The sequence below is a fragment of the Ascaphus truei genome, chromosome 1 (genome assembly GCF_040206685.1).
Source record: "Ascaphus truei isolate aAscTru1 chromosome 1, aAscTru1.hap1, whole genome shotgun sequence".
NCBI classification, from domain to species: domain Eukaryota; kingdom Metazoa; phylum Chordata; class Amphibia; order Anura; family Ascaphidae; genus Ascaphus; species Ascaphus truei.
The window spans coordinates 529,502,699-529,646,877 of NC_134483.1; the positions used below are offsets into that span (position 1 = coordinate 529,502,699).

Here is a 144,179-nt window from a genome sequence, read left to right on the forward strand (position 1 = left end):
CAGTGTTATGTTAATGATATTCAAATGTTGTGGCTATTTATAATGTTGGCAACGGACACCAAGGATGATGCTGGCGACGGAGGCTTCTTATTGATGAGGTTAGTACAATTTTCTTTACATTTTAACGGTATTGAATGTGTTTAATAATGGCCAAATAATGTATTATCCCTATGTGGATAATAGTTATTTGGCACATTATTGTACTGTATGTGCTGGGGGAGGGGGTATTAGGCCCAAGGGTATTTGGTAGGACTCCCCTGTGGGTATTGGGTGAGGGTGGTTGGGGGGCTTTGTGGGGGAGGGTATGTGGGTGATGGTGGCTTAACCCCTTAATTACTGTAGCGGTTAATAACCGCTATGGTGATTAAGGGGTTAGGGGACATTAATTTGGATGTTGTAATTCTTGTGTTTGTTTTGCAGAAGCGGATGGGGCATGGGCAGGATGAAGATGAGGATGGCCTTCATCGTGGCAGTGGGACATGGGTGAGTGCTATATGTATTTAATGTATTTATTGTTGTGTATGTATTTTAAATGGACAACTGCACTATTATCCATTTGTGGATAATAGTCATTGTGCCCATTACTATACTGTATGTTAGGGGGGTATAGGTGTTGTAGGATATATATATATATATATATATATATATATATATATATATATATATATATATATACAGTGGTCGACAAATCACCAAAAAATCTACTCGCCGAACAAAAAAATCTACTCGCCGAACAAAAAAATCTACTCGCCACCTAGTACCACACGTGTGCTGCTTGGGCCAATAGGAGCTCGCCACGATGTTAAATCCACTTGCCCGGGCCGTGCAAATGTATAGGTTTGTCGAACACTTTATATATATATATAATTATTTAATTATTTATTTATTTCGTTATTGTGGGGCTGGGGTGTGTTTTTTTATTATTGTGGGTAGTGGGAGTGGGTGAAGGGGGCATTAGCCCCAACGGGGGTTGTTTAGGGCTTGCGGGTGGGTAGCGGGAGGCCTTAACCCCTTCACGACCGTAGCGGTTAATACCGCTACGGTCGTGAAGGGGTTAAGTGCCCCCGCATACCCCCCGCAAGTCCTAAACTCACACCCATGGCCAAATACCCCCTTCACCCACCCCCGCTACCCACAATAACGCTGGCACGGTGGGTTAACCCCTTCATTGCCTTAGCGGTTAGCCGCTAAGGTAATGAAGTGGCTTTTAAATGCCTTTTTCCTGCCTCGGATGCATGCGGGTATCAGCTCCGGAGACCCCCGGCATCAATCACAGGCAGGAAAAAGGGCTGATTTTTCCTAAGTGTCGCCCTTGCCGATGCTTCTCTTCCAGCAAGTTGCCAACTTTAGTTGGCGGGACGGATTGGCCATAAAATCTCCAATCTGGCCTGCCGATCAGCACCGAAAAGCTGATCGGGGCTTACTGAATTCAGGCGGGGAAAAAAAGTCCCGATAAGTGGCTTATCGGCAGCCGGGTGGCGGAAAAAATTTTTTCGGAAGAAAAGTTGCCGATAATTCCCACTTATCGGGGCTTACTGAATCAGGAGGGCAAAAAACGGCTATAAAATGCCGAAAAAGCCTTATCGGGGCTTACTGCATGAGGCCCTATGTCCTGATATGTAAAACCATAGAATTCAAAGAGGGTGTACTTTCTTTTTCACACAACTGTATCTGTTGCTTTTGTGCATATGTGTTCATGCACTATATCTGGTGTATGTGTGTGTATGCCGCATATGTCTGGTATGTGGTGTGTCTGTGCATGGTACGTGTGTGTGTGTGTTTGTGTGTGTGTGTGTGTGTGTGTGTGTGTGTGTGTGTGTGCGCGTGTGTGTATATAATGCATATGTAGCCCTGTGTGGTTTTGGGCTATATTTCTATCCTTTTCCTGGCAGTAATCCATGTGTAAGGGCAGGTTGCCAGGAGTTATCATGGGTTTCCCCCACCTCAAGCAATTGCACTAAGGAAGTGAAGGCAGGTCACCTGACTCTGTGTCCAATCAAGAGACACAGGGGCGGTGCCTGTTGAAACTACTTAGGGCATTGCACTTCCTATTTAGTGGTTAGAAGTGAGTTGAGTTGAGTTGAGTTGGGCAGTAGGAGTTAGGTAGAGTTAGGAGAGGAGTTGGAGTAGGGAGAGTTAGAGTGCAATAGGTGGACCATATATCTCCTACCCTGCATAGGGGGTAGGGGAAGGGCTAGACCCACTCTGGGTGGCCTTAGGCCCAGAGTGGAGTCAGGGGACATCCTGAAGGAGGACAGCTGGCTTTGTGCAACTGTCTGCTACTGTATGCTGTGTATGCTGTGATAGAGACAATAAAGAGACTACACTTTTTATACAAGCTCCTGCCTGAGAGTGGAGTATATCAGGAGGAGGGGGAGACCATTCTTCTACAGGTACTCCACCCCATACTGCTGGGGGCTGCAGGAGATGGAGGCGCTGCACCAGTGAGGAGAACGGAGACACAACCCCAGGAATCTGTCCTGTCTTCTCCCATGTCATTGTGGGAGACTCAGGGCCCCCTGCTGCCAGCAGGTACGTACCACATACAGACATGTAGCCTGAGCATGAGACACCCTATGTGAGATTGGGGGAAAGGGGGATAACGGGTTACACATATATCTGGCATGTATGTTTTTGTGTACATTATCTGTTACATTTGTGCAGTTGGTAGGGTGGGTGATACCTGGGCTGGTGGGCCAAGCTTGTCCCCAGCCAAAAATGTGCCAGCCATCCCCTGCCATTGTGCTACACAAAACTCACTTTCAACACCTCGATCACCCCAAATTACTTGATAAACATTATAAACAGTCTTTTTTTTTTTTTTAGCTTAGCGAGGTCCAAGTATAGAGGTATAGCTATTAATTTCAGTGAAAATGTTCCTTTCCCACTGGAGGAGCACACATTCCAGTGGTGGAATTATGTTTGCTAAAGGTATAATTAATGAGGATTTGTTAAAAGTATAATTAAGAATCACGTGTGGTATTTGAGTCTTGTAATGAGGGTCAAATTACATTCTTTGCAGAAGCCCTCGGGTGGGTGGTCCCTGAGGGGAAGGAGCTGAAGGGTTAAAATGAATACACAGTAATTATGCAAAGAAGAGATTTACTACAGACAATGTGTGTAATACATTACCTACTGTATCAGGTAAGAATGCAATCTCATGTACAACGTCATCTGTTAGAACGCATAATACATCGCTGCCACCTGCTGTTCATTGACCATATTGACATTCCAAAGTATTGCAGTCAGTTGAATGACACAAGGGTATCAGCTTTGCTTAAAGGTGCCGAACAAGCAATAACATATGTGGGATTTTTTTTTAGACATCAGTTATGTACTATGAGAAAATACTTTTTGCATTGAAAATAAATAAATACATAACTCTAAATGACATTTTTAATGTATTATAATCTAACAAGCATTTTTTGTTCCTATAGCAACCATTTACAAAGTCACATCCCCTTCCTCTTCTGATACAGGCTCAGGCACACCTCTTTTTGAGCCCTGCCCTCTCTCTAGCAATTGTATCTAGTGACTGCCTGGTCACATGATTTTCCCCACATAACTTTGCATCTTTGGTTCTCTTATGCTGCACTGACAGCCATTTAGAAAACCCCTGAGCCGAATCTTCGCCAATCGATCAAGGATCGATCGTCAACTTAGTTAATTGCTTATCATTATGTGGATTATATTGATGCACATATTAAAGGTGGGAAAAACGGCAGCTTGGACTGCTGCTTTAATATGTGGTTTAGAAAATATGGTGAGTTTTAAGATGGCTTACTTAGATTCCACTGATGCAGCCACTGCATGATACATAATGAATGACCCTCATTGTGTGAGCCAAACCCCCAATTGCCAAATATCACTAAAATGAATATGAAACTGAATGTTTTATAATAATAATAATAATAATAATAATAATAATAATAAAAATAATGAGAAGCATTCTTCTCAGAGGCTGTAAATCCAGGACAGCAAGTGAACAAGGTATTGTGCAATGAAAGCTCCATCAGTGGGGTGTTTGTACATTTCAAAGGCATAGCGTGAGATCAATTTATGAACAGAAGTCTAAACAGTTCTAAATATAATACTAATAATTGGTATATTTTAATCTTTAGTATATTTAAATCCAAAGTATTTGTTCTGCACGCCCCTGCAGTATAATTCCATAACAAAGGCAATGCATTAAAGACAATTGTATAATGTGCTACTCTAAGCAGCTAGTTTTTCAGTTATTAATATCCCTATTAACGTCTTCAAAAGGTTTAAGGGGAGATCTAGTAAAACAAAGAAGAGTTTGTTTTTGGGGAGATTGTCCATCTCGTGCTCACGATGCAAGAAGCTTATTAATAACTTTTTCTTATATCTGGGGCAGATTATTTAGCAGAATGGTTGCAACACAGGAGCAGAAGTTTAGACCTCCCATTATAATACTGTATGTGTGCCTGGTAACTTCTCCTATTGACGCCGGAACAAACTAATGGTGGCCAATGAAGACGCACATATTGCGCGTGACCAAGCGCTACGGAGCGACAGACTGGTTAGGAGACAAATGAAATTGTTTTTGGAGTGCGACGGCCGTGTCACGGCCGCGTCACATGAGCGGTTCAGCCAATGAGGGAGAACCGGTCACGTGACATCACATCCACGGCTCCGCCATGCTTCACTGCCGCCTCCCGATGCCTCCAGCCTGTAGTGCATGTTTTGCGTGCGTGCGTGCGTACGTGCATGCAGTATATTCGTGGCTTTAATTGCAACTTGATACAGTATATATGAAGCAAAAACTGGAGCACGTTTCCTGATACATTGGCACAAGTATCACATGAGGACAATGCCTCTCTGGGCCAGGTTAGTTCCAAAATGACCTTGATACAGCTCTCCCTGAGTTCTTTGGAATTGTTCCTATTTCTTAACTGCATTTTGTTTTGGTAAATGTGCTATATAATTACTCTACAGGATATTCTATATCATTTCTTGTTGTTCACTATACAATTTATGAGTAACAAGGAGAAGCGTGTGCTTCCATAGAGCGATACATTTTATTTGTAAAAAGATCAAAACTGCTCTTTGTGTATGTAATGCACTCAAAAGTACTAGCATAAGAGGGGAAAAAATGAATAAAACTGCAAAAATCCAGTGGTACTAAGGTCTAATGAAATGTGCCCTTAATTTGTGCTGCTAGGTCGTATGCATGAACTGGAAGTCTTTCTCCAGTACTATAGTACTCCCAGCACTGACCGATATCTCAGGGTCTAGGTGTCCCACGGCCCCGTTAGACACTCAGAGTCTCGGCATCTACTGCACATGCCTCGCGGCTGTTTCAATGGACGCTCCTAAAGCACCGCCTTTGATCTACGTGGCTCGGCGGTGTGTCAACGTAGATGGTGTAATGCGTAGTGATAGTCCCATAGAATTTATACTTGAATTTTAGTGACGTTAATTTAAGTCTGGTCTGGATAGAGCAGATGTGGGTGACTCCTGTCCTCACAGACCACCAACAGGTCAGGTTTTAAGGATATCCCTGCTTCAGAACAGGTGGCTCAATCACTGGCTCATTCGATAGATGGATGAGGATTAGAGGGATGAGGGACTGGTTGCTACCAGTCCAGAAAACAATGGGTGACTGATATCTTTATCTGACAGCTGATCGTAAAACTGATATAATGAGGTATGAAGAAATGACCAGAGATACCCAGGCCTTTATTCCACATGCTGTAGAGCCACTTTCTCCTTGTTAGAGAAGCTTGAAATATAATTAACCGCATATCGAATAGGGTCTACACTTGAAAGGGGTCAGAGTAAGAGAAGAGGATACAGACAAGGTAGAGGAGTAATGTGCTGAAACAAAGTCTGCAAGAAGCATCCCATTGCTGTGATTATGTGAGAGATTAATCAATGAGTATTTTTGTCTGTGTCTTTTAGTGGTTTAGTTTAGGAATAACCATGGATCTAAAAGGAAAGAGCTGTCCACAATTATTTGGATTAGCTTGTGATTTGTTCCAAAGGGGCACTACGTAGGGTCGCGTTCACCACATGCGGAAATAGGATGCTCTTAGTCCACATCCCATCGTGCATACGGGGGACGTGCCTAAATATATGTGGGCCAGTTTTTCTGGTTTGAGATACCCTCGGAGCATCTTCTTTAATGCATTTTCTCGTATAGTGCTATAGATTGAACATTAATTTACTGTGTCGAATATTACTGTCCAGTCTTCATAAAGGTTGCTGTCACTGGTAATTGGGGCTTTCTGCATACCATGATAGCAACGCTGTAAAAAATTGAGATTTTAAAACCCTGATTATTTTTTTCTATCGGAGCTTAGTGCATAGGCCCCAAAGTATCTGTCGTCTAAATTTAGCATAGGTTGAACTTAATGGACACATGTCTTTTTTTCCAACCTCATCTACTATGTAACTATGTAACTATGTTACCTGTGTATGATATTGGATTGCTCTGGACTTTACATTTGCCTTAACCCTTAAGTTATACTACTGCCTGCCTGTGAATGACCCTGGAGTGTTGTGACTCTACTCTGATTAAACCCCTTTTCTCCATCAATTTTTTGTCCTGAATCTCTGTCATCCCAAGCGCTCTCAGACTTAAAGCCCGCTGCAAAATAAGTTTATATATAGGTACATCCAAAGTAACGCAAAACAAAAAGCATTACGTAATTCAGAATAGGTGTGATCACTAAAGAAAGCCACGAGCTTGGCTATGTAGGTATCAAACGAGCAGAGAGCTACAATTAAAGTTTGAGGTATTAGATCAATCACAAATAATAACATTGCAGTAATACAGTATATACATTGCATAAGATTCTTTTCACAGTGCAACAAAGTAATTATGCAATAGCAATTGCTTTGGATAGCCTGAATCATCTTGGCAGATCTATTCGCCTTAAAGAGCAGGCGTAAAACAATATAATACATATTCTATTAATTTCAGCACAAAATACCCCTGGTACTTGAAACTAATTGTAATGATGTATTGATCTTCTTAGGCAGACACATATAAAAGAATATATAGAAAGGATGATTCGCCTATCAAAAAGCAAAACAGGTAACAGTTCATACAAAAACTCCAAATAACACAGCAGCTGTTTCAGGAATGGCTACGCAGCCGCAGAGTTAATATTCTGATAGAGTCCTTAATGTCAGCAGTGTTTTTCCTTGCTCAGCACCTTCATTGCCAGCAACACATCAATTCAGCACAGGCCAGTTTTCCTCAACATGACCAGTTTATAGGTTTATAACCACTAGAACACTGTGGGCTCTATGCAAAAAGCGCCGAAAAGTTTTTTATCGCCAAAAAATGCCTTTGGTATTCAGTAAGCGCCGATAATTTGGCCAAATCGGCATTTTTTGTCCCAGATAAAAAAATTATCGGCAGGCGGCTGGCGATAAGCCACTTTTCGGCACCTTTTGGCACTTTTTTAAATCGGCTGTATTCTAGTAGCCCCGATCCTGTTTTCGGTGTTTATCGGAGCTGATCGGCAGTCCCGAAAAGCCATTTTTTCGGCAAATCGTCCCGCCAACTCAAAGTTGGCGGGTCGGTGGGGAGAAGCATCGGCAAGGGCGACACATAGAAAAAATCAGGCCTTTTTCCTGTCTGTGATTGATGCCGGGGGTTTCTGGAGCTGATACTAGCACCGGAGCCCCCCGGCATGCATCCGAGGCCGGAAAAATGCATGTAAAGCCCACTTCATTACCTTAGCGGCTAACCGCTAAGACAATGAAGGGGTTAACCCACCGTGCCAGCTTTATTGTGGGTTGCGGGGGTGGGTGAAGGGGGTATTTGGCCCTTGGTGTTTGTTTAGGGCTTGCGGGGGGGTTGCGGGTGCACTTTATCCTTTCACGGCCGTAGCAGTTAATACCGCTACGGTAATGAAGGGGTTAAGGCCTCCCGCTACCCACCCGCAAGCCCTAAACAACCACTGTTGGGGCTAATACCCCCTTCACCCACACCCGCTACCAACACAATAAAAAAAAAATCACACACAACAGCCCCACACTAAATAAATAAATAAATATATCTAAATAAATAAATAAATATAAATATATATATAAATATATATATATATATATATATATATATATATATATATAGTACCCCAAAAAACCCTATAACCCCTAACATACACATATATGCACATCAATGATACTATAGGCCGGCGGGGGCCCTTGGGTGTTACCCGCAGGCCTGCAGTATCAATTATGTGCCCCCCCCCAAATTAATGTAAAAACACATACATACTTATAAATAAATAACCCCCCCCAACACATACAGTATAGTAATGGGCACAATTACTATTATCCACAAATGGATAATAGTGAATGTGCCCATTTTAAATACATAAACACCAATCAATACATTAAATACATATAGCACTCACCCATGTCCGGCTGCCACGATGATGGCCATCCTCATCTTCATCCTGTTCATGCCCCCTCCGCTGCTGCAAAACAGACACAAGAATGAAAACATCCAATGTAATGTCCCCTAACCCCTTAATCACCATAGCGGTTATTAACCGCTACAGTCATTAAGGGGTTAACCCACCCTCACCCACCACTCGGGAGGCCTAAATACCCTCCCACACTAACCCCCCACCCCGTGAGGCCTAACCACCTCACCCACTACCCACAAGGGAGGCCTACCCACATACCCTTGCGGCCAATACCCCCTCTCCCCACCCCCAGTACCCACAATAAAAACAATACACTGCCCCACAATAAGCATCATTCTATTTATTAAATACATTACCCACCCCCTGTGCCCCCCCATAAATACATGATTTATTCTTTTACATACAGGGTTCATACCCCAGCCCCATGCGAGTCCCCGGCGGGCTGGCGGGTCACCTGACAGACCTACAGGGTACCAGCAACTTGTTTCACACAGGTTCTGGAGGCCTGTTGGTTGGTCCCGCCAAGCGCCATGGCCCCCAGGTGGTCTCCTTGGGTCACCGTGGGCCACAATTGGGTCCCTACGGTAGGCCCGCGGATGTCTGGGAGCCCCGGGTCAGACCCACAGGTGTCTGCGGGGCCTCGGGTGGTTCTCACAGGGGTCTGGGGAACTCACGAGTGCTCACTATGGTTCCACGGTGCCCCCACGGATGTGGGACCACCGGTTCATCCCCGCACCTACAGGTCCGCGGTGCCCCCACGGATGTGGGACCACCGGTTCTTCCCCGCAGACTACGGGTCTGCGGTGCCCCCACAGATGTGGGACCACCGCTTCATCCCCGCAAGTGTCACCTGTGGAACCACCAGCCTGATACCCGTGAGATACCCGAGGAGACCGCAGGTGGTCTCCAGAGGTCTCACGCAGAACCAAGGAACCAACCCTGAATGTAAAAAAAATAAACCTGGCCTTTACATTCAATACATACACCCCCCCCCCCCCAACACCTACAGTACAATAATGTGCAAAATAACTATTATCCAGATAGGGATAATAGATTATTTGCCCATTATTAAACACATTAACTAGCATATTAAAATAAATAAAGTACAACTGTCCTCATCAATAAGAAGCCCCTGTCGCCAGCAACATCCTTGTCTTTCATTGCCCACAAAATACATAGCTAATACATAGCCAATACATTGCAATTACATTCAGATATCAATTAACCCCTTAAACACCTTATCGGATAATAACCGCAAAGGTAATTAAGGGGTTAAGCCACACTGGCCCGATACCCACCCTTCACCAATTCTTTTGTACAGTGGTTTCATCATGCAACTATATATATATATATAGAGAGAGAGAGAGAGAGAGAGAGAGAGAGAGAGAGAGAGAGAGAGAGAGAGAGAGAGAGAGAGAGAGAGAGAGAGAGAGAGAGAGAGAGAGAGAGAGAGAGAGAGAGAGAGAGAGAGAGAGAGAGAGAGAGAGATACACACACATGATGAACCAATATAGAAATAAATGTAGAAGGGTTATCAAAAACATGCTGTACTACAAATACCACTTCTCCATACAGACACACTACAATAAAATCAATTTCCTTTAATAATCCAATCTGATCTTCCAATCAAAATCCTCAAATGCCAATCAAAAGCCACAAATGCCACTGAAAACATTGCATTTACAGTGTATACATGATGCATACAATCTATGCACCATATACATTCTGCAAATGAATGTTAACAATAACATATTCCAAACAAAATACCAATACATCCAAACAAGTATACTATTTAAACCAATCCAGTAACCACAAATCAATTAGCATTCATTAATTAAATCCCTAAACAATTTACATTCCATTCCTAACAATTAAACAATTAACTAATTCAATCGTTGAACAGAACAAGTAATCCTCTGAAAAAATATAAGTACCAACAAGAATACAATATACAAAAGCAAGCCTCACACTGACCTAAAGTACACCATACAATAGCAAAAATTACATCTATCTAATTTTAAAATAGATGACACACACATTTATGCATAGCAGCATAGCCAAAATAATTTAAAACACAGCAAATCAAGCTTTTAAAACAACATCATTTCTTACCCTGTATGTATATATCGATCTAGACATACATACATACATACATACAGTGGCAAGAAATGATATACCAAAAATAAATAAATACACATGTAAAAAAGCTTTAAAAAAAGAACAAGTTAAATAAAATACATTTCTTTAGTTCACTTAGCATTACTTGACCCACTCACCGACTCCCGTTGAACAGCTTACTCTCAAACCAATCCACCACGCATAGGAACCCATAAAATAAAAAAACATAAAATAATAAACATTAAAATAAAAATCCAAAACAATCCACGGGTCTTCTATTTGTAATCCATCTTCATCTGTATTCTTCTTTCTTCTATCTGCAGCTCTCTTCCGGGGGTCTTCATGTCTTCTACGGCCACGCCCTGGCCTTCTTCTTCTGTAGGAGGTCCTTCCTCCTTGGCGTCTGGCTTTTAAAGGCCTATGACGTCACATTTTCATCATGGTTCCCACGGGCCTGATTGGCCCGTGAAAACCATGTGTTTTGACCGAGAAAAAAAAATGATGACGTCACTTAAAGATAATGAATGCACTGCCAATCAGAATGACTTTGCTTCCATTGCCTTTAAGATGACGTCATTAAAAGAAACATGGCCGGCCTCATGGTACGGTAGCCAATCAAAGCCTGGTAGGTGAATAGAGCTCAGGTTTCTGCAGAACCGGGTGGTAAATGGAGGTGGAGAAGGGGAGAAGCGAGATAGAGAGAATGAGATGAAGTGATGGTCAGAGAGAGGAAAGGGGAAATGGAGAAATTGGAGACAGAGAAGGTTTTAATGAAAACCAGGTCTAGGTAGTGGCCATCCTTGTGGGTGCTGGCTGCAGTCCACTGTTGAAGGCCAAAAGAAAAGGTTAGAGAGAGAATGTGAGAAGCCCAAGGGAGAGAGGGGTCATCAATGTGGCAATTGAAGTCCCCAATGAGAAGAACAGGGGAGTCTGAGGAGAGAAAGAAAGAGAGCCATGATTCAAAGTGAGAGAGAAAGGCAGAAGGGGGATGAGTAGAGGTAGGAGGGCGATAGATGACTGCCACGTGGACAGGGAGAGGATAAAAGATCTGGACAGTGTGAGCCTCAAAACGCCATAAACGTATAAAACGCCAAATGTGTATATCCCAATCAAGTGAAATGATTCGTGAATTCAAACCCAGCGTGGATAGTTCCTGGGATTCTGCTCAGCTATGGGCATTTATTTCATAGATTATTATGATATCACACATGTAAGAGAAAAAAAAGTGCATTATCTCAAGTGATTAATCCGCTAAATGTCTTGGATAATAGGTATCAAATATAATAGTCGAGACTGGAAATGTTCTTCTCCGGACCAAAAAGTGAGTGGTAGTGTGGGAATACCAAATAAAAATTATTTCATAAAAAATCATTTCAAAACAATGACGTGTGGACATAGGAAAACTGGACTAAACAAAAGGTATTCATCCTTTACTTTCAACCCTGGTGAGTAAAATTAGAATCCTACTCACAAGAAATTGCTTGGTCATGAGCCAGGTAAGCAGAAGTATTTCAGTCTTTCTGTGGAGTCCTCGCCGGTTGATTTGCTTGCTGCAGAAGCGCTGTGCTGGCTTCTCCTCGCCGATCGAGTACACAGCCAAGCCTCTCCGGATGACATCACAAGTCACAGCTGGGGGATCTGCAAACCATTCCTGCATTAACCTTTCACCATACGCAATTCACAACGCAATGTCACTTCCTCAAGGGTGCTGGAAATGTGGGTGTCGATGTTTGATTGCTATTTAAGCATTTTGTATTTAATCCTTGAAAGTTCTAGGAAATTGAACAGGGGGGGGGGGCAGGGGCTGGCTGGCCACAGGTTGTGCCCAATCTCTAAGTCGGGCTGCTGGGGTCTCTGTTTGCTGTGTGACCCTCACGCCAAACCACCGCCCCCCCCCCTTCACAGAGTCAGGGGCCAACCTCTGCATCCACCTGGATCCATGTGGCCCCAGCTTCATCCCAATGCAGACCTGAGACCTCACCCCTGTCCCACATTGCCCATAAGGCAAAGAAAGATGTAGGGGCCATTGAGTGAAAGACAGGGGAATTGATTGTGAGGAAGGGGGATTCAGTAGTGTGAGGAAGGGGGAATTGAGTGTGAGAGGAAGGGTAGTGGAGGTAGAGAGGAGTGGGAGAGTGAGAGAGAAAGAAGGGGGAGAGTAAGAGTTAGAGAGGAGGGGGAAGAATGAGAGTTGGAAAAGAGGGGGCAAGAGTGAGAGAGTTAGAGAGGAGGTGTAAGTGTGAGAGCATTAGAAAGGAGGAGAGTGAGAAAATTAAGATGGGGAAAAGACTTGGAGAGGAGGGGGAAGTGTGAGAGAGTTAGCCAGGAGGGGGAGAGTGAGATAGTTAAAGAGGAGGGCGCAGAGGGGGAGAGTTAGAGAGAAGGAGGGGATAAAGTTAGAGAGGAGGAGGAAAGTTAGAGAGGAGGAGCGGAGAGAGTTAGAGAGGAAAGGGAGACTTAGAGAGGAGAAGGAGGAAAGTTAGACAGGGGTAGAAAGTGACAGAGGGGGGGCCATTAAAAAAAGTTTTCAGGGGGGGCCCCAAAATTTGAGCTATGCCCCTCTCCTGCTGTGCATAATGGGACGAGTGGATGCATCAATTTTTCCAAAGATTTTTAGCTGCCACCGTTTAGCTGCTGAGGGACACTTCACCACCGCCTTTACGCTGCTGGTGGTTTTGACATTGAGGTAGGTAATTAGCGTTACTGCGGAGTTTTGAGGGTAGGGATCGGGGTAAGGTTTCATGGCTGAGGAGTTCTTAGGGTAGAGAATCGAGGTCAGAGTTTTAGGCTGAGAGGAGTTTTTAGGGTGAGAGGAACAGAGGTAAAGTTTTTAGGATAAGGGTTTTTTTAGGCTAATGCCTCAGGTAAGGGGCTTAACTTGGTGGCGACATGTCCCTGCGGTAAGATGAATTGCAGTTAAATGCTGGCGGCGACATCGTCGCGGCAAAATGGCCATGATCAAATGTCCAAGACCGCCAGCTGTGTAGGGCTGAAATAAGATCCACTCCCCTCCCCCTTCTTCTCAAGAACTCTGCCCTCCTTTGTGTGGTACATATTTGCTGCTTAAAAAAAGCCAAAGCTCTCCAAATTAATGAGCTGCTTTAATAAAACCTATACAGTTCTTTTCCTTATACTGTATACGCACACAACAATCCTGACTACAGTTTTAGAAATGCATTTTGAACATGCCAATTAAAGTGTTCAATGATGTGAAAACATATCAGCTTTTAATTGAAAATACCTCTTTTACAGCAATAAAATCACTACAATGTGTGCGGTTACTTAGTTCATTAGTAGATGAAGTTAAAACAGACATACAGTACAGTGTATGTCCATTAAGCTCCCCTTTATTAATTTGCTGACTCTTCTCTGTACTATTTTTAGTTCCTTAATGTCTTTTTTATGGAGTAGTGCCCAAAACTGTACACCATAGTCAATGTGTTGTTTTACTAATGATATATACATTTGCATAATTATGCTTTCTTTATTTCCATCTATAGTCTGTTTAATGCAAAATAAGATCTTATTTGCCTTTACAGCTACTGCCTGACATTGGGCACTACTACTAAGCCTGCTATCTACAAGCACTAACCTAAATTTAACCCATATAATTTGTAAGTTGCCTGTTTATTCTTGTTTCCCAAATACTGCACCGACACACTTTATTCGAGCAAATACCCGGTATGTACCTGGCAGATACCTGGAATGCGCCGCTCCTCACCTCTGACAAGCCCCGTTGCATTTGCCTTCCCAGCCTGGGTTCATGCCTGGCTGATGGGCGGCTGATTTGTTAAATGATAATGATTAGGATTTAATAGGCTGCAATGCTTCGCGTGTCTACCAGATGGCATAAATTCATGAATTGTAATGCAGTATATATATATATACTGTGCAGTATTGCAGCCAGGGGGAATAAAATGCTTCAATCCCTGCCTAGAAAATAACCCAATATACTCGGGCAGAAAACAGTCACAAACCTCAATACACCCGGGTATACCCGAATTCGTGGGACTAGCCGAGCTCGAATAAAGTGTGTCGCCAGTGTACATAACCTTACATTTATTAATATTAAACCTCATCTGCCATTTACCTTGCCAAGTTTATAGTGTATCCAAGTCCTTCTGAAGAGAAATTACATCCTTCTCTGATTTTACTAACTTACACAATTTAGTATCATCAGCAAAGATGGAGACTTTGTTCTTTATGCCAAACTCAAGGTTATTAATAAATAAGTTAAAAAGCAATGGTCCAAGTACCAAACCTCGAGGTACTTCACTTATGTTAGCCCAACCTGAAAAGGTTCTATTCATGACAACTCTCTGTTGTCTATCCTTCAACAAAGTTTTCAATTCAGGTGCAAATATTTTTACCACAAAACAATTTCCTTTATTTTGTACGAATGCTAGAGATCTAAAAACAATGCAGGAACTCCTTTTTCCCCCAAAAAACATCTTAAACACAGCAATTTAAAGAAAGAACTTGTTTTCATTTTTATAACACAATAAAGTAAACACTGTAACGATGGACACCAACTTTATCAACACATTTATATTTCTGGGTACTAATTGAATAGAACAAGTTGCAAAAAAAATTGTGATTTATTTCCTTAATAGACAAACACACGACATCTGCAGAATACACTTAAAACAACACTTACTGGGATAAGGGAATTAAATAAATTGTCCTTGGAACGAAAGAAATTGTCCTTTGCTTGCAAGCGCCAGAAAAGCAACCTTGGTTTTAATAGTCCTGTGGTTATGTTGTTATTAACCCCTTCACTCCTGGATCAGTTGCTGCTGTGCTGGAACAAAGTCTTGCATCTTTACATCATGGATTAAAATTCAGGAATCACACTGGGGATACCTGGGGGGCCACAGTTATAGACTGCCCAAAGCTATCTTTAACATGTGGATCCAATCCCCTCGTGGGAACAAAAAAAAACACGAATAGCCAAGTTACCCACAATTCATAAGACCGGTCAAAAGGGCTGTCCGGTGGGCAGGGTGCATGGGTCCGGTTGACGCCCATGCCACTTAGCATACCTGGGCTACACCCATACCTTGGCACCACTGAGTCTGATTTTTGACCCAGAGATATCAATAGACTGGCATCTGTGATACCTCAGAATGCCGGCTGTATATAACTTATGGGTCTCTGCGTCTTTTCATAACTGATACCCTTTTAGACAGGGAGATGCTAATCAGCTAGATCACTTTGAGGCTCCATCATAAAAATACCCCAGCTCAGTCACACATATCACAGCTGGATATCCAAGAAATTCCTGCTTGGGCTTACAAAAAATACCTCCTGCCTTACATTTAAGATCTGCAGTTTTTACACACTTTATTATAACAACATGTTACGTTTGTGTTATAACTGTAATTTTTATATGTAGGTTCATGTGGTGTCTTACTGTACTTGCACCTCAAAAATCAGGTTTCTGGGTGCTTTCGTTCTAGAATTAGTATTTCCCATTGAAATGCCAGCTGCTAGACTGCCATCATGTGTCGGTTAGAGGGTATGGCAAGCAATGCATCTTTTCTTTTAATCTTGCAGGCAGGGAATGGCCTGCAAATGGGGGGTAAAAATGGCTGGGACAGGGCAAAAACAGTAATGCATAGCAAATACGTTTAACCCCTTCCTTCCCCGTCACAAACACAATAAACAATATTTAGTGATACCACAAGCTTCCTTCCTCACCTGCTTCTCCCCGCATTCTCTCATCTTCACCTGCTTCTCCCCACATTCCCTCTTCCTCATCCGCTTCTCCCCTGCATTCTCTCTTCCTCACCTGCTTCACCCCCGCATGCTACCTGCCTCACCAGCTTCTTCCTAACATGCTCCCTCCTCACCAGCTTCTCCCCCACATGCTCCCCTACTCACCAGCTTCTCCGTCACATGCTCCCTCCTAACCAACTTCTCCATCACATGCTCCCCTCCTAACCAGCTTCTGCATCACATGCTCCCCTCCTAACCAGCTTCTCCATCACATGTTCCCCTCCTAACCAGCTTCTCCATCACATGCTCCCATCCTCACCAGCTTCTCTGTCGCATGCTCCGCTCCTAACCAGCTTCTCCATCACATGCTCCCCTCCTAGCCAGCTTCTCCGTCACATGCTCCCCTCCTCACCAGCTTCTCCATCACAAGCTCCCCTCCTAACCAGCTTCTCCGTCGCATGCTTCCCTCCTAAACAGCTTCTCCATCGCATGTTCCGCTCCTAACCAGCTTCTGCATCACATGTTCCCCTCCTCAGTAGCTTCTCCATCGCATTCTCCACTCCTAACCAACTTCTCCATCACATGCTTCCCTCCTCACCAGCTTCTCCTTCACATGCTCCCTTCTTAACCAGTTTCTTCATCACATGCTCCCCTCCTCACTAGCTTCTCTGTCTCATGCTCCCCTCCTAACCAGCTTCTCCATCACATGCTTCGCTCCTCACCACCTTCTCTGTCACATGCTCCCCTCCTAACAAGCTTCTCCGTCACATGCTCCCCTCCTCACCAGCTTCTCCGTCACATGCTCCAATCCTCACCAGCTTCTCTGTTGCATGCTCCCCTCCTAACCAGCTTCTCCATCACATTCTCCCCTCCTAGCCAGCTTCTCCGTCACATGCTCCCCTCCTCACCAGCTTTTCAGTCGCATGATTCCCTCCTAACCAGATTCTCCATTGCATGCTCCCCTCCTAGCCAGCTTCTCAGCCGCATGCTCCCCACCTTACAAGCTTCTCCGTCACATGCTCCCCTCCTCACCAGCTTCTCCATCACATGCTCCCCTCCTAACCAGTTCTCCATCACATGCTCCTCTCCTCACCAGCTTCTCCGTCATATGCTCTCCTCCTAACCAACTTCTCCGTCACATGCTCTGCTCCAAACCAGTTTCTGCATCACATGTTCCCCTCCACACCAGCTTCTCCATCACATGTTCCCCTCCTAACAAGCTTCTCCGTCACATTCTCCTTTCCTAACCAGCTTCTCCATCACATGCTCCCCATCTCACCAGCTTCTCCGTCACATGCTCCGCTCCTAACAAGCTTCTCACCCGCATTCTTCCCTCCTAACCAGCTTCTCCATTACATGCTTCCCTCCTCACCAGTTCTCCGTCACATGCTCCCCTCCTAGCCTGCTTCTCCGTCACATGCTCCACTCCTAACCAACTTCTCCATCACATGCTTCCCTCCTCACCAGCTTCTCCGTCACATGCTCCGCTCCTAACCAGCTTCTCACCCGCATTCTTCCCTCCTAACCAGCTTCTCCATTACATGCTTTCCTCCTCACCAGCTTCTCCGTCCCATGCTCCCCTCCAAACAGCTTCTCCATCACATGCTCCCCTCCTCACCAGCTTCTCCGTCACATGCTCCCCTCCTCACCAGTTCTCCGTCACATGCTCCCTTCTTAACCAGTTTCTTCATCACATGCTCCCCTCCTCACTAGCTTCTCTGTCTCATGCTCCCCTCCTAACCAGCTTCTCAATCACATGCTTCGCTCCTCACCACCTTCTCTGTCACATGCTCCCCTCCTAACAAGCTTCTCCGTCACATGCTCCCCTCCTCACCAGCTTCTCCGTCACATGCTCCCCTCCTCACCAGCTTTTCAGTCGCATGCTTCCCTCCTAACAAGATTCTCCATTGCATGCTCCCCTCCTAGCCAGCTTCTCCGGTGCATGCTCCCCTGCTATCCAGCTTCTCTGTCGCATGCTCCCCTGCTATCCAGCTTCTCTGTCGCATGCTCCCCTCCTAGCCAGCTTCTCAGCCGCATGCTCCCCACCTTACAAGCTTCTCCGTCACATGCTCCCCTCCTCACCAGCTTCTCCATCACATGCTCCCCTCCTAACCAGTTCTCCATCACATGCTCCTCTCCTCACCAGCTTCTCCGTCATATGCTCTCCTCCTAACCAACTTCTCCGTCACATGCTCTGCTCCTAACCAGTTTCTGCATCACATGTTCCCCTCCACACCAGCTTCTCCATCACATGTTCCCCTCCTAACAAGCTTCTCCATCACATGTTCCCCTCCTAACAAGCTTCTCCGTCACATTCTCCTTTCCTAACCAGCTTCTCCATCACATGCTCCCCTCCTCACCAGCTTCTCCGTCACATGCTCCGCTCCTAACCAGCTTCTCACCCGCATTCTTCCCTCCTAACCAGCTTCTCCATTACATGCTTCCCTCCTCACCAGCTTCTCTGTCCCATGCTCCCTTCCAAACAAGCTTCTCCATCACATGTTCCCCTCCTCAGTAGCTTCTCCAACGCATTCTCCCCTCCTCACCAGTTCTCCGTCACATGCTCCCCTCCTAGCCTGCTTCTCCGTCACATGCTCCCCTCCTAACCAAATTCTCCATCACATGCTTCCCTCCTCACCAGCTTCTCCGTCACATGCTCCGCTCCTAACCAGCTTCTCACCCGCATTCTTCCCTCCTAACCAGCTTCTCCATTACATGCTTTCCTCCTCACCAGCTTCTCCGTCCCATGCTCCCCTCCAAACAAGCTTCTCCATCACATGCTCCCCTCCTCACCAGCTTCTCCGTCACATGCTCCCCTCCTCACCAGTTCTCCGTCACATGCTCCCTTCTTAACCAGTTTCTTCATCACATGCTCCCCTCCTCACTAGCTTCTCTGTCTCATGCTCCCCTCCTAACCAGCTTCTCAATCACATGCTTCGCTCCTCACCACCTTCTCTGTCACATGCTCCCCTCCTAACAAGCTTCTCCGTCACATGCTCCCCTCCTCACCAGCTTCTCCGTCACATGCTCCCCTCCTCACCAGCTTCTCTGTTGCATGCTCCCCTCCTAACCAGCTTCTCCATCACATTCTCCCCTCCTAGCCAGCTTCTCCGTCACATGCTCCCCTCCTCACCAGCTTTTCAGTCGCATGCTTCCCTCCTAACAAGATTCTCCATTGCATGCTCCCCTCCTAGCCAGCTTCTCCGGTGCATGCTCCCCTGCTATCCAGCTTCTCTGTCGCATGCTCCCCTGCTATCCAGCTTCTCTGTCGCATGCTCCCCTCCTAGCCAGCTTCTCAGCCGCATGCTCCCCACCTTACAAGCTTCTCCGTCACATGCTCCCCTCCTCACCAGCTTCTCCATCACATGCTCCCCTCCTAACCAGTTTCTGCATCACATGCTCCTCTCCTCACCAGCTTCTCCGTCACATGTTCCCCTCCTAACAAGCTTCTCCGTCACATTCTTCTTTCCTAACCAGCTTCTCACCCGCATTCTTCACTCCTAACCAGCTTCTCCATTACATGCTTCCCTCCTCACCAGCTTCTCCGTCCCATGCTCCCCTCCAAACAAGCTTCTCCATCACATGTTCCCCTCCTCACTAGCTTCTCCAACGCATTCTCCCCTCCTCACCAGTTCTCCGTCACATGCTCCCCTCCTAGCCTGTTTCTGCATCACATGCTCCCCTCCTAACCAGCTTCTCCATCACATGTTCCCCTCCTAACCAGCTTCTCCATCACATGCTCCCATCCTCACCAGCTTCTCTGTCGCATGCTCCGCTCCTAACCAGCTTCTCCATCACATGCTCCCCTCCTAGCCAGCTTCTCCGTCACATGCTCCCCTCCTCACCAGCTTCTCCATCACAAGCTCCCCTCCTAACCAGCTTCTCCGTCGCATGCTTCCCTCCTAAACAGCTTCTCCATCGCATGTTCCGCTCCTAACCAGCTTCTGCATCACATGTTCCCCTCCTCAGTAGCTTCTCCATCGCATTCTCCACTCCTAACCAACTTCTCCATCACATGCTTCCCTCCTCACCAGCTTCTCCTTCACATGCTCCCTTCTTAACCAGTTTCTTCATCACATGCTCCCCTCCTCACTAGCTTCTCTGTCTCATGCTCCCCTCCTAACCAGCTTCTCCATCACATGCTTCGCTCCTCACCACCTTCTCTGTCACATGCTCCCCTCCTAACAAGCTTCTCCGTCACATGCTCCCCTCCTCACCAGCTTCTCCGTCACATGCTCCAATCCTCACCAGCTTCTCTGTTGCATGCTCCCCTCCTAACCAGCTTCTCCATCACATTCTCCCCTCCTAGCCAGCTTCTCCGTCACATGCTCCCCTCCTCACCAGCTTTTCAGTCGCATGATTCCCTCCTAACCAGATTCTCCATTGCATGCTCCCCTCCTAGCCAGCTTCTCAGCCGCATGCTCCCCACCTTACAAGCTTCTCCGTCACATGCTCCCCTCCTCACCAGCTTCTCCATCACATGCTCCCCTCCTAACCAGTTCTCCATCACATGCTCCTCTCCTCACCAGCTTCTCCGTCATATGCTCTCCTCCTAACCAACTTCTCCGTCACATGCTCTGCTCCAAACCAGTTTCTGCATCACATGTTCCCCTCCACACCAGCTTCTCCATCACATGTTCCCCTCCTAACAAGCTTCTCCGTCACATTCTCCTTTCCTAACCAGCTTCTCCATCACATGCTCCCCATCTCACCAGCTTCTCCGTCACATGCTCCGCTCCTAACCAGCTTCTCACCCGCATTCTTCCCTCCTAACCAGCTTCTCCATTACATGCTTCCCTCCTCACCAGTTCTCCGTCACATGCTCCCCTCCTAGCCTGCTTCTCCGTCACATGCTCCACTCCTAACCAACTTCTCCATCACATGCTTCCCTCCTCACCAGCTTCTCCGTCACATGCTCCGCTCCTAACCAGCTTCTCACCCGCATTCTTCCCTCCTAACCAGCTTCTCCATTACATGCTTTCCTCCTCACCAGCTTCTCCGTCCCATGCTCCCCTCCAAACAAGCTTCTCCATCACATGCTCCCCTCCTCACCAGCTTCTCCGTCACATGCTCCCCTCCTCACCAGTTCTCCGTCACATGCTCCCTTCTTAACCAGTTTCTTCATCACATGCTCCCCTCCTCACTAGCTTCTCTGTCTCATGCTCCCCTCCTAACCAGCTTCTCAATCACATGCTTCGCTCCTCACCACCTTCTCTGTCACATGCTCCCCTCCTAACAAGCTTCTCCGTCACATGCTCCCCTCCTCACCAGCTTCTCCGTCACATGCTCCCCTCCTCACCAGCTTTTCAGTCGCATGCTTCCCTCCTAACAAGATTCTCCATTGCATGCTCCCCTCCTAGCCAGCTTCTCCGGTGCATGCTCCCCTGCTATCCAGCTTCTCTGTCGCATGCTCCCCTGCTATCCAGCTTCTCTGTCGCATGCTCCCCTCCTAGCCAGCTTCTCAGCCGCATGCTCCCCACCTTACAAGCTTCTCCGTCACATGCTCCCCTCCTCACCAGCTTCTCCATCACATGCTCCCCTCCTAACCAGTTCTCCATCACATGCTCCTCTCCTCACCAGCTTCTCCGTCATATGCTCTCCTCCTAACCAACTTCTCCGTCACATGCTCTGCTCCTAACCAGTTTCTGCATCACATGTTCCCCTCCACACCAGCTTCTCCATCACATGTTCCCCTCCTAACAAGCTTCTCCATCACATGTTCCCCTCCTAACAAGCTTCTCCGTCACATTCTCCTTTCCTAACCAGCTTCTCCATCACATGCTCCCCTCCTCACCAGCTTCTCCGTCACATGCTCCGCTCCTAACCAGCTTCTCACCCGCATTCTTCCCTCCTAACCAGCTTCTCCATTACATGCTTCCCTCCTCACCAGCTTCTCTGTCCCATGCTCCCTTCCAAACAAGCTTCTCCATCACATGTTCCCCTCCTCAGTAGCTTCTCCAACGCATTCTCCCCTCCTCACCAGTTCTCCGTCACATGCTCCCCTCTTAGCCTGCTTCTCCGTCACATGCTCCCCTCCTAACCAAATTCTCCATCACATGCTTCCCTCCTCACCAGCTTCTCCGTCACATGCTCCGCTCCTAACCAGCTTCTCACCCGCATTCTTCCCTCCTAACCAGCTTCTCCATTACATGCTTTCCTCCTCACCAGCTTCTCCGTCCCATGCTCCCCTCCAAACAAGCTTCTCCATCACATGCTCCCCTCCTCACCAGCTTCTCCGTCACATGCTCCCCTCCTCACCAGTTCTCCGTCACATGCTCCCTTCTTAACCAGTTTCTTCATCACATGCTCCCCTCCTCACTAGCTTCTCTGTCTCATGCTCCCCTCCTAACCAGCTTCTCAATCACATGCTTCGCTCCTCACCACCTTCTCTGTCACATGCTCCCCTCCTAACAAGCTTCTCCGTCACATGCTCCCCTCCTCACCAGCTTCTCCGTCACATGCTCCCCTCCTCACCAGCTTCTCTGTTGCATGCTCCCCTCCTAACCAGCTTCTCCATCACATTCTCCCCTCCTAGCCAGCTTCTCCGTCACATGCTCCCCTCCTCACCAGCTTTTCAGTCGCATGCTTCCCTCCTAACAAGATTCTCCATTGCATGCTCCCCTCCTAGCCAGCTTCTCCGGTGCATGCTCCCCTGCTATCCAGCTTCTCTGTCGCATGCTCCCCTGCTATCCAGCTTCTCTGTCGCATGCTCCCCTCCTAGCCAGCTTCTCAGCCGCATGCTCCCCACCTTACAAGCTTCTCCGTCACATGCTCCCCTCCTCACCAGCTTCTCCATCACATGCTCCCCTCCTAACCAGTTTCTGCATCACATGCTCCTCTCCTCACCAGCTTCTCCGTCACATGTTCCCCTCCTAACAAGCTTCTCCGTCACATTCTTCTTTCCTAACCAGCTTCTCACCCGCATTCTTCACTCCTAACCAGCTTCTCCATTACATGCTTCCCTCCTCACCAGCTTCTCCGTCCCATGCTCCCCTCCAAACAAGCTTCTCCATCACATGTTCCCCTCCTCACTAGCTTCTCCAACGCATTCTCCCCTCCTCACCAGTTCTCCGTCACATGCTCCCCTCCTAGCCTGTTTCTCCGTCACATGCTCCACTCCTAACCAACTTCTCCATCACATGCTTCCCTCCTCACCAGCTTCTCCGTCACATGCTCCGCTCCTAACCAGCTTCTCACCCGCATTCTTCCCTCCTAACCAGCTTCTCCATTACATGCTTTCCTCCTCACCAGCTTCTCCGTCCCATGCTCCCCTCCAAACAAGCTTCTCCATCACATGCTCCCCACCTTACAAGCTTCTCCGTCACATGCTCCCCTCCTCACCAGCTTTTCCATCACATGCTCCCCTCCTAACCAGTTCTCCATCACATGCTCCTCTCCTAACCAGCTTCTCCATCACATGCTCTGCTCCTAACCAGTTTCTGCATCACATGTTCCCCTCCACACCAGCTTCTCCATCACATGTTCCCCTCCTAACCAGCTTCTCCATCACATTCTCCTTTCCTAACCAACTTCTCCATCACATGCTTCCCTCCTCACCAGCTTCTCCGTAACATGCTACCCTCCTCACCAGTTCTCCATCACATGCTCCCTTCTTAACCAGTTTCTTCATCACATGCTCCCCTCCTCACTAGCTTCTCTGTCTCATGCTCCCCTCCTAACCAGCTTCTCCATCACATGCTTCGCTCCTCACCACCTTCTCTGTCACATGCTCCCCTCCTAACAAGCTTCTCCGTCACATGCTCCCTTCCTCACCAGCTTCTCCGTCACATGCACCCCTCCTCACCAGCTTCTCCGTCACATGCTCCCCTCCTCACCAGCTTCTCTGTTGCATGCTCCCCTCCTAACCAGCTTCTTCATCACATTCTCCCCTCCTAGCCAGCTTCTCCGTCACATGCTCCCCTCCTCACCAGCTTTTCAGTCGCATGCTTCCCTCCTAACCAGATTCTCCATTGCATGCTCCCCTCCTTGCCAGCTTCTCCGGTGCATGCTCCCCTGCTATCCAGCTTCTCTGTTGCATGCTCCCCTCCTAGCCAGCTTCTCAGCCGCATGCTCCCCACCTTACAAGCTTCTCCGTCACATGCTCCCCTCCTCACCAGCTTCTCCATCACATGCTCCCCTCCTAACCAGTTCTCCATCACATGCTCCTCTCCTCACCAGCTTCTCCGTCATATGCTCTCCTCCTAACCAGCTTCTCCGTCACATGCTCTGCTCCTAACCAGTTTCTCCATCACATGTTCCCCTCCACACCAGCTTCTCCATCACATGTTCCCCTCCTAACAAGCATCTCCGTCACATTCTCCTTTCCTAACCAGCTTCTCCATCACATGCTTCCCTCCTCACCAGCTTCTCCATCCCATGCTCCCCTCCTAACCAACTTCTCCATCACATGCTCCTCTCCTCACCAGCTTCTCCGTCATATGCTCTCCTCCTAACCAGCTTCTCCATCACATGCTCTGCTCCTAACCAGTTTCTGCATCACATGTTCCCCTCGACACCAGCTTCTCCATCACATGTTCCCCTCCTAACCAGCTTCTCCGTCACATTCTCCTTTCCTAACCAGCTTCTCCATCACATGCTTCCCTCCTCACCAGCTTCTTCGTCACACGATCCCCTCCTCACCAGTTCTCCTTCACATGCTCCCTTCTTAACCAGTTTCTTCATCACATGCTCCCCTCCTCACTAGCTTCTCTGTCTCATGCTCCCCTCCTAACCAGCTTCTCCATCACATGCTTCGCTACTCACCACCTTCTCTGTCACATGCTCCCCTCCTAACAAGCTTCTCCGTCACATGCTCCCCTCCTCACCAGCTTCTCCGTCACATGCTCCCCTCCTCACCAGCTTCTCTGTTGCATGCTCCCCTCCTAACCAGCTTCTCCATCACATTCTCCCCTCCTAGCCAGCTTCTCCGTCACATGCTCCCCTCCTCACCAGCTTCTAAATCACATGCTCCCCTCCTAACCAGCTTCTCCGTCACATGCTCCCCTCCTCACCAGCTTTTCAGTCGCATGCTTCCCTCCTAACCAGATCCTCCATTGCATGCTCCCCTCCTAGCCAGCTTCTCCGGTGCATGCTCCCCTGCTATCCAGCTTCTCTGTCGCATGCTCCCCTCCTAGCCAGCTTCTCAGCCACATGCTCCCCACCTTACAAGCTTCTCCGTCACATGCTCCCCTCCTCACCAGCTTCTCCATCACATGCTCCCCTCCTAACCAGTTCTCCATCACATGCTCCTCTCCTCACCAGCTTCTCCGTCACATGCTCTGCTCCTAACCAGTTTCTGCATCACACGTTCCCCTCCACACAAGCTTCTCCATCACATGTTCCCCTCCTAACCAGCTTCTCCGTCACATTCTCCTTTCCTAACCAGCTTCTCCATCACATGCTTCCCTCCTCCCCAGCTTCTCCGTCACATGCTCCGCTCCTAACCAGCTTCTCCCCCGCATGCTTCCCTCCTAACCAGCTTCTCCCCCGCATGCTTCCCTCCTAACCAGCTTCTCCGTCACATGCTCCTCTCCTCACCAGCTTCTCCGTCACATGCTCCCTTCCTAACCAGCTTCTCTATCACATGCTCCCCTCCTCACCAGCTTCTCTGTCACATGCTCCCCTCCTCACCAGCTTCTCCGTCACATGCACCTCTCCTCATCAGCTTCTCCATCACATGCTTCCCTCCTCACCAGCTTCTCCGTCCCATGCTCCCCTCCTAACCAACTTCTCCATCACATGCTCCTCTCCTCACCAGCTTCTCCGTCATATGTTCTCCTCCTAACCAGCTTCTCCGTCACATGCTCTGCTCCTAACCAGTTTCTGCATCACATGTTCCCCTCCACACCAGCTTCTCCATCACATGTTCCCCTTTTAACCAGCTTCTCCGTCACATTCTCCTTTCCTAACCAGCTTCTCCATCACATGCTTCCCTCCTCACCAGCTTCTCCGTCACACGATCCCCTCCTCACCAGTTCTCCTTCACATGCTCCCTTCTTAACCAGTTTCTTCATCACATGCTCCCCTCCTCACTAGCTTCTCTGTCTCATGTTCCCCTCCTAACCAGCTTCTCCATCACATGCTTCGCTCCTCACCACCTTCTCTGTCACGTGCTCCCCTCCTAACAAGCTTCTCCGTCACATGCTCCCCTCCACACCAGCTTCTCCATCACATGTTCCCCTCCTAACCAGCTTCTCCGTCACATTCTCCTTTCCTAACCAGCTTCTCCATCACATGCTTCCCTCCTCACCAGCTTCTCCGTCACACGATCCCCTCCTCACCAGTTCTCCTTCACATGCTCCCTTCTTAACCAGTTTCTTCATCACATGCTCCCCTCCTAACAAGCTTCTCCGTCACATGCTCCCCTCCTCACCAGCTTCTCCGTCACATGCTCCCCTCCTCACCAGCTTCTCTGTTGCATGCTCCCCTCCTAACCAGCTTCTCCATCACATTCTCCCCTCCTAGCCAGCTTCTCCGTCACATGATCCCCTCCTCACCAGCTTCTAAATCACATGCTCCCCTCCTAACCAGCTTCTCCGTCACATGCTCCCCTCCTCACCAGCTTTTCAGTCGCATGCTTCCCTCCTAACCAGATTCTCCATTGCATGCTCCCCTCCTAGCCAGCTTCTCCGGTGCATGTTCCCCTGCTATCCAGCTTCTCTGTCGCATGCTCCCCTCCTAGCCAGCTTCTCAGCCACATGCTCCCCACCTTACAAGCTTCTCCGTCACATGCTCCCCTCCTCACCAGCTTCTCCATCACATGCTCCCCTCCTAACCAGTTCTCCATCACATGCTCCTCTCCTCACCAGCTTCTCCGTCACATGCTCTGCTCCTAACCAGTTTCTGCATCACATGTTCCCCTCCACACAAGCTTCTCCATCACATGTTCCCCTCCTAACCAGCTTCTCCGTCACATTCTCCTTTCCTAACCAGCTTCTCCATCACATGCTACCCTCCTCCCCAGCTTCTCTGTCACATGCTCCGCTCCTAACCAGCTTCTCGCCCGCATGCTTCCCTCCTAACCAGCTTCTCCGTCACATGCTCCTCTCCTCACCAGCTTCTCCGTCACATGCTCCCTTCCTAACCAGCTTCTCTATCACATGCTCCCCTACTCACCAGCTTCTCTGTCACATGCTCCCATCCTCACCAGCTTCTCTGTCACATGCTCCCCTCCTCACCAGCTTCTCCGTCACATGCACCTCTCCTCACCAGCTTCTCCGTCGCGTGCTCCCCTCCTAAACAGCTTCTCCGTCGCATGCTCCCCTCCAAATCAGCTTCTCCATCACATGTTCCCCTCCTAACCAACTTCTCCATCACATGCTCCCCTCCTAACCAGCTTCTCCGTCACATGCTCCCCTCCTTACCAGCTTCTCCATCACATGCTCCCCTCCTCACCGGCTTCTCCATCGCATGCTCCTCTCCTCACCAGCTTCTCCGTCACATGCTCCCTTCCTAACCAGCTTCTCTACCACATGCTCCCCTCCTCACCAGTCTCTCCATCACATGCTCCCTTCCTAACCAGCTTCTCTATCACATGCTCCTCTCCTCACCAGCTTCTCTGTCACATGCTCCCCTTCTAACCAGCTTCTCCGTCGCATGCTCCACTCCTAACCAGCTTCTCCGTCACATGCTCCCCTCCTAACCAGCTTCTCCATCACATGCTCCCCTCCTCACCAGCCTCTCCATCACATGCTCCCCTCCTAACCAGCCTTTCCATCACATGCTCCCCTCCTAACCAGCCTCTCCATCACATGCTCCCTTCCTAACCAGCTTCTCTATCACATGCTCCCCTCCTCACCAGCTTCTCTGTCACATGCTCCCCTTCTAACCAGCTTCTCCGTCGCATGCTCCACTCCTAACCAGCTTCTCCGTCACATGCTCCCCTCCTAACCAGCCTCTCCATCACATGCTCCCCTCCTAACCAGTCTCTCCATCACATGCTCCTATCCTCACCAGCTTCTCCGTCGCATGCTCCCCTCCTAACCAACTTCTCCATCACATGTTCCCCTCCTAACCAGCTTCTCCATCACATGCTCCCCTCCTAACCAGCTTCTCCATCACATGCTCCCCTCCTCACCAGCTTCTCTGTCACATGCGCCTCTCCTCACCAGCTACTCCGTCACATGCTCCCCTCCTCACCAGCTTCTCTATCACATGCTCCCCTCCTAACCAGCCTCTCCACCACATGCTCCCTTCCTAACCAGCTTCTCCATCACATGCTCCCCTCCTCACCAGCTTCTCCGTCACATGCGCCTCTCCTCACCAGCTTCTCCGTCGCATTCTCCCCTCCTAACCAGCTATTCCATCACATGCTCCCCTCTTAAACAGCTTCTCCATCGCATGCTCCCCTCCAAATCAGCTTCTCTATCGCATGCTCCCCTCTTAACCAGCTTCTCCGTCACATGTTCCCCCCCTAACCAGCTTCTCCATCACATGCTCCCCTCCTAACCAGCTTCTCCATCTCATGCTTACCTCCTAACCAGCTTCTTCATCACATGCTCCCCTCCTCACCAGGTTCTCCGTTGCATGCTTCCCTCCTAACCAGCATCTTCATCAGATGCTCCCCTCCTAACCAGCTTCTCCATCACATGCTCCCCTCCTCACCAGCTTCTCCATCGCATGCTTCCATCCTAACCAGCATCTTCATCACATGCTCCCCTCCTAACCAGCTTCTCCATCACATGCTCCCCTCCTCACCAGCTTCTCCGTCGCATATTCCCCTCCTCACCAGCTTCTCCATCACATGCTCCCCCACACTCTAAGAAATAAATCACAATAACCACAGTGAGGGTGTATATATGAAGAAATTATATCACATAACCGTGTATTTGTAGAGGCGTCTGCTGCTATAAACACAGGGAGTGGCTCAGCACCCCCCACACTCAGCAACCTTGGGAGCGATGTACTGCTGGATAAGGGGTTTTGGACATTAATCCTGCTCCTTAACCAACGTAGCGCCCCCGCTGAGAGAAGCAAGCTGCAGACTCTTCTGACAACAGTTGCTGAGTGGTAACTTGTGTGCAACACACTAAATGCACCTATTCCACTGTTTTGATGTACGCAGATTTATTACCCTGTAATTACTAATATATAGCATTACTTGCTTCACTATTTGGCGTTGTGCGCTGTTTCTCCATCACATGCTCCCCTCCTCACCAGCTTCTCCGTCGCATGCTCCTTCCTCAACAGCTTCTCCGTCACATGCTCCCTTCCTAATCAGCTTCTCCATCACATGCTCCCCTCCTCACCAGCTTCTCCGTCGCATGCTCCCCTCCTATCCAGCTTCTCTGTCGCATGCTCCCCTCCTAGCCAGCTTTTCAGCCGCATGCTCCCCACCTTACCAGCTTCTCCATCACATGCTCCTCTCCTAACCAGTTCTCCATCACATGCTCCTCTCCTCACCAGCATCTCCGTCACATGCTCCCCTCCTAACCAGCTTCTCCGTCACATGCTCTGCTCCTAACCAGTTTCTGCATCACATGTTCCCCTCCACACCAGCTTCTCCATCACATGTTCCCCTCCTAACCAGATTCTCCATCACATTCTCTTTCCTAACCAGCTTCTCCATCACATGCTTCCCTCCTCACCAGCTTCTCCGTCGCATGCTCCGCTCCTAACCAGCTTCTCCCCCGCATGCTGCCCTTCTAACCAGCTTCTCCATCACATGCTCCTCTCCTCACCAGCTTCTCCGTCACATGCTCCCTTCCTAACCAGCTTCTCTATCACATGCTCCCCTCCTCACCAGCTTCTCCGTCACATGCTCTACTCCTAACCAGCTTCCCCGTCACATGTTCCCCTCCTAACCAGCTTCTCCGTTGCATGCTCCCCTCCTAACAAGCCTCTCCGTCACATGCTCCCCTCCTAACCAGCTTCGCCATCACATGCTCCCCTCCTCACCAGCTTCTCCGTCACATGCGCCTCTCCTCACCAGCTTCTCCGTCGCATGCTCCCCTCCTAACCAGCTTCTCCGTCGCATGCTCCCATCCTAACCAGCTATTCCATCACATGCTCTCCTCCTAAACAGCTTCTCCGTCGCACGCTCCCCTCAAAATCAGCTTCTCTATCCCATGCTCCCCTCCTAACCAGCTTCTCCATCACATGTTCCCCTCCTAACCAGCTTCTCTGTCACATGCTCCCCTCCTAACCAGCTTCTCCATCGCATGCTTCCCTCCTAACCAGCTTCTCCATCACATGCTCCCCTCCTCACCAGCTTCTCCGTCGCATGCTCCCCTCCTAACCAGCTTCTCCATCGCATGCTTCCCTCCTAACCAGTTTCTCCATCACATGCTCCCCTCCTAACCAGCTTCTCCATCACATGCTCCCCTCCTCACCAGCTTCTCCGTCGCATGCTCCCCTCCTAGCCAGCTTCTCCGTCGCATGCTCCCATCCTAACCAGCTATTCCATCACATGCTCTCCTCCTAAACAGCTTCTCCATCGCATGCTCCCCTCAAAATCAGCTTCTCTATCCCATGCTCCCCTCCTAACCAGCTTCTCCATCACATGCTCCCCTCCTCACCAGCTTCTCCATCACATGCTCCCCTCCTCACCAGGTTCTCCGTCGCATGCTCCCCTCCTCAACAGCTTCTACGTCACATGCTCCCTTCCTAACCAGCTTCTCCATCACATGCTCCCCTCCTCACCAGCTTCTCCGTCGCATGCTCCCCTCCTCACCAGCTTCTCCATCACATGCTCCCTTCCTAACCAGCTTCTCTAGCACATGCTCCCCTCCTCACCAGCTTCTCTGTCACTTGCTCCCCTTCTAATAGCTTCTCCGTCGCATGCTCCCCTCCTAACCAGCTTCTCTGTCGCATGCACCCCTCCTAACCAGCCTCTCCGTCACATGCTCCCCTCCTAACCAGCTTCTCCATCACATGCTCCTCTCATCACCAGTTTCTCCGTCACATGCTCCCCTCCTAACCAGCTTCTCCCTCGCATGCTTCCCTCCTAACAGCTTCTCCGTTGCATGCTCCCCTCCTATACAGCTTCTCCATCGCATGCTTGCCTCCTAACCAGCTTCTCCGTCGCATGCTCCCCTCCTAGCCAGCTTCTCCGTTACATGCTCCCCTCCTATCCAGCTTCTCCATCACATGTTCCCCTCCTAACCAGTTTCTCCGTCACATGCTCCTCTCCTTACCAGCTTCTCCTTTGCATGCTCCCCTCATCACCAGTTTCTCCGTTGCATGCTTCCCTCCTAACCAGCTTCTCGTCGCATGCTCCGCTCCTAACCAGCTTCTCCCCCGCATGCTGCCCTCCTAACCAGCTTCTCCCTCACATGCTTCCCTCCTCACCAGCTTCTCCATCACATGCTCCTCTCCTCACCAGCTTCTCCGTCACATGCTCCCTTCCTAACCAGCTTCTCTATCACATGCTCCCCTCCTCACCAGCTTCTCCGTCACATGCTCTACTACTAACCAGCTTCCCCGTCACATGTTCCCCTCCTAACCAGCTTCTCCGTTGCATGCTCCCCTCCTAACAAGCCTCTCCGTCACATGCTCCCCTCCTAACCAGCTTCGCCATCACATGCTCCCCTCCTCACCAGCTTCTCCGTCACATGCGCCTCTCCTCACCAGCTTCTCCGTCGCATGCTCCCCTCCTAACCAGCTTCTCCGTCGCATGCTCCCATCCTAACCAGCTATTCCATCACATGCTCTCCTCCTAAACAGCTTCTCCGTCGCACGCTCCCCTCAAAATCAGCTTCTCTATCCCATGCTCCCCTACTAACCAGCTTCTCCATCACATGTTCCCCTCCTAACCAGCTTCTCCATCACATGTTCCCCTCCTAACCAGCTTCTCTGTCACATGCTCCCCTCCTAACCAGCTTCTCCATCGCATGCTTCCCTCCTAACCAGCTTCTCCGTCACATGCTCCCCTCCTCACCAGCTTCTCCGTCGCATGATCCCCTCCTAACCAGCTTCTCAATCGCATGCTTCCCTCCTAACCAGTTTCTCCATCACATGCTCCCCTCCTAACCAGCTTCTCCATCACATGCTCCCCTCCTCACCAGCTTCGCCATCACATGCTCCCCTCCTCACCAGCTTCTCCGTCACATTCGCCTCTCCTCACCAGCTTCTCCGTCGCATGCTCCCCTCCTAACCAGCTTCTCCGTCGCATGCTCCCATCCTAACCAGCTATTCCATCACATGCTCTCCTCCTAAACAGCTTCTCCGTCGCACGCTCCCCTCAAAATCAGCTTCTCTATCCCATGCTCCCCTACTAACCAGCTTCTCCATCACATGTTCCCCTCCTAACCAGCTTCTCTTTCACATGCTCCCCTCCTAACCAGCTTCTCCATCGCATGCTTTCCTCCTAACCAGCTTCTCTGTCACATGCTCCCCTCCTCACCAGCTTCTCCATCGCATGCTTCCCTCCTAACCAGTTTCTCCATCACATGCTCCCCTCCTAACCAGCTTCTCCATCACATGCTCCCCTCCTCACCAGCTTCTCCGTCGCATGCTTCTATCCTAACCAGCTATTCCATCACATGCTCTCCTCCTAAACAGCTTCTCCATCGCATGCTCCCCTCAAAATCAGCTTCTCTATCCCATGCTCCCTCCTAACCAGCTTCTCCATCACATGCTCCCCTCCTCACCAGCTTCTCCATCACATGCTCCCCTCTTCACCAGATTCTCCGTCGCATGCTCCCCTCCTCAACAGCTTCTACGTCACATGCTCCCTTCCTAACCAGCTTCTCCATCACATGCTCCCCTCCTCACCAGCTTCTCCGTCGCATGCTCCCCTCCTCACCAGCTTCTCCATCACATGCTCCCTTCCTAACCAGCTTCTCTAGCACATGCTCCCCTCCTCACCAGCTTCTCTGTCACTTGCTCCCCTTCTAATAGCTTCTCCGTCGCATGCTCCCCTCCTAACCAGCTTCTCTGTCGCATGCACCCCTCCTAACCAGCCTCTCCGTCACATGCTCCCCTCCTAACCAGCTTCTCCATCACATGCTCCTCTCGTCACCAGTTTCTCCGTCACATGCTCCCCTCCTAACCAGCTTCTCCCTCGCATGCTTCCCTCCTAACCAGCTTCTCCATCACATGCTCCCCTCCTAACCAGCTTCTCCGTCACATGCTCCCCTCCTTACCAGCTTCTCCATCACATGCTCCCCTCCTCACCGGCTTCTCCATCGCATGCTCCTCTCCTCACCAGCTTCTCCGTCACATGCTCCCTTCCTAACCAGCTTCTCTATCACATGCTCCCCTCCTCACCAGTCTCTCCATCACATGCTCCCTTCCTAACCAGCTTCTCTATCACATGCCCCTCTCCTCACCAGCTTCTCTGTCACATGCTCCCCTTCTAACCAGCTTCTCCGTCGCATGCTCCACTCCTAACCAGCTTCTCCGTCACATGCTCCCCTCCTAACCAGCTTCTCCATCACATGCTCCCCTCCTCACCAGCCTCTCCATCACATGCTCCCCTCCTAACCAGCCTCTCCATCACATGCTCCCCTCCTAACCAGCCTCTCCATCACATGCTCCCTTCCTAACCAGCTTCTCTATCACATGCTCCCCTCCTCACCAGCTTCTCTGTCACATGCTCCCCTTCTAACCAGCTTCTCCGTCGCATGCTCCACTCCTAACCAGCTTCTCCGTCACATGCTCCCCTCCTAACCAGCCTCTCCATCACATGCTCCCCTCCTAACCAGTCTCTCCATCACATGCTCCTCTCCTCACCAGCTTCTCCGTCGCATGCTCCCCTCCTAACCAGCTTCTCCATCACATGTTCCCCTCCTAACCAGCTTCTCCATCACATGCTCCCCTCCTAACCAGCTTCTCCATCACATGCTCCCCTCCTCACCAGCTTCTCTGTCACATGCGCCTCTCCTCACCAGCTTCTCCGTCACATGCTCCCCTCCTCACCAGCTTCTCTATCACATGCTCCCCTCCTAACCAGCCTCTCCGTCACATGATCCCCTCCTAACCAGCCTCTCCATCACATGCTCCCCTCCTAACCAGTCTCTCCATCACATGCTACTCTCCTCACCAGCTTCTCCGTCGCATGCTCCCCTCCTAACCAGCTTCTCCATCACATGTTCCCCTCCTAACCAGCTTCTCCATCACATGCTCCCCTCCTAACCAGCTTCTCCATCACATGCTCCCCTCCTCACCAGCTTCTCCGTCACATGCGCCTCTCCTCACCAGCTTCTCCGTCGCATGCTCCCCTCCTAACCAGCTATTCCATCACATGCTCCCCTCTTAAACAGCTTCTCCATCGCATGCTCCCCTCCAAATCAGCTTCTCTATCGCATGCTCCCCTCTTAACCAGCTTCTCCGTCACATGTTCCCCTCCTAACCAGCTTCTCCATCACATGCTCCCCTCCTAACCAGCTTCTCCATCTCATGCTTACCTCCTAACCAGCTTCTTCATCACATGCTCCCCTCCTCACCAGGTTCTCCGTTGCATGCTTCCCTCCTAACCAGCATCTTCATCAGATGCTCCCCTCCTAACCAGCTTCTCCATCACATGCTCCCCTCCTCACCAGCTTCTCCATCGCATGCTTCCATCCTAACTAGCATCTTCATCACATGCTCCCCTCCTAACCAGCTTCTCCATCACATGCTCCCCTCCTCACCAGCTTCTCCGTCGCATGTTCCCCTCCTCACCAGCTTCTCCATCACAAGCTCCCCCACACTCTAAGAAATAAATCACAATAACCACAGTGAGGGTGTATATATGAAGAAATTATATCACATAACCGTGTATTTGTAGAGGCGTCTGCTGCTATAAACACAGGGAGTGGCTCAGCACCCCCCACACTCAGCAACCTTGGGAGCGATGTACTGCTGGATAAGGGGTTTTGGACATTAATCCTGCTCCTGAACCAACGTAGTGCCCCCGCTGAGAGAAGCAAGCTGCAGACTCTTCTGACAACAGTTGCTGAGTGGTAACTTGTGTGCAACACACTAAATGCACCTATTCCACTGTTTTGATGTACGCAGATTTATTACCCTGTAATTACTAATATATAGCATGACTTGCTTCACTATTTGGCGTTGTGCGCTGTTTCTCCATCACATGCTCCCCTCCTCACCAGCTTCTCCGTCGCATGCTCCTTCCTCAACAGCTTCTCCGTCACATGCTCCCTTCCTAACCAGCTTCTCCATCACATGCTCCCCTCCTCACCAGCTTCTCCGTCGCATGCTCCCCTCCTATCCAGCTTCTCTGTCGCATGCTCCCCTCCTAGCCAGCTTTTCAGCCGCATGCTCCCCACCTTACCAGCTTCTCCATCACATGCTCCTCTCCTAACCAGTTCTCCATCACATGCTCCTCTCCTCACCAGCATCTCCGTCACATGCTCCCCTCCTAACCAGCTTCTCCGTCACATGCTCTGCTCCTAACCAGTTTCTGCATCACATGTTCCCCTCCACACCAGCTTCTCCATCACATGTTCCCCTCCTAACCAGATTCTCCATCACATTCTCCTTTCCTAACCAGCTTCTCCATCACATGCTTCCCTCCTCACCAGCTTCTCCGTCGCATGCTCCGCTCCTAACCAGCTTCTCCCCCGCATGCTGCCCTCCTAACCAGCTTCTCCCTCACATGCTTCCCTCCTCACCAGCTTCTCCATCACATGCTCCTCTCCTCACCAGCTTCTCCGTCACATGCTCCCTTCCTAACCAGCTTCTCTATCACATGCTCCCCTCCTCAACAGCTTCTCCGTCACATGCTCTACTCCTAACCAGCTTCCCCGTCACATGTTCCCCTCCTAACCAGCTTCTCCGTTGCATGCTCCCCTCCTAACAAGCCTCTCCGTCACATGCTCCCCTCCTAACCAGCTTCGCCATCACATGCTCCCCTCCTCACCAGCTTCTCCGTCACATGCGCCTCTCCTCACCAGCTTCTCCGTCGCATGCTCCCCTCCTAACCAGCTTCTCCGTCGCATGCTCCCATCCTAACCAGCTATTCCATCACATGCTCTCCTCCTAAACAGCTTCTCCGTCGCACGCTCCCCTCAAAATCAGCTTCTCTATCCCATGCTCCCCTCCTAACCAGCTTCTCCATCACATGTTCCCCTCCTAACCAGCTTCTCTGTCACATGCTCCCCTCCTAACCAGCTTCTCCATCGCATGCTTCCCTCCTAACCAGCTTCTCCATCACATGCTCCCCTCCTCACCAGCTTCTCCGTCGCATGCTCCCCTCCTAACCAGCTTCTCCATCGCATGCTTCCCTCCTAACCAGTTTCTCCATCACATGCTCCCCTCCTAACCAGCTTCTCCATCACATGCTCCCCTCCTCACCAGCTTCTCCGTCGCATGCTCCCATCCTAACCAGCTATTCCATCACATGCTCTCCTCCTAAACAGCTTCTCCATCGCATGCTCCCCTCAAAATCAGCTTCTCTATCCCATGCTCCCCTCCTAACCAGCTTCTCCATCACATGCTACCCTCCTCACCAGCTTCTCCATCACATGCTCCCCTCTTCACCAGGTTCTCCGTCGCATGCTCCCCTCCTCAACAGCTTCTACGTCACATGCTCCCTTCCTAACCAGCTTCTCCATCACATGCTCCCCTCCTCACCAGCTTCTCCGTCGCATGCTCCCCTCCTCACCAGCTTCTCCATCACATGCTCCCTTCCTAACCAGCTTCTCTAGCACATGCTCCCCTCCTCACCAGCTTCTCTGTCACTTGCTCCCCTTCTAATAGCTTCTCCGTCGCATGCTCCCCTCCTAACCAGCTTCTCTGTCGCATGCACCCCTCCTAACCAGCCTCTCCGTCACATGCTCCCCTCCTAACCAGCTTCTCCATCACATGCTCCTCTCATCATCAGTTTCTCCGTCACATGCTCCCCTCCTAACCAGCTTCTCCCTCGCATGCTTCCCTCCTAACAGCTTCTCCGTTGCATGCTCCCCTCCTATACAGCTTCTCCATCGCATGCTTGCCTCCTAACCAGCTTCTCCGTCGCATGCTCCCCTCCTAGCCAGCTTCTCCGTTACATGCTCCCCTCCTATCCAGCTTCTCCATCACATGTTCCCCTCCTAACCAGTTTCTCCGTCACATGCTCCTCTCCTTACCAGCTTCTCCTTTGCATGCTCCCCTCATCACCAGTTTCTCCGTCACATGCTCCCCTCCTAACCAGCTTCTCCGTCACATGCTCCCCTCCTAGCCAGCTTCTCCGCCATATGCTCCCCTCCTAACCAGCTTCTCCGTCACATGCTCCCCTCCTCACCAGCTTCTCCTTCGCATGCTCCCCTCATCACCAGTTTCTCCGTTGCATGCTTCCCTCCTAACCAGCTTCTCGTCGCATGCTCCGCTCCTAACCAGCTTCTCCCCCGCATGCTGCCCTCCTAACCAGCTTCTCCCTCAAATGCTTCCCTCCTCACCAGCTTCTCCATCACATGCTCCTCTCCTCACCAGCTTCTCCGTCACATGTTCCCTTCCTAACCAGCTTCTCTATCACATGCTCCCCTCCTCACCAGCTTCTCCGTCACATGCTCTACTCCTAACCAGCTTCCCCGTCACATGTTCCCCTCCTAACCAGCTTCTCCGTTGCATGCTCCCCTCCTAACAAGCCTCTCCGTCACATGCTCCCCTCCTAACCAGCTTCGCCATCACATGCTCCCCTCCTCACCAGCTTCTCCGTCACATGCGCCTCTCCTCACCAGCTTCTCCGTCGCATGCTCCCCTCCTAACCAGCTTCTCCGTCGCATGCTCCCATCCTAACCAGCTTTTCCATCACATGCTCTCCTCCTAAACAGCTTCTCCGTCGCACGCTCCCCTCAAAATCAGCTTCTCTATCCCATGCTCCCCTACTAACCAGCTTCTCCATCACATGTTCCCCTCCTAACCAGCTTCTCTGTCACATGCTCCCCTCCTAACCAGCTTCTCCATCGCATGCTTCCCTCCTAACCAGCTTCTCCGTCACATGCTCCCCTCCTCACCAGCTTCTCCGTCGCATGATCCCCTCCTAACCAGCTTCTCCATCGCATACTTCCCTCCTAACCAGTTTCTCCATCACATGCTCCCCTCCTAACCAGCTTCTCCATCACATGCTCCCCTCCTCACCAGCTTCTCCGTCGCATGCTCCAATCCTAACCAGCTATTCCATCACATGCTCTCCTCCTAAACAGCTTCTCCATCGCATGCTCCCCTCAAAATCAGCTTCTCTATCCCATGCTCCCTCCTAACCAGCTTCTCCATCACATGCTCCCCTCCTCACCAGCTTCTCCATCACATGCTCCCCTCTTCACCAGGTTCTCCGTCGCATGCTCCCCTCCTCAACAGCTTCTACGTCACATGCTCCCTTCCTAACCAGCTTCTCCATCACATGCTCCCCTCCTCACCAGCTTCTCCGTCGCATGCTCCCCTCCTCACCAGCTTCTCCATCACATGCTCCCTTCCTAACCAGCTTCTCTAGCACATGCTCCCCTCCTCACCAGCTTCTCTGTCACTTGCTCCCCTTCTAATAGCTTCTCCGTCGCATGCTCCCCTCCTAACCAGCTTCTCTGTCGCATGCACCCCTCCTAACCAGCCTCTCCGTCACATGCTCCCCTCCTAACCAGCTTCTCCATCACATGCTCCTCTCATCACCAGTTTCTCCATCACATGCTCCCCTCCTAACCATCTTCTCCCTCGCATGCTTCCCTCCTAACCAGCTTCTACGTTGCATGCTCCCCTCCTATACAGCTTCTCCATCGCATGCTTCCCTCCTAACCAGCTTCTCCGTCGCATGCTCCCCTCCTAGCCAGCTTCTCCGTTACATGCTCCCCTCCTATCCAGCTTCTCCATCACATGTTCCCCTCCTAACCAGTTTCTCCGTCACATGCTCTTCTCCTTACCAGCTTCTCCTTTGCATGCTCCCCTCATCACCAGTTTCTCCGTCACATGCTCCCCTCCTAACCAGCTTCTCCGTCACATGCTCCCCTCCTAGCCAGCTTCTCCGCCATATGCTCCCCTCCTAACCAGCTTCTCCGTCACATGCTCCCCTCCTTACCAGCTTCTCCTTCGCATGCTCCCCTCATCACCAGTTTCTCCGTTGCATGCTTCCCTCCTAACCAGCTTCTCGTCGCATGCTTCCCTCCTAACCAGTTCTCCATCGCATGCTCCCCTCCTCAACAGCTTCTCCGTCACATGCTCCCCTCCTCACCTGATTCTCCCCTATTTGCTTGTGTGTGTGTGTGTGTGGATTCTGAGTTTTTGCCCAGCCAGCTTTACATGCGGTTTTCTGTTTTCCTGACGTTCTGGAACCAATAGCGGATTCTATACCATCTGTGAAATGGCAAAAATCACCAACAATTAGTGGGGAAAAAAGAGGCCAAGGAGCCCTGAATCTACTCTGCATTTATGTGCAAGCCTGTGAATTGTATCTACAGTATTGAGAAATCCATCTATATGCTTATTTATCTTCTATGGCAGTGAGCGCAATACCTATTTGTTACATGTTTTTATTGATTCAGTAAAACACACATCACTATTGGATTCTGGTATTTTTTCTCTATTTAAAAAAAAAATTAAGGTCCTTTATCAACAGACTGGTCTTTCTGTCGAAAGAGCTGCAAATGAATCAAGGAGATCCTATAAAATGTAGTATTGTTGCACCAAAATGAGTGTTCATACCTGTAGTAGCTCCCTCCTCCTGGCTTCCTTTAAAAGCAGACCACTTACTTGTAGATAGTTTAATGTTCCTTATGGAGTACACCTGAGATACCTGTGAGTACACCTGAGTAGTGAGCAGCTCAAAAGTATGATGCAACTGTAATGCTACCGTAATGTTACTCTAATGCTAGCGTAATGTTACCCATCTGTTGGTTTAGCTCACACTGCTAGAGCTGCTGCCTAGAATAGCAGTGGTTGTGGGTTCTCTTGGGTCTGACACAAGTCCAGTCATATCAACTCTATATAGTTGGTATGGAAATCCCTTTAATGGACTGTAGGATGAAACTCATTTAAATATACTTTGCATAGTTATTACCATATCTCACAGCCAGGTACCTCAGACGTGCTCCTTTTTCAGCACAAGCATGTCTCCTTAATTTATTTGGAGGGACGTTTGAGGGAATATTTATAGGGCTATACATAACTGGAGACACTACTATATTAGTGTCTCCCACCCCCCTTTAGCCTATTGCCCCCCCCCCTTCCTCCTCCAAATTCTCCCACTGCCCCTCCTTTCAATTCTCCAACATATGCTGCCCCCTATCTAGTTTCTCCCTCACATTCTTTTCTCTTCCTTCTATGCCCCCCCTTTCTGACTCTTAACATCTTTCGCTCTCACTCTACCCCCTGCCCTCTCTCACTTGCACTCATCTCTCAACCCCTCCCCGGGCCTTACCTGTGCAGCAGGTCTGTGGACGGACGTTCACAGAGGTACACAATTAGGAGGCTTTATAATGTGAAATTATAATAGGCTTTATTGTGCCTGTTCCTTTTCATCAGGAAAATTATCCAAACGCAGGGGGGGGGGAAAAAAGCTTCCATTCACTTGGGAGTATTTCTAGTGAAACACTATGCAATAATTCACATCTCCCTTAGTCAAGCAGTTCTCGCAGCCCCAAAACATATAACATGAAATAAGCAGATATAAGCAGTCTCTTAAGAATAAAAGTCTTATCTGTTTCTTGGAGGGAAAATCTCACTTCCTGGTTCAGCTTCAGGTGTAGTAGTTTTCCCTGTGTCTTGAATTCAGCTCTGCTGTGCAGAGCTCAAGACCGGTCAGCTCCAGAGATCTGGGTTTCTTTTGGTCAGTCTCTCCTGGGACTCAAGAACCTCTGCTCTGTCTCTCCAAAGGTCAGCTCTCAGTCAGAGCTAGGGAGGAGTTACTTCCTATCTCAAAGGCAGGCTTTTTCTACTACCTGTAATCAGGCAGGTGGTGCTAGTTAATTTGCTACCAGCAGTTAACCACCACACTGCTGGATTAGAGGCACCTTTGTGAACAGGGATAAATCCCCTGTTACATACCTCTCCTGTTTGTGGGAAGCTCGGGCTTACCACGGCCAAAGCCCATCCTTCCACTCTCATTCGAGATCTTTCTGTGACTTGAATGAGAGTGGATGGAGGAAGAGAACCCTCTGTCCCGCTGGGATTGGAGCCCTTTCTCCAGTTTATTTCTGTCTCCTCCCGAAGGTGCTTGAGATCAGCACTCCTCAGTCGCTCGAGGAGGACTTTTTCCACGTAAAGTCTTTTTATCGCATGCGTGGTCATGAGATTTCTGTTGCGTCGGGCACTCCTCTTTTTATAGACAAAGTGTATGGCAACAGTTGTAGAGCAGTTAGGACTAGCCCTTAGAGTTTTCTGCTCTTCTCCACACCACGGAGTCGCCAGTTCACCTTCTTTGGGACTGAGTTGCACCTCCACCTCCTTTTCCAGAGAACGTCCTATTTTTTCAGCTTCCTCAGCTAAGGATTCTTCTGGCTTTGATTCCGCACTCCTAACTCTGTTTGTTGCCTCTTGGGCAGCTGTAGGTTTGGCTAGTGCTTTCTTAGGTGGCTGTATTAGAGTCTCCTTCATATTCTGGAGCTCCGTAATTTTTGTTGTCAAGGTTGCCGCTGCGTCTGTTTCCTCCTTGGTGTACTGACTCAAGGAAATGGAACAGTCTCTCTGTCTCTCCAGCTCTTGCTCCAGTTTCTGAGCCTTCTCACACTCCCTCTCATACAGAGTCACCTGGTATCAAAGCTCCGCCTCCAATGATGCTCTGAAGACATGCAGCGTGGCCTTTAGCTCCTCATACTGCTCTGTGGGGACGTACTGAGTATTCAGACGTTCCTGCAGCGCTTGTACCTCTTTAGCAGCCTGCAGCTTTTCTTCCTGCAGCGTTTGCTGCTTCTCCTCAGCATACTGGAGGTGTGTACGCAGACCTTGCAGTTGGTTCTGCAGTCGGTCCTCTGTTTCAAACATTTCCTCTTTCAAAAGTTTATTTATTTCTTTAAGAGCCTGCAGCTCTTCATTCTTTCCCTTGACGTATTCTGTCAACTCAGAATTTTCTTTTTTAATCTTAAATTTTCTCTTTTTTCAGTCTCTGTACTATTCAGGGCTTCTTTGCAGTCCACCTTCCATTTTTGCACATCTGCTTGGAGGCGGGCTGTCTCCTGGCGTGAGACTTCCATCTCCAGGTTTAAGCTCTCAGTCAGAGCTAGGGAGGAGTTACTTCCTGTCTCAAAGGCAGGCTTTTTCTACTACCTGTAATCAGGCAGGTGGTGCTAGTTAATTTGCTACCAGCAGTTAACCACCACACTGCTGGATTAGAGGCACCTTTGTGAACAGGGATAAGTCCCCTGTTACAAGGTCCATGAGACTCTACCCTTCACTGGGGCGGAGCACCCTCCACCCCCACCAAGCCTGGGGCAGATGTCCCTGCACTCCCACCCTTTCAGCTGCAGAACTGCCAAGATGCTTTCCCAGCTACTAAAATAGACTTTAGCCCTGGCTATAATGCATTTCTTTAAAAAGGACAACAGACACACCACTGCAATCTGTCACAGACTTGCAGCACTAAATGGGTTACATTACTGCTTCTCTGGAATAGAAGAATTTGACAGAAAGGGATCTGATCAGATACCATTCTGGGTGGATGGTGATGGATCCTCAACTTGACACGTATTCCTGGATCCTCTGTTGATAGAAGAGTAGTCTCTGGTGAGTAGTTCTTCCTTTAGTCTTCTTTTATTAATTTCTTGAAAGCTGTCTTCTTTCTTTTCTTCTTTCTTCAGCCAGGATGTTGCCTCGTCAACATCTTCCAGTCCTCTGTGAGGTTCGAGGCCTTATATAAGGCCTATTAGGTCACAGAATAGCAGTCACATTTTACACAACCAATCCGATTGGTACCATGTGATTTCTTCCCTTTGAGGTGACTTCCCTTTTGCTGCAGGACTCTAGCCCTGTTTTGTACACTAAGCTCTTGTGTGGAACCGTATCAAAATCCTTAGCAAAATATAAGTAGACCACATCAACTGCATTGCACTGGTCTAAATTTCTACTTACCTCCTCAAAGAAACTAATAAGGTTAGTTTGGCATGACCTCTCCTTCATAAATCCATGCTGACTATTACTAATAATTTTGTTATCCATTACATATTCCTGAATATTATCCCGTACTAAATCTTCAAATAGCTTCCCCACTATTGATATCAGGATTACAGGTCTGCAATTCCACAGTTAAAATCTAGCTCCCTTTTTAAGTGTAGGTACCACATCTGTTTTTAGCCAATCTTGTGGTACTAAATAATGGTTTGGCTATCACTGAACTTAGCTCCTTAAGAACTCTTGGCTGCATGCGATCGGGGCCAGGTGCCTTATTTACTTTACATTTATCAAGCCGCTTATGCACTCCACTTAACCAATTGTTTATTAACATACAGGTTGTGGCTTCCCCCTGTTGCAATATTTTTGCACTTGACTCCTCCTTGGTAAATACTGTACAGAGGCAAGGAATGTACATGATACCTCCACCTTTTCCTTATCTCCACTAGCTAGCCTGCCCATCTCTCACTGAAAGGGTCCTACATTCTCTTTTGTAATCTTTTTGTTATTGAGATAGTTGAAGAACGGTTGGTTGAATGGTTTCCTCTGTGAGGTTTCCTATGTTTTTCCAGTGGTCCTTCTCATTTCTACATCTTCCGTACTTTGACTTTGCTCCTTAATACTCTCATTAATTTTATTACTAAATTCTACACGACACATTGTACATTATTTGATAATATGTACAGTACATTCATGTATTTGCTAGGATTGTTCACTAGATGGCATTATGTATCTTTATTAAAAAGGAATAACATATTTAGGGAAAACTCCAGCAATTAAAGCCAGCAGAGATAAGAAATGTGACTATAAAAATAATATATGTTTTCTTTACAATTATCAAAGCTTTGTTGAATTATTTAACTGTATTTGCCCCCATCATTTGTTTGTGAATTTTGATGAAATCTTTGCTTCTTCTCCTACTGTATACAACAAAAAAAGCCCCAATGCAACACACAAATGATAAAAGTATATATATATAGTATAAGGTGCATTTAGTTACTCTAAGGCCAAAGCGCTATAAGCCTGCAGCCACGTCACGGCATGTCCAGTATGCAGGTCCTAACACTACTGTACCTGTGAAAATTCTCACTTACCTCTGCAGAGGTGGGAGAAATGTCTTAATAGACCTGCCTTCGACAAGTGCATGAAAAGGACCCACTACTTAAAAAGTGGGGAGGGTAAGAGGGAAGAGGGGTAACTGACCTTCAAACAACTGTTACCAGTTGACAATTAAAAAACAGACACAATCCCTGATTTCCTCCATTACTTCAGCCTAACGGAACGCTTTCCATCCTTACTGCCACAGTCTATCAATTGTCAGCACCCGCGCAGTAAAAAAATGTTAAACTGGGTCAAATGTTCAAGCAGGGTTCCTTAGCACAAGCCTTTCAAATTAAAAGAAGTTGTCAGCTGCCAAGTTACTTGTGATCCAATTAATATACGGTATTTTATACATCGTGTTCTGCTACTGTACTGTAGTTGTTTCCTTTTCAAAGAAACTGATCATTAATTTAAATATGTTGTTCTATGTAACAGACTATCAGCCTTTTTTAATTTTTTTTATTAAAGTCTTGTGGCTGCAAACCTGTGAGAGTATAGATTACCTCTTATTCTAGCACTAATATGAATCTGAAATGTTTCCCTCCTACCGTATATTTTGTGTAATGGGTATTCCCCCACCCCCAAACGCAGATAGAGTGCATGTGAGGGGGAACCTATATGTTACCAGGTGTGGTGCAATATACCTGTTAAGCTCATAGGAGGCCTGAGCCTCCGCCAGTGAGAGCCTGGGGTGAATCCTCTGGAACGATCTTACTTACAGCGCCTCCACCTGTGTAGGATTCTAGGAGTGTAGAATGTTCCCTACACAGGACCCACATATAGTAACCACATACACAGGAGTATAAGTATAACAGTTTACTATTTGCAGAATCAAATATAACACATACACATACTGTACATCAACAATAACCCTCAGTGTCACCCTGTAACACTACTAAGTACAACTATCCTCCTTCTCACCGTGCCTTAACCCCACACTGTATTCCCAAAGTCTTTGTACCCAAAAGTCCCAATAGTCCCCTCAACCCCACCCATGTGTGGGACAGCGCTGCCCACTAAGATGAAGTGTATAGGTGGTGCACTTGGTGACTTGGATAATACCTGCCCGGTGCTCCTGCAACCAGGTACCGCAGAACTGCGGAAGAGGACCCGTCTGTATCCAGCACTGTATTTGAAAGTTTAAATCATAGCCCCCTCTTCACTTCTTGAAACTGTACCTAGTAATATCCTTTAGCCTTTCCTGATAAGTCTGTAGGTACATTTCGTAGCCCTTCTTTGAACAATCTCCAAGTTATTAATGTCCTTCAGCGATATGGTCTCCAAAACAGATCACAGTACTCCAGGTGAGGTCTGCAAAGTGGGTATCATTACCTCTTCCTAGCAAGAAAGCATCTTGCTGGCTTTCACCATTGATTCGCTACCTTGTTTGTCTACTTTAAAGTCAGCTGAAATAAACACGGAGTTCCCTTACATCTATGGTACTTTACATTATAGTACCAGTATAGTAGTTAATCCTGTGTTCTGCCTTTGGAATTTTATGATCCAATGCATTATGTTGCAATTTTTGGCTTTACATGGAAGTTGCCCAAATGTACAATTCCTCTAATCTACTTAAATCATTCCTAATTTTATTTGCCCCTCCGGGTGTCAACCTTGTTGCAGATCTTTGCGTCATCTGCCAAAAGGCACACTTTCCCTTCCAGGCCATTTATAATGTCACTGATAAAGATATTAAAGAGCACCGGTCCCAGTACAGATCCCTGAGGAACTTCATTGGTCACCTTCCCCTTTTCTGCACTTACTCCATTTACCACAAGCCTCCGGTGCCTATCCTTCAACCAAAATATTATCCAATCAACTACCTTACAATTTAATCCCAAGCATTGCAACTTGTGTGTCAGTCATCCATATGGGAGAGTGTCGAATGCCTTACTAAAATCTAGGTTAGCAATATATATTGGTCCACCATGATCTCTTACCTCGTTCACCCAGTCCCAAAAATCTATTAGATTTGTTTGACATTATCTTCCCCCAGTAAATCCATGCTGCCTGAGATCTTGTAAGCAACAATTCTTCTTTTTTAACGTCTGTGTGTCCTTGGTTATGCGCGTGCGCGCCTGTGTCTGCACCGCCCCCCTGCTCTGTAGGCACTCTCCATGGGTTACACAGTGAGCATGTTAGCAGTTGGTTGTTGCGCAAGTGCGAACCATTATTGCTCATGCTCGCTGTGGCTCTTGGATTGGGTGCTCGAGGCGGGGCTGGCGTGTGCGGCAGGTGAACGCACGTCATCAGGATGCACCGCATGCCGATTGATGCGCCATGGGGTGTATCCCAATTATGTTTTGTGACTGGTGAGTTACTGCACCTTATTCCTTACCTATAAATATATTGTTGACAACATGATGTGCATACCTTGAGAAAGTGCTTCTTTTGGCACAAAACGCGTCGGTGGGGCAACACCATTGCCCATTTTTGTCTCATGACCAATAAATATTTTTTTTATAGAAAACGCACTTTCCCTCTTACAAATTATTTTTTCAAGTTTAGAAACTCCCAGTAGTGCTCTGTTACTTTCATCAAACCTTCTCATCCTGCACTCCATGACGGAGGCACCCTTGAACACCTGGAGCCTTGGAACACTTGGATGTTGCAGCACATCAGTGAGTGTTTTGCTTGCTACTTGTTTTTCTGGCTTTATTAATGGACATCAGGTACTTATTTAGGTGATTCTATTGCTATGGTTCCTGGATAAGTTGTGTACCACACCTTCATTGCATTACTATTTGTTGGTTAACCAACCAAGAGGCCACACCTAGTACCTGTCCCTGAGTATCCATTTATATATATTGCATCATTTTTGCTTTTTTTCTGTAATCGGTCTCTAGCACCACGCATCTATTTTTGCTAGTGCATCAGAGTAGGTCATGCAAAATCATACATCATTTTCACAAGAACAAAACATGTCAAATGTTCAAGAGAGGTTTTACATATACACCCTTTTCAGCATGTATTTAATTGACTGATACCCCTCCCTATATGTGATGCATACCAGAGGAAAATTAAGGTGGTAGTAATGCATATCTTAAAAAAAAAAAAGTGTGCGCAATTCTGATATTATACACCTTATGATCTATTTCTGAAAAGGGAAACAAGTTCTACTTTTACACGGTACAACAATTCATTCTATACACACACACACACACACACACACACACACACATATACACACACACACACACAAAGCACCACTCAAATGGCTAGACTGATTGTAAATAATGAGCTCTCCAGAAGGGAACTGGGGACATATAATCATAAGATCAATAGGTTTCCCAATGGTGCTTAGAAAATGTACACAAACCAAGAAACAGAACCTCAAATAAATCAATATGTCAGAAAAAATATCATAAATGTATTCTCATACAGAGCAACATCAGTATACTGTACAATGGCATAAAAACACAAAACCTGCATACGGTACACTCCCTGACTATATAATAGCTAGTCCTTTACATAATGTCAAAAGGTGTAGATACAGTAGATGTGAATAAAGTACATAAGGGATACAGATGTAGCAGGATGGTTGGTCACGCAGTCAGCGCAAATTCATCCACGGGAACGGCTCTAGCACGCGCGTGCTCGTGGAATCCCTGCAACCAGACTAATGCCCCATCAGGTTTAACACAACGGCGCGATCGCCTGTTAGAGCTGCGCAGAGAGAGGGATTGATTCCACTCTCCCTGCACTTCTCTTACAGACTGATGTAGTCCGGTAGGATTCCCACAGCGGGAGTCCCATTCCGAAGCAGGGACCCCGCTGTGTTAATCCTGATGGGCCAAGCACAGTGCCAAGAATGCTCGACTCTTGGTCCATGGTTTACCAGCACATGTGCGGTGGCTGCTTATACTGTAGATAGAAGATGCTATATCTGTAAAAAAGAAAGGATGCAGTATATCAATATAGATAGTTCAGCTACTGAAAAGCGATTGCAAATTGCGCATCGGGCGGAGTCACGGGCAAGCTCCCTGATGTATACACACAATGTGACTGCTACTCGAGACATGCAATGCTCAAAGAAGGGACAATGGATACTTTGTTTCTTCACTATGTAGCCCTGTGTGGTTTGGGCTATAGGTGTGAGGAATCCACTCCTGGCTTTTCTCATAGCCTTGCAGGGTGCTGTTGTTCTCACTAAATTCCCTCTTTGCAATCAACAGCAGCTGTGTGGGCTATCACTGCAACCTAGCCTTGTACTCAGTCATTGGAGCAGTGCCCTCACACCCTCCTCCTGAGATTGGCCCGCTGGCCTTTAAGTACTGCATTCCCACAATCCCTCTCTGCCAAGCATAATCCTTCTCTGGACGTTACTGTCTCTGCCACAAGCCGCCTGGCTTGTCTCCTTGTGTACTAACCTCTCTACTCTCGTTAGTAGTTCCTGAGTTCCTGAGGCCTGCTGCTACTTTCCATGCAGAGGCCTGAGTATCCTGTGGCTTGCTGCTATCTCCATGCAGAGGCCTAAATACCCTGAGGCCTGCTGCTAATCTCCATGCAGAGGCCTGTGTTTCCTGAGTATCCTGAGGTCTGCTTCTACTCTCCACGCAGAGGCCTGATCCTGACTCCTGTGCTGAAGCGTTGTTTAGCCAGCACTGGTTCCTGGTACCTGCTGCATTCTCCCGTAGCAGAGGTTACCCTTCGTTTCCAGAGGTCTGTTGCTATTCTCCACGCAGAGGCCTGCTTTGGTCTTCTGTGCTGAAGCGTTGGTTTTCCCCGACGCTGCCCCGTGGTGTACTTCAGCCAGCCTGCTGTCTCCCCCTGCTGAGACCGGCATCATGGGCTGAGCTCGCTCCTCGTGCAGAGGTCACTCCCGCGCTCACGCTCCTAAGCTGAAGTGGGGAACTTCTGACTACCTGTTGCCGAACTCCTGCTTGAATAACGATGATGCTGCCTTCTCCAATCCTGACCCTGCTATGTACGACTATGAAATGCGCACTTCGGATCAGTCTGCGCGGACTAAGGTCGGTGATTATATAACCCCACCTCAGCCCCATGGTCCGGTCCCGGTTTGTGGTGAGCACAATCGTAACAATAGGTCTGCCCTCTTCCTGCAGTAATACCTGCGTAAGGGCAGGTTTGCCAAGAGCAATCATGGGTTTTCCCCTCTTCATGCAGTACAGTGAGTCAGTGAAGGCCGTGTCATCAGGCACTGTGTCCAATTAGAGACACAGGGTGGTGCCTGCTGGAGCTTCTTATTGTACTGCTACTTCCAATTTAGTCAGTCTGTCCCTACCATGAGAGGGGCAAGGTTACCCAGGCCAAGCTGCCAGGGCTCTGGCAGGCTTGAGGCCTCCCTACGGGAAGTGAGAGTATACCCACACCTCCTATCCTACCAGAGGATAGGGGAGGAGCTGGAACCCCTCTTGGTGCCCTTGGCTGGGAGTTGGGTTCAGGGACATCCTAAGGGAGACAGCCTGCTGTATGATCTGTGCTGCTAAATAGAAGAAAAGACCAAATAAAGAGACACTGCATTTTACTTATACCTCCTGCCTGAGATTGAAGTATATTGGTAGGAGGGGAGAATCATTCTTTTGCAGATATTTTACCCCATACAGCTGGGGGCTGCACGAGATGGAGGCGCTGCACCTGCAAGTAAGATTGGGGCACAACCCTAGACGCCTGTCCTGTTCATCCCCTATACCATCATGAGGGAGACTCAGGGCCCCCTGTTGTCAGCAGGTATGCACCACCCTAAGACATGTAGCCGGAGCAGTATATTCCCTAGGAGATCCTATGTGAGATTGGGGGGGGGGAAGAAGTGTTACATTTGGATGCGCTGCTGAGAGAATCAGGACAGGTTTTCAGCAAAGCAGAACTGGAAGATTAAGGAGTACACTTCCAGAGCAAGTGCTGAGGAAGGAAGGGCATCTAGAATCTAGGGGTAGTCAGGAGAGGAAAGTCCACTCACAAAGCACACCCTGGGGGCCCTAGAAGGTGAAGTAGATCTGGATACAAGGCTATAGCTGTCCTAGTTACCTTGAGGCAGATAGTGTAGGAGGCCTAAGGGGTAGCCTGGTTAACTTGGGACAGGAACTTCTGATAGGATCTGCACTATGAGTGGCCAAAAGTAGGTTGATGCCAAAGTACTGCAGGGAAGCCCGAGTACTCTAGCCAGTAACCAGAATACTATCCGCAGAGTACTTGTAATGGACCGTCAGTGTGTGTGGTGTACAAGAGGAGAGAGTTTTGCCTAGCCTGGAGAATGCCATGATTTTATCACTGGTTAGAGCTGAAATGGAGTGTAGTTTGTACCAAAGAGCGAGTTGCCCTGAAGGCAGTGAAAGTTGCGCCACCGTGAGCATAGTGGGTTCACCAAAGATGGCAGCTGTATGTAAATGTGCCGCGCGCGGCACTTTGGAGGTTAAGATGGCAACTGCGGTGCCAGAGAGTGCACCGTGCGGTGCAGAGAATCCAAAATGGCGACTCCTGCCAAGCCTAGATCGTGCACATGCTGTATGCAAACAGGCTGTGAGACAAATCTTTGCAGAAATGTGCCCGGGTCTGGTGTGAGCCAGAACCCCACCTAAGAGAGGGAAGTGGCGCGAAAGCCATGGCCATGCCCCCCTGTGCTGTGACTGGACCACCAGAGAGTAAACATCACAGAGAAGCTGAGTGCCCCTCCTCTAATCTCCACCAGAGGAAAGGGGCAAGACAAGAGCCAATTACAGCATTCCACCAAAGATGCAAGAGGAGCAGGAAGTGAACAACAGAACACTCACTCTTGGTTGGCTGGAGACCGAAAAGGAGCAAATTGTCGAGCGAGCAAGCTGATTGATTCAACCTCTGCGAAAAAGATGGCTGACTGTAATGTATCTACATACCAGCTCTCAGGAGGCTTCCTGGTTGTGGAGGTTGAGGGTCGCGAGTACCTTCGGTGCCTGTGTCTGCAGTGCAGGTTACTGGGGCCAGCGCCAAGAACCACTGCACGATGCCAACAATGTGGCATATTCTACCTCGGGCCTGCAGAGCCATTCCCCACCATTGTGGCTCCGCGTGAGGGACCTCAGGCGACACTGATGGAGGTGGAGGAAGTGGAGGCGAATGCTGCCCTGGGTCCATATCTCAACACTGCGGTAGGGATCCAGGACGAACGATCCAGACTTACCCCAACGGAGAGGGGAGCACACGAAGTGGAGGTACCGGAGCGGGCCCGCTTTATACCAATACCCACTAGTGGTGCAGCCAAGACCAGATGTGGCTCACTGGCAGACGACGACGAAAGAGACAGCCTGACATCGGTGGTGATACGCCGGCTGGCGGACCACCTCAGCGGTGAAAATCAGACAAGCCCACTTACCAGGGACATGGAGTGGATGAGTCCGGAGACCCCCTGACAGCAATCACAGAAGTCCCACGGCCGTGGCGACTCCCAGGGTGGCGGAGACGGGACCCGAGACTGATCCTGGAGAACCGCAGAGTATCATGAGCCAGCAGAGCGGTAAGACACCACCGCCCCCTTACTTCCGCTAGGTGAAGGAGGAAGATCTCGGAGAGAGAGAGCATCCAGTGGCCTACCTGCTCGTCCGTGACCCCGCAGATCCACCCCCACCCCTTCCGGTGAGAAGTGAGACGCCCAAATTATCAACGGACTGGCAGGATTGGGTTACCAGCGATGAGGGTTCTGATATGGAGATACCATGGTCAAGTCGCGTACCTGTACATAACCACCACTGTATTTAACCCTGCACCTAGAGGTAGGACCAGAAATTCCAAGTCTTCTGACAGGAAGGGTTGTGTAAATTCGAAAGCACCAAGAATGAACCCCACAAGGTATACACATGTAATTAGAGGTAATAGTAAAGGTTCACACTCCACAGATAGAGAGACATCTGGTGTGTCCTTAAGAGTTGAGTCCGAGGAATGTATGAGTGTGTCATCCTCATATGAGCACCGAGACAAATGGTGGGCACCCTTATTTGAGGGGTGTGATAAAGGGATGGACCGTACACGGTTCCTATTGATCAAGAATGATGTGGTAGATCACTGGTATAGCACGAGGCCCATAATGTTTTAGCAAAATCAAAAGGAAAACATGATGATTCTGAGAAAAAAAAAACACAGCGTAGTAGCAATTTAATCTGGCTGTTGCAATTTGGCACCAACAAAAGTAAACAGAAATCCCAGTCATTACACAGTCTTAAAATGGAAACTGTAAAGCTTTCAATTTACATAAATAGCACTCTCAATGAATGTGTAATAGCGCAATTAAATTGAGAACATATGTTCTAGGGCACATCGGTTTGTCTGAGAAACAAATTAATAGTTTCATCTCCAAACTCAAAAAACATACTGTATATTACACGCAAAGTATGGAAGGAAAGAAGGGATCTCTGAATAATTGGGCAGTCTATTTTATTTCACTTTAATGAATCCGACACATTAGAAAACCCCTAATGCACTTTAGCCTGTAGAATATGTTCGAGGACAGCAGGAGATGACAATGTACAAGCGAAAGAAGCATCTCTACACTCTGCAGATTGTGGCTACTTTAGGCTGCGCTTATAGTGCCGACGACGTTGACGCGACGTCGCGGAAAAACAAATGTATTGCCGTCGTCGCGTATGCTTATAGTAAGCGCGACGCGATGGGAGGGACGCTGGCGGCGCGACATTTGGAAGCCGGTCAAATTTGATTTTTCAGAGGCTGTCGCCACATGTGACAGCCTCTGAACTAATCAATGCCAGGTCGCTTGCGACGTCGCTGCAAAGCGAAATACACCTTTCGCTGGTGGCGACGGCGACGGGTGATGTCATCCGTCACGCGCACTATAAGCGCGGCCTTAGGCTCCATTTTCTTTTACAAGCAAATCCAGAGAGAATGTGACGTATGATCATATGTTCCGGCATAGATGAGACAAGCTATAGCTAATCTGCACTCTGCTTCCTGAGGATAACAGTCTTTTCAACAGTATTTGAAAAACACTTTTGAGTATATCTGTTAATGCTTGAAGTCCTGACCACAAGTGTATTGTATTTATCTGAGTGTAAAGACATGTTCATCCACCCTTCCCCACCCAATTTTACTTTCTGTACCCCTTACCCCCCTCCCGTCTCCCATGAAAATAATAACTCAATAAAATATGTTTAAAAAAAAATAGAAATTCCAAATGTTCTTACATGAAACAGAGCTCCTCATACTTCCTCCCAAACCTGGCCCTACTACCTCCTTCCACATTACTGTTGGAACTACGATCATTCACCCAGTAGCCCAAGCACGCTGCCTAGGGGTCACATTCGCCCCTCACATTCAAAACATATCTAAAACCTGTCGCTTTTTCCTCCGCAACATAACAAAAATACACCCTTTCCTCAGTTGCTCGACTGCTAAAACTCTGACTCAGGCCCTCATTCTCTCCTGTCTTGATTACTGTAACCTCCTGCTGTCCGGCCTTCCTGCCTCTCACCTGTCTCCTCTACAATCTATCCTAAACTCTGCTGCCAGAATCCCTCTACTCTTTCCTAGATCTGTCTCAGAATCTCCCCTCATGAAATCCCTCTAAAATAACGGATGACCTCCATGCTGCCAAAGAGAGAGGTCATTACACTCTGCTCATATTACTCGGCCTCTCTGCCACATTTGACACCGTGGACCACCCTCTTCTCCTTCACATTCTCCATACTCTTGGTATTCGTAACAAAGCTCTATCCTGGATCTCCTCTTACCTCTCCCATCGTACTTGTAGTATCTTTGGGTTTGCAGAGTTAACATTTACTTCCACATAAGCATACATATGTAAGCCTGCCTCCTCTTAAAGCTGCAGACCAAGCAATATTCTATTTTTGTTTTTTTTTTTTAATCAGTTCTGTACAATGACAAAATACTATTAGCATTTAAAAAAAACAACTTTGAATTGTATTTTTAATGTATTATAATGTAGCAAGATTTTTTTTATATAGCAACCATTTATAAAGTCGTAACCCCTACCTCTTCACAACAGGCTCTGGTACACCCCTTTTTGAGCCCTACCCTCTCTCTAGCAGTGCACCAATTGTATCTAGTGACTGCCTGGTCACGTGATCTTCCCCACAGAACTTTGCACCTTTGATTCTCTTCTGCTGCACTGATAGCCATTTAGTGAACCCCCGAGCCGAATCTTCGCTGATCGATCACAGGAGAACGGATCGATCAGCAATTTAGCTAATTACTTATCATTGTGTGGATTGTATTGATGCACATATTAAAGGGAAATAAAATAAAAAATAAAAAAACAGCAGCTTGGACTGCTGCTTTAAGACCTTATTGCAAGCAGACAATATCTTCATGTAAGACCCCTTGGAATTTCTACTTTTTTTTTTCTAACTTTTTTATTGAGTTATCATTTTCATGGGAGAGGGGGTAAGGGGTACAGAAAGTAAAATTGGGTGGGGAAGGGTGGATGAACATGTCTTTACACTCAGATAAATACAATACACTTGTGGTCAGGACTTCAAGCATTAACAGATATACTCAAAAGTGAAATGACTCTTATTCTCAGGAGGGAGAGTGCAGATTCGCTATAGCTTGTCTCATCTATGCCGGAACATATGATCATAGGAAATCCTATGGCAACGCCTTACTGAATTAGATTGTTAGTTACCAAGGGTCCATAGACTGAGCAATGACATAAGCATTAAAACTAAAGGAAACAGGTTTTTGGGGGTGCTAAAAGACAATCACATCACCCAAATTATTGAGGGACTAGCCAGGAGAGCATTACTGGATTTGGTAATATCAAACAATGTAGAAGTAATATCTAATATTCAAGGCAGGGAACATTTGGCGAGCAGTGATCAAACATGCTCACATGTATGTATGTCTTTATATATATAGCGCCATTAGTTTACATAGCGCATCACAATAGTAATACACGTGACAATCATATAAATAACAAATGTATACAAATAACAGATCATGGGATTAAGTGCTTCAGACATAGAAGTAACATTTCGGGAGAGGAGTTCCTGCTCCGAGGAGCTTACAATCTAATTGGTAGGTAGAAAGAACGTACAGAGACAGTAAGAGGGATTGAAATAAATGATCAAAAGCCATGTTATACATGTGGCAGGGTTCCCCCTTCTTACCTCCTGGGGGGAGATTAACTCCATTGTTCGGGAAAAGCAGTAGAGTTGCATCGGCCATGCTGTGGTTGGCGCAGCCCCATAGACCAGAACTGTGTGTGGAGCTGCGGCCATCTTGGGGTTGGCACCGCCAGAAGAGGAGGTCCTGGCTAAGCAGGATTTCTTCCGCGGACTGGGGACGGCATGGCTAGTTGATCCGAAGCCAGTAGAGAGGAAGGTAGGTCAAGCTCCTGGACTAGGCCAGAAATACTACCCTTAGGCCCCAGGCAGTCCCTTCACCTAAGTGGAGTGTGTAGGTCCGGCCACACAGCTAGGGATCTCCCGTTAGTGAGCAGTAGCAGCGGAGCAGGAACAGAGCCAGGATAGGAGTTCCTCCGGCGGGGGGTGTCACTGCGCAGCAGCTGGACGTGAGACATGAGGGGTTGTTGTCAGCGACCAAGTGGTGTGGGACTGTAACAGGGGACCTGTTCAGTAATGTGTCTTTAATCCAGCAGTGTGGTGGTTAACCTCTTGTAGTTAATTACTAAACACCACCTGCCTGAATTAGATGGCTTAGAAAGCCTGTCTTTTGAAACAGGAAGTGAGAACTCTTTAGCTGACACCTGAGCTGAACTTGGAGACACACTTGTTTTGAGCTCTGCCAAAAGTTAGCAGAGCTGCTTTCAAGACACAAGGCCCAAATAAGACTTTTAAACCTGGATGCTGATTTTCTGTGCACGCTCCGTGCGGTTCCAGGAGAGCAGAGAAGCTTACTCTACAGCTGATAAACAGATAAGACTTTCATTATTAAGAGACTGCTTATATCTGCCTATTTTCATGCTATGTTTGGGGCTGGGGAGAAATGCTTGACTAAGGAGATGTGAATTGGTTGCATAGTGTTTTCACTAGAATTACTCCCAAGTGAATGGAAGCTTTGTTCCCCCCCCTGTGTTTGGATAATTTTCCTGATAAAAAGGAACAGGCACAATAAAGCCTATTATAATTTCACATTATAAAGCCTCCTAATTGTGTACCTCTGTGAACATCCGTCCACAGGGACCCTGCCGCTGATCATCCACCGTCTGGAAGTATTCCCTGGTCAAGGCCTTAACCAGGAAGGTACACATGCACCACCGCAAGGGGGAGGATAGCTCTGTCCTCAGACATACATTGGGCAAGGGTTGTTTGCTGGACACCGGCTTATAGGTGCCCAAGCACCATTCAGTATTATTGGGGCTAGCTACCCCAGGATTGTACTTATTGTTATTCTTGTGCAGCCAGGTCCCCCTCCGAGTGACGGCACCCCCCCCCCCCCCTGTACTCACCACGGCGGTCGGGATAGGGCGGCCGGTTGCAGGGTGGCGAGCCCCACCAACAGGAGAAGGCTCTCGGCAGGGACTACAAGTCCCAGGAGCCTTAGGACGCACCACCTGACGCCAGAGAACCAATAGGGTGTTAGAATTTTACTAGGAAGGGGAAGAAGTAGTTGCAGCGGAGCACGTTTTGCTCAGTCGGTGCCTGGAAGAGCTAGGGGTAAGATGTGTCTGTGCAGGGGTCAGTGACCCGCTGCACTAGGCCAGTAATCTCCTTAGGCCGCAGATAGGCCCTGAGACACCCTGTAGTTTGTGTTTGCTTCAGGGACAGGCCCTAGCGTAGGGACCCTGCCCCATTATTGGGGTATAGTGATAGTTAGGGACACAGCGGACGCTGCGCTCCCTGAGAGAGACTATATTCAGGGTGGGTTCGCCCCTGACGGATCATCGCGCTGGTGAAGTCGGGACATCGCAGAAGGTATCGCTGAGCGGCGGATCCTTTTCGAAGCTGTCTGCAGGCCCGGGTGCAGGAGCGCCTGGCAGGTACCTTTATAAGTGCACCAACGATATATATATATATATATATATATATATATATATATATATATATATATATATACTGTCACACTAGTGGACCGCGCGGTCACCACACACTTGGAGTTGGTTGTGGGACATTGGACACGGTGTGGGGAACATGGTGGAGGGTTGCGTCTTGCGTGACACGTTGGCTAGTTGTACTCTTAGGCAGAAAGGGTATATACTGCGTTTATATATGTACAGTGATAAGCCTGACATAAGTAAAGAATTATTATTGTTTTATCCTGCAAGTGTATTATTGTGTTGTGTCCTGTAAGGAGCTCCTCCCACTCTGTTGGTGCAGCGCCTCCACCTGGGAGGGATCCCAAGTGTTAGAATTATATCTCCGTGGCGGAGGTTCAGGCACTGCGAGCCAACAGGTTTATACAGCATTAGTAGTTACTGTGTTCAAGGGGAAACAGTGCTACACTTGTATAAGCCTAATGTGGGACCACAGAAAATAGTTATTGTAACCTGTGACGGTGAGGGGTTACCCAGGCCAATAATAATAAAGGTATTATGCCTGGCTGGGTGCCCCTGAGCCACATTATAGAGTTTGAAGTGTCAGCTCTGCAACCCAGTTATGGCATGTGCCCTGTATTGTAATAAAGATGTATGTGTGTGTTTTACTGTTCCAGGAGTGCCAACCAGCGGAGGTTCACAGGGCATGAGTTTCAGGGATGATTATACGGTAAAGTGTTGTCAGGGTGTGTTTGGGTAGGAGGGGGCCAGACTTGCGGGTTACCCCAAAATATGTACCCAGGAATCCTACCAGATCCCTGGAGACATGAAGACACAGACCACCGGACAAAATCCTCCCTAGGAAGCAGTTAGCGGCTCATTGCCAGATCTCCCTGCTTCAGCACAGACCAGAACACTAAGACCGGGCGAGGGAAAACACATTTGAGGGTCCCTCAGTATATGCCCAAACCCCCAGAACTCAGTATAGGGGTTCGGTGTCTCTCCCACCAGCTATGAGGTGGCGAGAGTAAAAATGTTTTTAAGTTCAGCGATGAAGGAATAAAAGCGGCTGTTTGCTAACTTTGGTTAGAAAGCTCCTAGCGCTCTGAAACTTGCTGTGCGCGTAGTTCAGTGAGAAACATGGAAAACACCAATTTGTATACGTTTTTCTATAAAAATTGATGAATGAAAGTCCCCCTCAAATAGTGTATTAAACATGTTAGGCACATTTGGGCTTTCATTCAGACCACCGGGGACCGGACATTACTCATTTATTGTAGCCCCCACGTAGAATGCGTCTAGTGACTCACTAAAGGAGCTAAGGATGTGAACTTCTAAGACATCTCGCTGGCTTTGTGCCACAATGTCTGTAAAAGCCCAGAGTTGAATGGACTCATTGTACCCAAGTTGTTAGTTGGGGAGGGGATCCTCAAGTACCCCCATCTTAGTGTAAAGTCCGGGCAGTTTGGCAAATGGTGGCCAGCCCAGACTTAGTGTCGCAAGGTGTCGCTGGGTCTCATATGCTAAGGAGCAAAGGTGCTAGGTTGGCGCATGCTCTTAGCAGAATGAGAAGCCCCCTCTGCCAGGTTTCCAAAGTATTGGCAACTCCAGGATAGGTGGGAAAACTTATTCCCACTGACAGATTGGCTGCACTGGTTAGAGATAGGGATTTAAACCCTATAAGATTCATGCACGAACCCTCCAAGATTTTGTACGGGTTAAAGATTCCAAGTGCCATTACAGCGGTGGCAGAACAAACGAAGCAGCTCCGTCTGAGTACACAGCAGTTGCAGTTAGCGCTGCTGACTGAGGACACTTCCAAGCAGTTTCGCGAGCAACTCCCGCTCCCTGGAAATTACTCCTAAAGACTTTCTTTTACAACTTTTCGATCTGGAAACAAACTATTTCATTTGCCCCCGTCCCAGTAAGTGTATTTTGAGTGTAATTGTGTAACATTGTGTGTATGACCATTCATGAAATAAATTACAATTTATTTTATCTGCTTGCTTTGCTCAATCATATGATCCCGGGTATAAATGTGTTTAAAGTGCTGGTCTCCCATGACATAATCCTGTTGTGATTGTATTATTGGGGTGTACCATAAATGTAGTCGTGTTCCTATGTGGAGTCATCCTGCTACATGGGATCCTCATAGAGATAGAGCACCCAGTCACCCCAGGCTCAGGCCTTCTGTAAGTCTCACAGGTAGCAAAAATGACCATAATTACCGCTATTTCACTTAGGGATAGAGAAAGGGTGTTACATACTGCTTCAGTCAAGACTACATTTTAGAAAGGCAGATTTTAATAAACTAAGGAATAATTTACAAGGACTAAATTGGGAAGATATTTTTACAAGGAAACATGTAGAAGATATATGGGCAGTCTTTAAAACATTGTTAAATAAATAAGTACATTTATCAGAGTATTCCCTTGGGTAATAAATATAAAAGAAACAAGTCTAAACCAATGTGGCTAAATAAACAAGTAGGGGAGGGAATGGAAAGGAAAAGGCAGGAAGTTTAATTCCTAAAGTCAGAAGGGACTTCATATCAGGAAATTGAAAATGAAAAAAGGATTGCATTAGAAAGTAAGACCCTAAAAATATATTAAAGTACCATAAGAACAAAAGATTACAAAAGAGAATATAGGACCCTTTCAGTGAGAGATGGGCAGGCAAATTAGTGGAGATAAGGAAAAGGTGAAGGTATTAAATAAATTATTTGCCTCTGAAGTTACCAAGGAGGAGTCAAGTGCAAAAATATCTCAACAGGAAGCCACAACCTGTATATTAATGAACAATTGGGTAACTGAGGAAGAAGTGCGTAGGCAGCATGAGGAAATTAAAGTAAATAAAGCACCTGGCCCAGATGGCATGCACCCAAGGGTTGTCAATGACCTAAGTTTAGTAATTGCCAAACCATTATTTTTAATATTCATGAACTCTATTTCCACATGATCAGTACCACAAGATTGTTGTAAAGCAGACGTAGTGTCTATATTTAAAATGGGAGCTAGCTCACAACTGAGGAATTACAGACCTGTACGTCTGACATTAATAGTGGAGAAGCTACTTGAAGGTATAGTACAGGATAATATTTAGGAATACTTAATAGATAACAAAATTATTAGTAATAGTCAGCTTGGATTTAGGAAGGATAGATTCTGCCAAACTAACCTTATTAGCTTCTTTGAGGGGTTAAGTAGGACTTTAGACCAAGTTAATGCAGTTGATGTGGTCTTCTGTGATTTTGCAAGCTTTTGATACAGTGCCACACAGGAGGTTAGTGTACAAAATAAAGGAAATTGGTCTGGGTAAAAATATTTGCACCTGGATTGAAAACTGGTTGAAGGATAGACAACAGAGAGTTGTCATAAATGGAACTTTTTCAGGTTGGGCTAAAGTTGTAAGTGGAGCACCTCAAGGATCGGTACTGGGAGTCCTGCTTTTTAACTTGTTTATTAATGACCTTGAAGTTGGCATAGAGAGCAAAGTCCCCATTTTTGCTGATGATGCTAAATTGTGTAAAGTACAGTAGTACAATTAGAGCAGAATGTGATTTCTCTCCAGAAGGAATTGTGTAAACTGGAAACTTGGGTACTATAGGTAAATGGCAGATGAGGTTTAATACAGATAAACGTAAGGCCTCGTCCATGGTTGTTGCTTGCTCGCTGAGGCGCGCTTCCGCTCAGCACTAAGCCCCTACAGCCGCAGAAGCGTAGGTCTTAGGGAAATTTAACATTTCCCCGCTTGCCGGAGCGCAGGGCCGGTCACGTGAGCGGTTCGCCCAATGAGGGCGAACCAGCTCCGTGACGTCACTTGCCCGCACCCGGCCCGCCCCCAGACGGCGTGCAGGGAAAGCACCCGCAAGGCCAGGGAAAGCACCCGCTTTGCCTGAGCCTCAGCGCGCCTCAGCACGCCAGCGGGAAGCTTGGCCGAGGCCTAAGGTTCCGCGTTTAGGAAACGGAATAAACAAGCTACTTACAAATTAAATTGGGCCAAATTAGGTTAATCCTTGATGGACAAAGATTTAAGAATTCTTGCAGACAGCAGGCTTAGCAATAGGGCCCAAATGTCAGGTAGTAGCTGCAAAGGCAAATAAGATATTGTCTTGCATTAAACGGGGTATGGATGGAAGGGAAGAAAGCATAATTATGCCACTGTATGAAGCATTAGTAAGACCACACTTTGAATATGAGTACAGTTTTGGGGACCACTCTATAAAAAACACATTATGGAACTAGAAAAAGTACAGAGAAGCAACACCAAATTAATAAAGGGGATGGAAAATCTGATTTACGGGGAGAGGCTAGTTAAATTAGATTTGTTTACATTAGAAAAGAGGCATTTAAGAGGGGATAAAGAGGGAAAGTGCAAAGATCTCTCATAGTATAGTTTTATTGAAAAAAGGGTTGGATGACAGTAATGGGGAGATATACACGTACAGAAATACAATGGGTTAAAAGCATGTGATTAGAAACCGTAAATCCTGGGGAAATTGTGGGTCGCCACATCACCATCAGGTCAGGGACATCATGTTAATCAAGAACCGTCCTCTGTGGATCATAGGAGCTGCCAAACGAAGGGATCTTCCAAGGAAAATGTCTGCAGCCTCGGTCATATGGGCCTCTGTGTTCCCCTGCTAAGCATCGTGCAAGCAGTACTGCTCAGCCAGAAAGGCTGAAGGTGCCCTTTAGCCACGAAATGCGTAGGATATTTACATTGCGCTAGTCCTCTTTTTGGGGTATTGTGTCCCCATCAGACTATCCTCTTGTGTGGTATTTGCTGGACTCATACAACATGGATCATCATGGAACATGGCCGACATGATTGGATGTGCGCCTTGTGCTGGGAGTCCTTTCTCGCTGAGCAGTACTGCATGCGTGGTGCTTAGCGGTGGAACACAGAGACCAATTAGACCAAGGCTGCAGACATTATCCTTGGAAAGTCTCTTCATTTGGCAGCTCCTTCTATGATCCACAGAGGACGATTCCTGCTTACCTTGATGTCCCTGATCGGGTGGTGACACGTCAACCCGCAACTTCCCCAGGATTCACGTTTTCTAATCACATGCTTTTTATTTCTGTACGTGCATATCTCACCAATACTGTTATCCAACCATTTTTTCAATAATACTATACTAAGAGAGTTCTTTGCACTTTCCCTCTACATCTGATGCCAAGTCACCTTATTCGAATAGCAGCAGACTCCCATAGATCCCAAAGGGAGGTTATTTGTAATATTTAAAGATTCTGGTTCTCGTTCACATTTTTTCACTTGTTTTTTTCCCTTGAGTGTTAAACCTACACTTTTTATTCACTCATATAATTTTTTTCCTGCACAAACTGCTTCTGTGCTATCACTTGGTATACACTTTTAATATTTTCACAATACACTTTTTTGCGCACTCCAGATTCTTTTTGTTTGCCTAACAGGGGATATGATAATTATATAGAAATATATTCATTGTCAATACAAGGAGCTTTCAAAATAACTATTCATCCCAAGGGCAGTACAAACGACACAGTTCACCCCCTAAGGCTGGAGAAAATTAGATTTCACCAGCAACAAAGGTAAGGGTTTTTTACAGTAAGGGCAGTTAAAATGTTGAATTCATTACCCATGGAGGCTGTGATGGCAGATACAATAGAAATGTTAAAAAAAAAGTTGGACATCTTTTTAGAAAGGAATGGTAAACAGGGATATACTGTACCACATACAGTAAGTAAACGTGGGAAGGATGTTGATCTAGGGAGTAATCTGAAGTGAAGAAAAACTTAATTTTTCCACTTTTGAGACATCATTGGATGATGTTTCACTGTGGTTTTTTGTTTGCTTTCCTGTAGATAAATATGCTGTAAATACAGGTATTGGATAAGTATCTGTCGTCTAAATCTATCATAGGTTTAAGTCGATGGACATACCTGTATGTCTTTTTTCAACCTCATCTACTATGTAACTATGTAAGAGTGGGGGAGCTATCGTGCCTCCTTTAAATGGATCCCATACGCTTTTAAATTTGTTGCGTCATGCAACATATAGGTTAATTTTACCATAAGCATTATGTCCCCGGTTTTGTTTTTCTATCTGTGCCATAGGGGGTTTTTATCTCTCCTTGACCTTGCTATTACACATTTTGTATGGGTTATCAACATATCTGTGCATCTATTTAAGCTCTTGATGGGTTTAAACCAGGGGTGGGGAACCTTTTTTCTGCCAAGGGCCATTTGGATATTTATAACATCGTTCGCGGGCCATACAGGCACAGACAGGCACACAGCCACAAAGATCCCCCCCCCCCCCTACCTCTGGTAGTTGCTGCTGCTGCTGGGGGGATCGTGTAGGGCGGCTGCTGGTCTAAGTGCGGGGGGAACTGCTGGGGAAGTGCGGGGACTGCTGCGGGGGGAAGTGTGGGGACTGCTGGGGCTAGTACAGTGGCTGCTGGGGATCGTGTAGGGCTGCCGGTGCCTCACACAACCTCCCGATCGGGCACGCGGCAGCCATTTTTTTTTTTAAATTAGCGTGACCCCGGTTATAGCAGTTGCCTTAGCAGGGCCAGACCAAATTATTTCGGGGGCCTTATACGGCCCTCGGGCCTGACGTTCCCCACCCCTGGTTTAAACAATAGATGGGACCAAGGGTACAATGGATTGTTGCATTATGTGACATGACTAATACAATCCTTAACTTTGTCCCATAGGGAGCTAAGCATGAGGCACGTCCACTAGATGTGAAGAAAAGTGCCCCTGCCTCCGCACTACCTCAAACAATATGCAGATATTTGTCTCTTTCATAACAGAACATATGGAAGACTTAGAAGTGTTCTCAAGAATGTCCCCTCCAATCCAGTTTCAGACCCAAATCACTCTCCCATCATTGCATAAACTTTGTTTTCTTTACTATTATTCCTATTGAGAGCAAGATATAGAATTAAGAGATTGTTCCTTTGTTGTTTTCAGAGTTATAATAAAGTGTTTCAAAAACAGATAACGATATACTGGTGTTTTGATTACTTCCTAGTGATGTAGAGAAATGTCTAAGCTGTAAATATTGATAAAAGAGTTATTGAGCAGGTTCCGAAAAGACTTGAAGTGTGAGTCCTTGTAAAGCTCCCTACATCTCAGTATTCCCTCCTTTTCCCATAAAGGGAATGAGTCTACTGGAACTCAGGGTTCCCCCTTAACAGGGGCTAGCGGAGAAGGGATTGATGAGAAGCCACCTAAGTTATGGGTTTTACCCAAACTCCTGAGTGGGAGAAAATTGGGTGGGAATCATTTTTGGAACATCTTTTGGAGACTGTGACCCAAAGTAGGGAAGACATGTAATTTACTTGCACTATCCTTTTCTCAATGTCCACCAGGGGCGTATCTATAGCCGGCAAAGCCCGGGGGCCCGTGCTCTTGGGGGCCCGCTCTGGAAATACCGGTCGCGCATGCACACTAGCAGCCAGCAGGTGCCGATCGTGCATGCGCCAAATTTTGCCCAGGGCCCCCCCATATTTAGCTACGCCACTGATGTCCACTCATGACCTCTGTCCATCCTTTAGCAACCAATATATTAGATGGCTTAGTCTAGCTGCTCTGTAGTATCACTATACTGTATGTCTGGTAGAGCTTGACCACCCTCTAGTGATGAATGGTATATTATTGGACATTCTCGATTTTTTTTATTGCCGCACAAAAACCTAGACACACTCCTCTGTAAATCACAAACTGTTTGACATGGAACTGATATGGGAGCACTTACATAAACTACAGGAGTCTCAGGAGAATGTTCATTTTCACCAAAGGTTTATATATTGCTTTGTTATGTAGACTCCCAGATAATTTAGACTTGTCTCTTTTCAGTTTATCTTAAAGTCTTGCTTCAGTTTAGCTTATGAAGCAGCCTATATGTATAAACTAAGGCCGCGTTTATAGTAGGCGAGCGCGCTTGCGACAGAGCGAATGGCGTTGCGCGTGCGATTTGTGCCTATAATGTTTGCGTGGTCGGGGAGGCTGGTTCACCCTCATTGGCTGAACAGCTCACATAACGCGGCCGCAGCGCGAAAGAACAAAATGATTTGTAGCTTGAAAAATCTGCCGCGTGGTCGCTCTGTATCATGCGCACTATGGCCGCCCTCATTGACTTCCACTGATTTGTTTCTGCGGCGCATGCCATTGCGCGCGCCGTCACGGCTACTATAATTGCGGCCCATCGTAAAGTGTGTCAATTTAGCAAAGTCCTCTATTTTTCTATAAAGTTCTGGTAGCAACGTTTCTGGACTTGTGTGCGATAGTAGGACATAATTTGCGAAAAAAAGATACTGGTTAGTCCTTTTTTCCTATCGTTACACCTGTGAATTTCTTGTTTAATCTCACTGATGATGCAAACGCTTCTATCACAAAGGCAAACAGCAGTGGTGCCATTAGGTAACCATGACAAGTCTCATTCTTAATCGGGAACGACTGACATACACCCCAAGCCTTTTACTGTGGCTGTAGGTGATGAATAAAGGGCATTTATGCCCACTATAAAGCAGGGGGGGGGGGGGGCAGATGAAATTTATGGGAACTTGAAACATCAAGGGTGAAGTCATCCTGCCAAAAGACTTCTCAATATCTAATCCTAAAACTATGGTGGGCATCTGGCTATGGTTACTGCTACGAATGTGTTATCGTCCAGATATGATCTACAGCTTGTCTCTCAGGGACAAAGCCAACCTGGATCGAGGTGTATGAGGAAGCCTAACAGCCCATTTAACCTTGTGGCCAATATTTTAACATCATTATTTATTAACGATATTGGTCTATAACTTGTTTAGACAAAGAGTCTCAGATTTGGTGCAGTTTATTTTAAAGTGTGTCAATTTAGCAAAGTACTCTATTTCTCTAAAGACCAACAAGACTCATGCTGGGTACATGCTGCAATATTTCAGTGACATTTCTGCAGAGACTAATGCCCATCGGATTAACACAGCAGGGGTCCCTGGCAGTCCCATTCATGTTGCAGCATGTACCCAGCATGTACCTGGGTCTTGTTGGTGATTGCCCCAGATTTGTTTTAGAATACTCATCGGCACTACAGTATTTTAACATTATTTATTAACTATATTGGTCTATAACTTGGGAAAACTGTAGGGTCTTTACCTTCTGTTGGTATAACCGTTGGTAAGGCCTTCAACCTTTTCTGGGGTGGCTAGTTACTTTTAAAGGGTTTCTTAAATAAAATTAATAGGTTAATAGGCAAACTTTTTATAATAAATATTGGTATAACCATTGAGGCCTGGTGATTTTGAGGTCTTAAGGGACTTAATGGTTTGGGCTATTTCTTCAAAAGTTATGGGTTTCTCCAATAACTTAGTGGAGTCCGCATCTAATGTTGGTAGCGATGCCTTATCTACATATTGCTTTTTTTGGTCTGCACTAGAAGAGTCAACCCATTAAATCTTTGAGATTCTAAAGTTTTTGATAGTATTCTTTAAACGCATTGCTTACTTCTATAGGGCTATGAGTTAAAAGATCCTGAGCTCTGTTTGATTGGGTAGATAATATGGCAATTAACCTTATTTCTAAGCTTACAAGTCAGAAGACAGTCAGCCTTATTGCCCTTATCTTTAAACAATTGGTACGTTCAGCGGAAAGCTCTCAGTTCTCTCAATAAGGCAATTATATATTAAAATTAAGGAAACAAGTGTATAATTTGACCATGACTTCTCATGCTCCATTCCTTCAAAATCGAGGCAATCAGACCCATGCGTACTACTATTACATCTATCGTTCTGTGCACTGTGTGTATCTTTTGGATATGAGATTTGCAGCTCTTCACAAGTATCTTGTGCCGGGTTTTGGATTTTCTTACTAGCAGTGATTGTTGGAAATCTATCCCATTGTCAGGCTCATAACAGCATTAAAGTCCTCACCTATGACAAGCATGAGAAGCATGATCTTAGGGAATGCGTTATGAAAGAATAGTGTCTGTTTTTCATTAGGGGCAAACAACGATACTAAGGTTCCTCTAATTTTTCCCACCAGGATCAGTAATCTGCCATCCTTGTCTGATACCTGATTATCTAACTTGAAATGCGCTTATGGTTTGATCAGGATGACTACGACCCTTTAGGATACATGAAAAGTTCATATTTGAGGCTGGTCCATTTTTTCTTGTTAACGGGAGTTTCTTGAAGCATGATTATGTCTCCCTTCAAAGATTTTAACTCAGAGAGCCATTCTTCTTATGAGAGAATTGAACCTGTTAACATTGACATTTTAAAATTATTAAAAGTTGGTATCTAGGTTTTCAGGTGTTGCCAATCGAGCTTAAAGTGTAAAGGTGACAAGCGAGAGTCTGTTGAAATGGTGTATGCACACAGAGCGCAAAAACACAAAACTAAACTTGTAGGGGAGGAGAAGAGAGCGAACCGGTAAATGGTAACACTCAGGATGTCTGCGACTGAAAGATTTTTTTGTTACACACCGATCTACTGACAATCTCTGGCCAATCACACTTCCATCCATGACTCAGGTAGCCATAAAAAGTTCTTCTTAAAGTGGCTGGTATATCTAGATTTATAATGCAAGTGTGTGAAAAGCTCCTTATAAGAATGTGACAAGAATAGAGTAGTCCCTGCCTTTGTGTTTACCTTGACTTGGTGGGAAAGCGCTTCTCTTTTTGGGGGGGCAATATAGGCAATTCTTTCGAGTTAAGTGATATGAAACAATGCATGCGGTTAATTAATCACAACGGGACAAAGAATTTAGATATGTACAAAAACGTTTATGATAATGAATTGCAGGCCTTGTGCAGCAGTTTTCTTTTGCTTCTACATACAGTATAGTGACAACCCTGGCACAACCATATTGAAAATATTACAGTAAAAACATATGTATTGTAGAGTAAGACCTCACGAGCAAAGCCCTCGTTACGTTTCGCGCCAGAATGTCCTGATTTGATGTCATTTACATCATTCTGTACCCCCATTGTACCGGGCTGCGGAATATGTTGTCGCTTTACAAATAAACAATAATAAAATGTATGTGAGTGAATTTACCAAACTGCTTAATTCTGCTAACATTTTCCAAAGTGTAGAAGGGAAGCACCCACACAGGATCAGGGTTACTGGCAGCATCGAGTTCATTCTACTATTCATTTTACATTGTAAACAGAGGTTGCCCTTTCAATTTTCCACCCAAGTCTATATACTATACCCATACTGTTTAATCAATGCTGAATCTATAACAGGAGAGGCCAACTCCAGTCCTCAAGGGCCACCAACAGGTCACATTTTATGAATATCCCTGCTTTGGTTAGGAAAAAAGAGCTTACATACATGGTCTAGTAAAACATGGTCAAGTAAAACGTTTTCTGAACAGTATGCCTACTTTAGAACACATCAGAGGGGAATCTGCTAAGTAATGGGCAGACCGAAGCATTCAGAGGAACTTCAGACCATTCCATTGCAAAATGCTTTCTTGGCAAATACCAGAGGAGAAACAAAAAACAAAAACAAAACATCTTCAAGGCATGGACACAAAAACAGATATTCATCAGTATCATGTATGGTTGCTGGTAAAATATTTTTAAATAAATACATATATAAAGCCGCAGACAGTCTTCTGACCTGAAATGCTTTTATTATTTCATTTGTTTAGTATTTAGTATAGAAGGCACTTACAATACAGAAAAATCAAAGAGGCACCAAATGTGCAATATGTAAATGACACAAAAAAAAACAGTAATAGGACAGAAGAGCACCCTTTTCTGTTAACAATACAGTACATGAATTATCTACAAACGTCTCATTTTAAAACTTTTTGTATTTTCGTAAAAAGATAAAAATTGTTCTACTTTCAATATTTAAAAAAAAAAAGAAAAAATGAATTAAAACACACAATGGTAGTAGGAATCACGAGTTAGTGGTTCTGTTCTTTTAGCATTAGGCTTTCAGTTCTTGCATTGTAAGAGATCTTGGTACATTTCAGCAAGGTGAGCAGCTTCCCTCTGACCGGAGAGCAGAGCACCATGTGTAGTGGAATAATACTTCCTGTGGGTGGCCTCACCAGAAAACATCACCTGCCTGGGCTGGATAACAGAGACAAGAAGAGACATTTAGGTATGCAGATCAAGAGAGACAGAAGCCATATTTACCAAGAGGTATTAAGTTGTAAAAGGTACAGATGTAGCAAGACTTGATGTCCCCAGAAAAAGTCTGTGGCACTCAAGACAGTGTTTGTGCGCGATCGCGCTGAAGAGGGTCCATGCTTCTAAATGGGACTCCCTGCAGTATTAATCCGCCGGTGTCATGACCGTGGGTGGCAGCGGCACCGGAGACAGTTAGGTTAGCTACATCTGTATCCTTCAGTATCCTCTTCATAAATATGGCCCTTAATCCTTCTCTAACAAAAGAGAGTCAAAGCATTGTAAGTACCTCTGGATTTTTGCAAGCCCACTCACAATTACCATGCTGACGTGCAAATGTATAATAAATATCAGTGGTCTTTGCTTTTCCCTATTCAGAAAATAAAGAAATTAAATTGACCTCAAGTTAACCGTGATGCCTCCTACTTCCTTCAATCCCACTGGAAACCAATAGAGAAAACCGTACTGCGGAGAACAACTTTCTAACTGTGCATGCAATACAGGCATACCCCGCTTTAACATACGCAATGGGACCGGAGCATGTATGTAAAGTGAAAATGTACTTAAAGTGAAGCACTACCTTTTTTCCACTTTACAATGCATGTACTGTACTGTAAACATCATATATGTGCATAACTGATGTAATAACGCATTTGTAACCAAAATAAATACAGTAGGCTTTATTGAAATAAAATCTTTAATGTCAGCTGATTTTTCTTATGTGCTGACAGATACAACATGGATGAATGGAAAATTATTTAAAAAATATGTAGGAAGGATGAAGGAGAGGGCATATCTTCTACTGTACAGTTTTTTTACTGAAAGGGCAGGAAGGTGAGGTGCATTTTTGACTGACTGATATATTTTTGGGACTTATTTTTTGTGACTTTGGTGAAAACAGTACAGTACAATACAGTACAGTACAGTGTTTTACAATGCTGTGCTTCCTTAGGCCGTGCGTATAGTGCCCGCGACCGGCGACATCACCCATCCCCGCTAGCGAAAGTTATATTTCGCTTTGCGGCGGCATCGCAGACTCCCGGACATTTGATTTGTTCAGGGGCTGTCACATGAGGTCAAATATTCCCGGCTTCCAAAGTCCGCTCCATTGCATTGCCGCTCTCGCGCTTACTATAAGCGCACGCGGCGGCAATGTGTTTGTTTTTGGGCGGCATCGCGGGCACTATACGCACGGCCTTACTCAGGTCCTTGATCAGCTTGGCTTACTCGCACGCACTCCCTCAGTCACACAATCTCTCACGCACTCCCTCAGTCACACAATCTCTCACGCACTCCCTCAGTCACACAATCTCTCACGCACTCCCTCAGTCACACAATCTCTCACGCACTCCCTCAGTCACACAATCTCTCACGCACTCCCTCAGTCACACAATCACGCACGCACTCCCTCAGTCACACAATCACGCACGCACTCCCTCAGTCACACAATCACGCACGCACACGCACTTAATCACGCACAGTCACGCACACGCAGACACACCCGCAGACACACCCGCAGACACACACGCAGACACACACGCAGACACACACGCAGACACACACTCAGACAGACACACTCAGACAGACACACACACACACACACACACACACACTCAGACACACACACACACACACACAGACAGACACACACACACTCAGACAGACACACACACACTCAGACAGACACACTCAGACAGACACACACACACACTCAGACAGACAGACACACACACTCAGACAGACAGACAGACACACACTCAGACACACACACACACACACACACACACACTCAGACACACAAGCACAGAATGCAGTAGAAGAGGACCTCCTCCCCCGTAGCCAGTAACTCACATGCAAAGTTCCGTTCTGCTGCAGCAGCAGCAGGCTAGAGCGAGATCTGAGGAGGGAGGAGGGAGGAGGGAGGAGGGAGGAGGGAGGGAGAAAAGCCAGGAGCTGCAGTGAGGGCGGAATCACTGCTATAGAAGCTGATTGATGGCGCGCCCGATCTCCCCCTTCCCCCTGCCATCCGGCCCCGTTCCCCTTTAACTGCACTCCCACTCAGTTAGGGACCACAATGAAGGAGGTTGCTGTATTGGAGGTGCGCACGCACGCCACCCCCTGGTGTCCGTACTCGCGAAGCACGTGTACGTACACAGGGGTATGGTGTAACTAAAAAAAAATGTACGTACTTGCGAGTGTACGTAAAGTGGGTGTATGTAAAACGGGGTATGCCTGTATATTGTATATAAAATGTATACCCTGTTCATTTATGTAACCATGTATTATTTGTCATCATAACTATGTCCAGGACATACTTGAAAACGAGAGGTAACTCTCAATGTATTACTTCCTGATAAAACATTTTTATAAAGAAATAAATAATAAATAAAACTGGACAGTAGTGGCTACTTAATTATACGTAGGTATATTTTCCAGTGTCACAAGAGCAGAAAACAATGGGAAAAAGGGAGTCCCTTTCCTACAGAGTTTACAATCTAAATTGAATAATGGGGGTACAGATAAGTGTCTTGTCGAATAGCACTGCTTGGTAAAAACACACTCAAATATATATATATATTGCCACACACAAACCACAATATCTGTATACAATCCTAAATGTTCTTCAGGTACGTGGGGATTGGTGATTTTTATCCCCAATATTTAATGTTTTTTTTAAATGGACCAGTCCCACTTTGATGACCTTTAATATTCTTATTTTTTCATCACTCAATATCTAGTTCAATTCCAGAGGAAGGGACATTATTTTGATGTCAGGACATCCTGCCGCACTCAGATTCCAATGTTATCAGGAATATCCATCATCAGGTATAAAGATAGTTCAAATCCAATAATACTGGTCTTTGACTACACTGAAATCTGTTTGAGTGCAGTCGGACAACCTTTGGCTTTTGACGATTCCTGCAACAACACTATAATAAATCAACTCGCATCACACGTGCCACCTCCACCATCTTGTTCTATAAAGTGTGTGTGTGTGTGTACACACACACACACACACACACACACACACACACACACACACACACACACACACACACACACACACCTTGTTAGAAACCAATTTGTAGCAAGTTTACTGAACAAGAAACAGTTTGTGTGCACACTGCTATAGATTACATGTGTCACCATATGACCTTGTGACTATTCAGGCTAATAATCATATTGGCCATGACTAGTTTCAGATGAATTGTTGCCATCACATACTGTGCACAGGTGCAAACATCAGAGCTTTTTATAGAACAGTCTAATATATTAATATTTCTAACAGTCTAATATATTACTGTAATACACATGCTAACGAGAGTGAAATGTGTACAGTAAGCAGAAAAACTTAGAAGCAGTACATTTGCATGCTTCATAGTATTGCTGCTGCAAGTCCAGTTTCCAACCCTGGTCTTACCTCCAGGAGATCCCGAGTTCTGGCTCAATGGTTCTCTGTAGTTTCAGGAATGTACAATGGAACCAGCAAATGAATACAGAGAAAGTCATGCTACCTAGTGTGGTTCTTGCCATTGATTGGTCCAGATATTGACGGAAGCCATTTTATCTTACTAATTACGCCAGAAGAATAGGTGTAGATAACCAGAGTTAAGACCAATTCAAAAAGGGATTTTAAATAAAATAGAGGCCGGTGAACTTGTGGAATGAAACAATAAATTAAGGCTTATATAGGACGTACGTCCACCACTAATATGGGGTTTGTCGTCTTGATTATTTTTTCTTCCAAAATGTATCAAGGGGAAAAGGGCCAACAACTGTCTGAAGTGCATTGAGATTCACTGCGAACATCTTTCAGCCTCAAGGCATCAAATTAATTACATTAGACAAGGTACTCACAACAGTTTTGGAGCTCTCTGTATAAGGCAGTGGCTTCACAAGTTTTTCTACATCTGCTCCACTAGAGCCCACTTGTGTATATGAATAGGATCCGAGGAAGTACGGGTTACTGCCCCAGGAGGAACGCAGGATTCGCCGTGGCTTTGGAATGTGAGGATTCCCTACAATATAGAAAAAGAAGGAAAGTTCTTAGCAAACAGGGAAGTAACCAAACAGTACTCTTCTCAAGTATACACAAATTGTGCTACAGATGTGTGTCACAATGTTTAATCATATAATATCTTAAAATTTGAAGTAGCAGTTCCAGAAAAAAATGTTTCGTTTTTTTACAGTGAAGGACCCCCTTGTTCCCAAAATACGGTGAAGTTATATTACACGACTATTGGCAGTACTATCATACACCCAGTATCACAGGCACGCTGCCCAGGTGTCCCATTTAACTCCTCCCTCACAACAACAATGTAGCTAAAACCAGTCGACTTGTCCTCCATAACATTGCAAAGACACGTCCTTCTCTCTGTAACTCTACTGCTAAAACCAACACAAGCCCTCATTCTCTCCTGTTTCGACTATTGCAACCTTCATCCGGCCTCTCACCGCTCCCATTCAATCTATCCTAAACGCTGTTTGAATCAGTCTACGCTCTCCTAAATCTGTCTCAGCAGTTCTCCTGCTGCAATCTTCCTACCAAATCCTGTATTACAATCAAAATACTCACTTTTAAGGCTATACTCTCATCTGCCCATTCTTACAGATCAGCCCCAATTTAGCTTGTGTCACCTTTAAGGCCCATCATAAAACACACCTCTTTAATTGGGTATCTGTGTTGGCCGATACTATACATCTCATATGCATTGACCATGACCCCTTGCAGACGTACTTACAATAACACCTACCTACTGTCGCTAAATTCTCCTTACTTACCACTTAGATTGTAATCTCCTTGGGGCAGGGACTCTTTTTTCCCCAATGTCTACATCTGTATGAAGTGCTTATTCCTATTATGTTGTGTGTTACTGCTGTAAAGCGCTGTGTACATGGATGGCGCTATGATAATTGCATACGTAATATGATATTTCTATATACGTCATCCAAAAACACAAGAAGCACGTGCCAATAGGAAGCAGCAACCAATGACGTGCAGCTTCCTAAAGGACGGCCATTGAAAACCAGGAAGTAATGACAGTAACTTCCCTGTTAAGCATCTCGAGAACCAGGAGTTCCTAGAGCTGAAATTACCACGGTTCAACTATAAGGAACCTCCCTCATTCCCGCCCTGTAATAAAATAAAATAATGATCCCGCCAAGTGAAGAGGTGATATGAGCAAACCCCACTCGCCCATCTCCCTTCTAAAAATATCAGGGTGGTGGTGCTCAGAGGTATAGCGAGAGGACAATGCAGAAGAGTATATCTGGTAACAGCACTCCAATTTGGTTCAATTATGCATTCTACAAAGTTTCCAACACAATCAAACGGAAATACATAACTTTTACTAATATACACTAAAAGTTACCAAAATTAGTTGTGTGGTGATCAACATGATAGAATAATAGTAAAAATGACCCCTCAGTATATAGCCTCGGGGGAAAGGAATCTCTCAAGAGCGTTGAAACCCCAAATAGTCAAGTCTCACTAGTCCGCCCACCATTGTAACAGAGTCTCTTACTTAGTGTAAACCATGTGTCTGCACAGTAAAGTAACAACATATGTAGGGGGTGGGGGGGAAAGGTAGGTGCCCCAAATAAGGTACAGAGCTCAATTACTGCTCGTCAAAGAGTTTTATTGTGGAACAGTGGAGGAAACGTATCATCTGCTGTTCCACAAAACTTTGACATTTCGTTTCTTTGCAACACACCAGTGTAGGCCACGCTACAGGTGTTGAATTCGCCCCCCCCCCCCCCATACTTTTTTCTATTTTGACACAGTAAAGAAGTATTCTCAGAGTCAATATTTTGGTCAGGAGATAATATCCTTGCTAAACACCCACTTCTCCACACAGCCTTTCCAATTAATATGAAGGAATATTAACACATAGAAGAGTATTCTTTATCGAATACTTCGATAATGGTTCGCTCATCCCCTACAAAGATTAACTCGAATTATGCTTGTTGTACTTTAGTGTCCCTCAACTTAAATTAGTTCTTTAAGTGCATGTAAATATTGTATTGCCTTTAGATTTTAAATGTTCCCTCTGTATTAACATTGATGCAACTACTTTATATTTGTATTGTTCTATGATAGATGTTAGAAAAATTGTGAAATCTCTTTTCTCAGATATTTGAATTTAGAGAAAGAACTGGTTCCTAACTTTTGCTCTAGTTCCGATGACTCTGTAGTACAGAGTTCCCTCTTCCGGTCTGATGAGAAAACCAGCACACGCGTCATCAGAAAACACATGGCATGTGAAACGGGGCTTAACCTCTTCTCTCTATTTTCTCATGTTATCCTAAGCAATACATATGCCCAGTTAAGTGTAAGTCTATGATACATTTTATTTATTTATAAAAATGTTTTACCAGGAAGTAATACATTGAGTGTACCTAGTACATAGTGTACCATGTATGTATATATTTATTTATATAGGGTCATCAGTGCACACATTGCTTTACAAAAGAGACAATGAAATACAATAAGTGCCACAGACAAAAAAAACACAATAGGAAAGGAAATACCAGCTGCAGAGAGCTTCCAATCTAAGGCTGCGTTAACGGTAGGCGCACGCACGACGGAGCGCATGGCGTCGCGCTTGCCTGTCGCTCGAGCGATCTCTGCACTGTGATTCGGGGAGGCGTGGCATCACGGGGCTGGTCTGCCCTCATTGGCTGAACCGCTCATGTGATCCATCCGTCGCGCGACAAAAATCAAATTTTTGGTGTCGACCCAAAATTCTGCCGCCCGGTCGCTCTTCATCGCGCGCTCACGATGGCCGGCTCTATACAGCGGCTGCACTTTATTCACGCCGCGCTCCGTCGCTCACACTATGGACTCAGCCTAAAGCTGAGTCCATGGTAACCGCGATGCGATCAAAATGCAGTGCCCCTATGGAGGCTGTCCTTGGAGCGCGCGACGAGAAGCACCAGCGATGCGCGAGGAAACAAATGGACGCGGTGTAAGTGATATGATGGGAGGCTTGCAGAGACAGAGTGTGCTGGAGTAAGTACAGTAGATGGCAGTGCCTGACCATGATCCCGGCAGGTGAGTGTTTAGGTTTGATCCAACGGTGTGGAGAACAGTATGAGGGAGTTCCACTGATAAGCGGCAGTGAAGGTGAAAGCTTTAAGGTTTATCGCCAGAGAGCAGTGGAGATTGAAGAGGTGGAAAGGAGACCCGTTTGAGCAGAGTGCAGGAGACAATAGCAGTATTGTCTATCATACTATTTTCAACAAGGTAAAAAAAAAAAGTTCACTTAGAAAACGGTATGATGCGGTGTGCGCGGTATGATGCGGTGTGCGCGGTATGATGCGGTGTGCGCGGTATGATGTGGTGTGTGAGTACACAGTAATAACTTTAGTTCTATTGTAAATGTAGCCCTCTTTCCTACGCTCTAGAGAGACTACGGGTACTGCACACACCTGTGGGCTCCAGGAGATCTGAGCCTCTGTTAACTGGGAGCCTGGGGTAACACTTATCTTAACGGCAGCGCCTCCACTTACCCAGGATCCCCATCATGTAAGATTCCCCTGGGCAAGAACCATAGCAACACACATATGCTTTGAACTGAATTTACTGGAACGCAATAATAACCTTTGTTACTTAATGATAACGAAACACATATCACACACTTATTATACTATTCTTATACGGTTAGTGGCTCGGCCACTCTCTTAAGGAGTAATGTCACTGCCCCGTCACCGCGTGCCCCCACACCGTGTCCATGTACTGTAATTGTATCTAGGCTCTAGGCCACTCCACTTAGTGTCCCCAAAGAGTGTTCCCTAAGGCGGGATCAGCGCCTGTTGACCGGTGTTGGTGCACTTTGTTAAATACCTTCCGATCACTGCGGTGACCGGTGACAACTTCAAAAAGGATCCGCCGATCCAGCGCAGTTGGTCTGATGTTGCGATGCTCAGCAACCTGGTCCCAGATGACATGCAGCAACCGCGACTCTGCACTCTTTGTCCCTATCTGTATTCAGTAGGGGGGTGATGTTCCTATCACTATTGGGCTTCCCTGCAGCACACAACCTACGGTGACTCAGGGAATCTCTTAGGGCCCTCAGGGAAGATCTAGCCTATGCAGGTGGGTCACGGACCCCCTGCACTCACACTACCTCCTTCCCTGCTCCTCCGGTGCCCCCTGACTAGCGTGGCCTTTCCCCCACGCTTCCCTTTCCTGCCTCCCGCTAATCCAGCCCTCTCATTGGCTCCCTGGCGACAGGTGACCTCGCTAGAGCTCCTGGGAGTTGTAGATACCGGCTGAGCCCCTTTCTTACTGGCCAGCCGTTCGCGCGCTTGCATCGCGCATGCGCGACCTGTGTTCTGACCTTACTCTCCGAATTGCGCAACATGGCGGCCGCCGCGGAACTGTCACCACTACAATTGAAATGTGCTGCAGCCAGGGAAACATATACACATCCCTACATAAATATTCAGCTGATGCGAGCAGAAAACTGATGACTCCTATGTGATCATTCTGAGATTCCGGGCTGACACATTGTATTACACAGGTTCACCAGGTCACTGTGGCCTTGGTAGTGTCAAGAGTCCTGAATATGCTCCAGTCCCTTAACTCAACATGTCTGTGATCAGTAACAGAGGACATCACAGATAGTAGCCTCTTCACGCTGTAAGGGAGGGGGAAGTGAGAAAGTGCTTCGTCTCCCCAGCAGTGACCAGAGATTTGCAGATGCCCACTATGTGCAAAAATATATTACATTGACATAAGATGCCTCTTACATATTGGAGAATTCCTGCTTTGCCAACAGCGAGCTAAGATGAGGGCTATTTTATTCTAGTACCTCTATGCCAGCACAAAGGAATGGTGGTTTAAGTCCCACCAAGTTGGAGGACAGACAAAACCTCCATTTATTTAACGCGCCGCTTGTTCGTGGGAAACCTAGCGCTAAATCATTCACGGATGACCTGAATCTGGGTCAGGGTTTTGTGTCTAGCAGAGCAGCTACCTCGCTGCCATCTATTGTAAAGTCATCTCTTGAGCCAGGCACTAAGGATCTGGCGCCAAGGAGAACTATATTTTCATAAACAAAATGTTCACAGCAGTTTGAGCTGTAATAATAGGTAATGCTCCCTTTGTAATTTCAGGATAGATTGTAGCTGCTGAGTTACACCGACTAAAGCTGCCATTATGTTAGGTACACAGTCAGGATTTTGACAGATTTATAAACAAGAAGCAGCAAACGTTTGCCAGCTTAGATAAGAATGTAGAATTATACATTGCCACATGCTTTACATATACAAATAAATAAAAAAAGGGGGTGGGGAGGGGAAATATAGTATTGCTGCTTTAAAGTAAATATTAATGAGATGATAAAAAATAACTTTAATGGTCTCCCTCTTTGTAAGCTGGTTTAGAACTACATCTAAGCAACATATTCTCTGGCAGGAAAACAAGGCAGCACTCCAGAGGACTAACATTGGATTTATTTAAAGTGAAATCAGATCAAGGAGAATACATTGCTTTATGGATTGCACCGTTCGGCACATGGCTTGCACCTGAGGCCGTCCCAAACAAGGGCCCATGCAACCCTTTTTTCTATACCTATTATAACTAACCATGCCCATTGTAATCTTAGAATTTCCACATGACCTTGGTTGTGTAAAACGTTGACACTAACAGAACCACATACTGAATAGGGGACCACAGTTAAACCGGTCACATAATGAACACTGAACAATCACAGTGTACAGAACATTTGCGTCATCAAATTGGGTCAAATGTGGGTCGAGATGGCTCTTTGCACCACACCGGGATCTGTACCCACGTCATAAGCCTCTGCAGTTTGTTATTGCAAACATTTAATCTTGTTTTTGAAGTCTTTCAGCCAACACAGCTATAAATGTGTGAGCATCAACCGAGCACCAGGTTTAGCCACTTTGTTCCTCGCCTCCATCACATACACTTCAAGGCTTTCAGCATAAGTACAGTAAGCACAGCTCTCAGAAGGGGAGCGAACGGCAAGGAAAATCATTATTTGATCAGCTCTGGTCCCATCGCGTATGAAAGACAGACATTAAGAAGCTCGGAGTCACATTATTTGTAGGTTTCCACGAGACTTTTTGATCGCTTTGAATGAAGCTGGTTGGTCTTAACCATTTGAGTATTGTACTGTATGTCTATTTATATAGCGCCATTAATGTACATAGCGCTTCACAGTAGTAATACACATGGTAATCAAATAAATAACAGATAATATAAATAACAGATCATGGGAATAAGTGCTTCAGACATAAAACTAACATTAAGGAAGAGGAGTCCCTGCCCCGAGGAGCTTACAGTCTAATTGTTAGGTAGGGAGAACGTACAGAGACAGTAGGAGGGAGTTCTGGTAAGTGCGTCTGCAGGAGGCCAAGCTTTATGTATCATGTGTTCAGAATATCCACAGTGCTATTCATATCTTCTTTAAGCAAGTGTGTGTCTTAAGTTGGGTTTTAAAGGTGGATAGGGAGGGTGCTAGTGGGGTACTGAGGGGAAGGGCATTCCAGAGGTGTGGGGCAGTCAGTGAAAAAGGTTTAATGCGGGAGAGGGCTTTAGATACAAAGGGGGTAGAAAGAAGACATCCTTGAGAAGAACGCAAGAGCCTGGATGGTACATAACGAGTACCCGAGACATTGCCACATCACGCTCGTTTTGCTAGGGAAGATCGCGTCGTGCTCCTATTGACAGGACACGATCCACGCTGATAAGGGACGAACAGAAAATGTGTAAAACTTGCTTTTTTCTGCCTTTGTTCATTTATGTTAAGTGTTGTACTTCATCAGGAGTGGCCAACTTAAGTCCTCAAGCACCACCAACAGGCAAGCTATTAGGGATAGCCTTAAATCCTGACCTATTGGTAGCCCTAGAGCAGCGGTGCGCAAACTCCCGGAGTCCCCCCTCCTTGCTCCCTCCTCGGTCGCTCCCCCCTTGCGTCTAGTGATGTGTTAAATGACGCTGCGGGGTCATGCAACGTCATTTGCCGCACGTGGTGTCATTTGACGCCGAGTTGCCATGGCGACGCATCACACAGCCGGCTGAAACAAGGTAAGTGGAGTGTTGCAGGGGCTTCACGCGATCCCCTGGCATTAAATGCCTGGGGGAAGAGTGCGGGACCTCTGCAACCGCCCGCGCCCCCCAGAAGAATTTCTTGTCCCCACTGGAAGGTGCACACCCAGGTTTGAGCCCCACTGCCCTCACGTTTGCCACTCCTGTTAAGGAATAGAAAAACTACCTGTTTAAGGCGTATTTATACGCATCAAAAAGTGACCTGCAATCATTGTATCTAGAGGACAAAAAGGGTATGAAAGGTTGGTACCAAAATGTCCACCCCAACCGACTTCAGGAAGCTTCCGGAAATAAAAAACATTGAGACAATATTTTCTATATTTGTACATATTGTGCACCCATTTGGAAGGGGTACTTCATACTAAAATCCCACCCATTGGATACTATAGGCATTCTTGTATATTGCTAACGGGACATACAAACATACATACCTACCAACTGTGGCTGAAATGGAATCATTTAGCAAAATGCTCAGTAGCAACTTATTTAGAGGTTATGGGTCAAAATACAAGTCATGTGGTGTGCACAGATTCTGTAGGACTTGAATTGCCATTATTATGCTCTCTAGGAGTGATCAGCAACAATAATATAGCTCATTGGTTATAAAAATAAATAAACCCAAGTGACCCAGGAGGAACCAACCTGTAAATTTTCTTAACAGCTCAGTGCAGGTTTCTGCAACAGTCTCATCATCGTACTTCTCCATAATCAGAGCCTCCTCCCCACAAATCCAACCACTCAGCACATAGCCATATCTCTCAGGGGGGTACAGGACATCAAAGCTGCAGATCTTCTTGTACCACAGCTCCTCTGGATATGTGAGGCTCTGACTCTCCGCTTCATCTTCCCATACAAACTGAATACTGTTGCACTCGGGACTCCAGAAAGGCTCTTCAAACTCTAGGAAGATCTTGTCTGTAGTGCTGATGCCTAGTTTTTCAATGGCTATGACCTTGTCTTCAGGGAGGTTGGGATGAAATAAGCTCTCGTGGCACTTTTTCAGGACTCCTAGGGAGACTGTTACAATGACGTGGTCAGCAGGGATGAACTCGCAGTCTTCGCACTCCAAAAAGACCGGGTAACCTTTGTCCTCCAACTGGTCATCGTTATGGTCAGCCACCCGTTCTATCTGCTTCCGTATGGACCTGTTCCAGTGGATGCACTTCACAGGCTTGCGCAGCTGGATGAAAGATTGCGGGATGGAGCAGGAAAGGATTTCCACAATCTTAATGAAGCCGCAAGGAATTACGTGATGGGCGCCAGGAATCTCCGTCCATTCACCAAACTCACTGAGCGACACCTCGTCCATACTATGTGAGCTACTCTCGCAGCTTTCAACCTAGCAAAGACAAAATAATCCCAATAAAATGCATGTTATGCAGAACAAGCACTATTCACACCGAAACTGGAAAAATTATAAATATATGGGTGCGAGTATGTGCAGGGAGGTGTGTGTATATGTGGGAAGGTGTGTGTGTGTATGTGCGGGGAGGTGTGTGTGTACGTGAGGGGAGGTGTGTGTGTATATGTGAGTATGTGCGGGAAGGTGTGTGTGTGTGTATGTGCGGAGGTGTGTGTGTGTGTATGTGAGTATGTGCGGGGAGGTGTGTGCGGGAGTATGTGCGTGAGTATATGCGGGGAGGTGTGTGTATGTGTGTGTATATGTGAGTATGTGCGGGAAGATGTGTGTGTGTGTGTGTGTGTGTATGTGCGGGTGTGTGTGGGGAGAGGGGGAGGTGGGCATGTTTATGTATATCTTTCAGTGCCACAACTGTGAGATAAAGTATGAGACCAATGGTGTTTGGAGACAATAACGTGCAAATAAAATTGAAAAACAATTAAAATAAAATTAATAGAAACAAAGTAAAATAACTATATATACGAAAAATATATGTAAATATACAATACAAATGACTGACACACACACACACACACACACACACACACACACACGTAGGACAGTGTTTTTGGGATTGGACTGTGTGCGGGGAGGGGAGAGGGAGGGGAGAGGTGGGCATGTTTATGTATATCTTTCAGTGCCACAGGGGCATGCTGTGAGAAAATATGAAAGAAAAAATTATATCTATATCACATACATACATATACACACACACAAACACATGTATGTTATCATAAACATATCATACATACACATATATTATATTGCTGTATAATGCACAAAATAACTTATTAAATCCTGGTCAATAACAGCCAGCAGCTATCACCATTCACTAAATAACCTTCCATTTGTGCGGTGTCTCAAAAATTGCAAATGCCATTTTATGCACAAAACTGCAGCCAACAGAAGCACTGCCAGCCTGATCACATAGCATCAATGGGGTGACGTACCACTGCAGAGAATGGTTTGTGTGCATTGCAAGTACCCTCCAAGTGAAGTACAGCAAACACAAAACGCATCTGTAAAACAGAACGTCGGTGGGCAAGAGATGCCTGTAAAGAACACCGCAGCATTCCCAGCTTACCTTTAAGTATTGCTGGATCATGGCCAGTTTCAGCCCCTTTGTGGTCTCGGAATCATCAGGATCCTCTTTGATGCGTTTCCGTACCACGTCCCGTGTAAACACGCCCACGCTGTTCTGGCTCTCTGCGTTGACAGGTTTTCCGTTCTGGAAGAACTCCTGAGTCAGGTTATAGACCTGGGGCAACGATTAAAAAAAAAAAAAAAAAAAGTAAAATTGTGTGAGTTTTTATTAAAGGTCAAACACAACGTTCTAAAAAGGAACTTCGTGGGGGTTTTATACATCAGACCGCAATAGTGCCAAGGATCGGGCGGTCCGGTGCGATGGTGCCCCCATCAAACACTAATCACATTAATGAATAGCACCCCATATGATTCGCTATCTCCTTGTTAAACAGATTAAGGCCAATATAGGGTTGGCTAATGACAGTGGCGCAGGGGAGTGCCTGCATCGCAGAGCTTACAATCTAATTTTGGTGTGAGGCACAGGGAGAAAGTGACTGGCACATGGTCACAAGGAGTCGACAGCGGTATTTGAACCTGGCTACCCTGCTTCAAAGTCGTAGTCAGGGCCTCGCTGAGCCACTTCTTCTTTGCCCTTATATGAATTCCCAGACACTGCGTATTGCGTATTTTAGGGTAACTTGGGATAAATATTGGATTTTTAGACTATTTATATATTTCTTCTATGAGGAATGTATGTAGGGTGTATAAAAAGCTGTGTGTACACAATCAAACCACAGCTCTGATCTAGTAAACAGGAGCGTTACAAAACACGCCAATTGGGCCAACAGAAAAGTACTAATTATAGCCTTATTAAAAGAGCAATTTAGACAACTGGAATACAGAAGACTGGTAAATCAATGCACGGTATATACTGGTTACCCTCCAGCACCTTATTTAAGTTTACTGCAAAATGTATTCCCTGAATGTGAATGTACACCGGGTAACTTATAGTGCATGCGTACACCAACTGGTAATCTTATCTGCATGCAGTACTGTGTGAGGTGTCACCAACCACGTGGATTATAGTAAGAAAGATTAGGGCCTTCATTTGAACTCCATTTTCCATGAAATGTACAATTTGATACAGACTTAAAGCATAGAACGAGAGAACAATGACCATTAAGATTCAAGGGGAAATAAAATGTATTGCGAGAAGTTAAAAATCACCTTTTATCCTGTTGCAGTAAGCTGGTAGGATTTGCATCTGGATCTGAACAAACCAGACGTTTATATTTAAAATCCAATTAAAAAAGCTACATAACATCTGATGCAGCACTTGCAGTGCGAATTAGAAAGGGTAATTTGGCAGAAAACATTTCAAAATTAGGCATTTACAACCAGCAATTTAGCATCTTGATACCATGCAGGTTTGTGTCTTTTTCGGTTGAAGTAATAGCTCAGTGGTAAAAACACAGGCGTTGAAGTGAGCAGAACCCTCACATCCCCCTTTTCCTCAGAAAGCAAAAATGTATTGGATTTGTATTAAATATCAGCCGCCTGATTTATGTCAATTGTTTGTTTTTTGTTATAGAACTGACACTTCTGGGAATGTAGACAGTACCCCTGCAGTCTACCAACATCCTCCCAAAGCATCTCATCTCCAAGCTGTTCACTGCAAACGTTGGATGATGTGAATGGCTTTTTTCCATGTAAACATGGCAAGGTTTGTAGCTATGGAAAAGAAGCCATGGAATGTAAAAACACTGTTACTGGCAATGGATATAACATTGATAAAAGGATATGATGTCCTTCTAAAAATGTAATTTATGTACTTGAATCGGATTGTGGTTAACAGCTCGCAGGCTGCAGAATAAAGAACTTGCAGACGAGGTTTATGTAACATCAGCAATCAGCAGAAAACTAGGACATATTCCCTGTACAGACATTTCTCGGAGTGTTGGCACAAACAAGAAGTTGGACACTAAGCATATCTACGTGAGGGAAGAGGAGACGAAAAACCTTCATTCAAGCTATTGAAAAGTTGGTCATAATGGATTTCTATTTAAAAAAAAAACGCAACGATCACACAGTATGAATAATCAAATGAATAATCAAATAGGATCAAAATCCATTTTTTATGCCCATTTGTATCACATCTCTGGGTTCCTTAGGTCAGGGGCGCTCAAAGTTTTTTTGCTGTGCCCCCCGTGTGCCGGCTACAGAGCTCGTGGCCCCCTCCCCAGCAAGCTGGCATCACGTGACATGACCCCTCAGCGTCATTTGACAGGTGCTCCCATGGCGCATCATGTCACATAACCCCGCCGCGTTGTCAGAAGCCGGCTGAATTGACGTTGCAGAGTAGACGTTGCAGAGACCCCAGCATTTAATTTAAATGCCTCGGGGAAGAGCGTGGGGCCTCTGCAACCTCCACGGCCCCCCAGAAAAATCCCATGCACCCCTGGGGGGCTCCGTTACAGCGCAGTCCTCACGGTCCTGTGTGCCGTGTGTGTATGCAGTGTGCCGTGTATTTTATTTATTTTTTTAATTCGGGGTCCATGCTCAAACTGTGTTATAAGCGGATTGCACTATAACAGGGTTGAGCTGTATATACAAATATATTCGGGGACAGTACAAGGAGCTTTCAAAATAACTATCAAGGACAAAGGAGATTTCACCAGCAACACAGGAAAGGGTTCTTTACACTAAGGGCAGTTACGATCTGGAATGTATTACTCATGGAGACTGCGATAGCAGATACAATAGATTTATTCAAAAAAGGGTTGGACATCTTTTTTAGAAAGGAAAGATATACCAAATAAGTCAACATGGGAAGAATATTGATCCTGGGAGTAATCCGATTGCCAATATTTGGAGCCAGGAAGGAATTTTTCCCCTTATGAGATATAACATCCAATGATGTCACTGGGTTTTTTTGTTAGCCTTCCCCTGGAGCAATATACTGCAAGTACAAATATAACATAAAGTATCTGTCATCTAAATTTAGCATAGGTTGAACTTGGACATATGTCTTTTTTTCAACCTCATCTACTATGTAACTTATTGGGCTTTTAGGGTTATTTGGGAGAAATATTGGATTTTCAGACTATTTATATTTTTTTATTGTGAATTTATGCAGAATATTTAATTTTCGTGAATGTGCTCTATGATATTGATGTCAATTATTGACAAGCACTTCACACTTCTTCCAATTACTTTTTCTATTAATATACAGGCATACCCCGGTTTAAGTACACTCACTTTAAGTACACTCGCGAGAAAGTACATCTCGCTCAATAGGCAAACGGCAGCTCACGCATGCGCCTGTCTGCACGTCCTGAACAGCAATACCGGCTCCCTACCTGTACCAAAGGTGTGCGCAAGCGGGGAGACTATAGAGCCTGTTACAAATGCCTTATTTACATCAGTTATGCACGTACAGTATATGACGATTGCAGTACAGTACATGCATGCATCGATAAGTGGGAAAAATGTCGTGCTTCACTTTAAGTACATTTTCGCTTTACATACATGCTCCGGTCCCAGAGCGTACGTTAATGCGGGGTATGCCTGTACATTAGCGCACTACACAGGCTGTAGTGTATTTTGACCAATTTTTTTCATTACGTCACCCCTCAAATATTTATTTAATGGGTTTCTCTTCAAGGGTTAAAAACACAGAGCTGGGGTATAAAAAGGATTGTGTATACAATCAAACCACACCACCTCTGCTGGAAATACAAAAAGCATTGCGAGTTGTAAGGAGTTGCATTACGAGTCACCCCAGCCATGATGCTAAAAGATTTAAGGGAAATAAAGAAAAAAAACTCGCAAAACGATTGTAGCCGGATGCAATTTATTTAAACTTCATTGGATAAGCTCATTGAAGGGGAGGATACTTCAGTGCGCAGTTCATATACAGAGCCGTGTGCATGACAGGTAAGGGCACAGTTCGACAATTACGTCCTCTGTTAAAAGTCGATAACAATCTTGTTAAATTACGATGGTTAAAATGAAGCAAAAAAGTGCTCATTTGCATATTATTACCCAGAATCCCTGGCTGCAGTGAAAGCATTGTATGCGGAGAGATAATGGGGAAAGGCAGGGTTGCAGACATGCGAATGTGCTCACGTGGTATTTTTAATTTGCTGTACATTGCTCAGTGGAGGAGAGTTTTTGTCCCTCGCCATAACTTATTGTGCCTGCTTTTTAAAGATAACGATTTAGGGCCTCATGCAGAGAGCATCGTTATTTCAAAACTCGCCATTTTTTGTTCAATTTCCCTCAGAAAACGGCATAAAATGGCGAGTTGCGAAAAACGCGCCATTTTTTTATTTCTATGTTTAAAACTCGCCTCGCGGCTGGCGAGAACCTCAATCGCGCCATTTTTAAAACTCTCCGAATGCAGAGAAGTGCGAACGGCAAGTAGCGGCTGTGCGCGCCAAAAAAAGGCGCGATTCTCGCATTTTTGCCGCGCCACGAAAATATGGCAAGATGGCGCTCGCCGCCTATAGTAAAGGGGAAAAAAAAGGCGCGAATTTGTTTTTACACGTTTCTGAAGCGCGCATCTCGCCAATTTAAACTCGCCACACGCATCCATGTTAAACATAGCAGAATTCGCACTTTTCTGCATATGGAGAATAAAACTCTCCAAAAAAGCTACTTTTTATGAAATTCGCCATTTTTAAAATTCTATGCTCTCTGCATGAGGCCCCTTAGGGCCTCATGCAGAGAGCATAGAATTTTAAAAATGGCGAATTTCATAAAAAGTAGCTTTTTTGGAGAGTTTTATTCTCCATATGCAGAAAAGTGCGAATTCTGCTATGTTTAACATGGATGCGTGTGGCGAGTTTAAATTGGCGAGATGCGCGCTTCAGAAACGTGTAAAAACAAATTCGCGCCTTTTTTTTCCCCTTTACTATAGGCGGCGAGCGCCATCTTGCCATATTTTCGTGGCGCGGCAAAAATGCGAGAATCGCGCCTTTTTTTGGCGCGAACAGCCGCTACTTGCCGTTCGCACCTCTCTGCATTCGGAGAGTTTTAAAAATGGCGCGATTGAGGTTCTCGCCAGCCGCGAGGCGAGTTTTAAACATAGAAATAAAAAAATGGCGCGTTTTTCGCAACTCGCCATTTTATGCTGTTTTCTGAGGGAAATTGAACAAAAAATGGCGAGTTTTGAAATAACGATGCTCTCTGCATGAGGCCCTTAGTCTGTAGTCTAAATTTAGCATAGGCTGAACTTGACGTAAGTACAGCATGTCTTTTTTCAACCTCATCCACTGTGTAACTATGTAACGATAGACGATTTACCAGTCCGCAACACTGCAAGTGAATGAACTGCTTCTTGTGCAGTAAATGGTCAAATATTTCAAACACAAAGTCACAATGGTTTATTGAAGTCTTGTCTTTAAGAAGACTTCTACTTGAGGAGCACGTCAAAGTTATTATGACAGAAATGCCTCCATCTGTGGGTCTGTATGGAAAGTGACCTATTTTATTAGCCATTGAATTATACAGCACATCTACAAAGCAAAAAAACAAAAAACAAAATCTACATTCTTTCCAAGATGTCAAAAAGGTTAAAGCAAAGCAAAGCAACTACTTATACGGCAGCGGACTCCGAAAAATATCTTGATTACATTTATTCGCTGCTGGTCGCAGTGAAGAAATTGATTTTGCATAGAACGTTAATTAGACTAGAAATGCAGACATTAGGCTAGGAAGGTATAAAAATACACACACTTTTTTTTTTTTACACACATATTTTTAAGAAAGGGTGTGTCAAATATCTCGCTTACACAAAGGATCCAAAACATTACCCACAGGTTTAATCAATCTTGCAGGTGCTCGGAGTAATGTTGGGAGGATTGATATATTGCTGAATTTATTCTGCATGCTATGTGGTTAGGGTATTCAATGAGTACAGGCAGTCCTCGTTTTACAATGTTTCGTTTTACAACAAATGGCTTATCCAACGCTATGCAATGCATACCTATGTTCAGTTTTACAACGCCAAAACGGCTTATACAACGCTTTGGAACGTTGTTTATGTCTATATCACACACACACACTATAATAGATATATATATATATATATATATATATATATATATATATATATAATACAGTATATAATTTATGTGTATGCTGCATATATTATTGCCTGCGTGAAATATTTGGTGTATTTTAGTGTTAAAAATGCCTTCGGGAACGGAACCTTTCATTTAAACAGTGTTCCTATGGGAAAACGTGTTTTGCTTTACAACGTTTCGCTATCCAACACCATTTTGAGTAACGCATTGTGTCGGATAACCGAGGACTGTCTGTATATCGCATAAGCATGTAAATGGCACTGCTGATTTTCCTGGGGAATGTTATAGTGACAAACCACGTTCATCGTTACCTCGTCTTTTTTATGCTTCTCAGATATGCATAGAGAAATCAAAGTTCATCGGTATGCAGATTATACCCAGATCCATACAATTCTGACAAATGAGCTATAAATAACACCTGATTTATAGCTTGGTAATCAAGTTGCATGACACAATGTGGCAGGCAGAGTGCACATGAATTCATTTCCATCAGCACTTTAATGAAGGGCACAGGTCAATGTATTATGCAAACATTTCCTAACGCTCCGAGCCCACATATGATGGATAATAGGACGTGCTTATCACCCTAGAAGGCGGTTTGCTTGTTTTTAAGGGAAGTTCAGCATGGATTGCAGAAGTCACAGCTCCTACAGAACTTAAGGGAAGATTCATCAAGCTCAGGTGCGGGGTATCGCATCCCAATTCGGCCTTAACTGCACATCAAGCCAATAGCAGTTAACACCAGACCGGGTGCGATGCCGAGCATCAGAGCTCCATGATTCCCGGCTTAGGCAGCTTCCCTAATGATCTATTTCAGTTGGCTAAGTACAAGCAACGAATAAAAAAAAATATAGAACAAGAGCGCCACATCTTTAATTTGTGCTAAACTGAAGCTTTGCATAATCACGCACACCTATCTGATCAATAGGTGAACAAGGAATTGGTGTTGCAATATGTCCATCTTCCATGTTGCAGGTGGGGGGCCGTTTATTATGGGCATTATCTTTTTACGGTCTCAGTACTTGCTAGAATTCTTTAAGAACAAAGCACGGTCAGGAGAAATTAAGGGTAGAATGATTATGTTTTCCAATGTTACAGTTGTGTCACATGCTATCAGAGCTCTAGTGAGCATGAGAAGTGACATTAATATTTATTGGAAACTTACTGACTTGATTAATATCAGAGATCTGACTCGAAAAGACTGTTCATGGTCCCAAGGTTCAACAAAGTATCTGGCCGCTCCTCCTTCTCTTACCGTGCACCCCAAAACTGGAACAATCTACCGGAGACTCACAGCCGCCACCAGTTAAAGTTATTTTAAAACTAAAGATGCCTCAAATTTTAATCTGGTCTGGAACTGTTACATACGTCTATAATATATATTATCCCTAACTGTGCATGCAATGTCTTGTATACAATGTATAACCCTGCTCACTTAATGTAACTATGTGTTTGTAACCATATATTATTTGTCATCATAACTCTGTGCCCAGGACATACTGTACTTGAAAATGAGAGGTAACTCAATGTATTACTTCCTAGTAAAACATTTTATAAATAAATATTAGCTATATGTTTTTTTAGAACAGATCATGTTCTTCTCTTATGAATATCAGTTAACTCAATTTGTAACAATTTTAACATCTGTTCTTCATTCATGTCCAAAGGGACACCGAGTACTCAATTTATAGCCTAGTAATATCCAAGTAAGTCATGATTTTTTAAAGCCAGTATGAGTTATAAAGCTGCCCAAGAATAAAATACCCACCTCGTTATATACATCACTGAATTCTTCAACCAAATCTTTCGGGATCCTCTGGCCACTGTTGGTGAGGTAGTGAGCCACTCCATTCTTGGAGTAAAGGCTGATGCGACCAACACTTCTCTCCCCATCTGTAGTTTCTTCAAGCAAGCCATTGTCTTCTGCTAGATGGTAGATCGGGTTGCCATTTGAACCATGGATCCAAGTAGCTCCCAGTTCAAACGTAGCGTGTTCTAAAGGAATAAAATAGGGGGAAAGAACCTTGTGGATTATGCAATGGAACAACTATTGGGAAGAAACAAAAAATGTGTAATTATTGTCCCTATGCTCCGACAAAAACTCAGTCATATTGTGTTACATGGAACACGTTTTCACCAACAGCCGCAATGCTCAAAAACGCCAACAAAAAATGTGTTCTGTGTTATACCAGTTTTATTTATTTTTTTAATATAAATCCAGAGCCTTAAATGTATTTTTTGAATTTTATATTGCCTACAATTAAAGAAAAACATATTATTTATTAACAGGTCTAGCGATGATGCTAGCATGAGATTTAACATTGCGGTAACGAGTGAGTCATTGAAAACAATGATAATGCTTACGGCGACGCGTTAATGGCTGCATTTTCCACGTTAATGGTTGCAATAACGTCTGCAAGAAGCATTATAACGGTGTGCCTTGCAATATGCAGGTTTGTACTTCCATCTCGATTTACTGCACAATTTCCATACAGAAGTACATCCCGCTCTTCACTTAAGAGAGAACCGTGTATAGGAACACGACCCTAAACATACTGTAACAGCAGGCTAATTTCCAGCTGGAGGTCAGCCAGATCTTCCCCATAAGTTGCTTTTACAAGCATGCCTTGGGACACTTTATCTAAAAACGTTGCAGTTTCGCACTGCTTGGGAGATCTATGCGGCTTTCTGTTTTGGCTACAGAAATGGCTTTAAACAATTGTGAAAGTATTTTTTTTTTTTAAATGACAAGGTTAACCCCTCTGCTGCCAGAGGCCTACAATGCACAGGATTCCCCAGTCCCCCTAAAAAAGGATATGGATATATAAAATAAAAAGATTACTTGTGAGCACATTTACATGTCTAGAAACAGCCATTTATCATCTTGTGGCAAAAAGAAAGAAAGAAAGTATGAGTTGTAGGAAATATCTAGTGAGTATTATACACAAAATAAAAAAAAGGGGGAAGAGAAGCAGCAGAAGAAATAACGGAGATTGCGAAGAGTTCAGCGAGTTAACAGTAACCACCAATGTCATGGAACAGGAATACCCCTGTCTGCACTTCTGTCTGATCCCCCCCCCCCCCCCCCTTGTCCTTGCAGCCCTGCTTGTCAGCCTGCTTAGTGGCAGCTGTACGTGTTTGGTTCTGCACACAAACACAGTGCCAGTTCCCCTCTTCCCAGCAGTATGCTGCATTAAGATGCAACATTTCTGTTACATGTTGCAGCTTCCCCAGACACTCCTGTGAGTTGTCATGGCAGCCCCAGCTTTCCTCTCAAATGGGCTGGTCTGCTTCTCCCCCTCTGTTCTGCCCACAGATGGTTTGCTCCCAGACCATTTTATTACCCAGTATGCATCACCACCTTCTTTCCACCATTTCCCCTGGACTTGTGAGTACCCTGCTGTAATCCCTGTAATGGTGATGAAGAAGTATCTTTTCACCTCCCTTGAATACTGAGCACACACAGAGACACCTACACCTCTACACAAGAGACTGTACCTTATCCTGTTTTCCCTCAATAAAACTAAGAAAAGAAACAGATCTTGTCGTGCTTAGGAAAGAGGGCGAGTTGGCACTATCTGAGCCAAGTCATCCCCACGTGACCCTCTGGCTTCCAGAATAACCAAGAAATGACCACTCACTCACCACGTCTATTACTCTGCACTCTGCCTCCGATTCGGTCAGACGCCTCGAGGATCGTAACATCCGTGAAACCTTTTTCGAGGAGGGTTTTTGCAGCGGATAGGCCTGCGAGCCCTGCACCAATAATCACTATTCGAGGGTGTCGGTTTCTCCGTAGGCCACTACAAAGAGGATCATCAGTGCTGTCTGAAGATATTTCACAACTTTGCATGCCGTCCACACTCTCCTTTTAGGTGACCTGGCAAGAAGAAAATATATATATATATTATTAAAGCAGCAACCCCCTCAGAAGCCTATATGAGATTGACTGCTATAAATGTTGCTATCGTCCCCTGCTCCTCCCCCCTCTCTCTCTCTTTTCTTGGTGTTAAAGCAGCAGCCAAAGCGGATATTTTAACATCCCCCCTTCAATATGTGCATCAATACATTCCACACAATAAGCAATTAGCTAAGTTGCCAAATCGATCCGTTTTTTTCTGTGACCGATCGGCAGATTCTGCTGGGGGGGGTTCACTAAATGGCTGTCAGTGCAGCAGAAGAGGACCAAAGATGCAAAGTTCTGTGGGGAAGATCATGTGACCAGGCAGTCACTAGATACGATTGGTGCACTGCTAGAAAGGGGGCAGGGCTCAAAAAGGGGTGTGGCAGAGCCTGTTTCAGAAGAGGAAGGGGATGTGACTTTGTTAATGGTTGCTATAGAAAACAAAACAAAAAAATCTTGTTACATTATAATATACACACACACACACACACACACACACACACACACACACACACACACACACACACACACACACACACACACACACACACACACACACACACACACACTGCATGGTCTACAGCTTTAAAAATTAGGATTTTCCTCATCTCTTATCGTAACCTTGAGCTGCACTGGACTCTGCAGAGAACGTCATTTTAACCTCGCAGACAAGTCATATTTCAGATGCTCACATCCCCTGGCCGAAGCATCAGACTTTAAAAACAAACAAAAAAAACCCCAAAAAAACAGCCTTGGAAAAGGGCAAGAGGAGATCTGTTGAAGCTGAAGTAAAACTACATTCTGTATCAGAAACCAAAGTCATCACCCAGGGGTGGCCAACGCCAGCCCTCAAGGGTCACCAACAGGTCAGGATTTCAGGACATCCCTGCTTCAGCACAGGTGGCTCAGTCAAAAACTGAACCACTGATTGAGCCACCTGTGCTGAAGCAGGTTTATCCTGAAAATCTGTCTTGTTGGTGGCCCTTGAGGACTGGAGTTGGCCACCCCTGAACTAGTTAACCCAATCAATGCCAGCCAGGTCTCTAATGTATTTGTGGCATTGACGGTTGAATGCTATTATCACAGAGCCGCTCTTATCTGAGAGTCAGAATGGAACCCCTGGATGAATTAAAGCTCGGGTAATAAAGAGCTTCTATCTCAGGATGTGAAAAGGACCCTTTTAATACAAATATATGTGACATCACTTTCAATTCACTGGTCTCTAACCAATATGCTGGAATCCATGATGTTTTCCTTAGAAAAGTATTAAACTCCAGTGAACACGAGCCTCTGACAGACGTTCCTCCCTGAAGCATGGGCTGATACATTTAGATCAAAATAACATCCAATAATGATATCAAAAGCACTAAAAACACTGTGTAAAAGTATCAGAATGCATCATTATGATGGAGTTAATTACAGTTGTGATGGAGCTTCCCGGCTTAGAAATATGCTTACAAGTGAATAAAGCCCACACACACCTGTAAGAATGTCACAGATTGTCTTACTAAAGGTATACTTTTATAACCAAGTAATAAACATCAATCATATATACCCCATGATTGCCAGCAGTAAAAGGACATGACAGGACTGAGAAATGTCACTCTGGAATGTCCAGAGTAACGTCACAACGTGGGAATTCTATTAAAGATTCGCTTATGATTAGACTAAGGCTGCGTCCATAGAAGGACAAGCAGCGCTGAGCCATGCGAACGCTCCGCGCTGAGCCCCGGCATCCTCAATGAGGATGTCTTTAGAGGGGGCTCACGCGAGCGTCCGCAGGCGTGCTGAGGAGTTGGATATTTCAGCCGACAGCCAAGCTGTTTTTCGGCGCGCTGTCGGCTGAAAACATCCAATCAGCGCGAAGCAGGGTCAACGTCACGGCGCCCTGACGTTGACTTCAGTGCGTCGCGGGCGATTGGCCCAGCGACGTCACTGCCCCGCCTCCCCCCACCTCCCGATCGCGCCCACTGTCTCGCCTACATGTGCATGAAATCGCACAGCTTCAGCGTGTTTTGAGTGCGTGTGGGGGGTGGAGGGGGGAAGGAGAGAGTACGTGGGAAGGGGGGGGGAGTGTGTGTGGGGGGAGAAAGAGAGTGTGGGTGGGGAGGAGAGTGAAGGGGGCGAGTTGTAGTAAGTGCCGGGGGGTGGGAGAGAGGGAGTGCGGGTAGGGAGAAGGAGGAGGGAGTACAGAGCGGGGGGGGGGGGGTCCCGGTGTGTGTTTATTTATTTTTTTAATACAAATGCAGTGCTGATTAAAGTTAGGGAACAAAAGCCAAATAGGTATTTCGCAAGAAATATCCAGACAGTATTCAAAGATGCTGAAAAGAAACAATCCCCCATGATTCCTTTCAGCATTCAGTAGCTCTGGTTGCCTTTAGAAATCTTGGCAGGAGTAGGACAACCGAGGAAGCATCTAATTATCGTTCCCTGGCTTCTGTGGCTGGAAAATGGACTGGCATCAAAATGTCAGAGTGTATGGGCAAATGAACAACAGGTTTTACTAGTGACGAGAACATGGAAACAGCAATCTAGTAAAGTAACATATGGTCTGGGAACAGCGTGTGCTTAAAGCAGAGAAAGAACTAGGAGGAGCTATAAAAGGGCACCGTCAGTAATGCAGTCTTTTCAAAATCTCCATCATCAATTCCTGTGACCAGATCACACTGGCTTGATTTGCCTGTTCAGTTCTGACTGTTCCCTTTGCACAAATGAGCCCATCCTGAAAAGCACATCGCTGTGGGATTCTGGATACGGTACCAGGAGCTCGGGAGACAGAAACGCGTGCCAGGACTAGAAGAACATCCTGAAGCCGATTTTAAAATGCAGGCCAGCTGCCAATGTACAGCCCTGGAAAGATCCGGCAGGCACTAAGCCACTCTCCAGCACGGAGAATAATCACCACTCGTGCAAAATTGTGCCATTTAACCTCTTCAGTGACACATGTGGATGGCAATGTATGTCAGGAAGCAGAACGGGATTAAAAAGATAAATCCATCATACTCTGCTTTAGCGCGAAAAATAAAAAGCGTCTTAAAATATTAAACAGTTCCCTTTATTCCTAACATTTACTTTAGAAACACACGCACACAAAGCGTAGGCGGAAAACATTTTTGTTGAACGTCAGCTTTTCTGGATCTTCACCCCCTCCTCATCGGTGGAAGTCGGTGCGACACTCACTCGCACGGACACTCCTCCATCCACTCCCTGCCATACTGTTACACCCCCCCACCCCCCGAATTATTTACATGTATTCATGAAGGAGCAGAGGTTTGTGTTTGGAGAACGCGTTTACCCCTTGGACGCCTTTACAAAAAAAAAAAAAAGAGTGAAGAGAAATTCTACTCGAAATAAATAAAATGGTGAACTGAAATGTAAAACAATTTTTAGTGATTAAAGAACTCGTTGAGAGATGAATATCCGTCGCCTACAATTCCATACACTTCTCCGAACAAGCATGCTCTTGTTAATATTATTATGCAGATTCCATTATACCACAGCGTTTCAGAAGTCGCAGTCCCTTTGTCAGTTGCACATAGTGAGAGATTCCCATTAACACAACTTTTACAAATACCGCAAGAAAGATGGGGTGTCACCTTAAAAATTCGCCCCCCAAAAAATGCGCAATGCGGCATCATAAGAAAGTACAGAACACTTTGCAACAATCAAGGCAGGCAGGGGAGGCTAACTCCAGCCCTCAAGGGCCACCAACAGGTTAGGATTTAAGGATATCCCTGCTTCAGTGTAAGTGGCTCAATCATTGCCCGATTAAGTCATCTGTGCGGAAGCAGGGATATTCTTAAATCCTAACCTGGTGGTGGCCCTTGAGGACTGGAGTTGGCACTCGTGAAGTAAGGTATCTACCCGATGAGTACCGCAAAGACAGATCCCTAAAAAGGATTGAAACCATGTCATGCGAAATTAACACTACTTTGTAGGCTAAATCCTAATATCTTCCATCCATATTACATTGCATCTATATGGAGGCAACGAAGGATCAATAACTTTGAGCTGTCAAAAATGTGCTCTATAAATGCGATGTTGGAGAAAGTAATGGTTCTGGTTCGGTCCTTATATAAAATATTAGTATCGTGTGTATCGATCAACTACAAAGACCATTGGGAAGCATACACACAGCACTTCTACGAACACCAATGGTTTTGCAAACACCTTGATAGAAGATACAAACTAATATATTTGGACAATTGGATCCAATTAAAAGTACAGCAAAATAATGGGTACACGCTGCCCGCAATCATCAAAACCATTTATAACCAATATCTAAAAGAGAAATCGTTCCAGTTGCTCAAATTTCTCCTGCGATTGACCGGTTAACTATATATAATTCAAAAAAATAAAAAATAAATAAATAAAATAGGAAGGCGCAGAGACACCCACACAGGAAGAAAAAAAAAAAAGGGCGCATAGGAAGACAGTCAATAAAAATCTTCACTTTCTCTGATCAATAAACAATTTGAAAACTTACAGTGGTAAAGGAAGTCATTCATATTGAAATAATCTACCCACACCGAAGACCTGATGGCATTGGCTGCAATTACCAGATTGTCCGGTGGAAACAGCGGGTTTCACTGGAGATCACCATGGAGCATAAAAAGTCCTAGCTATTACTGCCCAGTTCCTCGCAGCGTCCTCCTGGGTGTGTGTCATGCATCTGTCGTTACAGCGTGATGACCAAAAACTTCCACGCGTTTCGCGTCAGATACGCTTCAGCAGGGGCATGGTCTAAGGATCACTGAGCTGTCATTTATACAAGCCTATGCCCCATCTATTCTGTTGAGATCCAATCAATGAAAATTAACTCTTCAAGCTCAGACAAACTAATACAGTACACTTAATGAATACAAAACAAACATGACCATACATAAAATAATAATACGTTCTTCAAAAATACATCAATTGATACAAAACTACTGTACAACCATAAATCACAAAGTGCTTCTACAAGTTGGCTAAATAATCATTATAATAAATGTGGTCACCAAAATACATTGCAACAAATTGGCTTAAATTAAACATTATTGGATATTATAAAAATCGGATGTATACTAATACACTTCGTTATAGAAAACCGACCATAATCATGACCTAAAAAATATTGTGGAAAGTGCCTTGCAAACGGAATTCCTGTCTAATTTGTTCCTTGAACCTACATACTGTATTACCCGAGACAAATCGCATTCTCTAAAAATGTGACGAGATCTAAACCTTCCCCTCAATACATCAATTTAAAATAAACATTAATATAACTCTCATATACAATAAATGCCTATTCAACGGGGATCCCAAATGACAAGGTTTGTTTAAACCTAATGGTGTTTTACTATAAAGTGTGAAAATCCAATATTGTTCTGTTGTAATCAGAGATCTCGATTACCTCTCCTAGGATCTCTAGGGATCACTTCTAAACCTCTGAAACTTAGATCTTCATGCATGCTAGTCTAAAAAATGTTATATTAAATTATGATTTTTTATTTAGCCGGCATCAAATAAACATTTAGCATTCTTTATACCATTCACATGTTCTTCAATCCATATTTTGAGCAGTCTGATTGTCTTGCCAATGTATTGTGTAAATCAGTAGTGTTCCGGCCTCCTGGGGGCAGATGTAGGAATTAGGGTTTGGATTATTTAGGAACAGTTTCTTCTCAATATTATATATGTTGGCAAAGGAATGGGCCATTTAGCACCCCCATGGCTGTCCCCAGAAAGTCAGAATCAAAAACAGAAATAATTTGATTGACCAGAGTAAAAACAGTCAAAAGCTTGTCCTAAAATCTAAATTGATAGTCAGAATAAAAAAAAAAAAAAAAAAAAGGGCATCACCTAGTACTGAAGAACTCATTAAATTCTGCACACATTCGGAAGGACCAAATAAATATTAGGGCCGACATATCCTCCTTACTTGGTGTACTGCTGATGGCGTCCGCCACAGCCGCTATCCCCTCATTATGCAGGACAGCAGTGTAGATGCTCTATAATCTATGGGATGCCTTGTGGAAAAGATACAAGGTAACTGTCACAACCAAGGATCTCATCTACAGCTGCCTCCGGAATACATGCACAAAGCAAAAAAGACTAGCAAAAGCCCAATATTACTCTGACAATGTTCACCCAAAATACATCAAATTCAGCAAACTTCTGAAAGGTTATCAACAATATATTCCAGCCTTCTAGCCATCAACAATCATCTAATAGCAAAAAGGATTAAACTATTCTGAAAAATCCCACTGGCATTGCAAACACATTCAATGAATACTTTGGGGGGTGTGCTACTTCCCTACTATCAAAGCGCAACTCTAACTACAAACATGAAGCCCTGCATGAGAGCACCTCTATATCTCTACCCCCTCCAAAACATTAGTTCCAATTTGTCCCAGTACCTGAAGGAGATTATACAAGCGCTCCCAACAAATAAACAGTCAATGTGGGCCTGATCTACTGAAATCAAAGTTCCTACGACTGCGTGCTAGAGTAACTAATGCTCTGTTCTGGGGCGCCTACTCTTTTCAGTCTTCATTAAATGATGTGCCTACAGCTTGTAAGGCCACTTCAAATGCACATGTCCGCAGATGACAATCTTATATGCACACAGCCCTAGCCACTCTGACCTTGAACATGTACTTCAAATCTGATTTATCAAGACATGAAAATTGAATTTCTCAATATAAACTCTTTTTAAAAAACGCACAAGACCATAACAATGGTATTTGGGACTAACGCTACATTTCTAAAGCGACCAATCACAAAGCTTCAGATCAGAACCAACTCTTAAAACCATTCTTGCCCTAGTCATCCCATCTTGTCTTCAAATACTTTCTGGGCAAGCTACCCGCCTATCTAAACAAGCTCCTCACCCCTACAACATACAGCACATATCACCTTAGATCTGACTCCAAAATACTGCCCACGGTCCCACGGTTCAAGAACAAATCCGGTCGCTCCTCCATCTGTTACCATGCACCTCACACCTGGAACAACCTACCAGAGAATCTCAAAACAGTCACTATCGGTCTTTACTTGTGGGATTTCAGAAATAAATAGAGAACAGACAAGCCTCTTATTGAATTCCGTCATCTGTGTGCTGAATCACTTTGGAGATGCATGTTTTAAAAGTAACAGGGTGTGTCAATCAGCTGCTGTGTTCTTTTAAAAAGGTTAAAGGAGTGCAGAATATCTGCAATTATATTGTGCTTTCCAGGGTGTGGGTGTGTATTTTATGGTATGACGTAAGAGACAAACATGAAGTGTTAACACGCACCAGGAACTATTAGCACACACTGTTGACCGTCACTGCTCGTCAAATAACCTCCTCGATGACGCATACATCAGTATTACAACAAAATGAATAATGCACTTCCAAGAAAAAGGATTGCCTCACCGAAGCCATATACATGCCCATGGGGTGAACAGGCTGATGATGAATGTTCTGCCTGATATGAACTGGTTTCGTACACACACTGAATGGGAAAACAGGATTCCCATCAACCAGAACAAACAATGGCTTCTGGTCTTTGTCACTTGTTTGTTTTGTGACGATTTTAAAAATTGACTTAAAAAAAACAAAAAAAAAAAAAAAAAACACCCACTTCTGAACTCCTTCACTGCCAGAGGCAAAACCTTCTCTCTGCACGAGTTTAGCTTAAAGCTGCAGTTCAAGCTCCCGTTTTTTTTTTTTTTACTTTAATAGTTTCATGTGGGCACTCTCTACTTGCATAAAGAACTGCATAGGTGCCGGTGAATTCGTTCTCCGTCTATTGATCGGCGACATCTTTAGATGTGGGGAATGTAAATGGTTGCTATGGGAACAAGCATGCTTGTTAAAATAGAATTGAACTGCAGCTTTAAGGAAGCAGATTCCCCACCCCACCCTTTCTCCATGCATTTCTCACATGGGTGGGAAGCAGGGGGGGGGAGGGGCACTGCAGTTGAACCGTATTAGGCCGCACTGGAAGACCCGTTACAGCAAAGCCAATAGGTTACATGTGTAACCCATCTTACCCCCCCCCCCCCCCCTCCAGTCGCAGATCGGACCCCTAGGGTGTAATGAGGGCTGGCTACATGTGTACTGGTGGTGCAAACCTGCTGGTAACAGGAGGGCCTGAGTCTCCCACGATGGTATGGGGGACAACAGGGATAGGCTTCTGGGGTACATGCCTTCATCTCTTAGTGGTGCAGCGCCTCCATCTCTGGCAAGCCCTATCAGGGTAGGGTGAAATCCTTCCAGAGAAACCCCTCCAAGGGGTGACAGATTTCAGTCTCAGTCTTTGATAAAAGTAATAGCACAGTCCTTTATTGTACAGCAGCACACAGCAGCAATCAGGTACAGTGGTCTCCTCCTCCAGACTGTACCCCTTCAGGAAGGCTGTCTGGGGCTCTCAGTGCTCCCTGCCTCCACCCCAAGGTACAGACACAGGGTGGGGCTAGCTCTTCCCTCACCCCCTAAGCGGGGTGAGGGGCATTGGTCCACCTCAGTTCTGTCAACTCTACTCAGGCCTGCCTGAGCTTCTCCTCCAAATGTAATGCATCACTCTCCTGGAACACACTCCTCTCTGATCCCAGGACAGAACTCAACTCACTTACTGTCTCTGACAAGAACAGGCAACTAACTTTAGACAGCCCTGCCCCTCATGATGTCAGCAGGCCCCTCCCCTGTGTCTCTTGCCTTAGACACAGAGTCAGGTGACCTACCTTCACCACTTAAGGCAGGGCTTGAGGTGGGGGAAACCCATGATAACTACTGGCAGCCTGCCCTTAGCAAGACTTACACCAGTAGGAGGATAGACATATAACCCTATTTCTTACCTGGGCTACACATGGATGTTTAGGTTTTCATTTTATGGATAAACATAATACTGATAAAGGAAACTATTTGAGCGGCTGCATGAAACCAAGTCGATTAGCTTAAAGAAATGTATTGGACCTTCATTTTGTACGTGCAGAATCAATATGAAATAACAAGGCTTCAGTAACTCTTGGTGCTGAGAATCATTGCAGGGTTAATGCACAGATCTCTGAAGTGCAAGACGTCTGTTGAAGGTCTGGCATTGAACGAGTCGCTCCTGCCCTGTGCACCAGACATTTGAAGACAGTAAGCTCTTGGGGGAAGAGGATCTCAACTCCAGTTCTCGCCTCTCTCCCCCCCCCCCCCCCCCCCCATGCCCCCACGCCCCCACCAGGTCAGGTTTTAAGGCTATCCCTGGTTCAGCACAGGTTGCACAATCAGTGGCTCAGTCTTCGACTGATCAGCCACCTTTGCTGAAGCTGGAATATCCTTCAAAACTGACCTGTTAGGGGTTGTCCCGAGAACTAGAGTTGAGATCCCCTTGCATGATAATTCCTTGCACCCGTAAGTATTTACAAATGTTGCCCAGACAGTAATTATTATTATTACTACTGCAAGAATGAGCAACCAATCTACAAAAGGATGATGCCAAGTGGTTTGAAAATCTTACACCATGAACTTATTTGAAGGGGCAGCATCTCACTCCCCTCCCGCTTAACTGGAGAACATCTAAAATCACTTAAAAATGATACCATTTTAGGTTTCCATTCCTATTTTTTTTTTTTAAATAATAAATTAGTAAATACGAGGGATTGACTGGGCTATTTGCAAAGTCAAAATAAACCTTTATAAAAAAAAAAAAAAAAAACACTGATAGGACCTCGAAATAGAGCAAAGTGTCACTGCCAGTCTAGCGTATATATAAATAGAATGTAAACAAAGTTTTGGATGGCATCAATAACTATTTTTAGGCCTCAGGTAACTATTTTTCAGCCGAGGTTTGCATGTATTGGATGACTAATTTCTGTCAAAGCAGAAAAAACACACGGTTTGCGTTTTATTTTATAATATAATTGCAGGCCCGCCAACATTTTATGGGTACCTCTACCCGTGCTAAACTTAATTACTTCCAAGCAATCCCTACGGCAGTCTCATAACTTATGTAGCTTACCACACACAAGAAAGCCAGTGTTTTATACTGTAGGCCTTAGAGTATTTAGCTGGTACACTATATGTTCAGTAGGTACAGTTGGAGGGTGTGTTATTAGTACAGGGTCTCCCAGAGAACAATAGGCTCGGTCTTCTCTGCAATATACCCTACGAACCTGCAAGGGCTGAAAACAGACCTATTATGGGGTTCTGGCCCCAACATAGCATTTTAACCCTTAGGACATTTTTTTACAACGTCAAAAGAGCAGTCTAAGGACTAGCACCTCCTTTCTGCAGCCAAGGGAGGGGAGATGGGTCTTCAATCAGCCCCTGCCAGCTGTATGAGCAGAGATCTCAAATGAGTACAATCTATTCAGAGTTATTTCTATATAAATACAAAAAAAAACAAAAACAAAAAAAAACATTGTCCAACTTAGGTTTAGATTTATTTTGTGCATACGAATATGGATATATAGATAGAGGCATGATGACTGTTGATCATTGAGAAACAGTTTGCAGCAGGTGTGTAATTCACTGAGGTTAAAATTTTGTCCACAGTTTTTCCGCTTCAGAATGGTCTTTGCAATCAAGTTTCACAGGCAGCATACACTGGTTGAACACTTGTAGCCCTCTTTCCCTCTGACTAGACGGGTCTACTGGTGTTTTATCTACCTGATGGCTCACGGAGATCTGAGCCTCCGCCATTGGGAGCCTGGGGCAACAACAAGTAATTTAGCAGCGCCTCCACTCGCCCAGGATCCCCAATAAGTGAGATTCCCCTGGACAAGAATAACAATTACAATCCACAACTCTGTAACCTTTTACTATATATGCGTGGATTACATATAACAGTGAACAGCATATAACATATCTGACTGATCAATAACCTTGGCAGTAGGATAATAGCAAACACACAATATACGATTGGCCTTGAATATAGGAACCTTATACCGGTGGCTCTGACCATGCTCCACCCTGGGAGTAGTGTCCCTCTCCCACCACTGTGTACACCCCACACCGTGTCCAATGTACTGAACCAGTTCCTTGGTCACTTACCCCAAGTGTCCCCAAAGAATCCACCCCCAAGGCGGGATCAGCGCCTGCAGGTACCGGTGTTGGTGCACTTCTAATAATACCTACCGGGCGCCCCAGCACCCGGTCGCTGTCACTTCGAAAAGGATCCGCAGATCCAGCGTCGTCTCTCACGAGTATTCCCTCACTGCCAGGGAGATCTCTCACGAGGCTCGATTGCGCAATATAGTTTGATCCCATACTACAGATCACCATGTAGCTCAGGAAGATGCTGTGCCCCTGACTGCTACTATCAGTAAATGGTAAAGTTCCCATCTAGGGCTGTTCCCTGCAGTACCACAAGCTGGTGGCGACTCGGGGCCTGCACTCGGGCCTAGGGGTAATATCCTGGCCTATGCAGTGGGTCACTGAACCCCTGCACTACACAACTCCTCTCCCCTTGCTCTCCCAGGACCCACAGGCTAGTGTGGTCTCCGCTACACGCTTCCCTTTCCTGTCTCCAGCAACTCTCCAGCCCTATTGGCTGCCTGGCACCCTGTAGAGACTCATGGGAATTGTAGTCCCAGCTCAGAGCCTGCACAGGGCTGGTCCCACTTCTATCCTGCGCATGCGTGAACAATCTGAAGGGGCCGCCGCAACTCTCATGCTCATGCGCAAATTTTGTTAAACATGGCGGTGCCCTTCCCTATACCTCCGGGAGTCCCTGGCGATGCGGCCGCCCCCGCAGCGCAGAGGTAAGAGGGGAACCTCAGGTAACCTGGCTACACACTTCCCTTTTAGGGCACAGTGAAGGTTCCCTTGTAAATGCAGCCCATCCCATCCCCATTCCTCTGATTTCATTCAAAAGGTTACAATCCATTGATACCTGCTGACCAAGGTAGACAGTCTTTGACTTTTTCCAGTTCTATTCCATTTATTTCAATCTTTATAGAGTTGACACATTTGTTTGATGTTGCAAAGATTCAGGTGGAGGTCCACATTCTTACTTGCTTCAGCGAGTTCTCCAATTTGTTGCTGAAGGACTTCTGGCCTTGTGGCAAATCCTTGGTGACACCATTGATTTGGATTCCTTTTTCTTCCCAATTCTGAGTCCTGAACAATTCAAGGGTTGCTATGAAAATCTTTGGTGGGATAGCGTCTCCCTGTCACTCTTTTGCGAGAACCTTATCTTGCTTATTGTTGTGTTATAAGAACAGGAAAGGGGAGGGACACTCCCACTTGTGATGCTAACCAGGAGCAGACAATTATTTTGTGCGTAATATATCAATAAATATCTTCATTGCATTGAGACAGTTCATGAGACCTAGGAATCCAAATAGTCCACCAATAAACACACTCCCATGGATATAACCACTAGCCTAATAGGTAAATCTTATGTGGCAGTCTGGGTACTGTGTGGGACTGATCACATGAATGAAGTAATAAATTACTCACTGCTGACCTTGAGGATATCCTGGTCCTGTCAAGCGTGCTCCTACCGAAAGGTATATGTAGAAATAGCAGGATAAAGCGTGGGATACCATGTGAAACGCGTTAGAGTGTCCTTCTGGCTGTTTTTATTATGCCACTAATACATTTTTGCACCTAGTTCTTTGCAGTTTGCAGTTTTGTTGGTTCCAATTGTTCTTCAGCAGCAGCAGATGCACCGCCGTTTTTCCTGCTATTATTGTTGTGTTAGCCCACTTGTACTCTAAACTGGTTATAGTCCAGGCTCTGTTGCAGCCGACTTGAGTACTGTACCTTCACAAAAATATTATTTTCAGAGCTTGGAAGTAGACTGGTTGGTATGTATATTCTTGAGCACTTTTGTTTTCCATCTTATGGCCTTGTTCTGGAATTTTATTGCTCTTAAAGCACGAAAGAGTTTGGCGACAAATTTCTCTAGTTCTTCCCCAGCTTCTTTAAAGATTTTAAATGCAATTCCGTCTCCCCATTCTTCATGAATTTTTATTTGTGCCTTTGCCACGTCTGAAAGGAAGCATGGTACATCATTGGGGGCTTCTTCCCACTCTTTACCTGCTGGATTATGTAATGTTCTCCGTGTTCTTGTATACATGTATATTTTTATTACACACCAACACACGTTTGAACATGTGTATAAAACCCCGCCCCTGACCACAATCTGTTGGCCTCGACCCCTATGTGGGGTCGTTGTCAAATTCCTTGGGGGTCGACAAAGGATCCCCCGCAGCCTCTGTATCACTGTCTCCCACCCCCTTCCCCTCACCAGCAACAAATGCATTCAGAACTTGGCTCTCTCCGCTCCATGCAGCGGATTATGATGTCACAGATACCTGGACTATGGATATGCCCAAATTTGGGAATCTACGACGCCATCATTCGGGCTGCACGGAGCAGAGAGCCAAGTTGTGATTGAATTTTCTGCTGGGGGGGGGGAGGAAAGGAGGAGGAGAAGAGAGACAGGCACAGGGAGAAGGGGCTGGTTCAGAAGATTAATGCGGTGGGGGTCCCATTCAGAAGCAGGGACCCCCAAAATTAATACTCTGTTTTAAGGGCACCGGTTGGGGGTCTGCTGTAGTGGAACCCCCCCCCCCTCCCAAAAAAACAATAGAGGCACCTCCTCCTTTTAATTGCAGGGGTTATTTCAAGTGCACGCTTATTTTGTATTCATACTTTAATGTTCCGTTTCGTTATTTACACCGGACCTTTGTTTGGCTATTATATAATACGTACTTCTTTAAATTGAAAAGCCGAAATTTTCTCCCCGTTTGCAAAAGCTGCAAATGTTTACATTCGGGGGGAATTATTTATTTTTTTTTTTTTTTTAAATCCTGCCGAATTCCCTAGGGTGAACAGATGTCCCGGTTTAGCCGGGACAGGCACGTATTTTTTTTTTTTTTTTTTTTTAAGGTTTGTCCTGGCTGCTCGACTTACTTTAAAATGTCCCGTTTGTTTGTGGCTGTCCTGGTTTTGACCATCAGAGTAAGGGGGGCAGCAGAGAGCAAGAATGCCGGGAGGAGAGCAGAAGGTCGGTGTGCAGAGGGTGGCGGCGATGTTAGTGGAGAGAGGAGCGAGGAGGGGATCGAGAGAGAAAACGGAGGAGTAGAGGAAGAGAGTGAATGGTGGGGAGGGAGAGACTGGTGGGGCGAGAGAAAATGGGGGAGTGGAGGGACAGGGAAGAAGGTAGAGAGTGAATGGGAAGAGGTAGAATGAATAATACAGCATCAATGGTGACACTATTAGATATCATTATAATATTATTTTTTTACTAATGTCATTTGTTGTATTAATAATATTTTTATGCGTCCCGGTTTTTCATTTTCAAAATCTGGTCACCCTAAAACTCCCCCCCATACAAAACCGCGTAAACTGGCCCACCGCCATTTGCTTTTTCTATGGCTATCTGTGCTCTCTAGATCAAACAACAATACTTATTTCAAGAGGTTGTCATTTATACAGTCAGTAATCTCACAACACACACTTCACTTGTGGTCGCTGTGCCGTACACACACACACACACACACACACACACACACACACACACACATCTCGCAGTTTCCTGATACATAACATGCAACACAAGGGTTCTTCTTGGAAACTCTTGGTACTTTGAGATAAAAGCAAAACGGAAGCGCGTGTGTGTGGATGTGTGTGTGCGTGTGTGTGTACACACAGAGCATGTTTGTTATTGAAGCTCTGGCACTCGGTAGCTTCGTAATGTAAAAGGGAAGGACAACGTGCTGTATGGCAAGAAATAAATGAGTACAGCAGGGGTGGGCAACTCCAGACCTCAAGGGTCACCAACAGGTCAGGTTTTCAGGATATCCCTGCTCCAGCACAGGTGGCTCAATCAATGCACTGAAAATGTTGAAGAATCAAAAAGTATGTGTTGTGTGCTTTACCATAAGGTTTATACTTGAATTACTGGTAAGTGCGGTCCCTATTGTGTACAATACATTCATAACTAACCCCTGAAATAAGTGAGTCTTCACTGTGCCGATCTGTTACCAATGAGATGACCACATATCTGGGGACAAAGTCCCTAAAAGGGCATGAACAGGAGTGGCCAAATCTAGGTTTTAAGGATCTCTGCTTCAGCATAGGTGGCTATCAGTGGCTCAGTCAAAGATGAAGACTAAGCCCCCTGTGCTGAAGCAGGGATATCCTGACAACCTGACCTGTTGGTGGTCTGGAGTTACCCACCCCTAGACTACACAGAGAACCAGTAAAGAAAAGCAAGGTATTCATTAGTGATGGGCGAATTCTGAGTGTAAATCCAAATCCAGCGCGGAGGGCCAAATCCAGCGCGGAGGGCCAAATCCAGCGCGGAGGGCCAGTTCCTCTGAGCCGTAAATTTAAAAGGACTAGTCTTCCAAAAAAAAAAAAAAAAAAAAAAAAAATGAATTAAAAATGGCAGATTCGGGATTTTTTTTTTTTTTTCTATTACTGAAAATCCGTCCTGTGAATTTGGAATCCGAACCCGCAAACTGAATTATAACAGCGGGGAGGAGAGTAAATAGTGTAGAACCCGACGTCTGATTCAATAGAAACACACGTTCCATGGTCCAGGTTCACATTAAACCCAACTTCAGATTTCAGCCTGCAGATCAGGCCTGAAAAACCGTGGAAAAATCCACGGATTCAGACAGGTCCGGTCATGTCTAGGATTCATTCTTACAGTAGCTCTAGTTGTGAGTGATAATTTAAATGTAGAATCCGTGCTGCGGACAATACTATTCATACTTTGTTTTATCATCTTATGAAGTTGAAGAAAACACTCACCACTTCTTTGGTCATACTTAGATTGATACATTTACATTTTACAAAGCTCAAAACAAGAACATGGATCACAAAACGTCAGCATCTGAAATAGCAACTTAATCAAGGTCTCAAACGTTAGCCAGCTTAGGCCGCGCGACGGCGACGTCACCCGCGAAAGTTATAATTTAACTTTTGGCGGCGTCGCTGGCGAGCTGGCCATTGATTGGTTCAGAGGCTGTCACATGTGGCGACAGCCTCTGAAAAATCTAATTTTATCTGCTTCCAAATTTGTCGCTGCCGTCGCGCTTACGATGGCGGCAATGCTTTTGTTTTCAGGGGGCGTCGCCGTCACTATAAGCGCAGCCTTAGGCTGCGTCCCCGCTAGCGCTGAGATCGGCGAGGTGACACACATATACAAGTCCCTGCTCACGCGATGCGCGCGGGTATGCGCGTGCACACACACTCACCGGCGCTCAGCGCTTATGTAAATAAAAATTTGTAACTTTCCCGCTCGCTCAACTATTCGGCAATGCCGCCTCCTCCTTCCCTCCCTCCCCTGCGCGAGCAGACGCAGGACACCCGGCTCGCATGCTTTGAGCGCCAGCAAGGACTCAGCCTTAGAGAGGACACATGATAAATATGTTTATTAATAAAAAGAGTTGACTAAATTAGCTTTATGGGTAATGCTAGAAGAAATGCAGAATTGTAACCAACCATTGTGAATTAAAAAAAAAAAAAAAAAAAAACACATAAATCAAAATCAATTACCAACACTAAAGATTTTCAAATCTCTTTTTGACAACAATCGTACAAATCCAGCTGTAATTTGACACAAACAATTGTCGAAAATTGCCAGAAATCACCAAGCACACAGAGGCAAAAGTCTAGTAACATTATTCATGACTTGTGACATCAAAATAAATATGTACAAAATAACAAATAAATAAAGAGACATTGAGCATACCACAAGCCATCTCAAATCTGCAGTTTTGGGTCAGTCCCAAACCTTCGATACATTTTAGAAATGCAGGAGGTCTGGGTCTCTGAGATTATTATATGACACAAACCGTGGTTTATGGGCCAGTTACACTCCATCCGATTCACTGTGCGCACACTGCTCTAAAACCAATGCCTCAGCCAGTGTGGTTAGTTGCTGCCATAATTTTGTATTATCAGGAAATCACAGCTAGGTTTATGGCATTCTCTGATGGAAAATATTTGTAAGATTCTGAACACCTTTTCATAGTCGTGTTGTAACAAATATTTGGAAAACTGTTCCATGACAAAGCAAATCAGTCAGGGTTATGGGTCACCTCCATCCCCAACTGCTAAAACTCTGACAGAGACCCTCATTCTTTCCCGTCTCGACTACTGTAACCTCCTGCTGTCCGGCCTTCCTGCCTCTCACGCAATCTATCGTAAACACTGCTCCCAGAATCACTCTACTCTTTCCGAAATCTGTCTCAGCGTCTCCCCTGCTGAAATCCCTCTCCTGGCTTCCCATCAAATCCCGAATCTCACTCAATACTGCTCACTTTTAAAGCTTTACACTATTCTGCTCCTTCTTACATCTCAGCCCTAATTTCTTGCTATATACAATCCAGACTCTTGCGTTCTGCTCAAGGATGTCTTCTCTCTACCCCTTTTGTATGTGTTGAGCTGTGAGTGTTAACACCTGATCCAGACAGATGAGGTAGGCATACATTTCTAATTAAATGACTCAATACAGAGAACATCCTCCCTGAACTTTCGATTATATGCAAGTGCAATTGAACTTGCATATCAAGACTTTAAAGCGAGTTCCCAATAGCATTCTATATGACTAAATTATTCATTCGCACTCCTCCCCATAGATAAATCAAAAGAAGAAAAGGCACATACGGAGGGCCTTCCTCTTTTGTGGCTTTTCTTTTGTTGGATATTACATGTCACATTAGAGGAAAGAAAGACAGCCTACGCAAAAACGCAACACAACAAAAAATATTATTTGTCAAGAACTTTAACCTAGAAACCCTTCCAGCTCATTGCAACAGGATAACCCTGCAAGATATCGCCATACAAAAGTAAAATAAATAAAAACCAAGGGAGAATAAAGTTGTGCAGAATTGTTTTGTTTAAGAAAACAAAATGAAGAAAGGCCTTGAATTGATTGATAGACTCCCAGACCCGAAGGAACGACCTCGCCTATCTGAATTAGCTCGAGGCCCCCAAAAGCAGGCCATGGTTTCAGGGCAACACATATCAAAGCCTTTGTCTTAAGCCACGTTAACCCATTTAATGCCAGTGGACCCTAGTGACCCTTACGAAGTACGCATCATGTCCCTCGTGTAGCAAGCCAGGCTTCTGCGTCTGCCGTCTCCACTTCCAGGGATATTTATTACAGAACAGGCCTGGAGAGTCCCCTGAAGGAACTTTGAAAGTCTTATGGGTCTACACCAATGTTGTCAACTTGATTATTGGTCTGCTCACAAATGTACAATTGACATGATCATTGAAGACCTCACCAGTCTCTTCATCCACAGAAGCATTAAAATCAGGCAAAGAAAGAGAAAAAAAAAGAAGTATAAAGCCGACCTAGAGAGACAGTGGCACATTAAGACCCTCTGGGACCCCTCAGCACCAATACTTTGGGGCAGCCTTGCTCCTGCAGTGTCGTGTGACCGTTGTCATGGCAATGCGTCACTATGTGATGTCGAGTGCACATGACAACGTGACGTTGCAGGAGGGGGGGGGGGATGTTCTGAAGAAGGTAAGAGATCACACACAAAACGTAACTTGGCAGAGAGGGAGAGGAGGGAGAGGTGGGAGAGTCAACCTACAAAAGAGCTGCTCTGCAAAATGGTTCTACAATTCCCTAAGTTATATACATGCTATCCATAGATTTGAATGGGCCAGTACAGTAGTTCTCCATAAGTAAAGCTTTACAATGATCAACTCAAATACACAACTGTAGATAGCATTTAATGTAAAAATAACCCACACACAAAACTAGCCCATGAAGGAAAATAAATGTTTTGATATGGTGTCATGGGATGACTTGTTCCCCACTAGGTGAAACACACACACACACACACACTTTCTACTTAACATTCCCTTTTTTTATTTCTTAAACATTAATTGCATAAGATTGTTATTAGGTAGGCGTATTGTAAGCTCTCACGAGATCTGTTTCTTTCTGTTTGTCCTTACTCTGTACCGCGCTGCGGAATATATTACCACTTTACAAACAATAGTAATAATAAATAATCATGTCAGAGAAAAAGAAAATGTAGAAACTACATCAGAAGCAGCCGACTCCAGTCCTCAGTTTAAGATATCCCTGCTTTAGTAGAGAGGTGGCATCTTTGACTGAGCCACCAGTGCTGAAGCCGAGATTTCCTTTAAACCTGACCTGTTGGTGGCCTTTGAGGACTGGAGTTGGCCACTCCTGATCTAGAGTGTGTGCCACAGAATGCAAAGTAGAGATTCTCACAGAGAGAAAGAACATACTGTTCAAAGCCAGTGTCCTGAAAGGATAGAAGAAAAGACCGTCTAGTTCATTTAAAGCTACAGTTCAAGCAATATCCTACGCGTTTTTTTTTTAATAAATCAGTTCTATACTGAGAAAATACTTGTAGCTATTTTTTTTTTTAAACAATTTTTAAAATATTAAGGATGTTTTGTTTCTATAGCAACCATTTACAGAGTCACATCCCCTCTCTTCCTCTTCTGAAACAGGCTCTGGCACACCCCTTTTTGAGACCTGCCATCTCTCTAGCAGTGCACCAGTTATATCTCGTGACTGCCTGGTCACATAGTCTTCCCATCTTTGGTCGTCTTCTGCTGCACCGACAGGGATTTAGTGAACCCTCGAGCCGAATCTTAGCCAATCGATTACAGGAGAACGGATCAATGGGCAACTTAGCTAATCATTTGTCACTTTTACAAATTTGTTTTCTGGTTCCGACAGCCATGTCCCATGAAGCAGCCATCCAATCAAAAAACAGATTTCAGCCTGCAGAAGAATGTGCTTGTGCACGTCGCTCTGCGACGTCACAGTAGCACGCTCACGCATTCAGTCAGTATAATCGGAGCCTTAGTCCGCGATTATAGTTGCGGCGTGACGTCACACACGCGAAGCATGCACTGGGCTGGAGGCGATCGGGAGGCGTAGCCGTTACCTCACGTGAGCGTTTTGTCCTCATTGGCTGAACCGATCACGTAACAGGGTCGGCGTACGAAGAAAAAAAAAATTTCAATTGCATTTCCAAAAATCGCGGTTGCGATATAACCTGGCTTATAGAGGTCCGGCCTTTTGTTCGCGCCACGTGCGGCCACTAATCACGACCTTAAAGGTGCAATTTCCCAAACAAAATCAGAAGATTGTACTTAGAAGGGGGGTGGGGGGGGGAATAAAAAAAAAATTAAAAAAAATAAAATAAAAAAAAAAAAATCAGCTTTGATCCTTTTATTTTTAATTTTTTTTTACAATTATAAATAGAACCATGTCTAGACCGTAAAATCATAGCTTTGTATGAGAAAGCAATAGCAGACATTTTATACACTACCAAAAACAAACACAGCCCTAAACCACAAACTCAGCTACTGTATTTGAAGTGCCAATGCAAGAGAAAAATGAAAATAATTAATTTCCATAGAGAGTATAGAAAGGCTTGTCAAATGGGAATATGAACATGAAACAATTTAAATCACACCTTTGGGCTGTTTCAATGTAATCAGCAGCAGAAACCATTGCGAACAAGACCAGTGGTTTTCAACTGATTCTGAACTGGGGATCCCATTAACATTGTATTGCATGTCTTTATTTGTATAGCGCCATTAATGTACATAGCGCTTCACAGTAGTAATACATATGGTAATCATATAAATATCAAATAATAAACAGATATAAATAACAGGTCATGGGAATAAGTGCTTCAGACAAACGTAACATTAAGGAAGAGGAGTCCCTGCTCCGAGGAGCTTACAATCTAATTGGTATGTAGGAGGAACGTACAGAAACAGAAGGAGGGCATTTTGGTAAGTGCTTCTGCAGGGGGCCAAGCTTTATGTATCGTGTCTAGTAATATCTATGGTGCTATTCATATGTACTGTAAATCCGTGGAACGGCTTAAAAATGCAGTGTGACTTTGAGGACACTTGCCCACTTATCCTTTATACGTAAAATACTAATGCTGTTATAGTGCTCGTACATAACAGCACAAATGTTAACGGTCTTACATTTTTTAATTTTTAAAAATGCAAAAAAAAAGTATCAATTGATTGTGTTTCAGAGTAAAAAATATTCACTACTACTGAAATTTGTGAAGGATCCACTGGGTTTCATTAAATGCATCTGATCTCAGACGCGCTATTAGAGAGGGTTGGGGTTCCTTACAATGCATCTGATCTCAGACGCGCTATTAGAGAGGGTTGGGGTTCCTTACAATGCATCTGATCTCAGACGCGCTATTAGAGAAGCTTGGGGTTCCTTACAATGCATCTGATCTCAGACGCGCTATTAGAGAGGGTTGGGGTTCCTTACAATGCATTGACGAAATAATATTGCTGAAATGAATATACTGTTGAAATGGATGATATATTACTGAAATGAACTCGGAGGGGGGTGGGTGGGGGTCTCTGGAGAAGAATTGAAGGCAATGTTCTGTTTCCATTTTGTCTGTTGTCTCTTTAGTGTCCATTTTGTGCGTAAGAATGTGTGTGTGGTGTGAAAGAGATTCACTCACAGTAGATTTATGACAGTGCCTGAAGTAACACCCATATTCCTGGTATCAAGAAGTACCTGATTCCTATAGAGCGCGGTTTTAATCCAGTTTTAACGATCTGTAAAATGATTGGTTTAAGAATTTAGGACTGGTTATTATATTTTGCCTAGTAACCTATTTTAAACAAAGGAATCTAAAATGTATATAAAGCCTGCTTGGACACTCCCCTGACAGACACTCATTGACTTTTGAATGTGTATGATCATACTCTTTGCTTTACTATGCAATAAACTACTCCTTATATACGACTCGTATTTGTGAGTTTCCAAACAACGACAGCGTCTAATCTCAGACGCGCTATTCGAGAGAGTTGGGGTTCCTTACAATGCATCTGATCTCAGGCGTGATATTAGAGAGGGTGCGTGATATTAGAGAGGGTTGGGGTTCCTTACAATGCTTGGTTAGTTGAAACATTGTGAACAGCCCATGAAAGCCCATTTTACAGAACAACGATGGGCCCGAGATCAGATACATATTGGACAGATTATAAAAAGACAATTCCTGAGTACATTTGCGTTGCTTTTTGGGTTTAGATTTTACTTTGAGAGACTTCTGGGACAGTCTGTGTGTTGAGCAGCACTGCACGCACAGTGTACTTGGTCACTTGAATCCCCTTTTATTGCACATTAAAGATTATAGAAAAAGTATTAATAACAGTGTTATATGTCAGAGTGCTTTGCCTCTTTTGCAACTCCATATAAAAAAAAAGTGGGGTTGCGTCTTTAAAGAGTGAAAAATCAACTCTAAGCTGCATGGGTGGAGGGCCGATGACTAATCTGTGGCTCATACAAAAGGTTTATGACGGTAACGAAACTTCTTTCCTTTTGTAAAGATACCAGCGAGGTTAGTCAGGGACAGACTGCCACGCTGTACTAATCAGCTACTTTCCTCACTGCAAAATGGGACATGTTCTCACCGACTCAGCATTACCATGCTGCACTCAAACAAGGAAAAACAGGGAGAGTTTAAGCCCCTTCTCCGAAAGGGCCTCATACATATATACATACATACATACATACATTATTTATCAAGTATGGCTTGGGCTATATTACTGTATTCTAATCTTGTATGGCAAGTTATTGTTCTACAACATGTTTTTTTTGTTTTTTGTTTTTTTTAAACACAGAAAGGAGTAGGAAAAGATTGTAAATTAAACCCTACTCATCTTGTTACAATGGGAGGTATTCAAAGTAAAAAAACACGCACACGTCCTATTAGTTTAACCTTTTATCTGCCAGTTGACGAAACACGTTTGTGAAAGAGTTAATAATGACGTCTATTGTCTGCATTTAACCCATTTAAAAAAAACATAATTTAAAAAAAAAAAAAAAATACTGGAACTGTCTCACTTTTAATCTTAAAGGTAAATCTATGATTTGCAAGCACAATCACTGCAGCAAAGCCAAGTTAAATGCAAAAATACATCAAGCAAGTGTATATGTATACACACACACACACACACACACACACACACACACACTGGTCCCTTGAATGTTAAATAAAACAATTACACACAAAAAAAAAAAAACAGTAGTGAGAATATATTTTTGTACCTACTAAAACCTTGCAACACCATTGTTACCCTCCTTAAACAGACAGAAGCAAACACAAAGGGCCAAGAAAAAAAATCAATTTGTCTGGGACGATTGACAAAATGTAGGGGGGGTGAGGGGTACCGCTTCCATGGAGCTGCCTAGAGGGTCTGGAAAGACTGCGGATGCTGAATAGCCAACATTTTTGGCAGAACCGTCAATCAACTCTACTTCTTGATGGTCCAAATATATGTATACACACACACGGGAGTGTTAATAGAACAATAGAGTTCAGTTACATACAAATTGCATTGACAGAACCAAGCAGCTCCTTTGCAAAGTTTAAAATAGTGTGTGTGTGTGTGTGTGTGTGTGTGTGTGTGTGTGTGTGTGTGTGTGTGTGTGTGTGTGTGTGTGTGTGTAATAATTTACAAAAAAAATGGCAAATATATTGATGCAAATAAATAAAAGATTTGCTGTTAATTTACAGTATGGCTATTAATAGTAGTTCTCTTGCACATGAAGAGCTTACCATCTAATGTTAGTGCCTGAGGGACAGAGAGAAAAGGTGTAAGCACTGGGCTCTCGCCTGCATCAAAGGAATTGTTTTTTTACCACCAACCTCCTAATGCCTTGAAATAGTCATGAATCTCAACCTATTGAAACAACATTTATTGTTATTCAATTTATTTAGGGGGATCTGTGGGGGAAACTACAGCAACCATGAAATACCTTAAAGCTCAAGATTAAATTCCACCCGCCCCGAGGCAATGACTTCTAGATGTCCATTTCTATGGCTTATTAACACAATGCTTTTTATTAAAAAGCCCACGAATTATAGGCAGGCATAGCTAAACCAGATGTTTAAAGCCATCACATTGTGTCTGCATACATGTGTGTATGGGATAGATGGGATAGAGCAGTACTCCAACTGAGATATTTATTCAGAACGATTTACATTCCAGTCCCCATCGTGGCCCACGTAAAGACACAGCTCTTGATGGGGACAGAAACGTAGATCATTCTAAATAAATATTTTTAAAAAAACTGGGAGTAATGCAGGTCATTATTTATTTCTTTAGAATAGCTTTACCACGCACTTCCATTACTGCCTTTAATTAGGCGTGCAAGTAACCTATTTGAAATACATACATACATATAAAGGGATAGGTGCGCACACTTGACTGGTATTAGCCAGGGTGCTGCTATCAGAGTGCCTATAAAAAGGAGGTGCTGTACAGATATAACAAAGGGACAGGCGCGTACACACACACACGTTTCGGCAACTTGCTCTTGCTAATGTCTCCAGAGTGTCGCCGAAACGTTGGCCCCATATATACACTCCAATATTATGAGAATACAGGGACAAAAAGCAGACAAGCATTTTTATGCCACCAATTACCAAAATGCAGAGCTTTGTTTAAGGATTTACTGGTTTAGCCTGATTACCACGGAGGCAGTCAGGAGGAAATTAAACGCTTTACCACCAACCCCCAGATAAAAACATGAGAACGCAGACATGAGATGCATCATATAGGAGGAGGAAGAGAACAGTGTTTATACAATGGATTCTCAACATTTTTGTTCAGTGACCTTCTTTCCTGTGAAACAGGATTGCTGATGATGAGGAAGCAGACTCAGGCCCCCATTCCCTCCTCTGCCTACAAGGGGCTCTGCAAATGACAACCCAGCTCACTTGTCAATTTCTCCCATTGCAATGAGAGGAGCTCACATCAGCAGATTATAGCCAAGGCAGCATGACAGATCCCTGCATACATTACCTACCTCAATGGTGACTGAGAGAAGGTTAAAAACCAGCAGTGTGCAAACACGGGAGCTAGATAATACATTGTATGTATGTATGTATGTATGTATACACACACACACGCATTAGCATGTGTATATACATTATAACCATATACAACTGTTGCCAGCTTTATGTTTACTTAGACCATAGAATACTGTTTTGTAACACCGAATATCACAGTTTCATAGTACTCAGTGGCAGTGATAATGCAGAATATCACAACATAACCCAGTATAACGCAACAGAGGTTAAAATAACCCTGGCTACGGGCATATACACAAATGTATGTGTGTACACCCCCCGCATATACATATACGTGTGTGTGTGTGTGTGTGTGTGTGTGTGTACACACACACACACACGTCTGCATTACAGAAAATTACATACAAATAATATTAACATATTATAATTACATATTCTCCCCAAACGTAATAACTTTTGTTCCACTGTGAAATTAAAATTATCATGGACATGCTTGTCAGTGAGGGGAGGGATACACAATGGCATTACAGGGCAAGTGCTCCAGATTTAGTGAGGCTTCATGAAGGAGGGCTAGCAGAATACCCCCCCCTTCTCAGATTTTCAAGGTATCTGCTATCTGCCAAGGCTTCTTGTGTGCATGGGGTGTCAAAGTGATCCCATAGAGTCCTGATCTGCATAACAGTAACCCCTCTGCTAAGGGATAAGCAGAACACATCAGAGCAAAGTCAAGTGCATGTCCACTACAAGGAGAAATCTGAGCCAATCTGATTAGGATAATAAATATAGGCATGGGGGCTGGGACAAGGGGGCACAGGTGGGGCTGGAAGTAGGGGTGCTGGGCTAATACATGTTTACATTATGGTAATGTATGTTGGTTAGTGGTTTTGCATGTACAGCATCCCCCCAACCTCACAGAAAAAAATAGCCCCTGCACCACTATAAGAGTATAGGAGCTCCCTTCCTCCCCTTTGCGCAGGTCATGCCAGCACCAGAGGGTTACACCATCCAAGGACACATTGTATCAGCAGCAGCAGAGGGTTACACCATACATTAGTATCAGCCGAGTGGGGGGAACCCCGTACCTTTCTCCGAGCGAACCCGAGGTGAAGACTTTCCTTGCTCTGGGGGGTCTCTGTGCCTCTCCTGCTCTCCTTGGGGAGGAGGGGAGGGGGGGTCTCTGTGCCTCTCCTGCTCACCTTGGGGGGTGGGGGGGGTCTCTGTGCCTCTCCTGCTCTCCCTGGGGGGGTGGGGGCTCTCTGTGCCTCTCCTGGGGGGGTGGGGGCTCTCTGTGCCTCTCCTGGGGGGGTGGGGGCTCTCTGTGCCTCTCCTGGGGGGGTGGGGGCTCTCTGTGCCTCTCCTGGGGGGTGGGGGCTCTCTGTGCCTCTCCTGGGGGGTGAGGGGGGTCTCTGTGCCTCTCCTGGGGGGGTGGGGGCTCTCTCTGCCTCTCCTGGGGGGGTGGGGGCTCTCTCTGCCTCTCCTGGGGGGGGTGGGGGACTCTCTGTGCCTCTCCTGGGGGGGTGGGGGGCTCTCTGTGCCTCTCCTGGGGGGGTGGGGGGCTCTCTGTGCCTCTCCTGCTGTCTCCGGGGATCTCTTCTGGCTCCTTGCCTGTAGGAAACAGAACGCACAGTTCAGCCGTCGCTGGCACTGGATGCACGGAGCCGCCACCGTGTGTTTATCAGCCTGCAAGACCCTCCCCCTGCCTACACATTATGTACCCCCTCCCTCTCTCCTCCTCCCATTGCAGGAGCTGTACACGCCGGGAACCTCCCACTGTCTCCTGCACAGCCTCCCCACCTCCCACTGTCTCATGCACAGCCTCCCCACCTCCCACTGACTGAGGGTGACACGCCGGGTACCTCCCACTGTCTCCTGCACAGCCTCCCCACCTCCCACTGACTGAGGGTGACACGCCGGGAACCTCCCACTGTCTCCTGCACAGCCTCCCCACCTCCCACTGACTGAGGGTGACACGCCGGGAACCTCCCACTGTCTTCTGCACAGCCTCCCCACCTCCCACTGACTGAGGGTGACACCGGGAACCTCCCACTGTCTTCTGCACAGCCTCCCCACCTCCCACTGACTGAGGGTGACACGCCGGGAACCTCCCACTGTCTCCTGCACAGCCTCCCCACCTCCCACTGACTGAGGGTGACACGCAGGGAACCTCCCACTGTCTCCTGCACAGCCTCCCCACCTCCCACTGACTGAGGGTGACACGCCGGGAACCTCCCACTGTCTTCTGCACAGCCTCCCCACCTCCCACTGACTGAGGGTGACACGCCGGGAACCTCCCACTGTCTCCTGCACAGCCTCCCCACCTCCCACTGACTGAGGGTGACACGCAGGGAACCTCCCACTGTCTTCCCAGCAACTAACACCTCCCACTGACTGAGCCACGCACTGCCTACCGTCTCCCTCCCACTGACTGAGGTTTACACACCGTGTCCCTCCCACTGGCTGAGGTTTACACACCGTGTCCCTCCCACTGGCTGAGGTTTACACACCGTGTCCCTCCCACTGGCTGCAGTAACCAGCCTGTCCCTCCCGTTGCATGAGGCTTAACGTGCATGATCCCAGCAGGTTGGCCATGTACACTAGGCGTCCTGTGCATAATGACACGCATGAGGTTTCCACCATATGGACCTGGCTTCCAGCAAATACATATTAAATTAACCCCACCTATTGCGTGAGGATTTGCAGGTACACGGTCATAGGGTGACCAGATTAAAAAAAGTAAAAACCAGGACATTCTCTGTCTCTCTCTCCCAGTCTCTGTGTGTCTCTCTCCCAGTCTCTGTGTGTCTCTCTCCCAGTCTCTGTGTGTCTCCCTCCCAGTCTCTGTGTGTCTCCCTCCCAGTCTCTGTGTGTCTCCCTCCCAGTCTCTGTGTGTCTCTCTCCCAGTCTCTGTGTGTCTCTCTCCCAGTCTCTGTGTGTCTCTCTCCCAGTCTCTGTGTGTCTCCCTCCCATTCTCTGTGTGTCTCCCTCCCATTCTGTGTGTCTCTCTCCCATTCTCTGTGTGTCTCCCTCCCATTCTGTGTGTCTCCCTCCCATTCTCTGTGTGTCTCCCTCCCATTCTCTGTGTGTCTCCCTCCAATTCTCCGTGTGTCTCTCTCCCATTCTCTGTGTGTCTCTCTCCCATTCTCTGTGTGTCTCCCTCCCATTCTCTGTGTGTCTCCCTCCCATTCTCTGTGTCTCTCTCCCATTCTCTGTGTGTCTCCCTCCCATTCTCTGTGTCTCTCCCATTCTCTGTGTGTCTCTCCCATTCTCTGTGTGTCTCTCCCATTCTCTGTGTTTCTCTCTCTCCCATTCTCTGTGTGTCTCTCTCCCATTCTCTGTGTGTCTCTCCCATTCTCTGTGTGTCTCTCCCATTCTCTGTGTGTCTCTCTCTCCCATTCTCTGTGTGTCACTCTCCCATTCTCTGGTCACTCTCCCCCATTATCTGTGTGTGTCTCTCTCACCCCCATTCTCTGTGTGTGTCTCTCTCACTCCCATTCCCTGTTTGTCTCTCTCTCACCCCCAGTCTCTGTGTGTGTCTCTCTCACCCCCATTCTCTGTGTGTCTCTCTCACCCCCATTCTCTGTGTCTCTCTCACCCCCATTCTCTGTGTGTCTCTCTCTCCCCCATTCTCTGTGTCTCACTCTCCCCCATTCTCTGTGTCTATCTCTCTCCCCCATTCTCTGTGTCTCTCTCTCACCCCCATTCTCTGTGTCTCTCTCTCACCCCCATTCTTTGTCTCTCTCTCACCCCCATTCTCTGTGTGTGTCTCTCACCCCCATTCTCTGTGTTTCTCTCTCACCCCCATTCTCTGTATCTCTCTCACCCATTCTGTCTCTCCCCCATTCTCTGTCTCTCTCTCTCCCCCCCATGCTGTGTCACACTCTCTCCTCCCCATTCTCTGTCTCGCCCCCATTCTCTGTGTCTCTCTCACCCCATTCTCTGTTTCTCTCTCTACCCATGCTGTCTCTTCCCCATTCTCTCTCTCTCCCCATGCTGTGTGTCTCTCTCCCCATGCTGTGTCACTTTCTCGTTTGGTCCCCATGCTGTCTCTCTCACTCTCTCCCCCATGCTGTCTCACTCTCTCCTGCTGCCTCTCTCTGTCTTTCCCCATGCTGTCTCTCTCTCTCCCCATGCTGTCTCTCTCTCTCCCCATGCTGTCCCTCTCTCTCTCTCCCCATGCTGTCTCTCTCTCCCCATACTTTCTCTCTCTCTCTCCCCATGCTGTCTCTCTCTCCCCCCATGCTGTCTCTCTCCACCATGCTGTCTCTCTCTCCCCCCATGCTGACTCTTTCTCTCCCCATGGTATCTATCTCTCTCCCCCCTGCTGTCTCTCTTTCTCTCTCCCCATGCTGTCTCTCTCTCTCTCTCTCTCTCCCTCTCCCCATGCTGTCTTTCTCTCTCCCCCCTGCTGTCTCTCTCTCTCCCCCCTGTTGTCTCTCTCTCTCTCCCCATGCTGTCTCTCTCTCCCCATGCTGTCTCTCTCTCTCCCCATGCTGTCTCTCTCTCCCCATATGCTGTGTCTCTCTCCCCCCCATGCTGTGTCTGTCTCTCTCTCTTTCTCTCCCCATGCTGTCTCTCTCTCTCCATGCTGTGTCTCTCTCCCCCATGCTGTGTCTCTCTCCCCCATGCTGTCTCTCTCCCCCATGCTGTGTCTCTCTCCCCCATGCTGTGTCTCTCCCCCCCATGCTGTGTCTCTCTCCCCCCATGCTGTGTCTCTCTCCCCCCATGCTGTGTCTCTCTCCCCCCATGCTGTGTCTCTCTCCCCCCATGCTGTGTCTCTCCCCCCATGCTGTGTCTCTCTCCCCCCATGCTGTGTCTCTCTCCCCCCCATGCTGTGTCTCACTCCCCCCCCCCCATGCTGTGTCTCTCCCCCCATGCTGTGTCTCTCTCCCCCCATGCTGTGTCTCTCTCCCCCCATGCTGTGTCTCTCTCCCCCCATGCTGTGTCTCTCTCCCCCATGCTGTCTCTCTCCCCCCATGCTGTGTCTTTCCCCCCCCCATGCTGTGTCTCTCTCCCCCCATGCTGTGTCTCTCTCCCCCGATGCTGTGTCTCTATCTCTCTCCCCCATGCTGTGTCTCTCTCTCTCCCCCCATGATGTGTCTCTCTCCCCCCATGCTGTGTCTCTCTCTCTCTCCCCCATGCTGTGTCTCTCTCTCTGTCCCCCCATGCTGTGTCTCTCACCCCCCATGCTGTGTCTCTCACCCCCCATGCTGTGTCTCTCACCCCCCATGCTGTCTCTCTCTCTTTTCCCCCATGCTGTGTCTCTCTCTCTCTCCCCATGCTGTGTCTCTCTCTCCTCCCATGCTGTGTCTCTCTCCCCCCATTCTGTGTCTCTCTCTCCCCCCATGCTGTGTCTCTCTGTCTCTCCCCCCATGCTGTGTCTCTCTGTCTCTCCCCCCATGCTGTGTCTCTCTCTCTCCCCCCATGCTGTGTCTCTCTCTCCCCCCATGCTGTCTCTCTTTCTCTCCCCATGCTGTCTCTCTCTCTCCCCCCAAGCTGTCTCTATCTCTCTCCCCATGCTGTCTCTCTCTCTCCCCATGCTGTCTCTCTCTCCCCATGCTGTCTCTCTCTCTCTCCCCATGCTGTCTCTCTCTCTCTCTCCCCATGCTGTCTCTCTCTCTCTCCCCATGCTGTCTCTCTCTCCATATGCTGTGTCTCTCTCTCTACCCATGCTGTGTGTGTTTCTCTCACCATGCTGTGTGTCTCTCTCTATTCTGGGCCTTACCTGTCACTGTGGAACATTGGAGGGGGGTGGGGAAGCCATCTTGGGCCCTGGCAGCAGACACAGGAAGCTCTCACTGCTGGGGCTCCGCTGCAGCTTACCCCGCACCCACCCCCTGCAGCTAACCCCACCCTCTGCAGCTAACCCTGCCCCCACCCTCTGCAGCTAACCCTGCCCCCACCCTCTGCAGCTAACCCCGCCCCCACCCTCTGCAGCTAACCGCGTCCCCACCCTCTGCAGCTAACCCCGTCCCCACCCTCAGCAGCTAACCCCGCCCCCACCCTCTACAGTTAACCCTGCCCCCACCCACTGCAGCTAACCCCCCCCACCCTCTGAAGCTAACCCCGCCCCCACCCTCTACAGCTTACCCCGTCCCCACCCTCTGCAGCTACAGCCAGACGGCCTCTGCTCTCCTCCTGCTCTCCACCCTGCATTCTTGCTCTCTACTGCCCTCCCCCCTTCTCTGATGGTCAAAACCGGCACAGTCTGAAAAAAACATTTTAAATATAACATGGTATGTTCCATAGTACCTGTTTCTCCCCACATAATGTATCTGCTATGTAAGTCTTGTTAAGTTACAGGCATTAGCAGGTTAATCTATGGGCCAGTGACCCCCCCTTCTGCTTCCCTTGAAGCAGTCTCTGCAGGGGTGACAGGGTATATTCGCCCCAATCTTCACCCGGGATCAAAGGCCATGGGATATGGGGAGATATTTTGAATGAATACTGTACTTTAATTCTTCCAGGGATCTTGGAGGACCACTCCCGCACTTCCGGCACCAGCTTGTAGCGTCGCTGGGCGCCTTCCTCGGCCGTACTCTCCAGAAAAAAGAGGTGATCGGCCTCTTCTCGGTCAGGGTAGCAGCACAATGCGGCCATGCGCTTCACTCTCTCTGGTGGGATCTCTGTTAACCCCACCTGCAGATTGAAGAGCTCTCCATGCCGGTCTAGTGTGGATATCTTACAACACTCATCCAGAAGGAGGGGGTGGATAGTCAGACTATCCAGAGGCAGTTCGCCGGCTTCCTGCAGATAGGCCCTGATTATTGTCCGCACTATGTCGGTGTTGGATCCCAGTATGATCGGGCACTTGGACACTCTCGGAGCTCGGGGCATACCAGTGCCTTCACTTCCATAGGGTGCGATTTGCCAGTGTTCAGCTACAGTATCCTGTCAATGGATATGTAACCTCCTGCTGTCTGGCCTTCCTGCCTCTCATCTGTCCCCCCTACAATCTATCCTAACTGCTGCTGGAATCACTCTACTATTTCCGAAATCTGTTTTAGTGTCTCCCCTGCTTAAATCCCTCTCCTGGCTTCCTATCAAATCCCGTATCACACACTCAATTCTCCTTACTTTTAAAGCTTTACACTCTTCTGCCCCTCCTTACATCTCAGCCCTAATTTCTCGCTATACACCACCCAGACTCTTGCGTTCTGCTCAAGGATGTCTTCTCTCTACCCCTTTTGTATCTAAAGCCCTCTCCAGCCTTAAACCCTTTTCACTGACTAACCCGCACCTCTTGAATGCCCTTCCCCTCAATACCCGACTAGCACTCTCTCTATACACCTTAAAGACCCACCTTAAAACACACCTGCTTAACAAAGCATGAGTAGCTCCGTGGCTGATACTACTGATCTACTGATACTACTGATACTACTGATACTCCGTGACTGACACCTGATAAATAAAGCTTGGCCCCTTGCAGATGCACTTACCAGAATGCCCTCCTAATGTCTCTGTACGTTCTTCATACCTACCAATTCGAGTGTAAGCTCTTCGAGCAGGGACTCTTTTTCCTAAATGTTACATTTATGTCTGAAGCACTTCTCCCCTTTATGTGTTATTTATATTATTTGCTATTTATATGATTGTCACGTGTATTACTACTGTGAAGCGCTATGTACATGTAATGGTGCTATATAAATAAAGACATACATACATACTGTGGCAGGACAGCCTCACGGCAGGGTTTGTAAGACGCTAGACACGGTATGAAACTATAACTGTAGTGGTTTATTAGCCACAAACAAATAAACTCCGGGTGCACTGTCCCTTTAAGAAAACCAAATCATAGAAAATGAACACCTATTCCCTTTAGGGAAAGCTAACTACACCATAGCTTTCGCCCTCACTAACTGCATGGCCAGCTAAGCTGGTTCCCAAGCCAAAAACATGCCCTGGCATATGCCACAGTGTAACACAGTCTCTGCATACAATAGTAAGGGTATTGTTTATCTTAGTCCTTTGGAGCAGACATCCATGCTTCAGCACGGTCTCTCCTCCTTTCTTCCTAGGGGAACTCAGCCCCACATTGAGCCCAAAGAAATGCCTCTGTAGGTCCTCTATACGAGCTTCCGCAGCTGAGGAGCACTTCTATCCCCCCCTTCTCTGGGGAAAACAGTCTCTCTGTCTGGCAGCTTCCTGTGTCTTAAAACACTTTCTCATTCAGTCCATTCAGACCAAGCTGATTAATTAGGCAGCAGCTGCATTAGCCAATCCAGTGAGGATTAACTCTCTGTGAGCTGAAAAAGTACACTTACTGCACTGTTCCAGCACCTAGAGATACCTGGTGGTATCACAATACATGTGCAGCCCTGGGTAGTTTTGGGCTATTATTCTGTCCTCCTCCTGGCAGTAATACCTAGTAAGGGCAGGTTTTCCAGGAGCAATCATGGGTTTTCCCCACACATGCTGTGCAGTGAGACAGTGAAGGTAGCGTCATCAGGCTCTGTGTCCAATTAGAGACACAGGGGTGGTGCTTACTTAAGCTACTGTAAGGAATCCGCTCCACGGTTTACTGGTTACCTTACCTTGCAGACCGGTGCAGTTCTGGAACAGCTTTCCTGAGGTTTGCTGCAGCCTGGATTCACTCAAAGCAATACACACTCCCTCTGGTATCTACTGCAGCTGTGCAGCCTTTCATTGCAAACTATACTTGCATTCACTCATTAGGGGCAGGACCTTCACACCCCCGCCGGGGATTGGCCCGCTGGCCTTTAAGTATTGCTTGCCCATAATGCTCCTTGCCGAGCATAGTCCTTACTGGATGTCAACTGTTTTGCCACAAGCTCTCGCTTGTTCCCCTTTGCTGATACCAGGTCACGCCCTGCGTCCTTCAGCTTCCTTCAAGCCGTTTGTTCTCCAATGCTGATTCCAGGTTACGTCCTGCATCCTTCAGCTCCCTTCAAGCCGCTTGTTCCCCTGTGCTGAAGCAGAGGTTCGTTCCTGCGTCCTTCAGCCTCCTGGATTCCTGCACTAAGTAGTGGTTTCGTCCCTGCGTTCTGCAGTCTCCTGGATTCCTGCACTGAAGCGGAGGTTTCCCTGTATCTACAGCTTCCTGGTTCCTGGGGCCTACTCTTTCCCTAATATAGAGAGGCCGTGTCCTGGTTCCTGCGCTGAAACAGTGGATTCCCTTGCCCGCTCAGGACTTTTGCGCTGTAGCACTGGTGCACCCGTGCAGCAAGACGGTGTGCTATTCTGGTCTGCCTACCATCTCCTGTGACCAGCACCATGGGCCATGGTCGTCGCTCGCGCAAAGGCCAACCCCGCGCTCCTAAGCTGAAGCGGGTTTCTCCTATCTCCTTATTGCCGAACTCTTGCATGGACAATGTTTATCCTGACGTCTCCTGTTCTGACCCTGGCTTGTACAACGACGACGCTGTCTTCTCCAATCCTGATCCTGCGACATATGACTACGAACTGCGCAATCCGGATCAGCCTGCGCGGTCTCATGTCGGTGCTTTTACAACCCCACCTCAGCCTCGCGGTCCGACCCTGGTTTGTGGCGAGCAGAACCCTGACAGCTACTTACTGCATAGCACTTCCTGATTTAGTCAGTCTGTCCCTACCGTGAGAGGGGCAACGTTACCTATATCAAGCTGTCAGGGCTCTGGCAGGCTTGAAGCCTCCCTCCGGGGAGCGACGGGTTAACAAATACCTCCTACCCTAAAAGAGGGTAGGGGAGGAGCAAGGACCACTCTTGGTGCCTGTGACTAGGAGTCGGATCCAGGGACATCCTAAGGGTGGGCACCCTAAGAAGAACTGCTGTGATTGTGACTGCTGAATCCAGGAACCAATTAAAGCATCCTGACCTTTTATAAAAGACCTCCTGCCTGAGACGGAAGTATATTGGGAGGAGGGAGACGTGTTCTTTTGCAGATACTTCACCCCATACAGCTGGAGGCTGCACAAGATGGAGGCGCTGCATCTGTGAGTAGAATTCGGGCAAGACCCCAGAAGCCTGTCCTATTATCCCCCATGCCATCGTGGGAGACTCAGGGACACCTGTTACCAGCAGGTATGCACCACTCACACAGATGTAACCAGAGCAGTATTTCCCCTAGGAGACCCTATGTGCGATTGGGGGGGAAATGAGGGTTACACATGTAAGGAGAGGAAGCACATACTACCATGGACATGGGCTCAAGGAGTATCTCAGTGCTAATGCCACTACATTTGAAGCAGGACATCCCAGGGACAGTAAGCAGACTAGGTGATGCAAATACAATAAAGAAAATTATGTCGTGCACCCCCACAATTTTGAAAAGAATGGGTATAATATTAATAATAGAACGTAGACTAGGAAACGCTGTATTTTTTGCCGCATTGTGGGATGAGTGATTTAAACCTAATAGGACAAAGATTCATAACACGGAATTTAACACGGGAAAATTTGAAACCCCAACAATTTGTGGATTTTGACATCAAATTGTCCTAGTATTGTCAAACTTCAGTTAAAAATGGTAATGTCTGGGCAAATAAATTTTCACGATATTGTGTGGTATCATACGAGCCTATAAATAAGCCACTGTCCACTGTCCATCGAGGCACCGACAACGAAGTTGTCTAGAAAGGCGGCTATTGTCTGTCACAACGATCAAGCGCTGTCTTGAAGTCAAAGAAAAAGGTTAACACTGAACCTGCAACTCTCACATTACTGCGACTTTTTAAAGAAATGTTTAATATAAAATCACAAACTGCAAAACCTTTCCAGGTGACAATGATAATCTCATTCGCAACAGAGTTTCTGAAAGGTGAAAAACATAAACAACACACAAAACTCTAAATGTTTATCCTCAATGAAGGCCGCAGTGTATGAGAAGTTGTACTAGAAGATATCCAGGTCTTCGTGAAGTGTAAAATGTGTTTATTAAATAAAGATCGACGTGCCTATCCCACCTGGGACCTTTATCAAGACTACCATGGAAAACCAATTGAAAACCAATTGCACGGTGAATAATTATCACTACCACCTCGATGTCAGAGTTGTTTGTTACTGTCGTTACCAATTTATTTTCATTTTAAATATTTAATTTCTCTGAAACGGTTCAAACAAATTGCCTGAAAATGTAGGTATGTCCCTTACCTTCCACGTTGCTCCTCTCCTCCCGTGCTCCTCGCATGCCTGCACTTCCCGTCACAGAGGCGCGTGAACGACGCGCCCGGATCGCCATCTCCTCCTGCTCATTGGTGACCCGCGCTCCAGCTGTGGGTTGCGTGCGCCGCCTGAACAGACCGCCGCTCTGAGCCCCAGTCGCGGGCGCACGCATACATATATGGCTGCCCTTACCAATCTCTTGGACTCCTCAGCACCTGCCCTGCATCCAGCCTCGGCCTATCAGCGGTCCACTTATCTGTGACCTCACCTCCTACCATTCCCATTGGCTCCTCACTGGTATTTAGTTCAATCAGCCCTAGGCTGATTGCTGAGCATAGTTAGTTTTTAGTTGTGCTTGCTACAAGCCACTTCCTTGCATTTGTCTTGTCTCCTTGTACCTAGATCCCAGCATTGTATCCGGACTCCTGACCTCTGGCACCCTTGGACCTCGGCTCTTCCATTGGACTTCTACTCTCTCCTACCCACGACCCTGGCTTCAGACTCTGACTACTCTCGACTTCTCCAACCCTGATATGGCAAGTACATCCTACGATCCTACCCTCTCCTGCCCGGACCCGGCGACCACGAGCTGCGCAACCCGAACCCGGCTTCGCGGCCTAAGTCGGTGTTTTCATATCTCCACCTCAGCCTCGCGGTCCGCTCCTGGTTTGTGGTGAGCACCTGTGACAAGGTAAAATAATAAATGTAATTTTTTGTAACAAGAATCCGGTCGATGAGATGTCCCGTATAATTTTTTTTTTTTTAATTTAAAAAACAAAACAAAAAATGAGTTTCCGAGATGGGGGCTGCACTGATTTGGTTGAACCTTCTGCCAGATCTAAGTTAGGACGGCAGAAAGGTACTCACAACATTTAATCAGAATCGGTCAAGGCATTTTTAGCTTGTGGAGAGGAAACACGAAACAAAAAAAGACAGATAAGAAAAGCACACCCCCAAAGGGTTCACAAGGTCTAGGTGATGTCTTCACTTCGTTTGTTCGCTCGCTCATCCAGTTAGTAGGTGCCACTCTAAAATATGACCCCCAAGTAACCTGATGCATAACAAAATGTACCGGGAAGAGGGTGTACTTTTCACAACAAGGAAAATAGTCTGCACACCACTGAATCAATTGAAAAAAGTGCGGACAAAGGGTTATTCCCCAAAATGTTGAGGATCTCAGATGTGTCGGCCCTTTTTCATATATATATATTTATTTTTTTTACATTCTTGGTACAGCTCAACCCCGTTTTAACACAATCCGTTACAACGCGAATCCACTTATAACGCGACGCAAGCGTGGCTCACAATTTTCGTATCTATGAATACTTTACAACACGATTATTGGTATCTTTAATACTTTATTGTACAATGCATACAATTGTACATTATTTCTAACGCAATCGCTTATAATGCGATTGGATTCTTTGGACCTCAAGCACATCATTATAAGGGGTTTGGGCTGTGTATCTTTGGTGCATATGTTTTTTTTGTATTGATTTGAACTACATTTTCAATTTAGCAATTGATTCAGTGGTGTGCAGTCCTGTATCCTTGTTATGAAGAGCCCTTCCGCTTATGGGTACATTAGGTGAGCAAAATAGTCATTTCTGGCCAACGTCTATGTTTCTATGAGCTTGGATTTGTGACCCTGACTGAGAGTAAATGCATATTCTGAAAATAATTAGATTTCTTTTCATTATATCATGATTTCAGAATCCTAAAACAGCAGCCAGTGTCCACAGGCAGGAGACCTCTGCATGTTATGCTGTAGGTGACACGTTCTTCATATAGAGATATCAGCTAGATTGTAATGAAACGGGCAGCAGCACGGTTGAAAGCCCAGTCCTGCGGTCCCTTTCATCAGTGTCGCTGCCAGTGACCCAAGAGTAGGTGTAAGGCACTGGGATTGCGTTTGTATGACACTATATCATGTGTACTGTAAACTTTATTATATGTGAAAGCAGTGGTAGCGTGTATTTTGGGGCATTTCCACATGTGTACCATCTTTCTGGGCATGGGCCCGGTCAGAGACCCTTTCACCCTCAGACCCGTGCTCCCCTGCTGGACATCGATTTTCCATTGGTGGGGGTGCCCATGTATGAACATGTAGGCCGCTATTTCCATGCTGCCTCTAGGACTTTGGAGGGGGGGAAAGGGAAGGGGACAGAGACCAGTGTCTAGGGAAGGTTGGGTACAAAGGGCACTTGCTGGTTACGCACACCGCCCAAAAGCAAATCTGGGGATTGAAGGACTGGCGGACGAGGTCTGATTTGTGGGAGACATTCTGGGTAAGCCATTCAAGCTTGCACCTTGGGAGTTAGCAGACCCCTGTTAACCCAGTAGTTGTTGTAACTGACTGTGCTGAATGTTTTACAGTGTTTTTCTATTCCAACTGTGCATCTACAGTATGCTGGTGATGTTCCCTGTTGGCTCTTGCCAGAATAACCCTTTGTTTATTTAATCCCTTACTCCGCCTTGTGCTGAGATCCCTGTGTAAATCACCAGGTCCCGTGACATACATTATTCATTAAGAGTACACAGAATAAAGCACATAAATACAAAGTATCTTGAGGAATGTGTGAATGTTATCACATTCCTGGTATGCATCTAATATCTCTGTTCAACTTCAATGCTATGAACATGCCTCCAAGGGATCGTTTTTTCAAGATTAAAGATGCAAAGGGTACAACACAATGCCAAGATGGACACTGAATCCGTGCAAGAAGTATTTATGACATTCCCCAGAAAGATGTTATCTTTCCAGAGACTAAAACTGTAATGCTTTATTTTTTCATTTAATTGTTTGTTCTTAGCAAATGTAAGTGATACCACGTGTGTTAGTGACTGACAAAGCTTATGAAAGCAAGGAAGGCACATGAGAATTATTACAAGGAACATACTGTATTAAAACAAACTAAGCTAATACTGTACTTTGCCACTAACACGCACCTAGGTAGATTGAATATTGTTGTATTTACAATCAAATCTTTACATCTTTCCAATGGGCTGCTTCTGACAGATATCTTCCTTCTAAAAACCCTGCATTAGAAACACAATATTCACTGTTAACTGTTTCCTTTTCTGTAAAATACGTTTTAGGTATACCATGGGACACATACCTAGATATAACAATATATGTAATCAATAAAAACAGCAATGCCATCTTTTTTTCATAACTTGATCTGGCTCTCCCTCCCCCTGCTACTAAATTGTGTTATTTTGTAGCTCTGGGGAACCCATTGCTTCCCAGATATTCAGCAGCAGGGATTGCTGCTTCAGGCTGCGTTTCCAGTGCGTTCTGTAGAACGGCGCGCCCAGTGGGGGCGGCACGTGCACAGCGCTTCACCGCAGATCGCGGTCCTGGGAGAGTTTGCGACGGAAGGGGGCGTGGTGGGAGGTTTGCGGGGCGTGGCCATGAGCTCACGCTGCTGGTTCGTCCTCATTGGCTGAGGGGAATGGCCATGCCTCTGTCGCAAGTTACACATACAAAAAAATTGTATATGAGAAAATTTGCAGTACAGCGCGGCTGCTAAATGCGCGCGATGCATGTACTTGGCCCGGATAGATTGGGGGGAGGTGCTTGTGCGCACTGGGACCTCAGCCTTAAAATGTTGATCTCCTCCTCCTGAACACGAATCAGAAAATCTTACTTCAATAAAGCTTTCGAATGTTTGCCCAAACTAAAGAGAACTAAGTATCCTTATTAGTTACAAGAGGCATAGTAACCTCTTATCTATGGGTATGACCACGATCCTGGTGGTTGTAGATCGGTTCTTCAAATAAGCTAATTTCATCCCTCTGAAGGAATTACCTAATGCCGCTAAACTTTCGGAAGACTTCATACCGGAAATTTTCCGTCTCCATGGAGCTCCTTAAGTCATCGTGTCGGATCAGGGCTCTCAATTAATTTCTACATTCTGGAGGGCATTTTGCTATATCACATAAAGCTTTTTGCTAGCAACTTGGAGTGTCCTTACACTTTTCCGCGTATCGCCCCCAGTCTAATTGACAAAAAGAGTGAACTAACCAGTCCTTGGGAACAATATATCCAATGTTTCATCTCCGAGACTGAAGACGACTGAGCAGACCTCTTGCCATGGGCAGAATTCTCCCATAACAACTTGAGAAGCGAGTCATCGCAGGAAACATCCTTCTTCGCTAACTATGGTTTTCATCCCCTAGCTCTTCCCTCATCAGTAGCCGCATACGCAGTTCTAGACGTGGATAACCGGATCCAGCAGCTACAGGAGCTATGGGGGAAGATCCAGGAAAACCTTCAGAAAGCGGTGACGACACAAAAGAGGCAGGCAGACCGGCATCATCGTGATATATCAGCATGTCATCCTGCTAGCAAGGTATGGCTTTCTACCAAAAATATTAGGTTAAAGCACCTTCGGCGAAGCTATCTCCCAGATTTATTGGTCCTTTCTCTATCATTGAGAGGGTCAATGCAGTAGCATATCGGCTACGCCTTCCAGTCTCCATGAAGATTCCCTACGTATTCCATATGTCCTGCTACAACCCTTTGTACAGGATCCCAGGTCTCCTGTTCCTGGGTCTCCTCTGGAACATATTCGAGTGGAAGTGTAACAGGAGTTCAAAGTTCAGATGATCCTGGACTCCAGGGTGTCCAGAGGTATAATCCAGTACCTAGCCCTTTGGAAGGGTTTTGGCCCTGAGGAACGTTCCTGGATCCCCAGGGATCGACTTCATGCTCGTCTAGTTCGGGCATTCCACCAGAGATACCCCTTGAAACTATCCCTGTAGCGTCTGGAGGTCGCTTCTGAAGGAAGGGGGGGAGTACTGTGAGGATCTGGCAGAGGATCCACTCCAGAGTTTGATCTAGACCTTTCTCATCAGATATTCAAGAGACTATATAAGTATTTCACTGTGTATTTTGTCACATTGGATGTAGCATTGGGCTTTTCTGTCTTTTGTTGTATACATTTGGCCATGCTCTGTAGCACTCCTTTTGACACTAATATATATATACAGTATATGTGTATGATGTGGTGGGTGTTGGGGTTCTGAGCTTGCTGGGATTGTGTTCATTCATTTGATTTTCAACTGGTATCATTTGTTTGGAGGTTAGTGGCCCCTCCTCCCAGGGTGTAAGCTCACCCCACCCCACTTTTTAAGTAACAAGGTTGTTTTCATGTTCTTGTGCAGTACTTGTCCATTGTGGCCATTCTCCCTCCAGCAGAGGTACAGTAAATGAGAATTTGCATAGGTAGTGTTAGGACCTGCTTACTGGTCATACCTTGGTGGCTTGCAGGCTTAGAACGCTTTGGTCAATGGGTTTAACTAAATGATGTGATGGTTCAGGGGATTCCTTCCCCTCCATGTGTCCCTGGCGCTGTGCTTCCCCCTGCCTCTGATATCCCTTCCTTGCCGCCCCATTCTGTTCTTCCCTCTTCCTCCCGCACCCGTCCCTCTGCGGCATCCCCTGACGCTCTCCCAGCGTCTGTGCGCGTTCCCCGCAGGGCGCGCGCGCCTTCTGAAACTCCTGTTTCCCTCTGCAGTACTCCCCACTCACGGTCTCCCTCTGCTCCTGCTCCGGTCCCCTTACCTCCTGCAAACTTACCTCCGGATCTCCCCCCGCCCTCGGCGTGTGCCCCCGCAGCGCTGCGCGTGCCTCTTGACACAGCCTGTGCACGCGCACTCTAACCTTAGAGTTAGAGCATACGCTCCTCTTGTAAGCTTTCCCAGACCTCTAGCTCCTCCTCCCATGCTGTACAAGCTATCTCCCTCTCTGGTTCCCCTGTCTCCTCCCTCCTCCTTCTCTCCTTCTCACCTATCCCTGCTGCCTCTCACTTCACCCTCTGCTCCTCATCTCTCTCCCATTGGTGTTCCCTCCTTTATAACCCCTGTCTGTCCTCTAGCTCATTGCTCTGCATAGTTTCTAGTAACCTCTGTGTGTGCAGGCCTATGCTTGGCTCTCCTGTGTCTTTTCAGCGTTTGTTCCTGCGCCTGCTTACCCCTGGATCTCCCTGGCTTGACCTCTGCTTGTACTGGATTACCCTGCTCTCTCCTGCCCCTTGAACCCTGCTTACGGATACGACTTTGCTGCCTTCTGTTATCCCTGGACTCTGCTTACCATCTTTCAACAGGCCCGGCAACGCACTACCACACTCCGGGCATGCCCTCACTGCTGTGGGTGCATGTTTAAACCCTACCCACCTCAGTACTGGGGACTGGCCAGGTCTGCGGGCCTACAGGCGTTACAAATGACCCTTATTCAAGAGAATAGATAAATATTTCACTGTGTAATTTTGTCATATTTTATGTAGCATTGGGTTTTCCTGTCTTTTGGTTCATCATCAGTGCCTGCTGTGCAGACCCCACCCAGCAACGAATCAGGGCTCTGATTATAGTATCAGCTTCTGCTTTGCTGCAGCGATTGGCCGTTCCTCCTTTTATAGACTCAGCGATTGCCTGTGCAAATCGGCTGAGCATAATAGTATTTTACTTGTGACATCGTGCTCATCGCAAGCACTCTGTTTTGCCTGTCCTGCCTTGCCTTGCGGGGCCTTTTCTTGCAGTTCCTTACCTGAACCCTGGCTCCTGTCTATGACCAACCGCCTCTCTACAAGCCTCGACTACGGCTAGTGATCCCAACGTTCAATACTCTCTCCAACCCTCGACTACGGCTAGTGACCCGAACTTCTCTCAACTTCTCCCAACTTCCCCAACCCTCTCCTACTTCCGACCACAGCAAGTCTATTTATGTTCCTCACTTCTCCAAACCCGACCCAGATACCCATGCCTACGAATCTGCATTCCGGACGCAACTTCGCAGCTCCAGGTCGGTGTTTCTATATCCCCACCTCGACCTCGCAGTTCAGTCCAGTTTGTGGCGAGCACTCGTTACACCACGGACCTCTGACACATACCGCAGCAAACCACCCAGATCCACTTGGAGATATCCCTTTGTGATAAAAAACGCTTGTTTTTATCTGACATCATGTGAGTTGAATATCTATAGTCTTTATCTGCAATTATATATAATTTCTAGCACAAAAGCACAACAGTATGTTTTTTCTTATGTTTTTATTTTCACATGTACCTTTATCTAAAGTTTGCGCTTTGTGTTTGCTACTAGCTTTATGTGAGATGACTTTTCTTGTTTAGAACATTTAGCTTGTAGTTTCTGCTAAATTGTGGGCTGCCTCAGGCCTAGACGGTGAGAGCTCGGATGCGGTTTTGTCCTACACAACAATATTTTGCTGAAATATGTATCAGTTTGAGTAATTATATTTGTGTGATGATATTAATGCAATGTTCATATTCTCTCCACCAATCCAAACAGGTTTCCTTGTGTTTCCCCCCACCCCCTTTCCTTTTCCCTTTTGGATGGCAGACAAACCACAAACCAAAGGAGCAGATTCGCTGGGCTCTTTTTTTGCTTAGATAGTCTCTCTGATGGTTCCTTCAATGTCCTGGAATGTAGGTAACATCAACTCTCACACAAAGAGGCACCAAATCCTATCTCATCAAGGTTAGGCACTAACATTGCTTTTCTGCAGGAAAGACACCTGACACAAGTGGAACAGGTCAACCTCTGTGTCACGGGAGACTCCTGTGGCGGGTAGGATCTTGGTGGCCAGAACAGCAGGAGCGTACCAGGGGTCACAAGCAGAGATCAGAGGCAAGCAGCAGATAGCGAAGTCAGGTAACAAGCAGGGGTCCGAGGCAGGCGGCAGATAGCGAAGTCAGGTAACAAGCAGAGGTCGGCAACGAGGAGACTGGAACAGGACAGGCGAGCAGGGACAGGTCTGGGAGCAGGGACTGAGAACGGGAACACATAGGGACAAGCCAGATTACCAGCAAGGGCCTTTACTGCGAACAGACTCAAATACAGGTACAGGAACAGATCAGGATCAGAGGCATGTGCATAGGAGTCTGATTTGAAACAGAGGCAAGGGAGGAACAGGAAAGGGAGGTTTATATATGCAGGCTGAGAGGGAGCACAGGTGCAGAGGTGTCAGGTATCAGAGTCTGGAATGTTCCTTAGTTTAGCAGCAGCAATCCCGGTGGACAAGTATAGGTACTGCAGGCTAGAACAAGACATTGAGAGTGGCAGCAGTCCCGGTGGCCAAGCATGGGTACAGCAGGCTAGAGAATATGACATTACTCCCCCCTCCCAAGAGCGTTCTCCGGACGATCCTCCAGGCTCTTCCCGGAGGCCTTGATGAAAGTGGACTCAAGGTGACCCACCTCTGGTGGTTTGTCAGCGGGCAGAGGGTACTCCACAGGTATTGGGTGCTGCAGGGAACCTCCGAATGGGTGCGCTAAACCCAAAAGTAGGGGCAGAGACATCAGGAACGTGGGCATCAAGGATGGGTGCAGCCTTTCCACATGAGTCAGTGGGGACACAGAGTTCGCTCTTCATGGTCTCCTCCTGCGACTGCCGTTTCGTGGCATCACCGAATGAAAGACCAGCTATTTGAGTTTTCGGCTCTTGAAGCTGTCCTTCTGCACTTCTTTTCCCACTCAAAGCAGTTGTCAGTTCAGCTTCTTTGGAGTTGAGTCGCGACTCCATATCTCCCAGCTGACTTAGAACAAGGCTTAAATGTATTTAGTTTTCTTTATTTCTGACCTGTAGCTGCCGGTACTCCTCCCAGACCTTGTCCAGCTCCAGCTGCAGCCGGGCCTTCTCATGGGCTGTGTGATTCAACACTTTGCAGGCCTCAGCCATCTTGACCTGATAGCGCAGTGTCAGGCCAACCACTTGACGGACGGACACCTCCTCCCTCTCTTTTTTGGCACGCTGTGTCTTGAGCTCAGCGATCAGCAGTGCTGTGAGATTGTATACATTGTACAATAAATTACAATACATTGTCATTTCCGGTATCGCCGAGACGCTGACACGCACCCGTGAGATGCACGCCATACTACAGGGGAATCAGAGACCTGTCCGATCCTGTTGCCGAGATCCTATCTGTGAGATCTAAATGCCTGTTACTACTTTTAATCATGTGAGAGCATTGCATTATACATACCTTTTATAAAATTTGTATACAGTCTACGCAATGTCTGGCTCTCTTATCTGATACCAAGGTTACCAGAGCGCACATCTAGACCAAGAATCTATCTATTACTACCGCAAGCGGTGGAGCATCATCCAAAGATACCATTACGTGTACATATTCCATCTCACATTTGTGAGTATTCTACACATCAATTTTAGGATAAAGTCATCACTTTCTTATAACAGTATTGCACTATCAGAATATATTTTCTTCTGTCTTCACATGTTTGCGCTTCCCGACGATCAACTCTGCATCCACAATACAAATACCACACAGGAATCTGGAGTACAAAATCAAAGAAAGGTTCACCTGTTGCTCCAGCAATGTCGTGAACCTTATCATGCGCATGAAATGCCCAGGATGCTACTACATAGGTGAGATGGGACAGGGGCTAAACAAGAGAATGAATCTGCAATGCCACAGCATCACATGCGGAACAAGAGACAATCCTGTCGGCTAATATTTCCCTTACTCTGGCCATGAGATGAACGATCTGAAGGTGGCCATACTCAAAGGTAATCCTAGAACCCCGAAAGAGAGACAGTTGCATGAATTCAAATTTATGAATCTGTTCGGGACACTGACCGGTGGCCTAAACCGAGACTGCAGTTTCATGAGTCATTACTGACACAAGTGAACTCTCTTCCCATGAGTGCTAAATCCCATGTCTATAAATACTGCGCTATAAGAAGTCACATACACCTGTTTCTTACACATACACATTTACAATGTAATTCTATCCCTATATACCAATAGGGACCCCATAGTATCCACACACATTAATAGTAATGCAACACCCTCTTACATTTCTACACCCCCCCAAAACCATTGGTATACACTCCCCCTCCACACACACCTTTTGTAAAGCGCTGTATACACTGTGGGCGCTTTAAACATTTATATTTACACACATACACACAAAAACACACTCTTACATCACTAACATTCAAGGACCATTTAACACCTGAAGTCATAAATCGCATACTGCACAGGGGGAGGGATAGGTTTCAGTCAGATACATTCCAGGCTGTTTTTAAAGTAAAACGTTTCTTGCTTTATCCATTGTAACATCGCCGGAAGAAGAGATCAGTGTATCTCGAAAGCTCGCACAAATAAAAGCATTTTGTTAGCCACAAAACGGTATCGTCTATTAATTTTTGATTATATATAAATATATAAAAGAACACAACATAACACACTGATGAGATTAATGTCCAGATGAGGTTACAAAGTGTCCTTAATTAGTCATCACATTCAAGAGCCAACATCTCTGAAGAAATCATAAAGAGTGTGGTTTATTTGATACTATAATTAAGAATGATATTGTCTTTAAAAGAATAATTAATTCATTTTTTTTAGCCAAGTGTGTGAATTATTTTCTGTGTCCACTCTTCAACCACCCCACACTTTTTCCATTTTTTCCATGTGGAGATTAACATAATTCGTTATTTTACAAGCTACCCACATTTTTAGCAGAAAGACATGCATTTAGTTGGACCAAAATAAAGACACCGTTGTTGAAAAGATTTTGAAAGTTTTGTGATATAAAAAAAAGATTTGGACAGAGGGTCTCAAAAGCAAATTAACTATAAGCCCCAGAAAAGTCATCTACTGATGTGAAGATGTTGCTTGTATTGTGTCTCAAAGCTCTTATGAAACATCCATGAAGGACTATAATGTTAAATCATAAGGGATGAATCAGAACATAGCATTGGATTTGTTGATTGAGATAAGGTTTGAAATACAAAATCATCTTGTTATTGCAGATCAGTGCTGGCCTGGCAAAAAGGGTTTCAAGAGCTGACGTTCAATGTATTTAATAACTCCAATAAAAGTATCATCTGGAATTTGTTACCAAGCACAGAACAAACCAAGGGTAAAGTACACTAATATCATTTTTATAGCTGAATAGTGTCAGCTTATACATGGTAGCAAAGGTCAATCTGGAGTATCGACGTAGATGTAGCAAAAGTAAGAACACGTGGAAACAATATGGTGTGGATGGACGTAACAGTATAACAGCATGTTTTGACGTTTGATTTTATCTGTGTAGAAATATATTTGATAAATAAGACTGTGAACCATTTATACTACAGACGACAGAGATGCCCAATGTTACATCCAACATGACAGAAATACACAGTAAAATACTTACATTTTCTCTTGCAATAGGGTCATTAGTTTGGCCAAAGGGTTAAACTAAATGTATTTCTGTCATGTTGGATGTAGCATTGGGCTTCTCTGTCGTCTGTTGTATACATATGCCACGCTCAAAAGCACTCCATTTTGACACATATATTTTGTGGGGGCTCAGGGTTCCCAAAAAGAGCTTGCTGGGGTTCCGTGTTTTGTTTGTTTGTTTGTCCGGGTTCAGCGGTGACTCCTCCTGGTGGAAGCTGGCAACAATGACGGCCTCTTCTGCTAGGAGTGATGTCACTTCCGTCACCACTAACTTCCATCTCAATCAACTGCATTCATGCCGCTAAAGAAGTTTCACTTAAAAAAAAAAAAAAAACAGAGAGATCCTTTTTTAAAAAAACTCCCTTTTTTCTAAAATTGACCTATTTTTACTTACAAGCATTATATATGTGTCCATTGCGCGCTCCAACCGCGAGCGTTTCAGCAATAGCGATGGTTCCGATGTTATTATTCATAGAACAAGATTTTTTATCAATAGATGAGGATGGTGTTTAGGTGCATGACCACTATTGGTTATAAAATACTAGTATGTATCTGCTTTGCACTTTGTATCTTGACAAAGGTGCGTGAGCACCGATATGTTGATAATAAAAAAAATAAGTATATTTGCAGAGTCCACCAGCCTTTTTTATTTTTCAAGCACCCTCGTATTTTTACGTGTTGATGAATGTTATTGTGATGGAGTGAGTTTTATCCCCATATTCTACCACAGTTGTTATATAGCCAGAGGTAATCCCGCAATTTTATTGGTACTTAAAATATGTTGTGTGATTGCTGCTGTAATAGGCTATTAGGCTGACACAAAATATAAATTCATTTAAAACAATGCCTATTTCTGCATGACAGCACAAAGGATAAAATCTAAGGTGACTTTTTTATAGGTAGGATTTATCTCATTTTTATCAGACAGCAGCCGGTTTAGTATAATGGATTGAAAGCTTCATTTATGACCTGTTAAGGAATTACTGAAATTAGTCAATCAGTGTCCACATTACAGCCTGGATTTCATTTCCCCGATATGAAAAATAAGCCCCTTTCTTCTCCTCTCAGATCTTCCAATTCGTCACTATTCCCACCGCCCAAAAACAATTTAGAAGCCGAGTGAGTTAATGTTCATTTTTATGGTCTGAAAGATGCAACAGAATCAAAGTAATTCTGTTAAGTAGAAGCAAATGACCACAGTTGACACAGCCATTTCTGTCTGTTCATACCATAGACCTAGATGCATTAAGCACTGTTAGGCTACTTAAAGGAGCATTACAACAAAATTGTTGTTAATACAGTAGGTATGAAGCAGGGTTTCTTTCTAAGCTGAACCGTGTTATTTTCAGCTACGGCGACCCACTCCTACCCGAAATGCATACCTCCAAAGGTGCTGCAGGTTCCTTATGCAGATGTACTGTAAAGCTCCCACATCACAAGGGCCAATAGGAAGTCGACACAGCTTCCTATTGGCTCCCATGGGACATTTAAACCTCCATATTCTTCACCCATCTGGGGATGCTACCGGCAGCAACTATAGAGGTATGTATCGCGGGAAGCAGGGGGTCCACAGAGCTAACATTTCCACGGTTCAGCTCCAAGACTCCCTGCTTCATATGTAGACAACCCTAGGCAGAACCACACCTTTATAGTGATGTAAACCTAAGTTAATGTGACGTTAACAGTAACAACAACAGAAGAAAAAAATAAAACACTGCTACATCCAATGTGCCAAAATACATAGTTAAATACGTCAATGTTAGTATTCTCATGAGTAAGGGTAATTTAGTTAAACCCTTTAGCCAAAGCATTATAAGCCTGCGGCCACGTCACAGCATGACCAGTATGCAGGTCCTAACACTGCCTGTGACGTTAATAGTAACGCTGTATTCACTTGGCACAATAACACGCCATGTTTTCTCCCGTAAAGAGCATAGTTAACTATAACGAACGTTAGTAGTAATGAGATGCAAATGAGGCATTACCATATCAGCCCCTATTTACTGAAGCTGTTAAGGTTAATGCAGGGACTTAACGTTACGTTATTTAAGACAGGGGGGCGCAAACTTTTTTCCCTGCGCCCCCCGGCCGGCGGTCCCCTTTCTTCCGCGCCCCCCCCCCCCCTAACCACCAATTACCCGCTTTCCGGCGTCTTGACGTCACGTCGCCATAGCAACGTGACGTCACATGACCTCCTGGCGTCATTTTGACGCCGCGTTGCCATGGCGACGCAAGAAGGAAGCCGCCGGAGTCACGGGTAAGTATGGTTTACAGAGGCCCTGCAGCTCCCCCGGCACTTAATTTAAGTGCCTTCGGGAAGCGCGCGGGGCCTCTGTAAACCCCGCGCCCCCCCACCGGCAGTCTCGCGCGCCCCACAGTTTGCGCACCGCTGATTTAAGACATAGCAAAACTTGGTGTTACTCCTATCCAGTTTCTGAAATAGGGTTTTTGCAGGGTCTGGGTGGGTGTAACGCATGTTATATGTAAGTAAAATCATGACCTTGCGGCATTCCCCTGTATTCTACTTTCCTCTCTCTCCTCTCGAGCAAAAGCCCTATTCTGCTGTCTGCCTAGACGGTGAGGCCAAGGTTTACATAAGGTCCTGTTATTGGAAGATAACGCAGCGTTATCCTACAATAACATGACATTTACCCAATTCTAATGAGATATACAACTGCATGGCCAGGAGCAAGGGTATTATGCACCCTAGGTGAACCTTCAGCCTTGCGCGACCCCGCAAAATGAACTCTTCGGAAATTAATATTGTGCATTAGTATGAATACAAAATCTGCATTTACTGTATAATTACAGATTTATTTTACATTAAAAAAGAGAATATGACACTGATTGTACATTCTCATTGCACTGGATGGGGGTTATAGTGCCTGGGGGAGGGGAGTGTATAGTTATGTGCCCTGGGGGGAGTTATGTGCCTGAGGGGTATAGTTATGTGGCTGGGTGAGGTGGGGTGGTATAGATAAGTGCCCTGGGTGGAAGTAGTGGTTATATGCAGTGCTACAGACAGCTTTCCTGGGGTCAGAAACTAGAGTTCCTCTTGCCACCCCCTCATGTCTGCGGCCTTGCAAGACCACCTCTATCTCTTCACTCCCCTTGCCCCCTCTCTCTCCCCCATTTCTCTCCCTCCCCATCTCTCTTCCGCGCTCTCCCCCATCTCTCTCCCTCCCCCATCTCTCTCCCTCCCCCTCCCCAATCTCTCTCCCTCTCCCTTCCCAATCTCCCTCCCCACCTCACTTTCTCTCAGGGGGAGATCTACGGCAGCGAGGAGACAGGAACACAGGAACAGGACTGCAACAAGGGAACAGGACTGGACAAAGGAACAGCAACAAGGCAACAGAAGGGACCAAGCAGTTGCTGGAGGAAGCAGTATAAACAGGCACAGATAGACAGGAAGGGGAGATTTATATAGGGCAGGCTGAGAGACAGAAGACAAGTGCAGGTTATCAGGTTTCAGAGTCTGGAAGGTTCTTTGACCGAACTAACAAGAGAAGCAGCAGTCCCAGTGGATGAGTGGTGGAACTGCAGTTGGGAGCAGGATGTCAATGAAGAATCTGACTCTGGTGCCACCACCTCTCCCTCTCTCCTCTCTCCCTCATGCTCTCACCTTTCTCTCTCACTTCTCACTCCCACCTCTCTCTCTCTCACATAATACAAATGTCATTCAGAGTTGTTTAAAAAAAAAAAATGCTACGAGTATTTTCTCATAGTACTGAACTGATTAATTAATTTATTTTTTTAAAACACACGTTGGATATTTCGTGGTCTGCCGCTTTAAACTATTGTAATGCACCAGAAGGACAGTATAATTAAGACAGGTATAGATCACATGGCAATCCTGGTTAGTATTAAAAGCCTTGACATCAGAGATAAAGAATCAGTATATAGGACCAAATTGAAGTAAACACACATGCGTAAAAAGTATTTGTACCAGTTTAGTACAATGTGTTTAGTTCAATTTGGTCCATCATAGGACTGCACCCTTATCTCTGATGTAAAGGATTTTGATGCTAACCAGGATTGTCATTGTCGATTTCACGCGCAGGATGCAGCAAATGGCAAAAACGACACCACACTCTGAAAATGCATCAGGTATATAAATATATATATATTGAAATAGTGCGTTTGACCAACCAAAAATGTGTGAAATCATTAAAAACTTGAAGTATAAAAAAAAATACAAAATATGAAAAGGACAGAGTGATATCCCAGCAATGGTGCAGAGGTGATACATGATGTTTTCGGGAT

At 46.0% G+C, this 144,179-nt stretch overlaps 1 protein-coding gene across 3 annotated transcripts; it reads right to left on the minus strand.

Annotated features, from left to right (window-relative positions):
- Positions 1–67,932: 67,932 nt before the first annotated feature.
- Positions 67,933–118,840, minus strand: SMOX (spermine oxidase). Of its 3 annotated transcripts, none has more exons than XM_075572376.1 (7): positions 118,688–118,840; positions 92,555–92,789; positions 90,678–90,904; positions 82,879–83,052; positions 81,038–81,734; positions 73,174–73,334; positions 67,933–69,258 (listed from the first exon to the last, which is right to left on the minus strand). In XM_075572376.1, the coding sequence occupies exons 2-7, from the start codon at positions 92,760–92,762 to the stop codon at positions 69,121–69,123; spliced, it is 1,605 nt and encodes a 534-aa protein (XP_075428491.1). In that variant the 5' UTR covers positions 92,763–92,789; positions 118,688–118,840; the 3' UTR covers positions 67,933–69,120. The 3 variants fall into 3 exon arrangements, with proteins under 3 accessions (XP_075428491.1, XP_075428506.1, XP_075428500.1); XM_075572391.1 differs by lacking the exon at positions 118,688–118,840 and adding an exon at positions 99,817–99,956; XM_075572385.1 differs by lacking the exon at positions 118,688–118,840 and adding an exon at positions 99,714–99,866.
- Positions 118,841–144,179: the final 25,339 nt, after the last annotated feature.

Bases quoted from the DNA above. Each gene is read 5' to 3' on its own strand.
- SMOX (XM_075572376.1), bottom strand. From the start codon at position 92,762: ATGCAAAGTTGTGAAATATCTTCAGACAGCACTGATGATCCTCTTTGT. The intron at 83,053-90,677 runs GTGGGTATTTTA...TCGTTGCCCCAG, and splicing joins TCAGTGATGTATATAACGAG to GTCTATAACCTGACTCAGGA. The intron at 73,335-81,037 runs GTTGGTTCCTCC...TCTATATTGTAG, and splicing joins GCTGTTAAGAAAATTTACAG to GGAATCCTCACATTCCAAAG.